The sequence below is a fragment of the Poecilia reticulata genome, chromosome 13, assembly GCF_904066995.2.
Source record: "Poecilia reticulata chromosome 13, P_reticulata-male-v2, whole genome shotgun sequence".
Taxonomy (NCBI): domain Eukaryota; kingdom Metazoa; phylum Chordata; class Actinopteri; order Cyprinodontiformes; family Poeciliidae; genus Poecilia; species Poecilia reticulata.
Window position 1 is genome coordinate 24711036 of NC_088842.1, and position 141631 is coordinate 24852666.

The following is a 141631-nucleotide window of genomic DNA, read 5'->3' on the forward strand; positions in this document are numbered from 1 at the left end:
AAAGCCCTTTACTAAAAACCGTTGCTCTGTGACACTCTCAAAATGCAAACAACTCCATATCCAGAAAGCAGACACAATATTTAACATGTCCTGGTCACAACATTTCGGCAAGCATGGCTAATCCACCTCATTTGTTTTTTCTTCTCGTCTTTAAATCTTACTGGTCTCGTGGGTCAAGAGATGTTTAAGTTGTGCATATGATTCTGGACGATTATGATTGATGGAAGAAATGGTTTGAAAAAAGCTTACATAAACTACAAATTCACACAATCACCACATTTCCATTGAGCTGATTTTATTGATGATTTAACCTTTACAGCACTGTAACAAAAGAAAAAAAAAACAAACAAAAAGGAAAACAAAAGTGATGGAGAATACATAACTTTAAATGCTCTAGTTACAAATGGTGGCCAAGGATGTCTGCTAATGAAAATACCTGATGTTCAATCAGGATCGGGTTATTCATGACTGAAAACTTTACAGGAGAGTGACAAACAGGTTCCATCGCAATAAACTGCTCCCAGGTCAGTCAAAGAACTGGGTCAGCATGTGAGGAGAAGGTGGATCAAAATTAGAGCAATGTGAAAACCAATTAGGTTGTAAAGGATGAGGTTCTAATTTATCCTCCCTTTTATAGCGCTCCAACCAAACACACCCCATCCATCCATGTTAAAGCGTGCTGGGGCTGGGCCACAGACAACAAATGATGATAGGCTTGTTTTGAGTCCTTTCAGCAATGCAATCAACAACCAAACAACAACTGCCAAGAGCCTCGAAGGACAACCCTCAGAGACAAGGAAAGGCCAGAGAAAACGGGTGCAGTCTAGGTCTCATAGTTGGGGTTCTTGCGGAGGATAACAAATCCCTCCAGGATTGGCGTGACGGGGAGGTATTCCTCCGTGGCCAGCTCCGCCCGCTCTCCGTGAGCCAGCAGCACCGGTGTGGTGTGAGTCTGGAAACCTGTGATGGCCTTGGGTTTGCCTGCCTGGCCTACAACATCTACAGCCTGTGGGGAAAAAATGACAAATGCAATTAATTTTCAATTTCTTCCATGCTCACTGTCCAAAGGTTAGAGTATATATAGTTTAGAAGCTGGTAAAGGCTTTTGAATGTGAAGTCAGACATTTTGGTGCCAAAAAAAAATTAATAAATGGTTTTATTTAAATCACCAGGAGAACAAATCTGTCCATACGAGGAGTTTGTTTACACTTCCAGATTAAAATAGAAAGTGCTATGAAATAGAAAGTGATATCTAGAAGCTCATTGAAAAAAAAAGTACAACAGTCAGAGATTTACTCTTTTTTTCCCCCACTCCCAAACAGCACACATTATTCCCAAGCACCAACAACAGCACTCTTTAGTTGGATGCCATAACTGATTTAAGAAGTTAGTTACTGTTGAAATCTGAAACAATACAGCTAGAAGAAAAACGAAACAAAACAAACAGCTATATAAAAAAAATGTTTTTTTTCTTTGAAATGCTGTTCAGGAAAGATCAATATTCTTCAACAGATAACAGCAAAGCTGAAAACTCTGGAGCTTTCGACTTGTGTTGTGAAACGCTATTCTCTAAGTCTTTTGGAAATAAGGATTCTCCTGCTGTATAATACATAACCACACCAACAGCTAATGTAAAAGGCCAAAGACATTTTAAATTGCCAACTCAAAAATCCTTTAGCCTGTTAATAAAAAAACATGTTTTATATCAACCGTTTTCTAACACATCCAGTATGATCTAAATTATGTTTCTAATACAAATAATTAATGATTATTTAATGAATTATCATTCATTATTCAAAATAATGAATAAGAAAAAGGTCCATGGGAATTTTAATGGGAAATTGGAAATGGCTAAACGTGGTTGTAAGAATGTCAGAAGAGAGGTTCATTCTAATTGGTTCATCATTTTACAAATTCAAATTAGCAATTAAATCATATTCCCACACTGATTAAATCTTAACAGTTTACATCATTATCATAGTCTCAACTAAACATCAATTTAAGTAAATTTATATTACTACTTATGATTCACAGAAAAAAGACAAGATAAATATCTAAGGAATTTATGCATGGAAAAACTAGTTCAGGATATTATAGAGGAGGAAACCTGCAGCTACATATTTCATAATGTACTGTGCCTGGCTTGTTTTCCTAATTTAGTGAAAACAAAATTAGGAAAACAGCTGCAAACATTACAAGTCCGTTGGATTTTATTTAACTGGAAAAACAAAGTTGTGCATAAATTTCTAGTGGAGAGAAAGCAATACTTTGCTTTAAAGGGTAACAAACTGCCTTCAGAATTAACTACACAGCTTTGCAAGATTAAATGTCAGTGAAACTGATTTATGCTGCCTGAAATTAATGAGCAGGTCAATAAGAAATTGTTTGATTTCCTCTGAACTTGAACTAGCACCCTCCCTAAAATCAATTGCCTCACTTTCAAAAACATACAATTTGAAAACATTTTATTAGTTGTTTAATGGGAGGCTAATTATTCTCATCTTTACCTGTCCAACTCTAACAGACACAGGCAGCGGTCGCAGCTCCTCATCGAATGTAACCAGCATACGGGGCTGCATGGCAGCAACCAGGCCATACAGGATGTAGTGAGACTTGCCCAGGATTACTGAAATGCACACAATGAACAACATGGGTTCATTAACACAGACGACTGACAAAAATATTGAATTTTCCACTGCCAACACAATAACAAATGTGTGTAGAGAACCAAGAGGGAAAAAAAACAAAAAAACTTACTGTTCTTGACGTCAAGGAAGGAAACGAGCACGGTGAGTAGTCCGGCCACGGCAACCTGACTCATCAACTGCCTGTCACTATGGTAGGGACAGAGTGTGAGTGTGCCTTTGCCCAGGTGAGTCAGACCCTGTGGACGCATCAACAACAAAGGCTCAATAGATATTCACACATACAGTTTCCTTGAAGTCCACTAATGTCTGATGAAGGCTTCACGTTGTTGTGCCACACACCTGTGCCAGTCGGACCATGAAGAGATTGTTGGGATCTTTAGCATGATACTGGGCCAGCTGTCGCAACATGGCTGCCAAGCGGGCATTGTTTGTGCCTAAAGACAAGGAATTAAATTCAGACTACGCTACATTTTGAAGGGACTATATGTAAGAAAATGAAAGAAGCAACTTGTAGCTGCATTAAGAGGTATTTTCTGTAAGAAACATCAAGGATTTAAAGAAAGTCTAAGAAATGAATTCACAGATAATATTCCATGCTAAAAGCAGATTCTAATATTTTTTAAACATTAAATCATGCTGATGCGTACCACTGCCCACCATGCCCATGGCAAAGATGGAGTTGTGGGAAACCTCTGGGTCGGCGTCGTGAGAGAACTTGCTGAGGGTGTCCAGGATGTTCAGACGAGGATTGGATACGGAGATGAGAGCGAGGGCCAGGGGTACCGCTCGCCTCAGGGTGGGCTCTCCATAGCGCAGCTGCAGCAGTGAAACATGAAAATATAAGCATCAACGAGAACAAAAAGTCACAACATTATTTGTCTGGTTTAAACTGATAAAAACAGCTACCCTTAGATTTATCCCAAAATAAAAATATGGTAAAGATTAACAGGCGATAATAGAAATGAGAGCGACATAATAGAACAGACAATAACGTAAAATGAAGAAGTTATGAAAAAAATAAAGAAAACTGACCAAGTGTCCAAATGTTCGCAGAGCCATTTCAGAACCAATTTCCTCTCCCATGGCAATCAGGGCGATGCCGAGAACAGCAACCCCCTGAAAGGAGAGAAACACGTCAACATAAACTTTCTTATTGAAACTCCCGACTTACAGTTCCAACGACCAAAGACGATGTCAAAAAAATATGAAGCAGTGTTGATATTTTTCATTTGATTGCTTGTGTGACTAAAGTGTGACTCGTTCACGCAGCCACGAGCACTTCTGCAGCTGTTTCTCCTTTTTTTCCCCCCCTTTTTCCCATCCAACCCCAGTAATAATCACATTATTATCCACCATTTGCGGTGAATTAATACATTTCAGTTGGATCTTTCTAATGCGAATGTGATGCAGTAACCAGTCATGTGAATTTTTTAAATCTTAATGTGTGCCACATAACTCCTCTATGTATAGAATAAGTAAATCTAAACGCAAATTTTAGACTTACAAGAGGTGGTATAATACTTGTATCTGGGTGTAAGTACTTTTTAGAGGCCAAAGCAGCAGCCAGAGGCTTTATGTGAGACAGTACTTTGAAGCAGACTGATAGGCGAAGGCGCTCGCTTCAACAGTCCCCCTCAAGGCCGCTGCAGGCTGTGAGAAGCACCAACAATCGGTCTGGTAACACACATACACACACGCGCGCACACACACACACACAAAGGGGAACCTTGTTCTAGGCTTTGAATCATACTGTAAATAGGGATGATTCAAAAACTCAAGCATGTAACCGTCTTATTTTGTCGCTCAAGTGTGAAAATGTCTGATAAAGAGCTGCTTAGATTTGTTGCCTGAAGTCAAACATTCCTTCTGAGATAAGAAATATAGTCAGTTTCTTGTCTATCACTTCTTATCATGGAGCCTTTGTGTACCTATAAAGTGAGAAGTAACTTTTGCATTTGTTAATATTTTATTCTATCAGCAGGAAATAACACAATTTGGAAGATAAAAATGTTGTATGAGTTCCTAAAGAGAAAATCTTGACATACTCTTTGATGCTTCTTTATCAATGGAAGAATGGAGCAATCATACACAAATGGGAGGGAAATATGAATGGAACATTAGACACAACATACAAGAAATTTTTAGAGATGTGTGGAAGTAACTACTAACATTTTGAAATCAAGCAACAGTGATCCCTACCATCTACTGAGATCTTCTGCGATGACTGGAATCATCAGATCATTGATAGATCAACAAGTTAGACTCTGCTGTCATCAGAAAATCTTCATATTTGTAGGATACAATGCCATATTACAGAGAACATATTAAGAAAAAAAAACCTTTTGGCAAGTTTCTGTACTTCTATTTATGCCTATACTGTCCTAACACTACGTCAAGAAACACTCACCTGTTTTCTGCTCATAAGTTAATGTTTCTTGGTGCAGGGAAAATGAGCCATTTCAGCACTTCCCCGTTACCTAGTAACCATGCAAAAAAAAAGATGCCTTTCCTGCAGTCATCCAATAAGTGGAGACAAAAAATCCTGACTTAGTTAAACACATGCAGACAGCAGTAAGGGAGCACAGAGCGTACAAACTTTGGAAGAAAATTGTCAGAACTTTCGTTAAAAAAAAAATAACTGAATCGTAAAACGATATTGCTTGAAAACACAGAAGCTGTCAGATTTGGTGTTCAACATCACAGATGACGCTGACAAATCCTCACCTGGTGAGAGCCCATATCAGCAGCTGTCTCCTTCTTGTCTTTGTCTTTTTTATCTTTCTTGTCTTTGTCCTCATCCTTGTCTTTGTCCTTGGCTTCATAGTGCTCACTGCAGATATGGAGAAGCTGCTGCACTTTCAGCACATTCCCAGACCCTAGGGGGACAGAATCAGAGTATTTTAGGGTTAATCAGTTGCTATACCGTATATGTATCCACATATTAACACACAATAAAGAAAAAAAAGAAAATTTAAAAAAGAAAGCTTACCTGCATACGCACAGATGTCCACTAATGTGTTAGCAAAGCTACGGAACGGTTCGGGAACAACCTGCAGAGCTGCCAGGGTCGTCTCAATTGCTTCCCCTTTACCTGAGGACAATAAAAAAGACCCCCTTTAATCAGAAACATACTTTAAAAAAGTGATTCAGTCAGCATGTCTTACACAGTTTGCACTGAATCATTTTATTCTCCTCACACTGTGAGCATACCCAGGTGGTTGAGTCCCAAACCCAGAGGCAGCCAACGAGCGTAAGTGTCCTTCAGCTCCTGTTCGTTCTTCTCCATGATGGTCTGGACGATGGTGGAGGTCACGTCACCATTACACGACCCCACCGCTATCATGCCGCACGCCAGCGCCGTCACACCAACCACCTTCACATTTTACACAAGCACTTCAACGGTACTAAACTGATATCCAGTAAAATAAAAGGCAGTCTTAATTGACGTTTAGTTGTACCTCCATGCTTGATTTGGAGTCTCCCATGACAGGAAGAAGCAGGGAGAGGACGTCTTCTCTGTTGGAGCCTGCATAAGCAAGACCCAGTCTGCAAGCAGAGAGTAAAAAAAGAAAAAAATGACGTTAATCTGTACATCTACTTTATGCTAGCGCTGGGCGATAAACCGATATTATCGATTAATTTTTTTTTAAAGATCTTGTTTTTGGAAAATCTGGATTCTTTTTCACCAATGCATTCCTGGAGTTTCCATACTTTAGAGTGATGTCAGCACACCAAAGGCCTACCATCTTGTTAGCTTTGCAGCTTTTATTTATTTGAGTTCAGTTGAATTCACTCTGTGACGAAAGATTGGGGCAGGCTAAGATTTTTATGTTTTAATTATGAGAGGAAAGTAATAATATTACCAGAATAAAGTTGTAATATTAGGAGAATAAAGTAGCAATTTTGTGAGAATTCATTACACAAAAAAATTAAAATGAGGAATGTTGAGCATCATGTCAAGTTAGACTTAGGTATAAGTTTTACAGCCAATACTTAATCTTTTAACAAATCAGCACCAAATTATTATCAGTAGTACAGCTTTGAAACGATCATGCTAGATCTTTCTGCTAGTATTATGACTTTATTCTTCATTTAAATAAAAATTCCCATAGCCTGCCCCTAATAAGGAATGATTGAAATAATAGCCACTTTAAAAAAAATATTTTCTGTCATCTGTAAATTATTTTTCAAAAAAGAAAGCAAGCAACAACAAAAAAAATTAGACCTGGAATGAATAAAAAAATTATTTTAAAAATTGGAAATGTTATTTTCACGCCATATCGCCCACCCCTGTGTTGTGTTATGGAACTTAGTTGGAGCATAACAACATTTCTCTACAGACAGAAAGCCTTACCCAAAGATGGCACCTATCCTCATGATGTTGCTGTTGTGGAGAACGTAGTCTGAAAGCAGGGCCAGGGCTGGGTCACACTCGTTCCTCACGCCAGAGTTCACAATGCCACAGGCCAGGAGCGCACCAGACTGCAGAGCACAGGCACAGAGATGACAGTTTATCCATGACTCAGTTTCACTGCTGGTGCCAACATGAAGCCCGGCTGAGCAGGCAGTGCCAAGACCAGATGTGAGGATAATCTGATTGTTTAAGCCACATTCAGACACGCTACTGGAACTTGGTTCTGATGCCACTTGTAGGTTAAAAAGTTATAATTTTATAGACTACATTTTTCAAAATCCTCAATCCCTTTTCAAGTCAATTTTCAAATATATAAATTCAAAACCAAGCCTGCCGCAATACGCAATTGCATGCACCTCATCATACCTTAATGTAGTCCTCAGAGGAGTAGAGGTATTTGTCAATCTGAGTCAGACCACCGTCCACGTCCCAAAGCAGGATCATACCCAGAGAAGCAGCAGCACTCAGCATGCCTGAGGACATTCAGTTTTAAAAAATTAACAAGCAGCGGCTCAACGGATTTACTAAAGACAATCAGGATTACAACAACACATGTCAAAAATGTTGTATGTATGCTTGGTGGGTGTTCCTCTACCATGATCTTTGTTCTTGTACAGCCACTTGTTGCCATCATCTGTGAGCAGCTTGTCCTGTCCGAAAGCTGCGTTGACGAAGCCGTTCACAAAGGAGGAGGCCAGGTTCATACGAGCCGAGTCCACCTGGGAGCCGCTGCCGCCAAACCCTGTCACATGTCGCACAGAGGTGAGCAAACACACAGCGGGTTCAACTGAAAAATTATTCTGTTCACATGATAGAAATGCAGCTTGTTAAACCACGGCTCCAATTGTTTTCCTGCTCAAATTTCTAGAGTTCTCGGGGCTTTTCAAGCAAAGGTTTCAGAGTAGTGTTGGATGGGGAAAAATTTCTATTTTGTGCAGATTTTCAAATTGGAAAAATAAGGAAGTAAGAGCAGAAAATGGAGGGAGTAATGAGTGGATTATTTTACACACTTATCTAAACTGCATAGGAGCCCTGCCAATTTCTTTTTTTGAATGTCAAACAAGCTTCAGGTCCATTTATAATCAATTTCTCTCGTGAAATTTACACACAGCCTAAACCAAAAGGCAAACATGAAAAAAATATTAGCTCTTGTGATTGTTTTATGTAACATTTTGATGGAATGCCCATAAGAAGATGATAATAATGGTACTAGACATTTTTCAGATTTTCTCATTATTTTGTCACAAACATTTCCTTTCTTGTCTTCATTTTCCAGGAATGTGGACTTTTGGAACATGCATTTTCAAAATGCATGTTCTCTGCATAGAGAAGACTAGAGAAGTCTTCTCTATGCAGTCTTTGTGTTTCTTTAATTTTTCTACAAAAGAAACACATTTTGTAGCGCTAGCTGACGAGTCAGTTTTCAGAACTGTTTTCAGAAATGTTTGCAGCTCTTAGCAAATTTTAAGCTGGACAAGCAGTAAACATGGCTCTCTGTTATAGCTGATCAAACACTGGGAGTTGAACTCACTGTTGTTTTCCAGGTGGGTTTTGTAGATGTCATCTGGGACTTTGGGTTCCATGATATCCAGCTGGAATAAACAAAACACTTTGTAGTAAATAAAAGTCAAACGTAATCAGATAAGGTGATTAGCACAGAATCTTATCTCCAACCCTGGTCTTCAAATTCTTAGTATCAAGCTGCATGTGATTTAAAATCCACAGATTTAGGGAGTAATATATCTCTTGGACGTAATGATAAACCTCTTCCCAATAAAGTACAAAGAAAAATGTCAGTAACTTTTTATAAAGCATGCTGCAGCCACCATCTCCTACCTCTCTGGCCAAGGCCAAGAAGTTGCTGTTGAGCTGAACGTTGGACATGATCTCTGTCAAGTCTTCGTAGTCTTCTACGTCTTCATTGAGTTCCAAAAAGACGCCGTGACGGCCCAACATGAAAGCCATCTGCTTCTGGATGACGCTGCATGAAAAGGACACAAACTACGCATTTAGTACAAATCCACAAAGACAGGGAGGTTTCACAACAACAAGCTAATATAACAACTGCTCATGTGATTATTAGTTTTTCGTAGTATAGTTATATTTCAGTTGGTCAACAACAAAAAGTCCAGTCTCCTTACATGTCTTTGCAGGATGTGAAGATGTTTTCAACCAGCTCCATGTCGTTGAGCATCAGGGCCAGCCGCAGGGCCTCTGGGTAACGGTTAAACTTTCTGAAAATGTTCAAAGCGCACCTCAGCAGGGCGGAGTTTTCTGGCTCAGGAACATAACTCACACAGCTAAAAAGAAGAAAAACAAAAAAGACATTAAGCCAAAAGTGAAGATGCATATTTCTAAACATCTACTCTGCGTTTTCTGAGCAATGGGTGCTAACCTGGTGAGGTACAGGCAGACTTTTCCGTAGGCGTTTTCATCGATGTAGTCCCCCAGCATGTCCAGCCTCTCGATCTCCATCAGTAGGTCGCACGCCTCATGCTCTGCGTTGTGAGCCATATTGTAGGGCACAATCTCCTTCACCAGTTTGAGCAGAGTGTCCTGCTGGGCTTTGTCATTCTCCTCCACTTCCTGCCATTCTTTTGCCACCTCACCAGCAAGGTGCCTAACAGAAATGGGAGAGAATTTGAGAATAAGCACTAATCTCAGATAAAGCTAAATAACATTTTAATGACAAGTCATAACACCATTTTACGTAACTTTTAAAAAGCTCCTTGTCTTGTACTCAATACTGCATAGAGAAGACTAGAGAAGTGCAAATAATCCAAGTTTTAAATTCTTGTTTCTCAGTGTTTAACTGAAGGCTTTCTTGCCATATATACAATGTCAAATATCTGATTAAAAATACATAAATATGTTGACATTAATATATGCAAGTAGAAACAACATAAAATTTACTAAAGAACCACTGCATATAGAAAAAAAATTAAACAGATGTGTTCTAACTCTTATTTTCTTCTTCAAAACAAAAAAAACACAGCTTTACTATTGACCCAAACAAATGCAATTGTGATTTCCAACATAATGAAGCCGTTCTAATGACTACCTGGTCATCCACAGATGGATAGAAAAAAGGAAAAGCAAAACAAACATGTCAAAATCTCTACATTTCGTTTATCTGAAGGTTTTTACATATGGAGTAACTCATATCCGAGGGAACATTATTTATTTATTTACCTGACATATTCATGACCCCAGGAGGCCAGCTCCTCCTGAGAGCCCACCAGACGGTACTTCAGACATTCCCGCTCCCCGCTCATGGTCATGGCCAATACAGACACCACATCTGCACAGAAACGCTACAACAAAAACAGAAATAAATCATTTAGTCAAGTATGAAGATATCAATATCTGCAAAGCATCACGATGAAGAGCTAATATCATTGCCCTGTTTTTTTTGTTTGTTTGGTTTTACCCACAACAATACTACTATTTAACTATACGCATAAGAGTTTAAATTAACTATATACTAGAATTGCTGTCACGGGTTCTCTCCATCTCCTTTCACTGTTGTCAGTTTATTAGATGTTGAGCTTTACATGCAAAGTTTAATAGCAATAACAACCCCATTAAACAATCAGCTTCTATAATGCACACATGATCTGTCGGAAATAAGATCAGATTCCTATGAAGATGCAAAGGAAGAAATAAGACTCATGTTTTACATGCAGCTCTTATCTCAAACCAACACTGAACACAACTGTGCTCAACATCCCTTGTTGGTGGTGAAAAAACAATTTTAATCACAAAAAGACAATGATTGGCATCATTTTGATGTTAGAATAAACTATAACCTTACAGAAAGTAAAAACGAGGCTCACCTTGTTCTCTCCGGTGGTCATGCCCTCGTAGATTTCCTTTAGTTTGCCATAGTGTGGGCGCAGAAATTTCAGGGGCTTTGGCACGGAGGTCATGGAGGTGGTTGAGGAGCGGATTTGTCGCCTTAGCTCTTCTAGCGCTTGATGATGCAATGATGCGTTCTTCTCCTGTTGAAAAAAACAAGGAAAAAAATATTCTCAGCTGAAGATCGGACATCCTAACACACACACACGCAGAAGAAAGGAAGTTTGCAACACTCACACTCAGCCTCTCCACCATCATCTCCAGGTCCTCTTGTAATTGCTTGTCTTCTTCTGACTGAGAAATTGTGACAAAATGAAAATTATTATTATCAAACATTAAAGATCATTTTACAAAAGAAAAGAGGCAATGATAGAAAAAAGCGTCAATGGTGTATTCGTGGTGCTTAATGCAGGAGAGTGACAATGGTCAGAAAAAAGAAAATGGATCCAGTCAGTTATAGTTGTACTTAATGATAAGATAAAGTAATTGAGTCTTCATCATTTTCTTAAGTTATCAGTCTAAAAGCACAAATAGACATAACAAATTCCATCAATAACCAAAGCTGTGTTTTTAATCTTTATAGTTTTGAGAAGAAGCTAGTACTACTTTTTAATTTTTTACTTTTCTTTAAAATAAAAAGTACTCCTGAATCAATGTTTCTGTTTCTTTTTTTGTGTGCATGGTTTGTATCTCAAAATGACATTTTCCTGTGGAAGAGTTTTCCTCTGTATTGTTGCTACATGCATGCATGATACTACATAAATAAACTGAATTTGGTTGAATTAAATTCACTCAAATAATTGCTCATCAGCAGCTGTAAACCACTTCTACAAAAACACGTTTTTGCAGTGTGCCATCCGTACCATACAGGTGTGTGTCAATAACATGCCTAGAAGGTTGAGCGCTGCGATGCATGTTAATATTGCATCGCAGTGCAATGTTAACATGCGCTGCGACAAAAATCACAGAATTTGTGATTTTGTCCACAAAATCACAAATTCTGTGGACCAAAGCCACAGAATTTGTGGCAAAGTCTTGTTTTTGTAGAAGTGGTTTACAGCTGCTGTTGAGCAATTATTTGAGTGAATTTAATTCAATCAGAATAAAGTCAGTAGAATATAAAAGTTTAAGAAAGTGAACTAACAACAAAGTCTCTTCTCTATACAACACAAAAAAGCAGGATAACTCAGGTTTGCAAAGCTGCTTTTGAATCTACAACAATAATTTCAGAAAAATGCTATTTGAACAAGTGAGATAAAATCAGAGATGTTTGATAATCATGCACTGAAATATTAATGAAAAAGTCTTAGAGGGCGCCTCTACGCCTGCTGGATTATTCTAGTTAATAAAATAGTTATGTGACATTTCTGATGAACATATCCGAGTTGACAGTAAGTGTACGTGGTCTATAAAACAGTAACCACCCAATGGACTGAATATTTGTGGGTGACTTATCGGCGACTTTCATACGCCGTGGAGTTACAAGTCACACGTATGGAAACATATAAACAAAGCAGACTAAGGTCAATGTGCTCAATAAATTTAAAATCATTTGACACACAGTTCATTTAATTTAACTCATGACAAGCTTAATCACAGATGCAGTTCTGTCAATACGAAGCACATTTTGCTGTGGGGTTATTGTTTAGACCCAAGCTGCTGTGTCATACAGTAAAGTTTAGCTAGTAGCACAGCTAACACAGTAGGACGGATAATGCTAGGCTAACAGTAGCTAAAGGGCTTGAACTTCAGTCATTTGTCCTGTTACGTCTGTAAGTACATACCAGTGTTAACATTTTAAGGGGTATGTTTACAATTCGGAAAACCAAGGGGTTTTAGATGGTATAATTAAATACCAGAGACTATGGCCCGCTATGTCGGTGTTGTCAAAGTGACGGTGACTAAGGCAAATATCTGCTCCAGACCCTGCGCTTATAGTTAGCACATTTTCAATGAATCACCACGCTCCCCAAACTTACCAGTTCTTGTTCCTCCTTCTTTTCTTTTTCTTTCCCAGAGGACTGCTGTCCCTTTTCCTTATCCTTGTCCTTCTCTCCCCCCTTTTCTGTAGGCTTATTATCTTTCTTTTTTGCTTCTTCCATGGTGGTAGCTATCGGTTAGCTAGGGAACTGTGCCGACTGGTAATTGACTTCTTCTGATAAGACAGTACAGCGTGTTTACCCTTGAGCGCCCCTGGTGTGCAGTGGAGAGCTGTCTTTGCTGCTTGTGCTACTTCACGTACCATAAAAATAGGAATTCACAGTGAATGTAATGTTTACATTCTTGTTATTGAGTCTTCAATTTCATGAATAATTATTGCATCGATAGTGAAATATTTGCTCAACATTTGACTCAAAGACTGAAACTGAAAACCACTCATCACCTTTAAACGTTCAATACACAACACACGTTTATAAGATAAAACAAGTACTTTTGACAAGTACACGCAACTTGTTATTAGCTCAGGTGCCAGGTGTGTTCGAAAGTTGTGTGTTACTGACGTGATTTGTATGTAAAGTAAGAAACTGAAAATTCCTACGTCTTTTGTCAGTACATAAAGCAGCTGTAGTGTTTGTCATATGACTTCATTTTTATGGGTCACATGTTTCAGTCTGTTTCCTTTATTGTGTTTGTGCCGTCATGGCTTTTGAAACGCACTGCTTTTCTCTTTGTAAAGTATTAGCACTCAGTTTTGCACTGTTCGGCCTTGTTTCTGTGGGAGAAGGTCGGTTCAAGGGCTTCAGGAAGTTTGATGTGGTGCAGGATTCCAGCCATGGAGCTGTGTCTGAGGAGCTGTGGTTCACCCAGAAACTGGATCACTTCAATGGTGGAGACAGCAGAGCTTGGAAGCAAGTAAGCCACCTGCTGTCTATTCAAAAATATTTCGCATATTTTATTTATAAAATGAGCTCATGTCTTGTTTTGAGTGCAAGAGCTAACAAATGTTTTGTTCCAAATAGGTTTACATCTTGAGCTTTTACCCTTAGCACAAATTAGTACGTAAACCATCAATGGAAGGAAAATGATCTTTACAAGGCGAGGGTTCAACTTCCAGTGGGACAACAACACTGTACTGTCAGAGCTGCAGCAGACTAATTTAGGGGTGCACCGATTGCAGGTTTTTGGTCTATCACTGGTCTTTAAAAAGCCTGACGATTTCCGATTTTGACTGATATGTGTATCATATTTTCAAAAAAATCACAAGATTTGAGGTCAGTTGAGGACAATCAAACAAAACCTAAGCTGCCAACAAATACCCCTAGTTTAAATGTTCCTTATAGTTTAAAAAAATGTATGCCCAAATGATATTTGCAAGATTCATGCATAAGATTGGCTTCACATGCAAGTGAAGCCGATCTTCACTTACGTGTGAAAAAAATAAAGCACCTCACGCTTTTTGTTCTCTTTTTGGTCTTTGTAACTATGACATGACAAAGTGAGAAAATGTCCTACTTTTGCAAGGCAATGGATTGCAAAAGTATGCCCATATGTCGAGGTTCTCACTCTCCACCTTTCCCCTTGCAGAGATACTTTGTAAATGAGGCCTTCTACAAGCCTGGAGGTCCAGTGTTTCTGATGATTGGTGGAGAGGGCCCTGCAAACCCAGCGTGGATGAAGGAAGGCACCTGGCTCACCTACGCTCAGAAACTCGGAGCCATCTGCTTCATGCTGGAACACCGATTCTATGGGAAAAGTCACCCAACAACGTATGTTTGCTACTGATTTATTTGCATGATGTTGAGTTGGCGCGAGGTCCCCAGCTACAACATGAATCAGTTTAGGCTTCAATAAGACAAACACAGAAGTGAAATACAATTCACTTTGCTGAATGTAGCCATACCAAAGAGAGCAAGCAAAATATGAGGAAGGAGGCTGATTATATTGAGATTATACAGTTTCCTGTTCAGTCATATGTTCATAACATCTGTTTATTGACCTCACAATTATTACCACCCCTGTAAAAGAATTGTAAAGAGAAACATATTTGCCAATATGACATAGCTTTTTCTACTCCACATTTAACCTAAATTAAAGGTAGGATTTTTAATACATTTTCAGTGTTAGATTATGTTATTGCAGTTAATGTTGGTGAATTTTAAGAGATTTTAAACAGCTATACCAAACGCTGCCAACAGATTTCTCCTTGTCTGTTTTGGGAGTGTTGACAAAACTTTCCACGTAAAGGTGAACCTGCACAATCTACTTGATCATGAATAAAGTTCATGCAAAATCTGCTCCAGTCTTTTGTTTAACCGAGTGGTTCAGGATCTGTACAGTGCTTAATGCCAATTAATACGAGGTATTATTTTGCAGAAAAAATGTTAATTTTGACAACATTGTAACTATTTTCCCAATGTTAAAAAGAATTATAGATTAGGTAATTATTACAAAAATCTAAAAATAAGTCATAAATATAACTTTCTGTTATATTTTAACAGAAATATAACTTTCTGTTATATTTTAAGTGTATATACAGCATTTGTTCTGATTTAGCAGGTTGTACAGTTATAGAGACTAGCTTGATCAGATTCATTTTCTTACAAAATTAAACAACCAAACTGGAGAAAAGATGGCTGTAGAAACCAATATTTTATCAACAACACCACTAGGTGGTAGTCCTGCATTTAGATGTCCATGATGCATGCTTGTAGACTGAAGTTCAGGAAACTATAATGTAAATGCACACACTGATGACTTTAAGATAATTTAGTGTTTAACTTCAAAATAAATTTTAGCAGAAATAATCAAGGCTATTGGGAGCACATGCTGTTCCAAATTCTAATATTTGTCCCCTAATAAAATTTAGAAAACCACTTGTTATTTTAACTCATGCTATTATTTTTCTGATATTGAAATTTGTTTGCTTTTCTAAAACGGTAAGTGTAGCAAAAACAGTATATACATTTTCATTGCAGATATCTGTTTTGAGTGTGCCATGATATGTAAAGTTGTGTCAAACAGAATTTCTGATTTCCCCATTTGTCACAATAAAGGCAATGAAGTCTCTGTCTTGTTTGTGCATCTTTTTTTTTTAATTTATTTGTATTGAGTTAGTTGAAGCAGCTGCGAGTGTCTGACAGATCTCCCATGGAGAATTGTCTGTTTTTCAGTGCAGCAGCAGCTCTCCTGAAAAGGGCTTGAAGATCACAGGCATCCGTGCTGCCTTTTACATCTACTGCCTGCATCTAGAGATATTGTTGGGTTCATTTAGTTCTCTGATAATCATACATTATTTAAAAAATAAAAATAAAAAATGCTTTTGTTGCTCTTTCAAAGTGAGTCTGAATTCTTATGAGAAATTTTCAACTCGTATACTTTCACTTCATGCTTGTGATTTTGTTCTTTAATTTTTACACTTTTTCTTCATTTAGGGACCTCAGCGCAGACAACTTGCGTTTCCTCAGCAGTCGCCAGGCTCTGGCTGACCTTGCACACTTCCGCACTGTGATGGGGGAAAACCGAGGGCTGACCAACAGAAAGTGGGTGGTTTTCGGCGGGTCGTATCCAGGTTCTCTCGCTGCGTGGTTCAGGCTCAAGTACCCTCACCTGGTGCATGCCTCTGTGGCCACGAGTGCGCCCGTGTTCGCCACTGTCAATTTTCCAGGTAAGAGGAGACGCCACATGGTAAGGAAACTTGTAAATACAGGTGCTAAATGCCAGCCTTATTGCAGAGGTTGACAAATCTATTGGCACCTCTGTGCCTCACTGAAATGATTCTTCGTTTCTCCTGGAATGTGGTTCAGATTAATTAATCTATGGGAGGTAGTGAAGTAAAATTATGAGAAATTAGGATTTAGAGTTTATTTTAAAAATAAATATGCACTTAAACACTACAGTATGTTTTAAAAACCTATTTGCCCCCCTTACAGAATTGATCTGTTTTTTTCCATTTTTCCCCACTTTAAATAAGTTTACCAAACAAAGTTCAGTGTTGGATAAAGAGAACTCGAGTAAAAGGAAGAAGAGTTTACAGATGATGACTGAAGCCAAGTGTATTGCTCTGTGTAAGCCTCAGTTGCAGTCATGGGTACTCCAAGAGGAAAAAAATACCAAAACATCATAATGTCTTAAATACCCCTTCATCAATACAGATAATAACCTTATCAATTAAAATACTTATTCTATTCTATTTTATTCTGTATTTTATTCTGTATTTTATTGTGATGCAGAGAGATCACTTGCCATAAAATCCCAAATATTGCTATGACAACAAACTTGTGATATACTGTGCTTCTCTAAAAAAAAAAAGAAGCTTTTTCTGCTCAACTCAACATCAGTGCAGTGTAGGGTTGATCTGTTGATAATTTTGTTATCTGCTTATTAATCAGTTAATCCAAGAAAAGTGCTTAATTGGAGATATCTTTTTGTACTACAGAATTTTATCCAATTGAAGCTAGAACAATGCCACTTGAAGAGTTTTGGGTACAACATATTAAAGTTTTTTTTCTAATCTTAAATGTAAAATCTCTATTTTTTTTACATATTTTTGTACAGTTTGGGGTTTATTACTGCCCTGATTGTGTTCTTCTTTTAGCAAATTGCCTTTTTTGAGTCTGTATACTTCAGTTAACAATTGATCAATTTCTAAATTAGTTGACAAATATTTCACTATTTTCAGTAATCAGTTCATGATTAATCCAATGCATTGTTTCAACACTAATCTTTATTATCTGTTAGAAATTAAGACACAGTGACGCAAATAACTATCCAACTAAATTAATAATTAAAAGCAAAGTCTGATTTGTGTTAGTGAATACAACTCCAGTTTGGAGTTGTATTCTTATTTATTTGTAAGTGTCTCTATTTGTAAAATTTGTGTTTTTATTCAGGCATCAAGCAGGCCAGTTTGTTTTTGACTTCTGTGCAAGTTTCAGCTGGAGGTGCACAACAACCAAGCCTTCTAGACAAACCATGCACCTCTCTTTATCTGTGTGCGCCTTGTGTTTGGCTAAGCTTGTTGTTTTTCCTTTGAGACTGCAGATCAGAACGGCCCCACTTCCAGGCACTTCCACCTACACACTCTTGCTATCTTTAAGACACTATTGCACACATTTGACTCAGTCCCTATGACCTGAAGGAAACGCTGAGATGAAACGCACCAAGAGCAGTGAACATCATGTTCTGAGGTTTAATTTTAGTCCCAAAAACGGCACCAACAGAGGTGCTCAGCAACCCAGCAAGAATAACTTGTAGGGAATTTATTCATAAATCTGGAGTTCCACCTCTGAGCTCTTTGACTTTCATAAATTGTAGAATTCACCCATCATTTCACTTTTGACCTCACTGAAACCTGATACACTCTAATGCTTAAAAAAGGGGTTTGGCTCACACACTGGTTTCAGAATGACTTGAGGCTTTTGCTTTGCCTCAGAAATAGCTCTCTGTTTTTAACTACAGCAGGCGCTCCGTATTATTGTGGTCATGCTGGTTTAAAGTGCTCTGCCTTCTCTCTGCCTTTACGCTTTTCCAGAGTACTTGGAGGTTGTGTGGCGTTCGCTGGCCTCAGAAAATGCAGATTGCCCTGTGCTTGTGAGAAAGGCTTCAGATACCCTCGAAGAACGCCTGAAAGACCCGAAAACCTTTGAAAACATCACCAAAGATTTCAAGTACAGTGCATTTGTCATCTTAAACTCTATGCTCATCTGTCTGTAGTTCATGAAAAATAAACGGAAATATTTCTAGTTCAACTTCATCTACTTTCAAGGCCTTGTGCCAAAACAGATTTGTCTTTTAATCAAGTTTGTTTTCAATATGTGAACTGTTGCTGATGTCATCACCTACTGAATTGAAAACTGAACAATAAAGTAAGTAGAGATTCTGTAATATTCTATATAAAAGTAAAAAAAACTCATAAAAAGAAAATATCAGACATGTTCTTTTGCTCGTGATCGCGGCACTTAGCAAATAGAAACGATTTCGCAAATTTTAACTGACCTGAAACAAAAAAAGTTTGTTCTGATTTTTAACATTAGGCATTGAGAAAAGAAGGTAATGTTTTTTTATTTCATGTATACAAACCTCTGATTTCAAATGTGACTGTTTAATTCAAATTTAAACTGCATCTTACATTGTATCTCTTCAGGGTAACCTAAAATAAAAATATGTACAGTTAAGCCCAAATTATTCATGACCTGACATATGTAGGCTAAAAATATAAATTGTATACCAATAAAATACACTAATTATGAACAAATTTTATAAAACAAATTTCTTCTGACTCCTACTTCTATGTTTTTTTTATTTTAACTCAAAGACTCACAATGTATTGAAAAGACTTTTTAATTTACATGTCAGAATATTTTCTGTTAGCTTGAGAGGTTAGCATACTTAGCAAAAAGTCCGTTCACGAAGAGTTTAATCAATTTTTCTCTAGGATTAATGTAGAGTTAGGGTGATTTTAGTGGCATATTAGCCAATCGATTCTTCACAGACTACAAATTATTCTAGCATCTATTGTCTCTTTCCTGTTTTAATTACAGTGTCCTGTGCTATTTTAAAACCATTTTAGTTTGTGTTAGTGACTGTGAGGTCAGACCAAACAAGCAGAGCTCAATGTCTTCTGTAATGGTGCGGTGTGCCGTCCTAAACTGATATGGTCATGGAAACGGAAGAAAACCGGTCAGACCACACGAAAAATCTATTCTTTAAGCTTCTTGCAGACATGCTCTCATGCCGACAGTAACACACAAAGGTCACAGCAGTGGTCAGGAAGCCTGTCCAGCTCCCAGTCCGCAGTTACTTGCAGAACACAGCACTTGCGTCAAGACATAATTTTGCACCCATAAACACTCAAAAAATTGTTAGGATAAAGGATTTTGGGTTTTTTTGTCATACCACTTAGCTAGCTTGTGGTATGAAATTTAGATTCAGGTCCCAGATCAGGACAAATAAAAAGATTGATCTTAAATGTAACAGCATAAAGTTGTAATTTTGCCACCTACAGCTGTCTTCACAGACGCCTTTGGCAGATAACCCTATGCAGTAAACGATAACAAAACGTTAATATCCAGACCTTAGTTTTGTTCTCATTGGGAAAGTTGGACAGAGGTTCCCAAAGTGTGGTTCAGGGGCCATTTGAACCCATCACTTTGTCTTAGAGTGGACTGTAATTCAAGAATGCTGAATGTCTTGACCGCAACCACAGGGTGTTAATAAGAAGAGCACTTTTCCAGGGTGAGATATTTAAAATGGAAAATGTTAGTTATAACAACAAGCATTTGCTTTTATTAGTCATATTTATTTTTCCTTGCATTTTCATTTCTTAGTAATTAGGGACACAATTGCTAATAAGACTAATAAAGCAGACTGGCCGGCACCCATTCATTAAACTTCCCTAACTGCAGACTTTTACAGAAAAAGAAATCTGTGTGCCTTTATTTGTCATAGTTGGACACTTTTGCAGACCAACAAAATGGAAAACTAACTTTTGATTAAAAATAATTGGAAACTATATGCTTCTCTTCTAAGGGTCAACATGCGAAACCCTTTTTATAATTTAGGTCTCCAATTTTCACAGACCAATTTTCGACACAAATCAGACTACTCTGCTTTATTCAAATATTGTAGGTTTTGTTTATTGCTGAGGTGATTTTTAAAACAAATCTATTTTTACATTTTTAATTAGGAATGACTGTGGTACTTCAAACTTTGTGACTTTGGCCAATTGGCCACACTGCAGTAGGATATGTATCCAAACGTGTCTGTGGCTAAACTCAGAATAGATTTTAGCAGTAAAACTAGAAAAATGAGGAGTCCTTCAAGATGCTTATTGTCATTTTTTGTTCTTCTTTCTGATTTCACCCACATTTTCTTCACTCTTTAATTTCCATTTTTCTCTGATTAACTTCTATTGTTTTTGTCTTCTTCTTTTTCCCTCTGCTCCTTCTCTCTCCTTTTCCCACTCCAGTTTATGTTCCACACTGCAGATCCAGTCAGAGATGGACTCTGCTTACTTCCTGGAATCGGTGGCTGGCAACTTCATGGATGTGGTCCAGTACAACGAAGACAACAGAGGATTTGAGGTGAGGGGGCGTCAGTACAGGTGTAGTTTAGGTGTCTTTGCTTCTATTCCAGCTTCCTCTTTCACCACATATTCATTCACACTTAACCCTAAGCTCTCTGTCAGTCATTATGAATGTGTGCCAAAATGCTCCAAGTGCTCGATATGACCAGAAAAATGAGTTTGGTCCAGTTATTTAAATGACCTGGCTGCTAAGTTTACTTGGAGTATTTTGAAAGAGCTTTTTTGCCAAAAGCAGTCAGTCACCACTGTGGAAATTAAAAAAGATCCAGCTTGCTTCATAGTTGCAATCTGTCTGCAATCTGTGCTCCTACCCTTACTTTCTCACTGGACAAATCCCCACATAAAACCTCGCTTTGTGAACTGACTTTCAACCTGGAGACTTTGCTTTAACTGCTTTTTTTGGGGTTGGAACTTGGGTGGCATCGATACCAGAGTTTGGCGCTCCAAATGAAACATCTTCTCACTTTGATACACGGCTGGAAGGAGTCAGTCTATATTTTGTTTCGGTCTCTTGTACATATTGAGCTCAGGCAGAAATGAATATCATCATTGTGAGCTTCATGCCTGAATAAACTGAAAAGGAAACATTGTGCAGAGCTTTGCACAGTTTTAAGGCATTAATTTAATGAATCATTTTTTAAATTTAGAATATCTTAATATAAATCTCCATTGTATTCATTTGTTGAATTGCAGCTCTTTCGCCCTCAGTAACTTAAACAGCTGATTGTTGTGGAAAAGTTGAAAAGGTTAAGACTGTTTGTGAGGGTGTGACATTGGAAGGAGGGTGACTTGTCTACAGAGAAGACTTAGCCATAACAAAGTAACCTTGGTAAAATGTGAAATAGTCAGCTCACTATGTTTCTTTTCACTATTCACACGATGTGCTCAAACCTATCCAACATTTTCATGTCATGTAAAAATGAACATTCAGGATGAGTTTTCTTCTCTTGGTGTCTTTTTGTCCTCCTGGTTACTTCTTTCGTCCCTTCCCCCCCATTTTCTCCCCATTCCATCGCCTCTCTGTCCCCCTGCTGCTTTGACGGGACGTGAGTCCGGTTACCAATAAGCCGATGTGAAAAAGTAACAAAAGCCTCTTTGGTCTCTCTGGTTTCCTGTCGCCCCAAGCCAAAGAGACGCTTGTAAAAGAACTGAGAGGAGCAGTGGGCCGCAGAGTGCACATCGCTAGCTAACAAGCACAGCCCAGCGTCAACTCTCCACCACAAAGGGCCGGGTGCAGAGCGAGCTACCGGGTTTTAGGTACCGCTGAGGAATGTGTGGAAGAGAGAGGCGTAACTTAATCATCAGAATCGGCCTGCCGGCTCCCAAACCGCGGGGTTATCAATGGTGTGCTTTATGAACTGTAGCTTTGAGAATAACCTCCCAACACTTCCTGTTTTTCCTCAGATAATGATGATGACGGGTGAATCACTGGTCATTTTTAGTTTGCAGTGTTTTCAGTTTTGCACACATGCATTACTGTAATCACTGCCAACTGTTTACTTTCCCAGGTGCCTTGGAGTAAATGACACTCATTGCTTCAGGCCAGTGTATACCTGGCTGGCCCCTGCCACAGTACTGGACGGAGAGCCTCTCTGAGGAGCATTACGGCCACTGTGACAGCTGATCGCCATAGTTACCCAGAATCTGCCAACAGCTGACTTTTCCCATTGTTTACTTTGTTTTAGTTTTTTCTTGCCAATATGAGTTTTTCAACACTCTTAACACAGTAGCTGGCTTGTAAATGTTTTGCAACAGAACTCTGACGCAGAAAATATGTCGTAATCAACAGGAAGTGCTTTTCTGTGTAACTTTTAACCTGCAGTTTCAGGAAGATAGTAAATTTCTATTTCCTTATTAAAATATCAATGAATCTGTATGTTATATCTGTCTTTCCACAGGGCCCAACCTTTAAATACATTTCCTAAGTTTTGCAATAGCCATAGTTGTGTGAAGTATTTTGGTTCAGACTGACAAATCCAACAACTTTTGGATTTTTTTTTTCATCTAACAGGCATAATAAACATTTATCAGTTTTTAGTTGTCTTTGCTTCTCCTCAAGAATCACAATAAGATTAGTATTTGGCCAGAACCTGAATGTAAACCATCTCTATTGACCAGGTTTGTGTGCACATGCAGGACATTTTACTCTGGTTCCACTTTGCTTTCGTCACAGAGGTGTTTAAATACTAATGTGTATTCATGTTACAAAAAGAACTTGTGAAGTGCTCTGCTGACCATCTGCGGTTCCTCCTCGAGTCTCATTTCACCGATTAACGGCATTAATACTCTTATTACTACCATTAGTAAAGACATTACAAAAGGCTTAAAAGAAAGTAATCCTATAGCATGTTCTCCCTGATTGATTATTGTGTATATATATATATATATATATATATATATATATTTTTTGTTGATCTTTATTGTGAGGTTTTTTTTTGTCATTTAAAAAAAAAATTCAACCAACTCCATGTTAGGAAATAATATTTTTAACAAATATCAACACTACCAAAATTGCTTGCACTTTAGTATAAATGCAACAATTTTATTTATTTATTTATTTGCTCATTTATTCACTTATTTCTTTATTTTTTTCGACACTGCCACACTTGGATTTAACGTTTTCACAATTTGACAAGTGTCGAAGAACTTTTATCGAATAAAATATGGCTTTGGAAAGTAACCTGTTGCCCTTAGCCGCTGCTCAAAATGGGAAAAGCAAGAGAACATACCAGTCATGTCAGGCAGATGATCATCATAAATTATAGAACTGCAGCGACGATCGTAATGATCCCATCTACATGTCATCCAGTTGGTTACAGCTCAGCCAGGCAGGAAAAAAACCTGTTAAGTCCACCTTCCTGTAGCTGTGGCTCATCAGCTACAATCATTACAGATCACTGCGTATTCAGACACAAGATTATTTTTGCCTCACCATGTCCTTTTATAACATGTACAGCCTCTGCTCCAAATAAATAATGTACTTTTTCTGTCTGCAGGGGGTTTTGGGCACCAACATAACCATCAAGGTGCTGTGTGACGTGATGGGTGACGCCTCACTGGGAGATCCATACACCCGCTACGTTGCTGTGGCCCGCCTCATGATGGACACGTTCTCTGTGAAATGCCTGGATGTCAGCTTCAGTAACTACGTCAGAGACATGACGAATACGTCCTGGGATGGGCCGGCCGCAGGAGGAGGTGGGTGCATCCACTCTGCGTCATGTAGATTTGTTGCCTTTCACAAGTGTTCATACTTATTAAACTTGTCTACATTGTTTCACATTAAAACAACCGACTTTGATGTGTTTTATTTGAATTTTATGCTAAACACAAAATAGGACATTATGACGTGGAAAGGGAATTCACGTTTTTTTCTTTCTGTATTAATCTGTATTTTATTTTTCATTATTGTCCATCTTCCTTGTAGTATAGCTTCCCCACAGCATGATGCTACCACCGCCATGTGCTACGGTATAGATGGCGTTAGTTTTCCTTCACACATCATATGAAGGCAAAAAAACTCAGCTTTGCTCTCAATATGTGTGCTGTGGGTGTCAAAATGTAAACAGAGGGGTACGAACACTTGTAAAAAAAAATTTTTATATAACAAATGCTCAGAATAAACACTATTTTATACAGGATGTGTGTGTTTTGTACACAACTGCAATATCATGGTAAAACTTTCCATAAACAGCCAAAAGGACTTGTAAGAGCCTTTCTGGAGACATGACTGTTAGGATGTGGTTTAAGTCATTTAGTGAACCAAGATTTGGGTGTAGCTGAAAGTCTTTTTTTAGGAAATGTCTAAATAAGACAACAAGGTCTTATTTAGCAGGAAACCTAAAATGGGATTTCTTTACCATGGAAAAACCTCTAAATAAATCCATGGACAACATTTAGGTCAGCATCTTTGTCTTAAAACATGAATCTGTCTAGAAAAGGAAATTTTAGAAATGTGGAATGCTATACGTCCATGTTTGTGGACAGCCTTAATCTGGAATATTTTTCAGCATTTCACTGGATGTTATTGGCCTCCACTCTGCTTTGTAACTTGGACGGATTGTTAGAAAAATAAACCGTCCTCACAGAAGGCCATTGTGATCCAGCCGCATAAACTTCCTCAGCCACCCTTTCAACTTCATCTGAGCTCCTTCCTCTCTTCATTAAGGCTGGATGACTAAAAGGACATAGTTGTTTTTTTTTTGTTTGTTTTCTAATAGCCATTAAAGCTAAGCTTCAGTCCGCCCGCTCTCTGTTGTTTCTGCCTCTGTTTTGCAGAACTAAGTTAATATGCAGCAGTGATTAAATTTTTTATGCATATGTGTTGTCAGGGAGACAGTGGGTCTATCAGACCTGCAGTGAATTTGGATTCTACCAGAGCACAGATTCACCGAACCAGCCATTCACCGGCTTCCCTCTGGAGTGAGTGCAGCACACATTGTCTCTGTGCCTAATAGGTTCATAATTATGATTCAGTACAGTGCACCTGCTCACCCAATCACCTTTTATTAGTTATACATCATGCACTGTTTAATGTATTCCTTTCTGGTTTTGAAAAGACGCTGCATTGTTTACAGTGCTTGGCAAAAGCATTCATGTCACTTGCGCACATTGGATCTGCACATGTTGAAGCACAATAATAATATTTTATATGACAGAGGGAAAAAAACACAAAGTGGAGCATCTGTGTGAAATAGAAGGGAAATGATGCACAGTTTTCTTAATGTTTTTCACAAGACTAAATATGCAGAATGCAGCCACCTTTAATGGAGACAGAAATATTAAATAATTTTTTGAGCTCAAGCTCAGAAAGATTGAATGAAGAGTGTATGACGTGGTTTTATATTCTCTAATATACTTTTACACTTTTATTGTGGATTGCATGTAGTGTTGTTTTTAGTTTTTGTAGGTACGGACTTGGACTGTGTTAAAGAGTTAATGTGTGAACTTGAATTTTCAAGTTGCCTGGACTTTAACTAAGGCATTCTAATACATAAGATTTTGTTTTAAATCATTAGATTGTTGTCTTTCTAAATGGAGAACCTTTGTCTGAGTCTCAAGTCTTTTGCTTAAATAATTGAAATCTGAAAACTCCAACCTTTCAACTGTGGCTTTTTTTTTGGCTTACTGATTGAGGTCCGATTTATGTAGTGTGCAACTAATAGTTGTTGCATCTACAGGTTCTTTGGATCTCTGCAGCTCCTCCAGAGTTTCCATAGATTTATTGGCTTCTTCACTGTTTAATTGAAAGAAGTGCCACCCTGTCATTTTTATGTAGAAGTTTATTTCTTGGTAGCTTTTAAGTTGTGCCATGCTTTTTTTTTCTTAGAATAAGAATAAGAGTCTGTAGTCGTGTTTTTCTTCTTAGAAAAAAAAAGCGCATCCTTTTCCTTCCACCTCACAATTATGAACTACGGAACTATGGTTTCCCAGATGCAGAATCTGTTTCTCTCATTTGAATCCAGTTATCAGGTGAAACAGTGTGCAAGCTTCTACAACATCGGTGCTGAGGAGGTGGCAGAGGCCGTCGCCCAGACCAACGAGTATTACGGCGGCTACGACATCCAGTCCAGCAGAATCGTTTTCCCCAACGGGTCCATCGACCCGTGGCATGCTTTGGGAATCACTGCAGACATCACAGCTGAGCTCCCTGCTGTCTTCATTAAAGGTGAAGAAATGCACCTGAATCTGCTACCATGTTGGTATAATGACTGATCAATCTGATTTATTAAGTTAAAATTTAATGAGCTTAAGGAAAAAATAAGCGTTTGAGGTCTGTAGTCATGTTAGTCTGTGGGTCTATTTAGTATTTTCTGTTTAAGAAGAAGCGTCAGTGATTCCGTTAATATCCAATGTAGAATAAAAGTATGAAACTCTCCCTAACTAAGGTCTGAGACATGGTTTAAGTCCCTGTGTGCTTTGCATTTTTTATGTGTGTGTAAAGCAACACTTGTACAGTTCATGTGTGATTCGTGTTCCACAATATAAAGAGGAAGGAATCTGGAATATGAGCTATAATTTTCTCTGTGAAAATATACCCTTAAGATGATATAAAACTTGGATTTCATTTTTTTTCTTCAGCTCTTTGCTGCTTTTTAAAATTATACTCTCACTTTAGAATTACTGCATTGTGTTAGTCTGTCTCGCCAACTCTAAAAGAAAAACGTATGCAAAATGTGAAATAGTCCTAGGGGATTAACACTTTTCCAAGCAAAAGTACATACTTTGCTTTAAAGAAGACAAACGCTGCTTTTTTTCTTTTCTTATTTTAAGTCTTTTGTTCAGTAGCCTCCCCAAGCTCTTTGAAAGTCCCTTAAAGTTACGGCGCTTTCTGCTTCCCCATTTATTTTCGGTTTCAGCTCCTTCTTAATGTTTAAAGAAATGTTCTGTGTTTACCCGTCCCAGAACTGATCTGTGAATCATTAAAGTCGGCAAAAGCCAATAACTCAGCAGACGAATAAATATTGTCTACTTGTTTTTGGCAACTGTCTTTTAATTTTACAGCTGACGTTTTCCTCTGCACTGCCATTAATGGTCATGTTTTTTTCCCCTCATGCAGGAACTGCTCACTGTGCTAACATGTACCCAGCAAGGAGCCAAGATCTTCCCCAGCTATCTGAGGCTCGGGATCACGTCTTTCTGCTCCTCCAGCAGTGGTTGAAGTAGTGATTGAAGGCTCCTTCGGCTTTACAAAGCAAACGCATCACTTCTGATTTCTGAAATTCAAACTTGATTTCTTACTGTACTGCCAAATTTTCAGCTCCTTGAAGTCTTGTAATGCACCTTTGCACAAGTTTGATTTGGGAAAGTTTTTGTTTTTAATGTGTTAAAATTTTAAATCATTTTTAAAAATTATTATTGACATTAAATTTGAATTATTTTTACCTCTTAGTCCAGTGTATTGTGTGACACTGTAGAAGAAATACATGCTGTTTAGCAGTCTGATAAACCCCTGGAAAGGGACAAAAAAAACTAAAAAGGTTTGGTAAATTGATTTTACCACTAAGACATATATGAAAAGATGTTTACGAGTACAAAAAACATATTTTTTTATGATATAGTTTGCTTTTTAAATAAAATATGTGGTATCTCACTTTGTATCGGTCATACCAGTATAACTGATCACGCTGTTCCATCTCAATATAATTCAAACTACTGAACATCATTTTGAAGTAGGAAATTTCAGTAGATTTCAAAATGTGGGTTATCACAAAGTTGATCAACAATAACCAGTGCACACTCATCCTTTGTTTTCTCATGTTGCAACAAGAAGAATGAAGACAGGCAGCATTTTAGAGCTGGGACCTGACTCAGTTTTTGTGTTTGACGGGGAAACGTGCCCAACCACCATGCACCAGTACATGTCAAAAAATTTGAATATTGTGTAAAAGTGCAATATTTCTTGCTAGTCATCTCAGAAAGTGAAACAGTAACTTTATAGATTCATTCAAATAACACTAAATAAAATATGTCAAGCCTTTACTTTTTGCAATTTTAATGATTGTAGCTTACAGGTAAAGAAATCCCCAGAATTAGCGTCCAAGTACAAAATATCGCATTAGACCAACAAATGTCTAACTTATTGGCTCTTCTGGAGTGGATTTCACTTGACAGTTATTTCAAGGCTGTGCTTCTGCCCTTTACTGGTGCATCTTTTCTTACCACTCTTTTTTTTTTCTTCCACTCAATTTTCTGTTAATATTTTTGTTTGCAGAACTCTGTGAACAACCAGCTTCTTCAGCAATGACCTTGTGTGGTTTACTGTCCCTGTGAAGGGTGCCCTATCAGCAGTCTTCACCCATGAATGTCTAACCGATTGACCCAGAGTCAGAGACTGTTTAAAGGGTCATGAAATCTTTGCAGGTGTTTTGAGTTAATTTGCTGATTAGGGTGAGACGTAATGAGTTTCCATTGGTGACGTTTGTCACAGTATGCAAATTTTCAGATATGCTGAATTTTGGGTTTTCATTTTCTGTAAGCCATAACCATCAAAACAAGAAAAAGATGGTCTTTTCTGATTATTAAGAGTGTTCCTTTTCTTTTCTGCTTATTGGAAGTGTTCTATCGCCAGCAGGACCATGAACTGTTGCAAAGACCGGATCGGTATGCACTGTTCCCTACTTTTGCCTTTGCCTCATTGTTTCAAATAGGATATTGCGAAAGCTTAGCAAGACATGATTATCATACAGGGCATGTTTATTGTTTGTTCTGGCCATCTCCTGAGATTTATCCAAAACACAGACATGTTGACCCAACTCTGCTCTGCATTGTTTGTTTTTAATTCATCCCAGCCAGACACAACGTTTAGTCCAACATTTCTGGCTCGGACTAAGCCCCTGTATTGGTGCCTCATGCTGTAAAACTGGATTCTTAGGTTTTTTTTACATACAGTTGCTGCAAAAGTGATGTTTTGAAGCACATTCCTTCTCGACCAAGAAAAGTTACTTTGTCTTCTTAAAATGTTTTATGCTCACTGACAGAAAAAGTTTAAAAGTGAATACAAGATAACACAAATGCTGGAACTGAATCACTATTCCAATCAGGTGAATAACAGAGTTGGCAGATACTTATGGTTTGGGTGTGGAATTTACTCAGGCTTGCTTGCAAATAGATTGTCGGATGATCAAGGTATTCATGAAATTGAAAGATGGAATAAAGTACCTTCTGGATTTTTTGAGGTTCACCTTTAGCTATATTAAAGAATGGATCAGCTGGAGTAAGGAAGTCTCTGTCAGATGTTCAGCTTTATGTATTGTTTTGTAATCTGTTAATTCTCCACAAATGTATACAGCCCTGAATTGACTGGTTTAATTCGTAGTCTTCATCATACTGTTTATTCTTCTTACACGATTATGGGAGTAACTTTTCCTACTTGGAACCTGAACATTTAACTTCCATGAAACGCAGTATGAACGTGCTTTTATTTTGGAGGTCTAGAGGAAGTAGTTGTAATATAACTCAGCATTTGATGCAATCAGAGCGAGCGCCGCTCCCACTCCGAGCTCGGTTGTTTGACCAGAAGGCGGAGCTCAGTCCAATAAATTCCTCTTACAAAGCAACCGTGAGCTCAGTTGTAGTGCTCCGGTTAGCGGGAATAAACACACGTTGTTTCTTACGTTATATTACGGTCGAACCGTCGTTTCTCGATTGGACTTGAGTTAGTAACGGACCGATATAAGGTTGCAGTATCACCTGGGGGGATAAGTCGAAGAAGGAAAACGTCACACGAAAGGTAAGGAGAACCGTTTAACTTTGTCCTCTTGAAATTGTAAAGGATATAGAATATATCATATGTGCTGCGTAAAGGGACGGAGTGTTGCTTTAAGCTTAAGTGGGCGTACAAAGTTAACTTCTCACTTTTTTTTCTTGACTTTTGATATGCTAATTTTCTATGATTTCAGTCTGCATTTTGCATCGATCAGCTATTTGTTTTAACACCAACCCACAAAGGTCTTTTTTTATTTTTTTGTTAAAGCAAACAGTTGCCTATAGACGTGACTTGAATTGTTATTGTTCAAAGAGAAAGTGTGCTCCCTCTTGAGTAGCTTCTTCGACCCCCCCCCCCTGCTGTTCTCACGCATTGTTTTAATTAATGCCTTGCAGGATGGTCAGGGTAAGCCGTTAGCCATTGTAATAAAATAGGTGATTTTTACTGGAGCAAACCCAATTTTTCTGAGAAATTAGCAGGGTCGGTCCCAGCTTTTATAGGGCCCTAAGCAGGAATTCATTTGGGTTCCCACTTCTTCCAGATAACTTCCCTGCCAGAGCAAATTCTCTGTGATTGATCATATACATGTTTAGTATTTTCTAAATTAGCGCTGATCTGGTGTTTTTTCCCCAATCTATAAAGATCTGACATGTTGATATAAAGTTTAACTAAATGTCATTTCTCTTTAAGAACTTTGACGTTCCTAATTGTCTAATGATTATGAAATATGAATGTCTTAAAAATAAAAGGGTTCTTGTAAATATTTTTTTTCAAAAAATTTACAATCTCTTGAATAAGAACAATCAGTACATGTCAAGAAATGCGCTTACATTAAAGTTCACCATCTTACAAAGTTAACTTTTCTACATGATTAATTAAATAACTGTAGTCTGAGATAATATTTGAGTGGGAAATGATCTGTTATGTGCGACTTAGATTAATGCTTTCAATAATGTACTGTAGCTGTGTATGAGTCTTATAAAAAGTCTTTCTGCAGTTGATCATTATTTATATTGGGAGCCGACGTCACACTGTGAGAGTAGGTGTTAAATGACTGGATGGAAACAGAATTTCCTTATTCTGAAATGAGAAAATGACAGATGGTGTTTTTAAAGCGCCTTTAGCCTTTTATATTGATTATTGCGTTCAGCATTGTTGGCAAATCTGATTGTAAACATCAGTCCTGTGTGGTTTCCCCTTAGAGCCGGGGTGGGCAATCCTGGTCCTCGAGGGCCGGTGTCCTGCAACTCTTAGATGTCTTCCTGGTTCAACACACTTGAATCCAATAGCTGAATCACCTCCTAAGTGCAGTCAAGTTCTCCAGAGTCCTGCTAACGACCTCATTATTTGACTCAGGTGTGCTGAAGTTGAGATGCATCTAAAAGTTGCAGGAGACCGGCGAGGCCTAGAGTTGCCCACCCCTGCTTTAGAGTAAGTAGACTCTTGCGTGATTCTGATATTTCTAGAAGATTGATATCAATTCTAAATCCTGCATATTTCATGAGACACAATTGGACTCTTCAAAAGGGTTGAATAAAACAACTTTAGGTGTAAATCCGTCCGCTTTATTGTTTTAATTTCATGTGTTGTAACAGCCTAATTAGCAAGCTGGCATATCTTAATTTGCTTCACTTTCCCATTCAGATTCACTAAATGGGAAATGATCAGATTTTTAGTGTCCAACAGGTTGGAGAGAGTGTGAAAATGACATGGGACGTCATAGTACTAAGTAGACTACACTGGCTACCTCAAACTGACTGACGCAATAGGTTTTTCATGACGAAGCGGTGTAGTCACCATATTTCCTGGTAAATATCACTTGAAAACGTCATGTCTGAGTCTCTTAGAGGAACTATTGGAAAACAAACTGCTTCATTTGGGAGGTCTTGGCATGTTTTACACACAGCCATGACGTGATTACAGATCAGACACAACCAGCAGACATTATGAGATTATTTTAAGTTGTCCTTTTGCAGCGTTTCCATCGAACCAATAGATTTTCTTTTTTTTTTTTTTTTTTATCTCAATCAATATTATGCTCTAAAATATGCATTTGTCAATCTGTTTTGAGTGAAACTTCAAGCACTCTTGGAAACACTGAACTGGTTTAGGGGCTCAAAGCAGCAGCAGCAGCAGTTTATTTTTATTACTTTTGGGGCTGACCCTGATCTTGAGTTTCCCATTAAAGGTGTCCACTTAAGGGGGCATCGTTTTGTTTTTTCCTAGAGGAAAGATAAATTGTCATCTAAAAGGCAAACAAGCCAATCATGTTGTTACATGTGGGTGTTACACAAGACGAGCAGCAATATTTGCAGTAAAGCTGAGCGTCCTTTCATTGCTCATCACCGGCAGGCATTAAGTCTGGCTCTTGTGACCATATTTACTTTACTTTGCTTTGATCAGTGGAGCAGGCTGAAACAGATTTCCTAAGATGGCCCTAAAGATTTGGTGTAGCCTAGTAAAATGGAAAACCTTTTAATGTGGGTCTGTTCTCATCACTCTGATTCAGCTGTGCTAAATAAAAGGTTTTGCTCCTCAAAGGATGACGAGGAGCGTGTGTGATAATTAACTATTACCAAGAAAACCGGAGTGAGTTGTGTGAAAGGAATGAGTGGCCATGGAGACTTTGAGGAATGCAAGTTGTGGTACATTCATGTTTGATAACAGGTTTGTTCTATGAGGAGCAGCACAATCAAATAACTTCATTCATTGCTTTTCTTTCTCTCTTTCAAGGTGCTTCTGAGATCAAAATGAAGCACGTCTCCTTCCTCTGCCTGTATGCGCTGGTAACCCTTTGCGCCCATAAGGGTGTGCTGTCCGCGGCCCCCTCGTATGGCGAACGCGGCTCCGATCTGGGCATACAGGTGTTCCAGCAAGTAGTCCGCTCAAAGCCTCTAGAGAACGTGGTGCTTTCACCCCATGGAGTGGCTTCAATCCTCGGCATGCTGCTGCCCGGAGCCCATGGGGAAACGAGGAAGCAAATCATCAGTGCACTGCGTTACAAGAAAAACGGTATGGAGGGTTTTAGACAGAGGAATTTGGTATTGAGTCCTTTATGATTTGAAATCACTATTTAACATCAATCCAAAGGTTAAATACACTTGTTGTGCACAGGTCCTTATAAGATGTTGAAGAAGCTGCACAAAAACCTGACTTCGAAGTCAAACCAGGACCTTGTGCAGATTACCAACGCCATGTTCAGCCAGAACGGTTTCCCAATGGAGGAGACCTTTATGGCCACCAATAAAGCAAACTTCCAGTGTGAGAGCCGGAGCCTGGACTTCAGCAACCCCACTGCAGCAGCTGATTATATCAATCAATGGGTCAGGAATAAGACCAAAGGTAGGGGTCATGCTTGGTTGGTACAGTTCTCTATACACATTTTTTTGAAGACTCAGTTGTGTATGTTAAAAAGATTTGTTGCTTTTTGTTGCAGATCTAATTTGAATTTGCAGTTTCAATGCATTACAATATTTCCTATTAGAATAAAGTTTGTCTTTAGGGCAGCAACTAATTGTTTTAGTAATCTATGGATTATTCCGAGGATTAATTGACAAATCTTATAAAAATGATTGCCGTTCTAATAATTTTTTTTTTGTAAACCCTTAACGTTTTTTTATAATATTAGAAATGCATTAAGAGATGCAAATAAACAAAATGGGTGAAGCTAAAGCTATGCTACTTGAGTAGTTCTGGGTAGAACATTATTGCACAGATATTTTTTTTTAATTTCTGAAATGCAAAATTTTTATATAGATTTTTACAGTTTGGGCTTATTTACTGCTGTGAATGTGTTCTTTTTTTAGTTTTTAATTATTAAATTACTGAATGAGTTGCAGATTATTCCAGTAATCGATTCATCACGATTAATAATCATCATTTCAGCCTTGGTTTCCTGTAGGCGTGGCACCCTTTTCTGTTTAAGACTCTTATTTTGAAATGAGAAAGGAAGTAGTTCACTAGTTGCTCTGTTGTGTTGACATGGTCCACTAATATTACCAAGCGGTCTACTAATATTGGATTATAAAATAATCCAAGAAGCCACCACTGATGTAAAATCATACTGGCAACATGTTGTATGTGGTTTAAAGAATGTCCAATAACAGATCAGATTTAATTGATGTTTCAACACTTTGATAAGCGTTACCATTTCCTTCATAGCTTTTTCTTCTGCTAATGTTAAATGATATCCAACAGCTGTTTAAAAAGATAACTCTAAAACTGAAGTAGATGATTTCCGTTTCTAGATCTAAAATCTTTAGACCAATCACACCTGAACTGGATGAGTCCATGTTAATTGGAGACCTGGGCTGCAGTTTAGTTGCAGTTTACTTTTTCTGTCTCAAACAGAAAATGCACCATCAAGTCCATCATATTCACAAAAACAGAGATTCTCAAACACAATTTGGGATTTGCATTCTTTAAAACACAGAGTGCGATTTAGGAAACCTTTATTTGTGAAAAGAAAAAAAACGAGACAAAACAGAATGTTTAGCAAAAATATTGCTGAAGTTTAATTCCTTTGAATCCAATAAGTTTTTTTTCCTGCCTAGAAAGGCTGGTAGTTACAACACTAGTTTTTAACAGTACTGATCTAACATTTCAGCAATGAGAGTCTTTCAAGTATAACTCATGCTTCTTATTGTTCTGCCTTAATTTATCATCCCTGGACTATAATTCACAAACCACTCTGCAAACCTTTTGTCCTATGAGTCTGCAGTATCACTTCTTCTTCCAACATGATTTGAATATAAAACAGTGGGGGTTTTTTTCTTCTTTTTTTTTAATCAAACTTTGTTCTTTTACCATTGTGTATTTGGGCAGGCCACATCACCAACCTGATCAAAGCGGACATGCTGGATTCGACTCTGACCCGTCTGGTCGCTCTCAACTCCATCTACTTCAAAGGCTCATGGAAGTCGGGTTTCCAGCCCATCGACACGAAGATGAGGGAGTTCACTGGCGGTGATGGAAATGCATACAAAGTGTCAATGATGTCCCAGCTGTCCATCTTTAACTTAGGTGAGTGAGCATGCTCAGAAGCAGCTGGAGTTCATTATGAAAGGATGACATGCAAACACACTGCAAATGTGCCTAATAGTTTTTTTTTTTTTTTTTTTTTAAATGATGTGAACCAGACATAAATGTCCATTTTAGGAGTTCTGGGGAGACTGAATTTCAAGGCAAAGAAGGTTTTTGTTTTAAAAAATATCTTTAATGCAAAATTCGTACAATTTTGGCGTAATTAAGCTAAACAAGTAGTTTTTTTAGAAATTTTTTTTTTTTTATTCTCTATATCCCTGTTAACAATTAATCAGTTCCTAGATTAGTTGATGATTGATGATTGATTGATGAAATGTATTAATCATGATTCATCCGATTATTTGTATCAGCCCTAGTCCTGAAACGGTAAATTATTTTCATGTCGACTTGGAGTGGGGAAAAAGTGGCCATTTATTTTTGAAGCCCGATCAGATACCTTGCAAGTACGACTGTACACTTCAGATTTGTTAATTTAATTATTTTCTACTATATTAATTTTATTCTTCTGGTGGAATAACGGTCAGGATGTGATTCATGGTCCAGATTGTGGCAAGTTGTAAAGAATTACAGGCTAAGACGTGTCACATCCACATGATGTTTTTAGTTATGTGTGAAATGCAATAATGCACGAGTCAGTCAACTAAATTTAGACATGTCAGAGCTGTGGTGGTGCAGTGAGTGCGGGGGATAGATTCTCATCCAGCGACTGTAATAAACTGAGGCCATGTTCAGCTGTAAAGCATAAGATTCCCTCATTTCTACTGTAGATGCAACATTCAGCACCTTTACAGAGGTTTTCAGGGGCTCTGAAAACCTCTGTAAGCCTTTACAACACCAAACTTCAATGTTTTATCAGCGTTTGTTTTGATGGCTCGTCAATGGTGAATAACTGAAGTAGAAGGAGAGTGTAATTTATACAATTAAAAGGAGAGGGCACAAAAGAAGATGCATGTCTGTGACAGTTTGTCACTTCCTAGCTGTTTATTTGTTTTTATAATTTTAGAACCTCATTCAAAGAGTTTGCAGTTTTGAGTTCGCTTTGAGCTTGTGACATTAACAAGCTTTTAATTCCCTTTTGAGCCCAAATTAATATATTTTAATTTTTGTTGCTTGAGAAGCTGACATTTATAAAAAAAAGACAAACTAAAAATCTCTCAACATTGTCACATGTTGGATGCATTTCCCAGCCCTTGATGGTTTTCTAAGTCAAGAAGATTAAACATTTAAAATGTAAATTGTTGTTCTCATCATAAATCATTGGAAGCTCTTATTAGCTCAGTTTACAGTAGAAATATACTTCCTTTTCTATAATCGTGAGTGTGTGTATATAAAAAGGGAAAAGGACAAGAGTTTAACAGAAATCAGAAAATCGGTCTGAGCAAAACTGGAAGTTTAACTTCAATGGCTTTAACACCTGGGTTAATGTGTTGACCCGCTATAGTTTGTCAAATGAACACAATAAGTCAGATGCTGATTTATTTTCAATTTCTGAACTTTTAAGCTGAACCTGGAAGTGAAAAAACTCCCTACTTGCATATTTTAGGTGACCTGGTGGTGTTTGTTGAAGCGAAGGTTTTAAAGTTATAAAAGTCAATTTTTATAAGAACCCTGCAAGATGGATGTAATTCTCTGCTGGACAGTCAGAGCTCCCATTTTTATAGCAGCTAGGATGATGATATATCTAGGATGTGTTATCGTGTCATAGGAGTCAGCTGGCCGGAACAGGAGTCGGAACCAAAATTAATTGAAACGGATGAAGCTTCCTGACATTGGGAAATTTTGCGAGTTCAGTATATTAAATTAATTCACACTTTTTCCTCACTTGTTTTGGTTCCCTTTATATTTTTTATGACGACTTTATCTCTAACAATAAACATCTTTGATGCTTCTTAGATTTCTGCCTTTTTATGACCATTTGTCCTCCACAAGTAAAACTATAACACCTTTCAAGATAAAAATTACAAGTGCTTCAACAAACGGAAGAGAAAATACACAAGACAAAATTAGACGGCAGATTTGAAGAGAAAACCCAAAAACTGAGCAATGTTTTGGGACACGAGGATCAATTTATGAAATATAAGAGGAATTACATGAAAAACTTGATTTAGAAATAAGTTAAGGCGTGTTTTTTTTTTTTGTTTTGTTTTTTAAGTGATTCTATGCTAGGACTCTCTAAATAGTTTAAAGACCAATCAATCTGTACTGTGGTAAAAGCCAGACAGTCTTCGGTCTTCTACTGGCCACCAGTGAGTTATTTTTCATTGACAAATGAATGCCCGTTTGAGCATTAAAAATATGCAAAAATGAGGCTAAAGGTTCAAAATTTCCCTCAATGTCTTGGTGACGTCCTTGCTGATTCACACCCTGATTACTTCTTAGAGGTATTTTAAAGTTGGCCTCTTGTGAAAAGAGTCTCTGTTCTTCCACGTTGTTCCCTCTCTTTAGTCCCCCAGTGTGACTTTGCTGGGTCTGTGCCGCCAAGTTAATTTTGGATCTTTTTCCAGGTTCCTACATCTCATTTACAGTCTTTCTTATCTCTGGATTCCACAGATTTTTTCCCTCAACCCCATCTAATCGTACTTGCGAGAATTTTTCCAGGGCTTTAAATAAATGTAGACGTAAAGAGGGAGATGATTGCTATTGACAATTTAATTCCCTTCCTTTTAATCGATAGTATTCGATTGGAGAAAGCTTTATATGAAGCATGATAAACCAGTATTCTGTGTTTGTTTTTTTTGTAATCTCTTTTCAAGCTAACTTCTAAAGCTTCTTATGTTCTTAGGCATGGCCACCACTCCCCAGGGGGTCAAATACCGGGTGATTGAACTGCCTTACCATGGCAACACCATCAGCATGCTGATCGCTGTCCCCGCTGAGGACACGCCTCTGTCCAGTGTCATTCCACACATCAGCACAGCCACTGTGCAGAGCTGGGCCAACCTCATGCGCAAGAGCAAAGTCCGCCTGCTCATTCCAAAGTAAGTCCTAAACACACACACGTAACTGTGGCTTTTGGTGAAATGAACAACAACCGCACGGTTCTGTTTGTTTGTAGGTTTTCTGCAGATGCAGAAGTAGACTTGAAAGCTCCTCTCTCTGCGTTGGGAATAGCAGACATGTTCAGTCAGGATGCGGCCGACTTCACACACCTCAGTGAGTGAAAGCCCTGTTAGTGTGACGCATACACACTAGTAGGATGAATGTGTTTGAAGCAGGTTGATTTTAGGTTTGAGTAAGTGTGAAAACCTGAGGAGAAATGTTGCCTAATCACTGCTGAGAGCCAGTAAGAAGTTGAAATAGTCTCACTCCTCAGTGTGAAAACTGAATCAGGGTGGGCCTTGGGAAATGCAGCTTTGAATAAAAGGTTGTAGTGCCACCATGTGGTGCTATAGTCAGATCTGTTTTTTAAGATTTTTTTTTTTTTTTTTCAAAAAGAATTGGATTTAAACTTTTGCGTTACTGCCATCTTGTGGCTTGAAGTAAAAACTAATGTACAGGAAGTCATTATTTTGAGGTAAGATGAACTGCTGCCGTTCTCCCAGGTACCGAGCCGGTGTACGTCTCCAAGGCTCTGCAGAAATCCAAAATCATTGTAAATGAAGAAGGGACGAAGGCAGTAGCTACCACCAGTAAGTATACCCGATTGTTTTTTTTTTTTTGTTTTTGATCAGACATAAATCTGCATGCTTTACCCCCAGTATTTGTTTATACGCCCCACTAATCTGAGTTGTTGTGGTGTGTGTTTAGCTGCCATCTTGATGGCTCGCTCCTCTCCCCTTTGGGTGACTGTGGACAGACCTTTTCTGTTCCTCATCAGACATAACCCAACAGGTCTGCAGTTTTATTCGCAAAACATAGATGAGTGTATTTTAGATTTGCATTAGCAGTATCTGATATTTGTGAACTGTCTTTATTTCTGTTTGCAGGGACCATCCTGTTTATGGGTCAGATCAACCAACCATGAAGCCCACCTTCAGTTCCTGTTGGCTCATCTAGCAGCACCTGATATGCTTACACACTGTCATGCATGAACACACAAGCACACAGATGTGCTGTGGTTGTTGACTTATGAACAATGTGGACATATATTTGTCTTAAATATTGCTTTTTATGTTGATTTTTCTGCAACGCATAACATGTCTTCCAACATGTTTTTGCAGACTAAGTTTTCCTGCTGTTTTAATTTTTTGGTGTACTTTTTTGGCTTTATCACTTTTTAAAAAGACTTTAAATGTCACATGTGTAATTTCTTAACTCTGGAGTATGATGATCTTTTTATTTATGGTGTCTCTGTTTCAGTTTAAACTTTTCTATCTTGAGTCATGTAACTCCGGTTTGCCTGTTTCCCTCTTTCGTTATGGTGATGCCATCAAGACTTGAAGTGCATTATTGCCTACATTAAAAGTTGTTTTCTCCTTACTGAGAAGATCTGTTCCTTCACATGTGGAAACAAAAATTAAACTACAGAAATTTATAACGTCAGTAATTTGTGCCTTGCTGTTATTGTGGTAAAACATTTTTGTTGGAAAAGAGCATCATGATTATTTCTCTTGACTGTTTCTTGAGCAATCGTGTTAATTTATGCAAAAATGGTTGGAGGATCAAATTGGGAATCGATCACATCTGTACCGAACCAAAAGCACATTGACCAAGAGAAACTTTTGTTAAAGAAGCATAAAAGAAAACTGCTTTTCAAACGGAGAAGCATAGCATCTCTGATTCACTGAGAAAGTATTCACACTGTAAACTCTTACTGACTCTCAGTATGATACTTCACTTGTTGAAGTAGTACAATCTGATGTAAAAGGTTGTAAAATTGATGGTTTCAAGCAATTTTTACAAGTAAAAATCTGAAGTTTACCATTTGTATTCGGTCCCCTTTAACACCTGGAAATTAAGTGCAGTCAACTTTCTTCAGATGTCTCAGAATTAGTAAAGAAAATTTGGTGTTGATCTCAATATAAATGTGTGCAAAACGTATGAAGTGGAAAACTAGAAAATTATCCTGAATTAACTGTTTTGAGGATGAAACTTGGAGGCAGCAGCAGAGGAGCTGATGGGAAGAAGGATAGAGCTAAATACACATCAGTCCTGGTGGGAGGAACCTTCTCCAGGTTTCAAAAGATTGCTGACCTATAGGTAAGACGACCTGAAACGTATAGCCTGAATACCAACAAATTGGTGTGAACATACAAATGCACCACACTTTTGAGATTATTGGCTAAACAAAAAGTTTAAAAACCTGCTAACATTGATTCTTTCCATTATGCATTTATGTTCTGCTTTGTGTTTCTCACAAAAAACTTAAACATTGAAGGTTGAGCTTGTAATATATGAGAATAGATTAAAGGAATGAGTTTTTCTGCAAAACACTGAACATTGAAATTATTCTAGTAAAGTCTGACAACAACCAAAGTGGTAGTTCTAGCAAGAACTACCACTCACCAGTGGTCAAATGTACCATATTTTGTTGCACATGCTCAGTTTCTGGTGAAGAGTGTGCTCAAATATAGATCCATTTAGCATTAATCTACTGACACAGACGTTTGATCATAAGTTTTCTTTTTTTTTTTTTGTATTTGCAATAATGTAATCAGAGAAAAAGTATAGTCTGCAAATTCTGGTATTTTCAAAGGATACATTAATAACATTAACTGACTTCATTATATTATCTCACAAAATTAACAATGAGTATGTGAACATACATAGACAACAAATGAAACCTGCCCTAAAAAGGAGGTTAGAAAGGGGAAGTCTGTGCAATACCCTTGTCAGGGTAATACTTCAGTATGTGACAATTTACAACAAAATAGCAAATAAAACAACTGACCACAACATATTATGTTGGTAAGTAAGACAGTGAGTCAGAGTGCTTTTACTGGAAAGTCTGGCAACTATGGTTAAAAACTATCTGATTTAATCTACTCTCTATATATCTTTTTTGGCTACAATTTGTCTGAATTTGTAATTTCTCGGGATAATTACGGTAATCCCTATTGCGCCCTCTAGCAGTCTTTACGGTAATCCTGACAGGGGCTCTGGGTGTCAGCTGATCCTCCTGCTGGCGAGCGAGGAGGAAAAATCCTCTGAAGGAAAATAGTGCTTGCTAGGTAGGTGAAACCATGGCTGCAGAAATTCATTCGAGGCCCCAGACCGCTAGACCAGTCCTCCTGAACAAGATAGAGGGACACTCGGACACGGTTAATGCGGCCGTTTTAATCCCGAAGGAGGATGGAGTGATCACGGTCAGCGAGGACAGGTGAGTCCGAGGAGTCGAGCTAACAAGAGCTAGCGGGCTAGGTCTATTTACTGGTTATTAAATTGATATGTTGGTGAAAGGAGGGGTCTGAAACAGAGAAGGCAGCATTATTGACCCTCACTGAAACGGCTTTTGTTTGGGAATTCGATAAAGAGCTAACGCTTATCCTCAGTTTAGCTTTAGCGCTAAATAGCAACCTGTTTGTGTTCGTCGCTTTTAAAACAGTTTGGACAAAGATAGTGACATTTGGGAAGCTGGGTGTAAAAATAAACCCTCCAAACTATCTTCTGGATCTAGTTTTTGTGATTTAAAGAGCTTTGGGGACCAACTGTTTTGCATAAAAATGTGCAGTAAAATTGTGTTGTGGTAAACAAACTGATAGACACCACATTGCATATTCGCAATGCCAGTCGATAGTCACAACATTATTGAGAGTGGACTCTGCCTCCTGAACGTCACACTCTCCTGATCAGCACCTGAATGCATCACGGTACCAAAACGCACCCCTTGGTCTCAGTTTGACCCGACCTAAATAATCTTTGCAGGGTAGGTCCGTCATTTTTCAGTGGATTATTCTGAGAAGCTGTCACACTTTATTACAAACAGTAAAGGAAGCAAATACCCCCTCCTTTCAGGGTCGGTGGAACAAAACTGAAACCATTTCCGTCACACATGAAACCCACTTGATGTAAGAAAAAAAAAAAAAAAGGAGAAGTCGTGGCTCGGCCGTGTGACAGGTTACTTGATGAAATTGGTTTTGACTGCTGCTGCTTTAGATAAGACAACAACTTTACTGACTTTAGTTGTTTATGTTCTCTTGGAGGAAGCTTGACGTTTTCAAAGAAAATGCATATGGATTCTGATTTTAATTGGCTCACCAGTCTATAATTGCAGTGGCACATATTTTTTTAAATCGGAACAAAACTGGCTTTAAGTCTCCATGGTTTAATTTTTAAGAAAAAATTTCATAGCAAACTTCACTATATGGCTGTCCCTTTATTTGGAGAATTAATCAGAGGAGCAGTAGTAGGTAACTCTGGAGGAGCTGCAGAGATCTACAGCTCACGTGGGAGATTCTGTTGACAAGACGGCACTATGACAGAGTAGTGGCATCATCATGCTGTGGGAATACTTCAGCAGTGGCAGAGAAACTTGTGAGGATGGACCTAACTACAGTATAATCCTAAAAAAAAAAAAAAAAAATCCAGTTGCAGGAGACTTGAAACTGGGGTAGAAATTCACTGACCTAAAAATGCAACCAGAAGTCCAATTGAACGGTTCAGATCAATGTGCACTCATCTGTTAGAATGGCCCAGCCAAAGTCCAGACATGACGCCAACAGCAAATCTGTGAGAAGAATGCCTCAGCAAACTGATGTACCCAGATATCCTTCAGATAAAGGATCAACTATTTTTAGCTGTAGATTAACAAAGCTAAGCATTCTCAGAAAGACTCATTGCTGTAATTGCAGTAAAACGTATTGACTCTGGGGGTTTCAGTCTTAAGTTTTTCTACTCTTGCTGTTGATGTTTGTCTTAGGTGTCTGCAGATTGGTTTAGACTGATCTCTTTCTGCACATTTTACCTTCAGGACCATCCGAGTGTGGCTGAAAAGGGACAGTGGTCAGTACTGGCCAAGCATCTACCACACTGTCTCCTGTAAGTACGGCCTTCATTTTATTGAGAGAAACAACGTATTAGGCTTACGAATGCATGTGGAAGCAAAACACCGCTGCAGCTACTTCCCTCCTTGATGCTCTTGTCTGCTTCTTTATCCCTGCAGCTCCTTGCTCTTGCATGTCATACCACCATGACAGCAGACGCATCTTCATTGGTCAGGACAATGGAGCAGTTGTGGTGAGTGAGCTCAAACTCTACTTGGGACATTGGAGGTCAATGCTCTTTAAATTTAAATCTGTGTTTCGGTGTTTATTTGATGTGATAGTTTTTATTCCTTTGTGCTTGTTCTTGTAGGAATTTCTCATCTCTGAAGATTTCAACAAAATGAACCACGTTAAAACATACCCAGGTGAGGACAGAAAAAGGAAAGTTAGGCTCATTGTTATTGAAGAAAAAAAAAAGATGTCAATGAACCTAATTGAGAAGTTAAACAAAATGAAGCCAGGGTATTTAAATTGGTGGTTGTGTGATTATTCTACATATCAGATTAATTTCACCACTTATGGTGGCAGCATGTTGGAGTTTCAGTACCGTAAAATATCAGAAATTCCTCCTTTAATTTGAAAACATTTATCCAGTAAATCTAAGAGTTTTAAGTTGCGTAAGTTTTAAGACTCTCACTGACACAAGAGTGGTGGACAATTCTCATTTAGTTTCCACATAATTACTGTTTTTTTTTTTTTTTTAAGATTGGAAATAGATAAAACTAATTAAATTAGTTTTTCTCAGAGGTCTGGAAAACGCGTAGAAGGGATATTCAGGGATGGCTTTGTTGTGTGAAGCGGTTTAATCTTCTGCCCCAAAATGTGTCATTTGAAGTCGTTTTAAAGTTCTCCAGATTAAACATATTTTCTCTGCCTGACAGAAGTGGCTCTTTCCACGCTGAAGGGTAAATGGGTTAACGTTACTGACATGTTTTTACTTATTGAAATCTCCAAGTAAAATTCCAATAATACAACATAATTTAATGTAAAGTGCTGCTTTCTGTTGACATTTGGGGAATAACCATTACCCTAATTTGTGAAGAAATTATAAACCAAACACTTTTTCACCGTTAATTCCAGTTTCTTTTCAAGATCATTGCTCCTGTGAGCTGATTTATTTAGAAATCCCAGTTTGAAGGTCAGACTGTTCTTTGGAGAGTAAATGTCTCTCCACTTGTCACTACTACCGACAAGTGCAAGCAGCAAAATCCGCATGAGTCACAGTGAGATTAGATAAAATGCGGGATGTGACTGTGCCTACTGATATTTCAACACATATCTGGTGGCTTTGTATTGACAAGCTGTCATTTTAATTCAGTGGAGAAAAAAAAGAGGCTCTTTTAGATCCACCAACAGATTTTAGACTAGAATCAGACAAGTTTGGAGATTAAATCTCCTGTCTGAGTGTCTTTGCTGAATATCTGGACAACCACTTTGAAAAAATAACTCATGTAGGTAATAGAAGCAACTCACAGCCTCTAGATGTAGGAGCTAATTATTAATCTAGGACACTTTGAGGAAGTAGAGACAACTCCCTTCTTTGCTTTGCTGATGAAGTGTAATTGTGTGTTTAAAAGATCAACAGCATGTTACACTTTATGTTCCTTGTGGTAATTACAGTTTAAAAATTTGACATTAGCTCCCACTTGCTCACAAAAAGTGCACATTTGCAGAGTTTGGGCTTGAAAACAAGGCTTTCAATATTTAACTGAAAACTGTTCTGAAGTTTTCACCACTGGATAAATCCAATTTCCAAGCACTGGGCAACGACTGATGGTTTCATGAAACCTCAACTTAAGTTGGCACATCTGGTTTTAATTTTCTTGATTATAGTGCTGAATCATAATTTCTAAGATGATACATTTAGACTCTACTGGGTTCACTTGCTTGTTTATTAGAATTTACGTATATAGGTCTTAATTTTAAATATCCATTTTCTTGAACATTAATTTTATTCCTATAAAACATTGAAAAGCTCCTCGTATAATAGAAATAATATGAAATGGTTGAAATGAGGGTTATTTAATCGGTTTGTAAAATTTTACTTTTTCTACAATAAACTAAGCGTGCAGTTTATAATGAAAATAAACTTTTGCAGTAACAGCATCTGTAAATCTCTTGGTTTTAAAAAGGTGTAAGGCAAAAATGTTGTTGTTTCCTTTCCATTCTCTTGGATTAGAAAACAAACAATATAGCCTACTATCAGCAACGAGAACAGAATATGGGCCACTCCTTCTTAACCGTTTTTGAAGAATTGGCACAGCAAAGTTTCCTGTATAGCAAAAACATCCGTTTTATTTGGTGAATGTAAGTCCTGTCCAATTAATCTTTATCTTTTTGCAAAGGCCAGAGCTAATGTTGGCGTCGTAGTAGAGAGCCATCTTAGTTAAATTTAGATGGAAGAGTCTGTTTGCACAATATACAGCTTGGTGTGTTCTAACAAATGTTCTACATTACTACCTGACTTTGGCAAGAATATAGCAATGACTCCCCTGGCTAGTCCAGGGAAGTGAAGAAAAGATGAAGGTACATCGCTTTTATTATCCACCAGCCCTCTTAGAGAGATGGGAGAAAAAGGGAGGATCCCACCAGTTTCAGTTTACTTCACAACTCTGGTATTTGCACTTGGTTCAAACCCTGGTTCAGAAATACCTTTTATTATGCCTTTCAAGTGAGCTACCTCCATCATGAAGGGAGCTTTAAAACTAAAATTGATTGATTGAAATCAAATAAAGTTTTGACATAACACTGCTACAGGAGATTTTTCTGCACATAACCGTTAGCATCTACAACAACTCTTTGAAGAAAATCATTTAATACCAGTTACAACATTTATTTTCCTTCTGGGATTTAAAAAGTATTTTTTAGAATTGAATTGAACTCTAATGCCATTTGCCTGTTTAGTACTTATGTGTTGGTGTTTGTTCTTATCCTGTAGCCCACCAGAACCGTGTGTCGAGTATGGTCTTCTCTCTGGAGAGCGAGTGGGTGGTGAGCACAGGCCATGACAAAAGCGTCAGCTGGATGTGCACCCAGAGCGGCAGCATGCTGGGGAGACACTACTTCACCTCCTGGGCCTCCTGCCTACAGTATCCTTCCGTCGCACGCTCTCTGTGCGATGCGTAAGCCGTAATAAAACGTGGAGCTCGTTCAGACCCTGACTCCCTCGCTCAGATACGATCACGAGACGCAGCACGCCTTCATCGGTGATTACTCTGGACAGATCACTTTGCTGAAATTGGAGAAGCAGACGTACTCCACCATCACGACTCTGAAGGGCCACGAAGGTAGATTGAAAGACATGTTCATAGCCTAGATGTTATAGCTCTGATGAGAAAATGTTTATTTCAATGTTTAAAAACTTCAGTTAACTTAGATTTGGAAAAAATGACTTGTGAACATCTCTCGGTACTGCTACCTTGCACAGAGGTATGCAGGGAGTGGGAGGACTAATAAAAAGCAAAAAAAAAAAAAAAAAATTAACTGCTTCAACTTTGTAGTTTGAAGGTCAAAAACTGGAAAACCTGTCTGAGTTTCACAGTGGACAGAGCAGACAAAGCAGCGAAATGGTCTGACCTCAGCTCCATTTCAAAGCTTTGTAGCTGGTAATGGTCCAGTTCAATTGAACTCTTCTGACTGGGCGAATATCCAGCCACTGTTTTCTCAGAACCTTTGTTGAAACTGAAAAAAATCAGTGATTTAAAACTGCAGAACATGTGAAATCATTCCAGAGTTCAAAAAAATTACTTATCATCTGAAATTATTTACATGTAGACATCATATTGTTATTTACAACTTTATAATACTCTATTATTTTTTGTGTTTGTAATGCATCACAGTAAAGGTGCAGTTTATTCTAATCTTAAATCCTTTTTTAATATTTAAAAAAAACATGTTTCACAAGCTTTGTCCCAGTATTATTTTAATGCATAAAAAAATGTGTTTCTAAAAAAACAAAAGGGGCTGAAATACTGTTATAGTCAGTAGTTTTTGAAACCTCAAGGGCAACTTTGGAAAACTCGCATCAGCTCATAAAGTTTGGCTTCTGTAGAAACATTGAATTGTAATTAAATGCTTGTATTTAAAAATTACAAGAATTTTTCAAAAAGTGGAAGCTAGAAAGTCTCGTATTTAGAAATTAACTGTGTAGCAAACCCTGAATTATTTATTGTAAGTTACTCATGACTTGTGGTCCAGAGCATAGAGCTTTTGTTGTTTTTTTGCCTCTCGTTGTGACTTGAATCACGGAAAATGCTGAACAATGGGCCGTTCCTAATGAGGTTATTTAAAGACTAAACTGAGCTGTTTGGAAAGATTAAGGAAGTGAGACACAGATTCAGTAATCCAACTAATGCAGTTGGATTTATGAATTTAGTTGATTTATTAAATATAAAAAAGGAAAATGTAATAATCCAGCTGTAGTGTGTATCCATGATCAGGAACAAAAAGCAACAAGCCGGTGGGGATGGCGTGTAAAAGCTGGAAAAGCCGCAGCAAGAGGAAAGAAAGACAAATCTATTCCACTCACTCAACTTTGGCAAAACTTTTGCAGTCTTCCATTAGGAAAGGGGTCTGCATATATTATGTCGGACATTAAACCGAGCTGCCAAATCTTAATGGAGAACAAGAAGCACCACCACCCACTCAAGTACAGATTCCTTTTTGGACGAGAATGATGGAAAATACCATCAGCCGTGCTGCTCGGCAAACTCCCACAGCAGCTTGTTTTCAGTTCCGATCTGGCAACCGTGCAGTTCTCATGCTCATCAAGGCGCTCAGTGACCATTCCAGCTCTTCAGATGGGGACTGTTGTCACTGTGGAAAATTGTCCCTCATCCAGATAAACGGGCATAATAAAGAACAAATGCATGACTCAGATGCGATTTTGTTCTGGGTTCTAGTGACAAATGGGGGGAAAAAAACAAAAATGGCGACCAGGATGCTTCGCTGTGTGAAACCGACACTTCCAAGGGTTCTGCGCCAGGCTTGGACCGAACATGAGCTTGTTAAAAAGCAAGCGGAGGCCTGACTCATGTGACCAGATGAAAGTCTAATATTGTCAGATTCTTACCACAGCCATATTGCCCACTCTTCAGTCAGATGGACTCTCGTGTTGCCATGTGCTTCGATGACACAGAACTATCCCAGCGTTAAACCTCCGTCCCTCCTTCTGATCCAGACATGTGCTTTGATGTCTCTGATAATTTGGAGAGCTGCTGATTTATTTTAATGGGCCGAGATCAGAGCTCAAACTATACAGACACTCTGCAACAAATATTTTGTAGGAATTATGAGGCTGGCAAAAATATATGGAACGGTTAAACCTGATGTCTGTTGTCTCACTGAAACTTTTTAAATTCTTATTTTTTTTGTTTTTACGGTGGTCCATTTCTGTAGAAGTTAAAATTAGTCATGTTGACCCATTAAATGTTAAATGACGATTATGCAGTCCCTCCAGGAAGTTGTGATCACAGCTATTAATGCAAATTCAGTCATCATTTGCTAACTTTGCGAAGACTTGCAATCCTCAGAAGTCATCACAACTTTACATCAAATCTGGCCAACCACCTTAATGTTTTCTATATTTTCTGCTTTTCTGGCCAATCAAAATGCTTTTGTTTTGTAAGGACTTGCTTATACTGTGTACACAATCATGGGCGTAGCTGACACAGTTTCTGTATCTGTGGCCTCTTTCAGCCGGATAATGTTACCCAAATAATGATTAGTTAATCTATGTCAGCGTATCATATTAAACTTGTTGACAAGAATATTATTGTTGTTACCTACTTTACATTCCTTGCTATTCAGCTAACGCCAGGGTTAAACCCAATCCTCTTTCATTTCTGTAGAGAAGTTGTACCCACTGCTGCGTTCCTCATATTTAAAATAAATCTTTATTGTCACAATAGAAAGAGCAGAGAGTCGGGGAGGAGACATTAGACTAGAGGCCAGCAGCAGGATGATGATGCAGGGTCTTCTCAGGTAAGGAGGGATTAGAACTTGATGAGAAAAAGAGAAGGAAAAGTGCAGCAATTTCAACTGTTATGCAAGACCAGGTTTTGGCAAAATAAAGCTTAAAAAGTTTGCAACTTTGACCGCAACTTTTTTAAAAAAAAAAAAGAAAGGTTCTGCAAAATGCATAATTTTAGGTTGCAGCAATCACAATAAAAACATCGCAACATCCTGGAGGGACTGATTATGGACTAAAAATATGAAACAACCGGTAAGACTGTCAAAAAAACTCCACCTCGAAGACATTTGTACTGCTTTCTTGTTTAATTGTGTACAGCTGACAATTTACTTCAACTCCCCTCATATTAAGCAATTCCCCCAGCTTCCTCTAACACCGAAACATTACCCAAGGCACTATGCAGTGATGCTTTGAAAAGGAGCTGGATCACAGGATCCTTCCTGCCATGCAAATCAGACAACCAGCCACAGCCACAGGCTGCTTCTCATCATATGACTGCTGCAAGAGTTCAAGAGTCTTGATCATCTCTGATGAACTATTTATGAATGGCCAGATTTTGGCTTGCAGCAGTGATCATTTTCTGCAATTATTAATTTCCAACATGTAGCTCCAGAACCACAAAGTGGTTCTTTGGACCTTCCACAATTGCTTTGACTAAAAATAATTAAGAACCAACTGATGTTGTTAATTATAGGGGCAAAAGCAAATTAATATTTTAACAGTTTTTCCATCTTTTTTTACAAAATAATTGCAAAGTGCCAGTAATATATAGTTAGATCAGTTTTTAAATCTTGTCATAATGTTGGGATCTATTGTGCTTTTATCACATTATTTCCCACAAATACCAACAAATGTTTCTATTCCCTGGTTTGAAAAGTTTTATGCTTTTTTTCATTTTTAAACCTGATAATATAAATGAAATAATGGTTCTTTAAAAATAACAAATATGCTACAGTAGATCCATCCATTCATTGTCTGCTGGCAATGAATATAATAAAAATTAATCTGAAATGATAAGCTTCCTGTTTTCATGTAATATTTGTGGTGCTAAACTTTAATTTAATTTTATTATTTCTTGACTGGACTGCCAGCAAAAATGCTCCGACTTGTAAAGTTTGCGGTCCTTTGCTTTGATAGGAGCTGCTTGCAGTTCTCCCAGTGGGCACTGGGTGGTGCCAGCGGGGTCACGTCATATAAGTCTTTTCCTGAATAAGCTTCTGGAAATCAATTGAAACCATCTAACATGAGATGTTAACGTTTTGCAGGTAGTATAGGAACCTTGTGGTGGGACCCTGTCCAGCGGCTGCTTTTTTCAGGGGCCTCAGACCACAGCATCATCATGTGGGACATCGGGGGCCGCAAGGGGCGGACACTTCTCCTGCAGGGACATCAGTAAGTTCCTCTGAGGTTGGCACAAGTTCATTAGGACTTAATTTTCTTTGGATCTGCAAGCAGTGGCCATAGAAATGCTGGTCTGTGATCAAGACTGTAACAAAAAAAAAATCACCTTCTCTGATTTCATCATTTCTTTGATCAGGTTTTATGATTACAGAGTCTGTAACACTAATATCCGTATCGTCTTCTTCAAAGGCAAATCCCCTTGGAGTCGGTAACTGTTGTCTCCAGGCACTGACTTATTTTTGTTTTTACATCTCAGTCCTCATAAATATTTCATCACCTCCCTGCCTGCCTGTCTGTTACAGACATTATCAAACAAAGCCTGTCAGCACTGATGAACACCGAGGAAAAGGCCATGCTGAATCCTGACATTCTGTGGCAGGATTTGCAGATAGTTTGGTCAAAGATAAAAGTTAGATGAGTAATTTCTGCAGAAATACGTTTTTATCAGCAAATGAATTTAATTGGTTTGATGTTTGTCCTTTTTCTGTCGTTTCGTTCGTGACCTTGCATTCTGAAATGTTGCCACTAGATGTCAGTAAATTCTTCACATGATAAACAAGGCTATTTTTAACCGTTGAGTTGATTTGCATAATGTGTCATTTTAAGGTTTCAAATAGCATGTGTGTTTCAGGTTTTTGTGTGAAACGAGCAGTTATCCATTAATCACACTGATTGCCAACAATCAAATAGTAGGGATATTGGATGTGTCTATGCTTTTACAAGCGCATAATTTAAGATGACTCATCCATCAAGGTGGGGGATATGAAAATGTTTGTTTCTTTGGAAACCCACAAACAACAATTTTCTTGGGATTTTATGAAATTGACTAACACAAAGTAGTTGAATACAGAAATAGAAGCAGAATGACATTGCTTTCCGTGATTTTCAGTCCTTGAAAGTGAGTAAATACTTTATAAAGCCACCTTTTTATCATTGAAGAGCAATTATGTGTAAATCTCTGATTTATTTTTATTTTTTTATTTTGTAGCTACATATGCTTTACCTTCCACTACTTTGTTTAGGCCTCTCACATAACATCCCATCAAAACACATATGAAGTTTGTGTTTGTATTAAGACAAAATCTGACTCTATATTTTTGCGAGCCGCTGTACGTCCTACTTTAAAACCTTGAAATGATGTGAATTAGCAGTAGAAAATAATCCAAGCCTCCGTCTCCCTCAGTGAGCGTGTGCAGGCGCTGCGTTATCTCCAGTTCACAAGGCAGCTGCTGTCGTGCTCAGCCGATGGAGGCATTGCAGTGTGGAACATGGACACACAGAGAGAGGAGGTTTGCATCACCATTGCAGCACTGACAATGATCTTTTTCATGGTTTGAGGAAATGTTTTTTTTTTCTTTCCTTTTATGTTCTTATGGTTAGTTTTTTGTGTTTAATGCTTAGACTTATTGTGCACGTGTCTGCGCAGGCGCCTCAGTGGTTAGACAGTGACTCCTGTCAGAAGTGTGAGCAGCCTTTCTTCTGGAACATCAAGCAGATGTGGGACACAAAGACCTTGGGACTCAGACAGGTACCAACCACAGTGTCTCACAGGGGACTGGAAGCTCCAGTCACAGTCGTAAATCCTGCTGATGCCTGTGTTTGTTGTGTGTGTGTCTGTGTGTGTGTGTTTGTTGTGTGCAGCACCACTGCAGGAAGTGTGGAAAGGCTGTGTGTGGGAAATGCAGCTCTAAACGCTCCACCTTCCCGATCATGGGCTTTGAGTTCCCGGTGCGAGTGTGCGACGCCTGCTTCGACACCATCAAAGAAGAAGAGTAAGCGTAGGCCTTCTCTAAATGTGTTTGTGTTTTCATTCTGTGCGGCTGCAATTAAAAACGCTGTCATCGTGTGTGTGTGCGCGTGTGTGTGTGTGTGTGTGCGTGCAGCCGAACACCGTTGGCCACGTTCCACGAGGGGAAACACAACATCGCCCACATGGACATGGACCCATCCAGAGGCCTGATGGTCACTTGTGGAAGCGACCGCATTGTTAAGGTCAACAACAGAGCTTTGATACCAGATGATTCATGCGTGTGCTGGTTCTGTTTGGAACAGAGGGCCTTTGAGCTGAAACTAAAACTAAAACTCATCCCAAGCTTTAGAAAGTTAGATTTAGAAATGAGAATTCAAGAATTTACACAGGTTAGAATTAAGTAATCTCTGGACCAAGATGGAAATTATACTAAATTATGAACTCGCCTTCTTAAAGGTGCAGTACGTAACGTTTTATAAAGAAATATTTTTTTTAATATATTTGTTAAAATGGTCACTATGTCGTCACAGTTTAATAACAGACAGATCATCTGTGAAAAGACTGAGCTCCTCCATCTCCTCCCAGAGCTACTTGCACAGCTTCAGCTTAAAAACAACCAATCAGAGCCAGGCGGGGTATCTTAGCGCTGTCAATCATCCTCATATATGCGCTGCTCAATGTGCTAATGGAGGAGAAATAACTTACCTTTAAAATGTATCAAAAAAGTTCTATTTGGATCACTTTTACATCTTAAATTTTATTACTGCAGAAAATTGTCCTTCTATATCTAAGTCTGTGCATTTAGGCACCCATTATTAAACTTGTAATGAAAATATTTAGGTTAACTGAGCTTCAGTTTACCTACAAACACTCCCAAGAAATAAAACTAGACTCAATAATTACTCTTCCACTTCCAGACGAATGTGGACTGGATCTATAAAATGATAATAAATCTGCACATCTTGATACAAGTTGAGGCCACACCCTCCCTCATTGCGCAGAAACACATCACCTGCTGCACTTAAATCCATCAACTATTCAAGTTTATATGCATATGAAAAATATGCCAAACAATGATAATCAGGCCAAAATGCTCAGCTGCTGAATAGTTTTGTTATCTCTCATAGTTTTTCTGTTTAATTGGGATTATTACCCAAGTAATGAATTTAATCAATGATCATGTCTCGCTTTATGCTTTCCTGACGCTAATGATGTCCATCTCCACAGATCTGGGACATGACACAGGTGGTTGGCAGTAGCTTAGCAACAGGTTTTTCCCCTCGCTGATTGGCCCAGCCCTCTACATGGTACCCTCGCCTGGCTCCAGCCCTCCCCCACTCTCTCAGTGTCATGGAAACCCTTCTGTACAGCCCACCTCGCCTTCGCGCCTGGGGTCCGCCGCTCCAGCCAGGCCTGCTCTGGGTGAACGCGTGTGAGCCCCTCCACATCTCTTCGTCTTCTTGTAACATATTTTGCTACCTGTCAGTCTGACTAATTTAGACTGTTGCTCTGATCTCAAACTGAACCCTAAGCACAATGAAAGATGTGTGTGTGTTTGTGTGTGTGCATGTGTGTTCTGTTTTCTTCTGGGGGAGGAATGGTATTGCTATTAGTGTTTACACTGAATATGTCCGATGCTTTTTTTTTTTTTTTTGATAAAAGTCCTTTTTTTTATATTATTCTTATGATTGCACCGTAACGCTAGTGTTCACCATTGCCGACCTGCCATAGCTGTAAATATGAGCTCCCGTTACCTGCTCAATCCCAGGCTACTTTAAAGAAATATTCACCTGTAAATTCTTCTCCTTTCTGCGTGTAGTGGATGCTTAAAACGTTTTCTGATTTCTTTTTCACTAGCTGGCCTTAAGTCACTATCTCAGGAGCTTTTCCCATCAGTAAGTCGTCACCGGTTGGGCTTGGATGATGTCAGTCGTAACGGTTCCTACACTTTAATCTGAAGAAAGTTACTAAAATGGCCTCCTGATGGGGTAAGGATAGTCTGTGATGTAGTTGTCGGCAGCAGCTAACCCACAATCTACCTTTTGGGAAGTTGATGATTGGTTTCTGTAGTAACCAGCAAAGTCAGCAGCAGCATCGGGTTGCAGGTCTGCGCTCAAGCTTGTGGGATTACCTTCAGAGATCATGATTTTTCAGTTTAGGATGTAAATTTTTCTCACAGGCGGAGGTGAATTAGACAAACGGCACACTGAGGTTCTGGATGAGTAGTCCAGACTAAATGTAGCCCCAGCTGCTGAGATGTTGACTTGTTCCTGGTCACATCTGGATTCCTGCAAAGGCCTTAAAAATAAAGAAGACCCACTAAAAGCCTTCTGAGCAGTTCTTGAGCTCGTACGACTGTTCATTTTCACCATCCCTCCTCAGTTGTTCCCTCCTCACACACATTTGTGCATCAGAGATGTCTCTTTGCACTGAATTGCACAAGTCAATCTTAGTTTTTTGTTTTTTTTTGTTTTTCCCCCATTTGTACATTTGGATGCAGGAGTGCAGCTTTCCTGTGAATAGCAGCTGGAGTCATCTAATCTTAGACTAAAGCTTGCCTTATTTGTAAGTGGAAGACGATGAGAAACATTCTGCTGGAGTTGATTCGTATTCCAGTTTTTGGGATCATTAGTGTATATTTACATTTGCAGTAAAATAGAATATGTGTAACCTCTATAGGTTCTGTTTTCTGTGCCCATATGACATCTTGATTCCCGTGTTAAAACCGGTTCCTCCTTCACTTCCGAAGCGCATCATGCAGACTCGGTGTAAAGATGAGCCACGTTATCAAATCCTGTCAGCTGTTTCATGTGAACATGGATGGGATGGTTTTGTTAATAAAGTGACAGCAGAAACTTGATCAGTGAATGCTTAGGTGTTTCGTGTTATTATGATTTGGTTATCCTGACACTCCAGTGTTTTTTTGTTTTGTTTGTTTGATTTGTTCTTTTACTTTTATTTTTAAAATGTTAAACTAGCAGATCATATGTATGCTTTTCATCCCATTGGTGGATATTGGGAGTTCAAGGTTGAGATCTTAAAACTAATTTGCATGATGTATTTATTATTGTATCCACTATTTGTAGTAAGGTGGCAGGTACCAATTTTAATACGGTCTAAAATTGAGAATTCTTTTCTTCTTCTTCTTTAAGTATGCTAATGGACAAGTTTTTCCTCAAAGCTACAGTAGGTAGTATCTTATCTCCTGGTTTCTTCGTTTAACATAAATCCAAATCAGATCGTCCCAGTTAAAGCTAATAGTTTGTTTAAGAGTTCATGACATGAAACATCTTGAAATACTCAGATCTGAAAAACACCAGTTTTGTTTTTGCAAAGGCTGCAAGCCAAACCTTTTTAAACGTTCATAATGTTTGCTTTGGGAGTTATTCATACAGAAACCGATGATCGGATCATCATTAAAAGGTTCATGGAGGTAGAAACCTCAATGATGTTCCTGTTTGAAACGTATTCAGACAAGTAGTTGCAGTGCATCTGACCAGAGTCCGTGACAGATTAAATAAAATTCTGTAGCTATACGTTATATATTCTTATACAGAAGTGAATTTTTGTAAACCTAACATTCAGGAAATTGGAGATATTTAGAGATGGTAGAAGTCTGGTCTTTGTTCCTCTCTGACTAGCCTTTAGCTTCAGCCTCTGAGAGCAACTCATCTGGATTAAGATTAAATGAGTGTGGCAAGAGAGTTGCACACTGCAGGTAAGATATTATTTATTAATAACCTCTCAACAAGATCTCACTTCAAAGTCCTTCAGCTCCCCTTTAAAGGAAACTGAAGACTTTCACCTGTTGAACCCTTTTATCCGTCTGTCACATGCTGAAGGGGAATTGCATTAGGTTCATCAGAGCTTTTCATAAAGACATCATTGTGCTACTCAAAAAAAAAAAAAAAAATATATATATATATATATATAAAGACACAGACATCCACAGAACAGTCAGTGGAGTTTATAAATGGTGAACCTGTGGCTGTGAAGTTAAAAGAAAGAACTCTTAAGTGATCCATCTTCAAGAAGAAACCAAGATCTACAGTTTAATCTCTGCCTCATATTAGTCATTTCATCCATTATTAATCATTGCATCGACTGAGGTAGATTTAAAATGCTCCTCCACAACTTAAAACTCTTGGTGTGTCTAAGCTCTTTTCACGCACGCAGAGAATCTGTATTCAGAACTCGTGAAAGGATCTTTTAGCTCATTTCACGAAGCATCAGAAGAGGCTCCTCATAGAGCACAATGGAGGATCATTAGCAAAGCTACGGTACAATCTGGAGCCTGAAAAGCCTCTTTCAGTCATTACTTATCGGGTCCTTGGCAGATGTGTGGAATGCTGAAGGAATGATCGATGCCGAGATTTGCTGTTTGCGGAAATGGCTCAAGGAATAGATCTCGAGATTGCTCGTGCGTCTCAGGAAGGAAGCAGTGGATTTAGTCTCGTTATCAGTTTATGTCCTCTGTCACGTAACGGAACAGTCACCTCTCTTATCATCTTTAGTTTGGCGCAAGAATCGTGTTATCCTTTCTCTTTTTTTCCCCTCCACAATTCATAAAATGTTACATAATTCTCTCCTGAAGCTACTTGTAAGTAATACTTGCCATTCCAACAAAGTTGTTGTTGTACATCTGCAAATAACTGTATTTTTAAATGCTTTTGTTGATATTTCAGAACTGACTTGGGTCTCCATGTGCCCTCAAAGCAGAGCACTGAAGAGTATAAACCACACTTAATAAAGATATTTGATATGTTTGACTGCTGTTTTGTTTTGGGGTTTTTTATTAGGAAAAATACAAACAGCAACACACAAAACGTTTTGTAAGTTTGTTTTATTGACTCATGAGTTAAAAGGAAAGTTACAGGAAGGGCAAAAAGGTTTTTCAAAGGTGCCGACATCAAGTCACAGATGTGTAAATATGCTGCACATGTCGAGCGATGCTGCTGCGCTGTTCTAGAGAACGCTTCGCCTCCAGCCTGGGTTCACCGTGCACTGTACAGTAGCTCCACAACACAACACGGCACACACACGGGTTACTTACAGGGGTGTTAAGATGCACATCACTGGACACGTGCGTGAGTCAGAAACACCAGCGTGACGCTGAACCCATGGCTGGTGAGCGAACACATAAACGTGACCTTGGCCACATCAGATTCCCATCTGGTTGACGTTAATAAAGTCACAGTTAGAGTCGTGCGTTTGGGCTTTAATCAATGCTCTCAGCTGCAGATGTGAAAGCAGCATCACCGTCAAACATTCCTGCACTATAAAATATAAAGTCCTGGGGAAAAAAAAGCTAAGCTTACAAATAGTTATAAAGCGTTACCAATCTGCAATCCCTCGGTTATTTCTAAATTCAGTCTGCTACTGTTAGGCTGGGTTTCCAAAACGCTCCTTAGCACTTTAAGCATCTCTTATTTTCATATCCCACATCAAATGATGCCAACAGAGGTGTTTTGGATAAAGTAGATGTACTTCCTGTCCAGCCTCGACCAATAGGAGCTGATGGTGTTAGTGCTGCTGTTTCTCTCTGGGCTGGTTCTGGCTCAGTGGGGCTGAAATGTCTTGGCCAGATCCTCCAGGAGCGCCACGAGCTTCTGCTCCTCCAGGGGGGAGCTGTGGGTCCAGGCCAGGGGCAAGTGGGTGGGCACCACCTTTCGGTCTGGGCACACACACAAACAGCATTGACTCTGGGCGATCCAGGTGTTTGTTTTGCTTGTTTTTTTAGGCTTTTACAGGCCTTTGTATATATTTATGTATATATAATCACATTTAATTTAGTGTTTTTTTTTTTTCAAATACCACGATGTTTATTCAGATACCTGAAACAGACGCAGGCAGAAAAAAAACATATTTTATCCTACCCCCTTTTTTTATGTCTTACTTTGCACATTATTCTTTTATTTAAAGAAAATAAATATATTGGCTACAATAAATTACAATATGTTTTCTTATGTTTGATTAAAAGTACATTTTGAAAATATCCATCCATTTTCTGACACCCTTGCCCCTCAGTGGGGTCGGGAGGGGTGCTGGTGCCTATCTCCAGCTAACGTTCCGGGCGAGAGGCGGGGTCACCCTGGACAGGTCGCCAGTCTGTCGCACATTTTGAAAATAACTTTCTTTATAATGTTTTATTAATATTAAATGCCATATTTTTGATTAGACGTAAGTGGAAAGACATCATAATACGAATGAAGGCTTAGACCAATCTGTGTAGAATTGGTCTAACTTTCCCAGTAACTTGGGAAAGTTACTGAAACAAACGTTTCAATAATATTCTAATTTATTGAATTAAGACTATGTCAATTATGACCACATTCTTCTACTGAGTAATTTTAACGTTTCTGAATATAGAAGGAAAAAAGCTCTGGTGTTCTTGATAATGTTGAACTTTTGAAGCGTACAGAACAAACATCATGACAAAAAACAGTCTGGATCTGTCTGACCCTTACTGATGTGGTTCTGACTGATTTCTCTTGATCCGATCATCACTGTGTCCAGTTGTAAAACTGTCGTAATTGCTACGACTAACTAAACCGGACAAGGAAAAATGAGAAGAAGCTGAATTAATGATAACATCTCTACCTTTCCACTCAGGTTTTTACACAAGTGCCTTAAAACCACAGGGTTAGCAAAGCAACCTAGCTGTTCTCAGACTGAGACCATGAAACAAAATCTAGAAATATTATCTTAAGAAGCACTGCCTACATAAAGAGTTTCTTAAAAAATGAGAGCATAGAAAACTTTTTTTTCAGCAGGGAGGTTTGATCATTTTAATGGTGTCGGCTCATCTAAACTGCTGCTGCCAGCATCTTGGAAAATGGATCCAAATACACCAATCCTCAAATCACTGCATTGGCACCTTGTTTGTCAAAAGATGGAGTGTAAAATCTTGTTGGATGGTCTATAAGAAGCTAAATGGCTTCTTATAAAGACCTTGATACATTCAGGTCTTCATAGACCATCCACCAAGGTTGTACCTGGTGCCATGATGAGACCAAAAAAGCAGGTAATTGGTTGGAAAAACAGTACTTGGAGCCAGTGGAAAAAGGTTATTTGTATCACTTTGTGCCATACAACTAAATCCAAATAGTCCTGTCCCCTTCAGTTAAGTGTTGCTGTTATTTGGTATGATAATGAAAATCTTTCAACTCAAACTCAACTACCACTAGAAATAATGACCTCATTATAGATCTTATAGAAACACGAGTGCGACATGTTTTTGTCAGAGCTGAAGTGTGTTTCCTGTTAGGCCAGAAGCTCTCAGAGAACCATTGTGAAGGTGCGTTTGTTCACGATCATAGAGGCACTGTACTCTCTGGCAGTATCTGGCACCAAAACCAGCCCACTCCAGCTGCAGTGGACTCATGCCAAACCTGCACACAACTACACACATTATACACACCATCGCACCCACAAGCGACAAACACTTTTCCCAGACTGATCTACTCTTTTCATCCTTTCAAACAGCTTTTTGTTTGTCCTCGGAAATTAATTTAGTGCTTCTGAAGGCTTTTGTAAAGACCTTTAAAAAAAAAAGAAGGCCTGCATACATGTAACTATGGCAACATACCCTGATAGAAGCGTCCGCTCGGGTTTGTGGTGGCAGCCTCGGAGATGGCGAGCCACACTACTGTGTCGGCCCCCTGATCCGGGGTCCGGAGGCTATCCTTCATGGAGCGATGGAAGTCCGGCATAGCATTGGCCACCGCTGCAACAGACGGATACAAATACAGAACACACACAGATAGCAATGGTGATTGGTTGTCAATGCACACGTGGAACATGGATGATCAAGGTTCTCAGTGGGCGAGTTAACCTGGAGTGTTCACCCAGCCAGGATGCATGACGGAGAAGTGGATGTTAGCGTGAGTCTTTGCCAGCTGCTCTGTCATCACCACCTGCTGCCTCTGGAAGACAATCACATTTGCATGTTTGTTAAAGTAACGAACAATGCTGGTTACCACAACCCAGATCAATTTACTGCGCTGATCACAGACTTGTCAGGAGTTTCCAAAGCTCAAGAATGACAGAGAATGAAAGGCTAGCTCTACATCAGAGGAAGCATTTAGAGAAGCTAATCAGGAAGGTGCAGGTGGTTGGAGACAGAAGGACTCTGGCTGAAGTAACATCACTGAAGGAGGGTGCCTCCCAGTCTGCATGAAGCTGCTGCTGAAACGGAGAGCTCCTACAGTGACAGACTGCTGCATCCTGGGTGAACAAAGGAGCTTTATCGTAGATCCTTCCTTCCAGTTGCTGTTAGGCTTTATAACCAACAAACTCCCAACTAACTCAATAACTATTCTATTCCATAAACTTCAGATCCTTCTTTACTGAAGGCCAAGCAGTGAAATTAGTTACTTCATCTTTTTATTATACTGATTTGATACGTTTTGAAGCAGTTTAAATCCGTTTTTTTATTCTTGTCAAAATAGTATACTCAGTACATACCCAGTTACAGTATGTATACAGTATACAGTGGATGACAAGAGTAGAAACCCCTGTTAAAGTGCCAGCTTTTTTATTAATAATAATAATAATAATAATACATTTTATTTCAAAGGCGCCTTTCTGGCACTCAAGGACACCGTACAATAGTAAAAACTGTGACAGAAACAAATAAAATGTAACAATTAAAAATAGATAAAAATAAATAAAACAAAACAATGTATCTATATAAAAACTATGTAAAATCATGGTCTCATTACAAAAGAATGAGACCATGATAAATCAATAACATGTTTTCATCTCAACTGAAATGACAATTTGCTACAGGAAAAATACACCACCTTTTTAAAATAACACATTCAAATTCATTATTAGCTGCAAGAGTTCAATGCAGAATCAGATCTGAATCTGGTTCTACGACTTACAAAGACATTTAGTTTCCCTCTGGGATTACTGAAGTAATTTTAATTGAATTTGAACAGAGTCTGGATTCTGGAGAAGGGTTGTAGGAAAGTAGCACTGTGCATCGCCAACAGTGAAACATGGTGGTGGTAGCATCATGCTTTGGCCTGCTTTTATTTAGACTTTAGATTTTATTGTCCCAAAGGGGAAATTATTCTCCACAAACCAGTCCCGGCACTCCCACTTTTATTTTTCTTTAAAAAAAAGTTCAGTAGCATTCTGAACTGTTAGAATGCTAAAGTGAATGCATTTCCTTTTATGTTTAGCATCAGAGCTAGCCTAGCTGCTTATCTAAATAAACACAAAGTGTGTGAGGTCCCCTGAAGGACAAGAATCACTCTTCCAATCTGACAGATTTGCAGAAAATTTGCAAAAAAAAAAAAAAAATTAAACACAAAGTTAGAGATCAACAAGGCAATTAGTATATATTTTGGCAATTAACATCTCTTACTAGAAAACTGAAAAAAACCTCCCATGTATGAATTATCAATGCTGCAATCATTTTCTTTAGCTTGATAAATGATAATGATAGTGAACAGCTGCGATATCATCAGTGGCTGTGGCTTAAGGTTCGAAAAGAATAAATGAATATTCGTGCTGGGTGTTACAGTGGTTGTGTTGAGAACACCTACAGAACCTCAAACCTGTCAGATGACGCTGATCTGCAGGTTTTAGCGCTGAGCTCTTACTTTGTGCTGGGCGTAGACCATGGTTCCGTCAAAGCGGCCTCTCTCAGACTGCAGGTTTCCTATCCTGAGCTTCTGCACCAGCATCCCACCCGACGACACTGTGATCTGCACACACAGGATCAGAGAGAAAGGCTAAAAGCTCATGTTCAAGTGAGCTGAGCCGCAATCTTTAATATTCGGATTTTTGATTAGTCACTTTGTGGTGTGTCAAGTATTGAACATTTTTTTCTAGCAAAAAAATAAATAAATAAACAGATGTGGCTGCATTCTTTTATTTATTTTTTTATTTATTTATTTTTTTTACAAATAATATCTGCATCATTCAAATTCTGGTCAAACTCACCACTCTGGGATCTGTGCTCTTCTCCAGGAGGGGAATCAGACTCTTGGTCAAAATGTACACCGCTGGAAGTTAACAGAATGCTCCATAACTATCCCCAACTCAACATTTTCCCCGCGCCTCATACTCGGCCCTTGACTTACCGAGGACGTTGACAGCGAAGCTCTTCTCCAGTCCTTCGGCGTTCACATCCCGCTGACTCATGATGGAACCTGCGTTATTGATCTGAGTAGATTAAAATGAATAAGGTCGTCATTTGCTGGGGATAAAAGGAGAGATCTGACATTGTGAAGTTGTATTACCAGCACATTGAGAGCCTTGAACTTCCTCTTGAAGCCCTCGGCAAACTCCCACACCTTCTTAGTCTCAGACAAGTCCAGAATGTGGACATAGATCTCCTGCAACAGAGTCAGCCGTTTGGGAAAATATCATTCTAGCCATTGATCTGTGGCATTGTTTTGATGGATAGAGAGGCGAGTAACACTTTACTTTGTTTCCCGTCTCCTTGACGATGTCCGCCCTGGCCTCCTCAGCCTTATCCTTGTTCCTGCACACCATGTGGATCGTCCCTCCTGTGACAAAGATCACATTCCTGAGTCTATATGCATCCAAAATTAACAATGAAAGGAAAGAAATGCTAACAAGCTAACAGTACAAATGCCACAAGAACAACGAAATAGCGATACCTAATATTGTATACCCATGAAAATAAACTAAGCACATAAAAATTTACACAAAAGTGAAAAAATGTGGTATTAAGTAAGCTACTGACACTAAAAAGACAGTAGCAAACAAGCAAACCAAGTCCGTCTTCGAGTCAGCCTGACCACAAATCATTTGAGTATTTTGATCTTCGAGTTGGAGCGTATTTCCCTTTCTGCTTTATGATTTCACATGGAGCGAAAAAGAAGAAGAAATTGAACAGAACTTTGGCTGACTCAGCAATTTCTTGTAAACACGCTACATAAATAAACTTGAACCTGAACTGACTCAACAGAAATCAATTTCTGGACCAGCTGAGACAGCGCACACAATAAAATCTCAGAACTTATGGGTAACGCACAAGAACACGTTCTTACTTGATGCCTTCCTGCAGATGTTAATTTTACTGAAGCCCAACAGTCTCGAGATTTAAACATTCGAAGCTTCCAGCATGAGTGTCTCTTTGACTATTTTGTCAGGTTTTCATGAATGCAACGCCTTCATTCGACGTCACACCGATTATCAAAGTTGTTCAAAAACAAAAAGTAATGAGAACTTGCTGTATTATTTGGTTGACGATACAGAGACTCACCTGCAACACGTAATTGGTCCCAACAAGAGTTTCAGCAACACAACCTGATGTTTTTTTAAAAATAAATATCTAACTCAACACACTTCAGTAAACTCATGTTTTACTCCTACTGGCGATGTTTTCATGTGGAGTAGTTTGCTGAAGTGTTAAGCTAACGTACGTAGCATGTTTCCAGGCTCATTGAGAATGTGGCTCGTAATATATTTCAGTGAACTTTAACTTAATTTATGTGTGACGTTTAGAGAAAAACAAATTTGTCCTCCTTCATAAATGTAGCGCTTTGTTTGGAACGTTGTATGTTGCTTATTTTACTACCTGGTGTTTCAGCTATGGAGAGCCATCTGGGCAAAATCCACAGAGCAGACCTTTACACTGGCATACAAACAGGAACCCACAGGAGTCAACAGTCTTTCTTTAATTGATAACAGCATCAATGTAAATGCTAAAAAGACGTGTTTTGATCAGTCCGATCGAAAAAAATAACATATTATGCGAAACACATGCATATTAGTATAGGTATTTAAAAAACATCAAATTCCAGCGCAAGAGCTAGTATCGCTGGTTTGAAGAGTTTTACTAAAGCACTTTTATGCTGATGTGTTGGGTTACACTTTCTTTAATGCTAGTTTTTAAGAAGGTTTACTGAGCTGCAATTACACTGAAATTAAATATTATTTATACTCGAGATAGAATTGTATCTGTTGACTCCTGAATGGTGGTTTATCACATCTACATGATAAGCCTTTTATTAAAGAAACCCCACCATAACACACAATTTAGTATATTTAAGCTAATATCGCATCAATAGGTGTACATTCATTTTATTTTTCGTCTTCTGTTTTTCCCTCTGTGGGTTCTTTTTTTTTATTTAGCTCATAAAATATATTGTTCAGACTGGTGAAAGTAAGACAAATACATGACTCAAACTACCCAGGAGAACAACTGATACTTGCTCACCATCCACTGTGATCTAGAGTATCGCTCCTCTTAAAACCAGATCAGCATTTTCTGTGTCGCTGTGCTCGTCGTGTCTAAGTTGATTTGCTGCGACGCCGGGGAGCAACAAGTACAATACCTCTTTTGGCAATAGCCATGGCAGTAGCTTTTCCGACGCCACTGTTGGCTCCTGTTATCATGAAGGAGCGTCCAGCCACGGACACCTCCAGGTCCTTCTCCACAAATCGCTTGGAAGCTGACAGGTGGCCATTCCTGCAATAGATCACAAATCACTGTGTGGAATTTCTGTAAGACAGAATTGCCTTAAGGATCTATATTATATCTCTGACTAACGCCCCAGTAGACATGTATGTGTCTGTGCTTTCAGGTCAGTGTAGGCCAGGCCGCTTACTGTAGGCCCTTCATAGTGTTACTGTACAGACACAATGAAGGAGAGTGTGCCTGGGGCTTTGGGGTGAGACTCCCCTGTGGTGACAACAGCACTGGTTCAAGAGCGTGTTCAAAAGCATGTGTGGCACCAAGAACCTCAATTAGCCCCATTGTCCCTGAAGCCATTGTTAATGGCGCCTGAAGGGGGACACGCGGGGGCCGAGGGCGCTAAGGTTAAATGCCCCCTCTGTTCGATGGTGTCATGCAGAGAGCTATTAGCGCAGGGTCAGAGCGGGTTGCCGGGCAGGAAAGATAACACAGAACAAAGGGAAGTAGGGAAACAATCACAAAAGAATCACTTCAGACAACTTGGCATGCTTTATACCGACGTGGAAAGACGCCCCGGGGCTGGGATAGATCAAATAGCACTAATAAAGCTCCCAGAGGACCTGTTAGTGGTTGAATAGATGATTCCTGCAGCTCCATAGCTCCTGCTAAGTCACCGTTATTTTTGGTTTGATTCAAGCAAGCATGACATTTAAACATCTGCTTCTGTTGTCGCAGTTCAGTGATGCTGTGGCATTCAAAGGCTGAAAACTGAATCAAAAAACAAGCAAAGGTCGAGTTCTCACGTGAGTTTGAATAAAAGCAACCCTCACCCGTTTCAATGTTACCAGAACAGTTTGGTGATGATAGCATGAGTGGCTACATAGCAGGAAGCAAAAGTTTTTCCCAGTTTATTTTAAAACAAATTAGGTATCATTCACAAATGAATGTCTTAACTAAGCATTCCAACATTCCAGATATCAGAATAAAGAACAAATAGAAACATTGAATTCATAAATCTGAATTAGTGTTTGACAGTTCTATTTTAAAAATATCTATGTATGTATTTTTCAAACCAACTCTGGATCTTCAGCTCTGACCTCTCATTATTTTATAAAATAAAAGTCAAATAAATGAATAAACAGAAGAAAAGTAATAGTAAACACAGCAAGTACATACATCAATAATAATAATACCATTATAATAATAACTTACTGACAGTCAAAGAGAAATCTCTGTAAATCACATATCTTCGATCGATTATATACAATATGATTCTTAGTACAATATATAGACGTAAAAATAGACTATTTGAAATCTTAAATGGCAAAAGTTATACATTTTTGGACCTCAAGGGGACCCTTTCTTTTTGTTAAAGCCAACATCTGAATGCTTCATCATATAATTTGCAGCTAAAAGTCCAGCATGATCAGCAGCCTAAATGGACTTCCACCTGTCGAGATGCACAGCTGACCACCAGCAGCAGCAGCAGCAGCAGCAGCAGCAGCTCACACTTCCAACACCTAAAACGCAGATAGACTTGGTATTGATGAACAAAGCTGAGTCAGTAACTTACTTAGTGAACTCGGTCAGTCCTTTGAGGAACCAGGCGGAGTTGCGGTACAGAGACATGCTGCTGCTCTGGAAGCTTCTCAGTCTGACGGCTTCTCTCCTCTTCTTTTACTCTGGACCAGACCCACGTGTAGCTCCGCTGAATAAACATCTCTAAAGCACAACTCCAGCGGCCCCCCAGCGGCAGCACGAAGACATGCATTCATTCAGCTGGAAGAAGAGCGTCACAAAGTCTAACACCTTCAGTAATATTTTTCTTTCGTTTTTTAAATTGCAATATGCTTACAGTGTCTCTCAATATGGGGGATGGGGTAAATAAAATTCAAATAATTAGTTTGTATTTATTTTAGATAGATAGATAGACAGGCAGACAGACGGATATATATAGAGATAAACTCCTTCCACTCCACTCCTGGTTGCCGTCGTCGACAAAGTTGGTAAAATTACACTTTAAAACAGTTGCAACATGAACGAAATGTGTGGAGATTTTAATTACATTCAGAAAATTAACATAGTTTATCCGTTAGATTTAATCTCCTGCACTGTGATTTGCACACTCCGTCCACTCGGTGTGCCGGTGTGTAAATGGTGCGGACCCTCTGAGGCTCCACGGCAGCCAATCAGCCGCTGGGGCGCAGCTGGGTGCGGCTGTGACTGGACAAGGTGTGCACGCTTTGATTTATGAAAAGACAAACAGTTCCTCAACGCACTGTGTGCGCATGTTCAGAAGCGCTAACACATCCCGACAAGGTGCATCGTCAGTCTGGCCGGTTCGTAGCTTTATAGCTATTTTATCAAATGGTGAGTATCAGGAAACTTTGTTTCTATTTCTACGTTTGTATAAGTATGTAATATAGCTTGAATTCGTGTTGATTGCTGTTTGAGAAGTAAAAACTATACGTCGGGTGGAGGTTACTTTACTTTGTGATTTAGGAATTGAAGTGATGTCATAGGAAAACCTTACTAAATGTGACTTTAAACAAACTAACAAACGCACAAACAAAAAAAACAACAACATTTATTTCCTTCGAAGTGCGATATTTCCTCCTGGCAAATAAATATTAAATGGTTGTCAGTCCTGAGATATTTGCGTAACCAGTAGCTTACAAACGTCAGCGTCATTTTAAAATCAAGAGTTTGCTGTAAAGATATTGCTACTGTCCACATGTTGAGGTTTATTGTGTTGCACTGAGCCTGCAGCTGCACCCTGGGGCAAAGCTCTCATTAATTACCCTTGCACAACCCAAGCCTTGTATTTACTGTGCCATAGCACTCAGAGGTGATTTATACGCGCTGTTTCCCAGGTGATCCTCCCTTTATCTACCTGGTTGTGCAAACGCTGTCTGATGGTGGTTTCCGTGTCTAGAGAGAGTATTGCTGAATGAAGCATGTTGATGGCAGCTGAACAGCCATCAACATGCTCAACACCAACCAGCCCTGATATATATATATATATATATATATATATATATATATATATATATATATATATATATATGTGCGATTTAACAGGTTGCATTGAAACTTTACACAGCAGTGCACTCTAAGCACTGCTGTGTAAAAACAACCCTCTTTGAATTATTGTGTTATTGGGTCAAATATGAAGTACAGGGTCAGGTTATGGATTTGACCCAGCATTCTGGGTCATGTTCTTCAACATGAAAAATGGGTTCAAGTACTTATCTCTATATTTAGAGATAAAAAAAAAAGAATAACTCATAACTGGAATAACTAAGTAACACAAATAACAGCCATAAATCTATCCATTTTCCCGTAACTTATCAATTGTGGTATTAAAACTGCGTCATCCTTTTAACGCTCCAGTTTAAAAGCCAGGATGTTCCATGGTAACCTTATTGTGTTTGTTGTAAACAGGCCAAAAGCCTGCAATCTTGTTTTTTCAATCAAGTAATTGACAGAGTGCAGCAACAGGTGGAGGAAAGTCAGTTCTATTTTACTCTGGCACCCAGAGAAAACTCTGGTAAGTCTTTCACTGTCTCTAGCATCTCATTAGTGAGACTTTAAATGACATAAAATAATAGTAAAATAGACTTTGGCACTTTTACACAATGCTACAAATCACAGTTTGGTACATACTTTGGTTTTATTACATACTGCACATGCTAAAATGTTTTTTTTTTTTTTTTTTGGTGGAACCAAACAAACTGGGTCACAAACTCTAACCTGGCGTTTGATCAAACTTATGTCCCAATAACAAATGTCCTGCCGTTGAGTTAAAGAAGTAAGCCAACAGTTTTTTATGTGTACTTGCATTAGTTTACACCATTCAATAAACCAAACTCCTCCTCTGCTCCTTGCACCTTTTTCCAGTTGCGTTTCCTGTTGCTGTTCAGTCGCCAGGGAAAACTCCGACTGCAGAAATGGTTCGTGCCGACATCAGACCGGGAGAGGAAGAAGGTGATCCGTGACATGATAATGTTGGTGCTGCCCCGTCAGCCTCGGACCTGCAACTTCCTCCGATGGAAGGACCTAAAGATTGTTTACAAAAGGTGGCAGCACAAGACACGACATGACATACATCTACCGACTTTATATTCAACAGACAAAACACTCCTACAAAACCCTGATACTTTATGTTCTCTCATTATTGATATATTTGTTTTGATTTATCTTTTCAGCACCAACTATCGATGCACCATTTGTAATTTTGGTAATTTCTTGTTTCTGATTATAGATATGCCAGCCTGTATTTCTGTGCTGGTCTGGAGGAGCAGGATAATGAACTTCTTGCTTTGGAGGTGCTGCACCGATATGTTGAGCTGCTGGATAAATACTTTGGTAATGTAAGTTGTCGCTTCACACAGGGGGTTGTGAGTTACTCTGCTGGGATGGCTTAAGTTGCAGCTCTGCTTCGAGTCACGTGAAACTCACAATTCTTCCAATAGGATTTTTGTTCATACACAGAAGGGAAAACTGCACATTTTAATCCACAGCAAAACACAAAGAGAAATGGATTAAATTGTCTAAATTACTTGAGTTCAAGTAAAGAAATTACAAACTGGTGGGGAAAAGAAAACTCCTTTTACGTGAACTCTGAGAAGACCAAGAGTTTGATGAGGCAACAGCCCATAAAAACGCTGCCATCAAGCCAAACGTAAGGAATTTAGGTATTGTGTTTCTTGAATGTGTGTTCCCTTTGACATTAAATAAGATTTTGTCAAAAAAAGACATATCGTGTAGATAATGACTTATTTGTAAAAGCAATGAAAACATCCGAGGGGCAAATCACTTTTTAAACGCACTGTATATTTTCTGTTTCGTTTTGAGACGCCGACTTTATCTTTCATGCTCCTGCTTGCGTTACCGGATTGTTAAAGTCGCAAACTCCCACTAGAGGATAATCAAACCAAAATATTTGTCACCTTAGGTGTGTGAGTTGGACATCATCTTCAACTTTGAGAAGGCCTACTTCATCCTGGATGAATTCCTGATGGGAGGAGAGGTTTTAGAAACCTCCAAATTTGCAGTGAATGTGTCTATGGAGCAGGCTGACACGCTACAAGAGGTATTATAACCTTTGCCACAACATCATATCATGTTGCTTTCATTGTTGCATCTCAAAAGCATTTGTTCTGCATCCACAGACAATGGAGGAATATATGAGCAAACCTGCCTACTGAGTCATGAGAGGATGAGGACGTTGGTGAAAATGTGTTAGTAGTGTGACCCTGAAGGCTCCTTTTTATTCATCTCAGGGTTCTTAGAAGGATTTACTGTTCAGGTGTGTGTGCTGTGTGTTGGTGAGTAAATGGAGAAACACAACACAGTAAGGAAAAAATAAAGTCAATGCTTTATTAACCTCAGGAATGTCACATATGACCACAATTAAGAAAGAATTACAAAAAACACACAGGAATCTAAGGAACTGAACACTGGCTGTGACTGTCTCTGTATGTGTGTGTGTGTGTGTGGAACACTTAAGGCTGGTGAAACATTTACTGTATGCATCGCCGAGCAACAAATTTGTATTCAGCAAAACGTCAAATGAAAATCTGAACACTGATTTTTACCAATAAATAAGAACTTTTTTAAAACCCACAGAGCAGTGTAAGTTGTGTGTGTTTTATTCTTCAAAATACTTTATTTTCGTCTCTCCCACCATCACCTAAACAATATATATTTAAATATGAATCTGTATCAACCCCCTATGATTATATTCCTTTTGCAGTTTTGTCTTCACTTTCTTCTGTCTCTGGGTTCAGGTAACTCAGCACTTTCATCACAGCTTCGTTCTCCGCGCTCTGACTTTGTGTCTCTCCGTCCCTCTCTGCATCTTCTGACTGTCTCTTTTCTTTTGGGCTTTTTTCCGTGTCGAGCAGGTCAAAGTATTCCTCGATGGCCTTTTCTAAGGAGCCCGTCGTCCTCTGTCCGACTTCATCTCTTTTTTGGGTGGCCTTGCTGTTGCTAAAAGCAGGTTTGGGATAGCGCGCCAGCATCTGAGCTGCTAAATAAGCTGCCAGCTCATCCTCGTCCACCGTGTCGTCGTAGTCATCTCTGAACGTGTTGGGAAGGCGCCGTTGCGTGGGAGCGGATTCCCTCAGACGCCCAGCAGGCTGAGTGTGAAGTTGTGACAGGGAGCTCTTGTGCTGCCTCTGCTTCCTGGCAGGAGCTGGCTCCTCCTCGCCGCCCATGCCCAGTATTTTGAGGATCTCCTCTGTTCTCAACTCCTCTGGGGTCTTTCTCACATAAGATGATGGGCGTATGTTGTAGAATTTAGCTGCAGGAGTTGCTTTCTTGAAAGAAAACCTGCTCTCTGCTTGCGGTAGTTGATTACTTTTTCTCAGTTTGCCTTGGTCCATTCGGTTTCCGGGTCTGAGCAAGTCCATCAGGTCTTCGGGTGGGATCTGGTATTTTTGGGAGATGGTGAGGAGCTGATAGATGACTCGTGGGTCAATATTGTCTTGGTACTGATTCTGAGGCAGCCTCCTCTCTGTCCTCCCGCCCTCTTCCTCGGCTAGTTCTCGTTTTTGCTCCTCTTCCTCTGTTTTTTCAAGCACCTTCAGGAGGTAATAGTCCACCAAGTTGGCCACATCGTCCGCATCACTCGATCTTTTCACTGGAAAGCTGTCTTCGCCTTCATCTTCATCATCCTCTTCAGCTTCTTCTTCATTGTCATCAGTGTAATCAAGCCCTCGGTCAACCTCATGGTTACCGTCCATCTCCTCTTCTTCCTCCTCTTCATCCTGTCCATCCAATGGACCCCAGTCTGTGAGATCTCTGTCTCCGTCATCGTATGCTGCATGCCTCACGCTGAACACATCATCTTCTTCTGCTTCGTCTTCTCCCATGCCATCGCCTTCGTCTTGTCGCTTCTGCAGGATCTTTGCACCTGTCAGCTTGTCCAGCTCGTCAAACACGGACTGCAGCGTGGCCAAATTCTGAGGCGTGTACTTCTCTTCCACGTTCTCTTTGGTGCGTTTGAAGGGACTCTCACGTCTGGGACCTTCTCCGTCCTCTTCCTCGCCACCCTCACCTTCTTCCTCATCCTCAAACAACAAAGGCAGCTTCTTGTGAGGTGTGACGCCTTTTTGTTTCTGTGGCATTCTGGGATAACTCGCGCCCATTCCCTCTGGACCTGGGCGGAGCAGAGCTGGCCTGGCAGCTTTCTCCGTCTGCTGGAGAGTGCTTAGCACAGCCTGGAGCAACTCTTCGCTCTTATCCTTCCTTCTCTCATCCTCCTGCTCTTCCTGCTCGTCTTGGGTCTGTGTGGGGTTGGAAGCCAGTCTCAAGATGGCACGCAGCTTCTCAGCGTCATCCATATGGCTGATATCACGCTCTGCAGCGTGGGGAGCTCTTTTGTGGAGACTTTCAATGTACTCCAATGCTTTCAGCATATCTGTGTCAGGTGCCTGGAGCACATCTCCTTCCTGTGAGTCAGGTTCGCTTCCCCGTAGCCTGTGGTCACGGATCGAGGCCCCGGTGACACCAGTGAAAGTGAGGAAAAGGGAGATCAAGAGCGGGCTGGCTAAATAGATGAGGAACGGCCTGTGCGGTGAGGTCTGAAGGAGTGACGGCATGGTGACGTCTGCAGGAGGAAGATAAACAAGCGCATGTCAGCACTGACCTTTATCCATTACAGCTAGCGCCAGGTTCACATGGTGCACTGCTCTGGCAGGGGTCTGTTGTTTTTTTTTTTATTATTGCTGATTAAAAATGTTTATCCCACTGACTGCATAAGAAAAAACTGAAAAAACGGTTCTCCCTACAACAAAATATCATTAGAATTAAATTAATATATACTTCGAAGCTATTTCTCTTTTTATATATTTTATTTTGATTTTTAAGTGGGAACCTTTTTAGTCAAACTACTTTGTTTTGCCATTTAATAAATCTAGAAAATTATACTGAAAACAATATTTTTATGAATAATATATTTCTGTATCACTGTATTTACATAAGAACCCGCCTGTTGGTGTCATTTGAGCCTCATACTAGGACGCAGTCGCCTCGTTTCCAGTAGCAGCAGCAGCGGCGGTATTCAGCTCCCGTAAAAATCCTATTAGCCGTCAACTTGCTGCTCTCCGGGAGTCACGTCGCCGTTGTCAAGGGAACCCGGTAAAGACTGATGTTCCCATGAAACCTCTCCTTCACCCTGGATCAACCTCCCAACATCCAGTTGTAGTTGTTTTCATTCCACCTATGAAGCTTCTTAACCAAGATGAAGTGTCCTGAACTTCACGCACATTATTATTATTATTATTATTATTATTATTATTATTATTATTATTATTATTATTATTATTATTAATTTAATTATTTATTTATTTTAAACTATCTTTAGAAGTTTTATTTTATATTTGTTTCCCAATTTTATTCTTTGAATTTTTACACTGCTGCTCTAAACTTACCGGAAAGCTCTTTTATTTTTTCATTTTTAATTAAACATATTTTTTGTTTGATAGTCAGCTTTCAGTCGACAGAGCGCAAACGTTGCATATAAAATGATCTAAATGGGCCGCGAGAAGAACAGCTTCCTGCGTGCGACAACAACATAACCTCCTCGCCCGAGCATGTGTGGCGGAGCCTCAGGTTGGAAAACAGCTCTCGCAATGTAATATTTTATTTATTTGTTAATTTTTCTTATCATGAAACAGAATAAATGAGCACTTATTTAACTTATGAATGACATTAACATTTAGAGTATTTAGCGCAGACCAGAGTTGGCAATGCCGTTATTAAATGACAACAGGACCTACCTTGTGTTCTTAGTTTGTGTCGAGGCTCGTGAGTGAGTTGAGCATCTCTCTGCCTCGCGCTTGGAGTCTGGTTTCAGCACCGCGGACAGCTCCTCGTGCTATTAGAGGTGTCACCTGACTCGTGCGTCACGAGATACGCAACTCTCTCTCTCTCTTTTATTTGTGTTTTTTTTATGTGTGCGCGCCCGCGAGTGCGTTTACACAAAAGGCACCCCCCCGACGCACGCGCGCTGTTCGCTTGAGTCAGCCAAACAAAGCCTCGCTCTCTCTGGTGTGAGAAGAGTTTCGTTCATACAGCCGCCACCTCTCCTGTCTCAACTCATAATGAAATGAATAATAACAGGACTATATTTAGAACTAAATGTCTCTTTGAAGGTGAGAGTTACAACGCAGTTTTTTTTTAGAAGCGCTAAAGTTAAAAGAGAATTGAACTCCTGTTGCTGTATTTGATGCAGAGGTGAGAATATTAAAGAGTTAGTGAAAGCTTACAAGGAACTGTTCCGGTGTTTTTATTTTTAAATCTGAACAGACTGATTGTAGTTATGGCATCTCAGTGTGTGTAGCACAGGCCTTGACGTTATGCTGTCATTGACTGATGTTGTGTCTCTGCTGCAGCGCAGAGGGACATACACAGTTAAAGTCCGCCGATGACTCACATATGGACTCCGCCAAAGCCCGAGACGGGCGGGGTGACAGAAGGACTGCAGAGATGTGTGTGCGTGCGTGCGTGTGCGTAAGAGAGGATTTTGTGTGTAAGTCATACTTTTGCCTACAGCCACTGAGCTCTACTCTCTATTTTTGGCTGCTTGTCAAATCTTGTCAACTAAGGAGATGTGTGTGTGTGTGTGTGTGTGTGTGTGTGTGTGTGTGTGTGTGTGTGTGTGTGTGTGTGTGTGTGTGTGTGTGTGTAAATTTGCAGTTTCATTCATAAATCTGGTTGCTGCAGCTCCAGCTATCCTCCACTGACCTCATCTGATAGTCTGATGCTTGCGACTTAGTCCTGTTCGCAGCATAAGTAGAGCCTTGCAAAAGTACGAAATTCAAAAAAACGTAAAAATTTTGTCACATTACAATAAACCTTAATGAACTTTACTGGAGTGGTGCATAATTCTGAACTGAAATAGTTATACTAATTCTAAGTTCTTTATGTAAAAGTGCCAGGGAAATAGCTTTCATTGAAAGAAACTCTTAAGAATTTGCATTTCTAAATTATCATAAGTCATGTAAGGGATATAATATCAGGATGTATTTCAGAGTGGCGGAGGACCAGAGGTTAGGAAGAGCTACTTGCCGCCCCCTGATGAAATGGTACCCTGGGTGGTTGCCCACATCACCCACATCAGAAACCACCTGCGGTGGTGGCAGCATGCTGTGGGAATCATTTTCTTCAGCAGAGACACTGAAACTGCTCAGAGCTGATGGACAAGTGGAGAGAATGAGTGGAAGAAAAAGAGTTATAGAAAAAAAAAGCCTTGAGACTGTAGTGAGTTTCACCTTCCAGCAGAATATTGACGTCGCACATAAATTCAGAGCCAAGGTGCAGTAGTTAAGATACAAAAGATATTTATGTTCACAGCAACTTTAAAATGTTTGAGCTATTCTGAAAGGAAAAATGGGCAAAAATGGCAGTCAGCAGACTTAAAATCAAAACTTTTCAGAGTTCTAAATTCTCCTTCCAGTGATTCACAGATTATCTGTCCATTAAGAAACAGATTGAGCAGGAAAACAGTTTTAAAAGGTCAGCCACGATTTCTAGTTTTAGCTGGAAAAACAACATGAGGAAAAAAAGCTTTTACTTTAAGAGAGGAGGGGAAATGACTGCTGAGTCATAGAAGAAAATCCTTTCAGATTCAATACGGGACTTTGAAGGTTCAGTCCTTTTACATTCAAACATTTATCTGGATTTTTAGAAACACAGCACAGAAACAGCAAAGCTTACTTTTCCGCCATGGTTACTCATGGAGTAAAATAAACCAGAACAAAAGACTTCCTCTTAGCCTGAGTACAGTTCTCTGCTTAGTTTTCCCCTCTTACATTTACACATTCTGCAAACACATGTACTGCACCATTTTTGTACTGATAAAGCCTGCGTCTTCTGGCTAATTGCCTTAGGATGTGTTCCTGGCAGCAGTACTGGTAAACAGAAACCAATTACAGCTGCCTCCCACCCACATGTCCACTAAAAAAAGACAGAAGAGTTTCAGGTTAAATTATCTTCCTAACAATTACCAACATAATTTCCCCCCCATTTTGTGGTGTAAATGTTTTGGTGTCAGTCCTTCCTCAGAGGGTGAATTTGAAACTGTTCCCGGAATGGCAAAACCAAAGAAAGATGCAGGTTTGAACACATTTATGCCATTTGTGTGTTATTCTAGCAAGTTTAATTAATCTAACTGGGATTTTCTTTATATAAAAATCAATGCAGAAGGACAGCATCTGAAAAGTGTGGTGAGTATTTATGTTAAGCCTCATTTACTCTGAGAATAAACATCACCATAAGACCAAGAAACACAGTAGGGGCTATGTTGCTGGGAAATTTGAAGCGCAACAACATCTCACAGATCTCTGTTAAATCGTTTATCAGAAATCAAAACACTATGGCACAACTGCAAACCTACAGATAAATGTCCAGGTAAACTGAAAGGTTGGGCGAGTGCACTATTAATTAATCTCCAGTGGAATGGTTCAGATCAAAAGCATAGTTGTGAGTTCGAATGGCACAATGAATGTGTGACAAAAGTCATATTTAACCCATCCAAACTGACTGAGGTTAAGGTATTTTTGCAAAAAAAAAAAAAAACAATAAAAAAAAATGTCTCTCATGTAAAATCTCAACAAAATGCAGGTTGTGAGAACAAAACAGGAAACCTTCAAAATATGTGGAACCTTTTGCATGACGGTGTGTGATATGTTGACGTGTGTCATTCCGTTTTTATTAAAACAGATGAAAATTTCTCTGTGGAAGTGTTTTTTTCCAAACATGAGCTGATCACTCCCACTGAACTGGCGTCTCCTCTTCCTACCTCCCGTCTCCGTGTGTTTGTCCCCCCGACGTCAAACCTGCGGCTCTTCATCCATTTTAACTCGGCCTGCCGGCCAATGATCCTGCGTCGTAGCTCAGGCTGTCAGGCTCTTGGCAGGCACCTTGTAGAGACAGAGTGATGCAGGGCGGTAGAGGGAGTGGTTGTGAATGGAGGTTTGACGTCAGCCTCTTCCCTCCACTCCACATTAGTATGGGTTTGTGTGTCTGGGAGTGATCGATGCTTGGTCGTCGCTTTGCTCTTTTAGGTTTTTGTAAAAACATATGATCTACCACCTGTCTCAGAGTCCCTTCGAAATGATATATAACACCTGGTCAGATATGAAAAATGTTGTTTTTTTTTTCTCATGTTTTTACCTTTCTCTGAAAAGATGAAAATAATCAAGTCGTTAGATTCTGAAAATAGCTTGTTTACCTCGTGACATCTGTCTGCTGAATAGAGAAAAGGACAAACACAAAGCGTCCCATTCATATCTAACATTGTTCCCATTCCAAAAAAAAAGATTTAGATGGCTAGTTTCAATTTATTTCCACCGGACATTGTTGTACATGAGTTTAAATCCGTAATTGTGCTGGCTTTTTGTCTATTTTCTCCCTGTTCAGGTGAAAATAGGGAGCCCACTGTAGGCCAAAAATAATTTGCATATCCACAGGAGCATGAGTCACTCCGACTTTCTGAACAGAATGCAGCAGAACCAATTAAGGCACTTTAGCTTCTTATGGAAATCTAAATGAAATGGACCAGATTTGTGTCACGCATAAGGAATCACAAGATGACCTAAGGCTTAAATTCATCCTTTACAGACAGGATGTGAAAGTTTGACCAGGTTCTGCTCCTCTCCCCACTTATTTTTATTTCACTATTTGTAGCTGCAGCAATATAACATAACACCAGGTTAAAATATATATTTTGATTCGGTGGGCAAGACAAAAAAGTATTTAATCGCTTTTAAATTTTCATTGCTAAGGTAATTATTTGTTAACTGTAACACTGTATATTTTTAGACTTAAATGTCAATTTCACACACATACGCAATCTTCATCTGACAGTTTGTTTTATGTCAATATCTTTTTATGTTACCTTTCATGGTGCTTTATTACATAATGCATCTTTTTTTTTTTTGGCACTAGAGTGACATTGTCACTTTCACTTCTCCTCACTTGTCAACTATCCACATGCGCCCATCAGCAGCTACTTCCTGTTAGCCAGAGAGTTGTGTTAACTCAACTGTGAGCTTGCAAACTTGTAAGTAGAGCCCACAGTGCAAGAGAACAAAGCCGCTTCTTAGGGCTCCCAAGGCACTAGAGGCCTCTCATTAATATTTGAATTTTAAGAACATTAAATTTGTTTATTGAGAATGTGGATACGAATAGATTTGATTTGAAGGATATTACCAAGCAGCTGAAGTGAACAATTAATAATCTTGATGTTTACATATAGTATCGTGATCAAGCGACTTACAGCTATAGGTCCTTTGCAGTGGAAAAGAACTATGAAGTGTGTTGAAGCACATACCACTCTGGATTACGCATAGATCAGTTGAGAGACTGAAAAGTTGTGAATTTTGAAGCTGTAGCTCAAATGAAAAAAAAAAAGTGTTTTCCACACTGTTAACCTTAAGTCTTGTTGCATTTACCAGGACAGGAAGAGGAAGAAGAACATATGAGCAGCAGCTCATAGCAACCAAAAAAAACTTTCTTATCTAAAAGTAAATATGCAAGTTTGTGAGAAAGTCACAGGATGGACTGGAAAGGTCATATTTTATCACTGAGGATTTGGAGCCACCCTCTGAAGAAAAGTTAGTTTATCCACAGAGCCTGAAACAGAAAGATGAATTTCACGGTTTGTCCTGCTAGAACCTGCAGAACTGCTGCACACTCACTACTGGACCCGACGTATCTCCACTCACCTTACAGCCGATATGACGGCCTGTGAGAGACTTCGGTCACCATCAGAGGAAGTAATTAAAAAAATACCTTGGTGTGCTGTTACAAAGAGGGCTGCTCACTGGGTAAAGCTCAGCTGGAGTTCATTGTACTTAACTCACAAAGTGATTTTGTCTGCTCTGTGTACTGCATTGGGTGTGTAAACAGTCCCAAGCTGCACACAAAGCACACAGAATAAGGAAATGAGGCCAAGAGGAAGACCAAAAATTAGATTTCTAGATGTGGATAAAGAGGGCGTGGAGTTAGTTGGTGAGAGGATTCAGAGGACAGGAATAAATGGAGACAGTTGGTTCATTGTGGCAGGGAGAGAAAAGGCCAAAAGAGAAGAAGGAATACAATACTATGTTAGAAAACGTAGCATAAAAAAATTCAACTCTTGACTGTAGGATGAGGGACGTAACTCTGAGCAGTTGAAGAATGCAAACTATCCACCTCAAACTTTGTTGTTTTTGCATTGATTTTTGCCGCCACCTCCCTTAACGTCATGAACCTGAATACAAACAACATCAAATTAGCAAGTTTTTTTTTGTGCAAGTTAAAAGCAGAATTTTTTGTTTCTGAAATCCTGCAGTGGATATCCATATTTAATCAGTCAGTATTGTTGAAAAGTTGTTTGTGAAAAGGAATACACCTCCGGTCATGAATTTTAACTGCTACAGAACAGACAGAACACAGATTTAATGGATCTCAGATCAATATTTACTAAGTTAGAGCAAAAACTACGTAAAAAAGTTACTTTGCTATTTGGTTTTTTTAAAAATGTTTCTTTGTCAAAAGTGATTCATCCTAGAAAAACTGAGCTATTTAAACACCTGAATTGGGGGCTGATTTTTTTTAGGTCTCCCAATTTACCTCTGATTTCTTCCATAAACAGATAAATTAACATATAACCCACATATATGGACTCAAATTCAAGCTTCTGACTTTGCTAACACTACTTGTGTGATGGTTCATCATTGCCATCTGCACAGAAACATTTTCAAAGTATCCCCTGCTGCACACTTAGTTGCTTTGTGCCTCTCGTCCCCTTTTTTAAAAATGTCTTTTACACATTTTTTGACGGAAATTAAATTAACGATCTTGAGCTGCAAGTGTAAAGACAACAGAAAATTAAAAGTTGTAAAAATGATTAAACGCCTTTTTAATTACACCTTTGAACCAATGTTCCACTCACATCACGAAGCAGGACGGCTTTACCACAGTAATAGCACAGTGGTGCATGATCTTTGCTCCTTAATGTGTTCTACATCTTTTCCTCTCTCTGCTTTTCCAGCCTAAGGCAGCTAATACGACTCATAAAAAAGAGGGAAGCTGGGAAAATGTGATGAAAGGAAGTTGTCTGAAGGGATTATAAAAGGGAGGACGGTTTCTTCTTAGCTCTGCTTAACACTCTGTTAAACTTAAAGCATAAGCATCTTCCTAAATATAACAGTGCGGAGCTGCTGGATTCATTTATTTTGTTTCATAAGCAAATTGTTGCTTATGAAAGCAGCCCAGTTCTTTTGCATCCAATTTTCTTATGTCACTGCTTTAAAAAAAATGTAAGTCAGAAATCAGGTTTCCTTTTGACACGTAAGGAAGTATTTTTATTTAACTCTCTCTGATGTGCAAAAATAAACTTGACCTCGTTTCCTCTTCTCAGGCAGATGTGTTGCTACACATCTGGGAATGCTCTGGATGATGGTAAAACTAACCAGCAGTGAAGTTTCACTTTGTAACATTTACAACAACGAAATGCAGATGGAATAGAGTAGTTTTTCTCCAGCGAGGTCCATTTCTTTTAAAGCTGGATTCCACCTTTTGCTCCAAGAGCAGCAACAGGATTTCATAACAGACTGTATAATAATTAAGTTGGTTCAAAGCTCCTAATGATGAGGAAATCACTCAGTCATGTTATTTTGTGCTGTAAAGCTTCATGTTTGGTTTTGCATCCTGAGCTGTGCAGCTAAATTTCTTATTCCATGTATGCACTGCAGTCTCACAATTTCTAACCAGGGACTGAAACCTCGCCTTCACAAAACAGAATGAATGCCAGAGCAACACATAATAACAAGAGCCTTGTAAATTTGTGGGGAAAAAAACAGAAGAAGCTTCAAATAAGTTTGCATAATCTTATTTTGAAATATATATTTTTTAAATTCATCCTCTAATTGGAGTACATTTATAAAAATATCCCATGTTTTTGATAGAATCACTGAAAGCATATGGCCCCATTTTGTGAAGACGACAGTAGTTATTGTTGTTTTATAACGTTTCACATGGGGTTGAATCTTCACAAACTCACTTATATTTTTCAGTCACAGGTGATTTATAATATTTACTCCTCAAGAGCTGACAGACATAGATAATGGCTGACTTTGTGTCTCAGCTTTCTCTATTACTATATTTCAATATGATTTTGATCATTGTTGTGATAAAAGATCAAATACAAGCCCCCTTTCAGGTTATTATCAGGGCCCACCTCATTATTATTTTTATTTAAATTCTGCCCTCTGATATTTTAAAGAGTTGGTTGCTCTGCTCTTGCTTACATTGCTCCCAGTTTCTCTTTGGGAAGAGAAACATGAAGTCATGCATTACTAAATAGAAACCTCCAGAAACTCTGATCTGTTTAAGTAATGTATATAATGCAAAATGCTACTGTTACATTTATTTTGAAGGTATGTTTTTTAACATGAATATGCTCAATTTAATGACTGGATTTTTCAAGTAAGTCCAATGCAACGCTCTTGATTTATTTTAAGGATTTTTTTACTTAATTTCCAGGGATACTAATCATTTTGGCTGACGCCGAGATGTGTGTGCTCCTTATCCAATGTAAAGGTTTTACTTGAACTTATAAATGTAAATGTAGATCACATGCCTTGTTGAATTGTCCTTGAACCACAGGAAGGGCTATACTGATTGAAAAACTTACAATTTCAACTTTCTGGTGAAACTATCAGTGAAACAGTGGATGCTGCAATACGGCTTGACCAGGCCTGAGGGGTTGCTAGGCTATGATCGACTCCATAATTAGTGAGCTTTGATTGTGTGACTGTTTGCTGGAAGTAATCCCTCAGCAACCTGCTGTTTTCCAGTAAAATCTAAGCCCTGCCCTCCCTCACTTTCCCATTCTAGTAAAAAAAAAAAAAAATCAAATTTAATAAGGTCAAACGTCATATCCAGTTAGCATATCTGCTGCGGTTTGTCCTTCCATCTGACAGGTGTGTTATATCAAATACAGGACTCTGCTACCTTCATCTAATATTTACATCTTGTCTCTACATAGCCCTCAATTAACACGGAGAAGATCAGTTTCCTCACAGATACCATGCGTGAGTTGCAGGTCTTTGCTTCTCTTGATCTCCAGTAAATTGTTAACAAAAAGCACAAAAGAATCATTTCCAGCCCAAAAGAATCCTCCCAGGGCTTATCTGTGTGGAGTTTCCTTATTCTTCGTGTGGATACATGGATTTTACCCTGGCTTTTCCCCCACAGTCCAGAAAGATGTGTTTTAGTTTAGCTGGTTATTCTAAATTATAGGTGTGATTGTGAGCATACATGGCTTTTTGGCTTTATGATAGACTGTTTGTGTGTGCAAAACAATAATAATAATAATACAATTTATTTGCATAGCACTTATCTATCAACTTAAAGAGACTTTAGAGGAGTATAAAAATATCAAATCAAGCAATGCAACAAAACAGAAAAACACACAAATGGGCAGAGTATGCATTAAAGGTAATTTACCAGGTATACCCAGCTCCTGCTTAGATTCGTTGAAAAATATAAAGCCTTCCAAAAATTTTCTTTTCCCTTTGGCTTTTTCAAATTTTTACAAATGTCAACACAACTTATTGTGATGCGTAGAGAAAACCTAACCCTCTGTATCACCTGAACACACCACCCACTCTGAGAAATATGGTAGTGGCAGCAAGATGCTGTGGGAATGCTTTTCTTTAACAGCAAAGAGAAGCTGGTTGGAGTTGATGGGATGATAGATGGAGTTAAATATAGAACAAGCCATGGATAGAAACTTGTTCGAAGCTCCAATAGACTCGAGAATTGATCACAGCTTCACCTTCCAGAGAGAAAACAGCCCTGAACGTACAACCAGAGCTACAATGAAATGGCTGCCCAGCCAAAGTTCTGACTTCAAACCATTTCTGATTTAGCAGCAAAAAAATTGATGTTCTTAAATGCTCTCCACCCACTTGATAAAAAAACACAAAAAACTGCAGCACTGATGTGTCAAAATGTGAAAGTCTGAGGGGAATAAATACTTTTTCGAGGCTCAGTTCACAGTACAGTTAACAATAATAGCTTCTTTTCAAGGGAGTCTGTAACTTGCACCAAAGAGCAGTTTTCACTCTAAGCAAGCACTTTTACACCTTATTTCACACCCTTTCTCTCCAGACCTGAGATATTATTGACAGACGACCACTTTGTTTTGGTTTCTCTGCTCCTGCTCCTCGTCCATGATGACGAATTGGTCCTTTAATTGCTGGATGAGCTCCCCCTCAACCCCCCGTTAGCCGAGCGGTTGCTAAGTGCCCAGCGAGAGACAGGAAGGAGCATTAGGACTGCGGCTGTCTGCTGCATCCATCTGTGACATCCAGTGGGTTAGAAACACAGAGAGAGACAAAGAGGGGCGTCTGGAAGCAGAGTCAGGATGACTCATAGGTCAGATTTGTGTGAGCGAATGTGAAAAGCGCGTTCCTGTGAGCGGATGTGAAATTACATTTATGCCTGTGCACATTATGCAAAGCTTCATTGTGAGTGAGTTTGTTTATGAGGGGAAAATAGAGAGCATTAAGGCTTTTTCCTCCAGCTGTGGGTTGAAAACCCTGATTAAAAAATACATTAGAGACGTTTCTCTTTGATGCAACATTAGCTTTTTAAACTTGTGTCTCTAATCTGAGTCTCTTATCGCCACCCATTGCCACTTAGAGTGACTTAGCAGACTTGAATGTCATGCTAATGTAGCTGTGTGAATTAGACCACAGGAAAATTTACAACAGGGCCATTGCAGGACCAGTTGAGTAAACAGTGCCTGCTGCTTCCTCTCCAGTTTCTCAACACTTCCTGCGGAGGTCACACACTGGATATGTGATCGTTTTGTGCCTGTTCCTCAAGCTTTCGTTTGTTTACTGTGTGCTTTTAGCATCACAGAAACATGGGCCCATATTGTCTCAGCTGAATAATGCTCCTGCATCATCTTTCTTTCAACAACAATGTGTCAGACAGATTGATCCAAAATGGCCGATTTCCTGTTGGGTTTGGACCATGGCTCCAAGAGACATTTTTGTACATCTTGGGAAGTTACACCTTCACCAAATTTCATAATCCTCGACCAAAGCTGGGCTTGAGCTGATTATTTTATGGCGCAGTAAGTAACCTCTACAAAAATATGTCTTATGCTTGTTTCTTAAAACTGTCACCATGTCCTGCGGTACAACACGAGACAGTCAGACATCTGCAGAAACTCAGCGCTCCTGGTCAGATTTGTGGAGTTCCCAAGTTACAGTTCTCCTGTCAGATTCTCCCAACTCACCTCTTGAGCCCTGCTGCTTCTTTTGTGTGGTTTTTTTTAATGAATTCTCTTCATAAGTTTCCATTTGAGCAATGCTTTGGACATTTTCAGATAACTCACTGAACAGAACTTAGTGCAATATTCAAAGCTTGTGACATTGCTTTATAACATGAAACTGCTTTAAAATTCAAATCTGTCTACTGCTCTCTCTGGTCTTTATTCAATGATAATCGCTAACAAGTCTTTGAAGCCTATTATTCACTTCCTACCACTTCGTAACAACGCACTTCTTTGTGCTGGTCAGTCACATAAGATCCCAATACAATAGATCATTATTTGCGACCGAGCAGTGGAAGGATGTAGGTGATATCTTTAATCATTGGCTCCTTAATCATTTCATTCCTTGTTGCCTTCACTCATGCTGCACAGCTTCTATTGAGCTTAATCACTTGCATTAAAAGTGTCTGAAACTGCACAGGAGAAGCTAAGCTGATTAAAGCAGTGACCAGAACTGAACATTACGATTCCCCTTTACTTCAACCGAACCACAAACTTTATTTTGCCCACCGAAGAAGAAGCTTATTATGATGAATAGCCTTTTCGGGAAACACTGGAACCTTTACAAAAACTATTACAGCTCATCTGGCAGAAGGACAGCAGCTCCTCTCTGCAGAAGGAAAATGGTAATCAGAGCGGTGGCCCTAACCCCCATTAAATGGATCAGCCTTCAATACCAAAACAAGGAAATGAAAGATGAAACACTGCGTAGATCTGAGACCCTGAGTGAAAGATATCGGCGGCTTGTGTTTGTGGCTTGATCAGAGAGACGAGACCTGGCACTGAACACAAGCTTTCCCCTGGAATAATGCTAATTATCATCAAATTATTATTATTTTGATAATAATTGCTCATTATTATCAAAAAATAATCATTAACAATTAAAATAAACACAAAGTGTAGGAAGCTGTTTAGAGACAAATACGTTCTGAATGGAACAAGGCGGAGACGTTACAAACTTGGTTGTTTTCCCACACAGAAGCTGACAGGTGTGGAAAAAGTACCACAACTCACAGTGTGACTGTCAAACACAAGAATGTCTTTATTGCTTTTATGCTTTATCCCACTGTCGCCCCTTCGTGTGAAGTGTTATATAAAAGCTGTCAAGCACTTGCCTTGTCTTTCATATTAGTCAAAATAAGCTTTTTTTCTGTAAATACCAGTCAGAATTCGACACGGCCATGCAAGCATGACAAAGAGGCTGAGAGGCCCCTAGAGTTGTGTGACATTAGTGTCCATAATAGATAGATACCAAAACGGAGACATAAGGAAACAATACACCAAGGCACACGCTTAATCTAAGGAAATTACTTTAAATTCATTCTGTCAGTTTGAACCCCTGATGCTGTTTGTTCACTGACATTCTCTAAAAAAAATATCACACAACAGTTGAACTCATCCTAAGATTAAAAATTTACTAATTAGGAGACTTCTGAAGGCGATCGGTGGCACGGGATTTTGTTTGTGGGTGTCACAGTAAAAGAGGTCGAAAACTAATGTATATGCCACAGATTTTTATTTGTAGAAACAATTAAATGCCTCAAGTCCCCCCCCCCCTTGTCAATCTTGCATTGATTTGTGCACGTCTGAAAATGACAAGCACTGAATTCAGTAAAGATTAAAACACACAAAATGGACACTAACCTGCGTTGACAACACAACTCAAGAAGATATCTCCTGGTCCCACCAGGAGCTGGAGGCTAAAATAAATCTGTCCTCAGCTGTCTCCTGCTGAACAGAGGAGGAAGTTTGAGGATCTCTGTCCACTTGCTCATTACGTTTAAATTAAGACGTTTGTTCGCAATAAAGAGAGAGTACGATCTCTTAATGTGCTTTAGAGGCACAGCATATTATGTTTGCAAGCTGTACTACTTCTGTTTCTCATATCAAAGCGCACCATTTTGGAAGAGGTGTCAAACTCAATGAAATAATCAAATAATTTGAAAAATAAATCTGACCAATAGCATTTCTTTAGTGCCATGTTGTAAGAAAGCCTGGTGTGACTCTGCCCCCCTGTTGCGTTGATGCTCATCTCAGCGATTAAGTAGGTTAGCAGATGGCTGATAGAAACTTCAGCTGAGGTCCTCTGGACAACTAAGATGAGACTGAGGTGTGAAGTAGGAGGGCCACAGGATGACACAACAGTGTCTTCTTTAGAGGAGTTGAAAGAACAGGCTTCAAAGACTCAATGGTTCAAAGAACATGTGAAGGAAAAGAGACTGGGGAGGAGTAATAATTAATAACTAATAAAATGCAGAATTACAACATGAATTTTGTACAATGAGCTCTCACTTAATATTCAACAGAAGCAATGTCACAACAGCTATGAATAAATAATCACTAAAGATAAGAATTTGAGCAAATGTGATGGTAAAGCTCGAGGATCCATAATGCAGGCAATTAATTAATTTTTTATAACAATCCTGGCAGCTTATGTTCTGGTTGACATGTAAATGTCTAATTCTTAGGCATTTATTTTAACAAGTTAAACAACAACAACACAAATCAAAACAAAAACAGTGTAATTCTTTCCAAAGTAATGTCACTGAATGCTTGTATTGTTTACTGATGTGAACTTTTTCCTGAGGGATGAGTCAGAAATGTGAAGATGGACGATTTTGCTGCGTCTCTGATTCTGATTCTCTGACTCATCCTGTGTCTGTCTTTAAGTTTAAAAAGAAGCATTTTCATTTCTTCACTTCCTCAACTTGTTCTCTGAACCTCGGATAGGGAGAAACTGCGGTTGGCCAGAAAATTACCAAGATGTTACATACAACAACTAGCAATGTATTTCTTTTGAGCAATCAGCAAGCTCAAGATTGTACTAGCAATCTTAACAAGGGAAGGCTGTTAGCAGTGCATACATGATGAGCATGATTGACCAAGCTAAGACCCTCCCCCTGTCTCTGATTGGTTGTTTCTAACAGGGAGCGGTGTATTTCTGCAGATGCGAGTAAGGTCACAGGGATTAGCCCGAGTAGCTTGACTTTTTATTTTCTCTCTTATTATCTGTCTCATTTTCTACTGTCATGTCACGGAGACATTTTCAACAAATATCCAACAAACTATGCATATTTATAAAAGTTACCAAATGCAGCTTCATGTATGTTAAACCAAAAACAGTTCACGTGGCGGTTCAACAATGGAGTGTCATGTCCTCTGATTACCAATAAAATGGCCGCATGTTTCTAAAGCGAAGACTAACTCTTTCAGCTTTGACTTTAAAAGTTTCTTTAAAAAATTACTATATGGACGAGTCAACCCTTCATGGGATTCAAATGATATTTTGCTGCCTTTTGCGGAATATTTGGTTTCCAATTACTCATGCAGCTTTCACCTGCACTTCTAAATCTTGGAATACAGAAATACAGGCAGTCAAAGACTTCCTCTCTCAATTCTCCTGGGTCTCATATTGGCACACATCGTACTACTGGTGTGCTCAAATTGTGACTCAGACTCTTGACACATAACCCCAGACAGCCACAGGATCAGGCTGAAGCTGCAGCACGAGAACCGCTTTCTTGTTTACAGCAGTTGTGTTTGCCAGCAGCATCGACCGTGTCCGGCTATCACAAATGTAATAATGGGATTTGGTGTGTGGTTGCCATGGAGACACATCTATAGGGACAAGCTATTTGAGAGCAATTAGCCTGCAGAGCTCCATTCACAGAAAACAGGTGTGTTTAAGCAGTCCTGTTTTTCCTCCCGCCCGCTTTGTGTGTCTCGCCGCGGTGTGTGACGCCCGTCTTGTTCCAGCGAGACAAATAAAGAGACATTTTACAACTTTGCAGTCGCTCACGATGATGTTGACAGGTGGAGATCTGGGCACAACCTGGCAGGAGTTCGCAACACCTCCCACAAACCAAATGAAGAGTCACTCACGGTGTGAAGCGGCGAGCTTTTTCAGACCTGAGCTCCCCACGCCTGGTCCGGCGTCTCATGTGTCACCATGTCCACACACTGGTAATATCTCCTGTTAGTCACAGTCCTCTGACAGGACCAGCTCGTTTAGTGGGTGAGATGATATTATTCCAGAAAGGTTCTCATTATTTGAAAAGGGTGTGTGGAAAAAAAAAAAGTTAGATATGTGTTTCTTACTCACTTTAGAGAAAAGTGTGAAAGTAGGCTTTATTTTACATGTGGGGAAGCTGCAGTCCCAGCAGCTCCGGCACATGAATATTTTAAGTTCTGCCTAATTAAAAGACTTTGCTGTCCTCCACATCTATGCTGGGAGGTTGTTTCACTTTCTGTTTCATTCTTTATGATGATGGGCGGAAATCACAAATCTATAAGATACACTACTCAGAAAGATTTAGGGATATTTGGTTTTTTGGTGAAATTTTAGGGTGAACCTAAAATGCACTTCAAACTTTACAGGTGAACTTAATGATATTTTTTTCTAAAGTTTTAAATTCACTTGTCCAACTGTTTCATGTTTCAATACTTTTCTCTAACGAGTTTTGACAGAGTTTGATCCACGGTTAATGTGCCAATAAATCAATAATATTTATTCATTTTTTTCAGAAAGTAGTTTTTTATTTTATTTTTATAATGCATAATTTCTACACTCTAAATGTACTACATGTACTCAAATAAAAGTATGCCACCTCAATAAAAGAGTAATTTGTTTCAGGGTTTTTGAAACATGCTTATTAAGATTGCCAATAAACATGAAGCACTGCTTTTGTTTTTCTTACAAAACAAGTAAAAAAGTAAGCACAAATGAAAATAAAGTTAATAACAGGAAGAAACACATCATTACATCACTACTTCATAACTGACCTGGTTGCTGAAATGTGCTTCTCTGAAATTAAAAGGCGTAACTTTGTATGGAAATCAGCGTTAAAAAAAAAATTGATTGGACTGTTTTTGAACCTGTGTTGTGAGTTTTGTGCTGTGTAGCTGTGATTCTAATGCTACCAGGTTAGGTTTATATATATGTGACAAGATGCCATTTATTTACCCAGAGATCTCATCAGAAAAATAGTTGAGGTGCATTCCTCAAGTCATGCTGGTAATGATGCAGCTTTATCTGAACCTCTCTAAAGAAAAGCCTTTGGGAGACTGGACGACGTGCATTTTTTATATTTCCTGTGGACTTCAGTGAAATTAATTAACTTAATGGCTTGAATTTTCAAGCCGGAAAACGGCCGCAGTTCTTCGCAGTTCTTCGCCGCAGTCACGGTGAATTCGTCTTCGTTTCTGTCTTTTCCAACTTGTTGTTGAAATGCTGAGGTTCATCTCTTTCTCTACTTTTAGCAGTGATTCTTCCAGACAAGCTGTACAGATGCAAATTAGCTTTTGGCTTACGTTTCCATAGTAACACTCATTAGGTAAAGGCTTGACTCCAGAGTGTTTGAGCAGAAGAGAAAAAAAAAAAACTTTCCACACTGAAAGAAACACGTTAGTTAGCCAACAATCGCGCCAATTTTCTGCTTCTATTGTTGGTGCTGACAGATTGTGTGAGTGTGTTTGATTGTGTGACCGTTGACAAGACGTGTCCGACACCCAACTGGTAATAACCGTGGAATAACACGGAAATGCTGGAAGAAAGCCTCGTGATAACAGCGCAGGGTTTGCAACAGAAATAATTATTGGAATCTGGCGCTTTATACAAGCAGCACGTAATGAGAAGCTGCTGGAGATCAAATGCTAATGGTCTCAGAGATGACGCCGAAAAAGGTCAGAGTCAATATCATAACACAGAGGGAAAGTTGTGGTTTTTGTATTAAGCTTCAGCAGAGTTTGATAGTATCTCTAGCTCATTTTCTGCTTGTTTGATTCTTGAGCCTGGATTATTATAGGATAGAATATTAGATGTGCAGTTGCAAAACATCCCTCTTCTGCTGTTAATGCTTTACTTTTCATCACCTTACAAAGTACTTAAACATCAGTTCTTCTGTTTCTTTTCTGTTTACGCTCTCCTCAAATCCCCAGTTGGTCGTTGTTTATGGACACTTGTACTGAGCCAGGTTCTGCTGGAGGAGTTTTCCTCTCCACTGTCGCCACATACACGCACAGTAAGACAGATTGCTGTAAAGTCAATGCAAACGATTACATGCTCGTCCAGGAAAAGTGATTGAACATTTTTCTTACTCGGACTTTCAGACATGAAAATGCTTTAAACTAAACCAGTTCACTGAAGCTCTATGCTTGGAGCCATCAAGAGCGATGGATGACGTTTCTCTGAACCAGCTTGGAGTTAAATTTCGCAAGTTTTGCAAAGACCATTGATCTGCAAAGACCATTGTAGGAGTTGACCTTCTAAAATACTACCTCCTTCCACATGTTTAAGCAAACTATTTGACATAGTTTTGTTTTTTTGTTTGTTTTAGCAAGGACTTTCTTTCTAGATTTGCCCAGAGCAAAACTATTTATCTTGCAGACAAGTCAAGGATTCTCCGTCCTGAGCTGTGGATCTCTGCAGCTCCTCCAGAGTTAACATGGGCTTCATGGTTGCCTGTCTGATTGCTCTCCTTAAAAGACCTGCCATTTTGGGTGGATGGCCATGTGTAGGTAAGTTTGCACATGGAACTTGACGTGTCTGCTGTGTTCTTTATTTCTCATGGCGCCGTTTGTTCTCTAATGTCCTCTGAGAACAACTGGATTAATAAAGAATGCTGTTGACTGCACCTGGATTACATTAATGGGTATCAGAGTAAAGAGAGAAAAATCCAGATGCTTGCCACACTTTTAAGATTTTTATTTACCAACATTTTTGAAATCCTTTTCCTTTTTCTCCCGATCAGACTCTGCTTTGTGTTGATCTGTCACACAAAACACACAAAATCCTAACAATAAAACTCATTAAAAATCTGTGCTTGTAAAGTGACAAATGTGAAAAAGTTCAAGGAGCACAAACACCTTTTGTGCGGCTCAGTAGCTGCTTACATAGCTATTGGGTCATCAATATTACAGAGACAGATTACTGGAACTCCTCTCATATTAAAACCCCATGTGACATAAAGACATTAAATGAAACATAGGAGAGGGGAAGGCAGGAAGGAGGGTGTGAGGATGAATACAGGCAGATAGATGATGGTTTTTGACGTGACTCATTTCCGCATTCATTTGTGTGCGTGTTTGCGTGTGTTTGTGTGTGTGTGTTTGTGTGTGTGTGAGCCCTGGGGCTGCACACAGAGCCCACCACTGACTCCCACAGGGGGACATTAATGACAAACATCCTGCTCCACGGTGGAAGAGATGCTCCATGCACCGCATTTACTCCTCACTCCGCTCCCCGCTCCAGCACATCTGCACTCACCCTGCTCCCGTTTCGCAGCAAAACAGAACAAGGCGACGCGAAAGCCTTTTTCACGCTCTTCGCAAACAGCGCAGTGGCGCGTCCTCTTCAGCTTCCTCGTTGATAACAAACGAATGGTTCTCAGTGTGATTTGCTGTGCTTCTTGCTTGTAAATTATTCAGGGTTGGGTGTTTATCTTGTGTAGGAAATTAGATTTAGAGTGCGTCAACAAGCCTGTATCTGTGTCAATTTGTCTGGGAGATTGGAAGAAAAAGTCTTCCTCTGATGCTTGTCTTGTTAGAGTCATTCCCATTTATTTAATACCTGCGGGTAGCAAAGCAACAGATGACCTATATAAGCCTTCATGTTGAAAAGAGGAGGTTTTCCTTAAGGAAATAAACATGTAATTAACAAGTCAGATAGATAGATAGATAGATAGATAGATAGATAGATAGATAGATAGATAGATAGATAGATAGATAGATAGATAGATAGATAGATAGATAGATAGATAGATAGATAGATAGATAGATAGATAGAAAGAAAGAAAGAAAGAAAGAAAGAAAGAAAGAAAGAAAGAAAGAAAGAAAGAAAGAAAGAAAGAAAGAAAGAAAGAAAGAAAGAAAGAAAGGAAAAAATTATAATCCATTTCCACAAAGAATAGGATTTATTTTCTTTACCAGGGTTTCTTCCAGTGTATTATAAGCCTGACGGGCCACCAGGCTTTACTTGTGTCCCCTCCAGGCTAAGCAGGCTAAGTCTTTTTAAAATGTTTGCATTATTGAAGACTTTATAGTTGGTGTCCTTCCAACCTTTTAATAACACATAATTATCAAGTGATATTTTCAAATTTTCTGTCAACTTTAAACATTTTGTAACTCAAAAAGAAGATGAGCTGTTGGATGAATGACTGCCCTAACGCCCCAACCAGCAGAGTTTTCTGAGGGAAATCTTGTTTACCATTCTTGTACAGGTACATTTGTGAGGTCATACACTGATGTCGGATAAAAGGTCTGGTTCACACCCTCTACTCTGACTAATCCCACAAGGTTTATTATTTATTAAAGGATCCCCCCCATTAGTCTCTACTGCAGTACAGACTTCTCTTCCGGGGGTCCACATCAACATTATTATAAAAAATAATTTACAAACATTCTTAAAAAGACATAAAGGCATCTTTTAAGGCACAAAGTTAAATTTAAATCAACTGCTTCAATAACTTACAAACATGGGTCGGTATGGGTTGCGTTCAGGACTCTGTGCTGTACATTCAGGTTCCTCCACATCAAGCCAACTTAGGCTTGTTTTTATCTTGTTTTGTGCACGTTGTTGTGTTGGAACAGAAAGAGACAATCCCTAAACGCTTCCCACATAGTCTGGACCAAAACGTGTCCAGCATTAGGACAAAACGTGTCCTAATGCATCAAAGCATTAGGATTTGTTTTCATTTGAACTACAGCAGCTAATAACACACAGGCCCACAATGCAATTCCCTCACAACCAAGCTTTAAACTTGACACAGTGCAGTCAAGCAAGTGTCATTCTCTTGGTAACTGCAAAACCCCAGGCTCATCCATGATTGGTCAAACCAAAGAATATTTCTCAGTTGCTCTACGGTCCTGTAGCAGGACGCTTTCACTACATCCCGTGCATTCAGCAGCTTGGCCATCATACTAAGCTCTTTAAACACAGTTGTTCAAAACTAATCTGAAGCTGGCAACTTGGCAGAAACTACACGCCTCAGCATCCACTGACATCCCTCTGTGATTGGCCTAATACTTTGTGGATGAGTTGTTCTCCTTTCCAAACCTCTGACAGCTGACTATGGAATATTTAGTTGAGAGGATATTTCACCACAGGAATTATTCTTTTTTATAGAAGCAGTCTGCATGCCTAGCTCTTGGTTGGAAGTCATTTGAACACCAGAACTGAATTCCAGGGGTGTGCGAGTGAAAACTCTAGGTATCAGGTACTGGTGCTCAATATCTACGTTATCATTTAACGTTTAAAGGCAGGACATGAAGAGGATAAGATTGTGTCATCCTGGGTTCACTCAGGGCAACAGTTTTTCATTCCTTACTGGTTTTCTTCTTGTAGTCAGAACACAGTAGTTCTTGTAGTCAGAACACAGTATAAAATATTATAGTGCATTCTGGAAATCTCTACCTCAAAAGTCAGAGTTTAGAGCTGAGAATGGCAGAAAGTCTGGTGGATTCACTTCTTGTTCTTAGTAATCATTCTTGTCTAATTCCGCATACAAAGGCTTGCTAACTATTTAATGTTCTCAGCATTTTATGTATTCAAACACAAGAGCTGTTTCTTCATAAATAAATGTCTTTCTCTACGGTGTTAAAGGTATAATTAATATTGCTTTATCAATATACAAAATGACAGAAGTGCAAAGAAAACAACCTACTGTATATCTGCAACCTTGGCAACAGTTTAAGTGCTGCAAAATCAAGCATCACGGATGGATCTACACATCGGCTCCAGGAAGTGATCCTGCTGAATTTTATGACTTGGAACTGAGAGATTCAGATTTCTAAGGTAACAACGGACCTCACTTCCCAAATCCAAGTTGGATCTTCAGAGGCAGACTGTTCAGAAAGTAAATGAGTTTTCCATACTGAGAGACAAGGTGACGAAATGGGACGTTTTCACATTTTGTCACATTACATCCACTAACTTCAGTATAATTTTTCAGCATTTTCAATCATTTTTACAAATGCAAATCTGCAAGGTGTGACATGCTTTTGCATTCAGCTCCCTGACTCAATGTGTTGTAGAATCACATTTCACTGTGATTACAGCTGCATGTCCCTAAGGTCTGTACCAGCCTGGAGCATCTAACAGAGAACAACATTTTGCAAATTAAATTCAGTCAGATTATGTGCCTGAAGGTCAGTTTTTAATTCTTTGCACATATTTAATTGGATTAAGGCCTAGACTTTGACTAGACCTTTGTAACACATGAGTATGCCAGGATTGAAACCATTCCATTGTTGGTCTGGTTGCGAGGACTGAAGGTCAAGCCGTTTTAGCCATTCTTAACTCTGATTGGAAAAGTGCGTATCGAGTTCAATGAATTACTTCAAACAGCAAATAAACACCAGCTGGGAGTGTCCTCTTCTTCAGGAACATCAGCAACTTCAACGCCAAATCTCCTCCTTTTTTCAGACCCTTCTGTTGCATTTCCTGTTTAGTCCAGCTCTCTCGTGTCTCAAAGAAACCAAGCTCTATCAAAGTTGGACAGGCGAGGAGTGCTGAAGTAAAGCCCATAGACACTGTTCACATCAAAGCCCTTGAAACTCGTTAACTAAATTCACACTTTTATGGTGTAAAGCGAACGAAACGAATGAAGACACGAGTCGTACACTCTCGTGAATTCCCAGACAGGCTTGTTGCAGACACCGCTGGGATTGTGGGGGTTACTACGCTGTCAATACACGTACGTCACGAAGTCTGTGGATGTGTTCCCAGAAGCCATTAATGTCATTGATGATGGTGTGTCGAGCTGTCGTTTCAGTGGTTTGTGGGATTGAGAGCCTGCAGCACTGCTGATAGACTATGTTTTTGTATACGTGTGTGTGAATGACAGAGAGGGAGAGAAAGAGAAAAGAGTGTGAGGCAGGGCTGAGTCTTGCAGATGGGAGAAAATGTAAAAGATTGAACATCAATAAAAAGAATCCCAAAGCTGCCTGTTGGCAACCTGTCTCTTTTCAGACAAGATGGAAGCTGATTAAAATTGAAAAGGAAAAAGTGTTGGTGAATCACGGCTGTGGTCTGCTGGGTTTGCATCAAATCAACATGTTCTAATAGAGACTGATGGGTTTCTAAATGCTGTTCACGATCCCCTAAGGTTCGCTTATTTTTATAAACTAAAAGGCATTGGCAAGTACATGATGAGGTACTTGAGACAATCTGGTTTGTGAATAGATTCCACTAAGAAACAGAACATTCCTGAGTTATTTTAATGATTAAGTATCCATTCTAAAAATAATAAAAGCAGATTTCCAATTTTGTCTCCCATTCATTTGCCTATTTCTAAGCAGCTTCAAAAATGCCCATCAACACTGCCCTCTACTGGTGAAGCAACAAAGTTAAATTCAAATAAAGGAACAAAGAGAAACTGCTTCCATTTCAAACACATTTATTGTTTCCATGAACACTCCAAAAGTCTCGATTTTAAATTAAAACCGTAGAAGTGACAAAATACAAACATTTATATATCCTACAGTGCGTTGCGTTCATCAAGTAAACCTAATCTAGTGCTTGTTTGTGAACAGATATTTGTCCACCATGAAGCTATAACAGACTCATTTCATTTCGGACAGAACTTTCAAGTGGGTTCCAGGTATGTTTCAGTACTTGAGACCTGTGTCGGCTGGAACAGGTCAAGTTCTGCTCAAGAACAAAGCACAAAACCAGTCTTCCATCCAAGCCTCCTGCAGGATGAGTCATCAGCCCAAACCAGTGAGGTGGCAGCAGCAGGGAGGGGTGAGGGGGCTTAACAGCAAGGAGGGAGGGAGGCACAGCAAAAAGAGCCCGTCGTTCACACACTAAAATATTAACTAGTCAAATAGAATTGCATTTAAAAGCTGACAAAAAACCCCCCAAAAAACTGGTACATTGTCCATTGCATGTTATTCTGTTTTTTGACTGAGTTGAAAATTTGCAGCTGATATGACCTGTGTGTGTTTAGGTGTGGCGCTGTGCTGAACTTGTCATAAGGCTGAAAGCAGCAATTGACGTGCAAAAAACAAAAAACAAAATAAAAAATGTGGATCTGTGATGTAGACCCTCGTCGTTTCTCTCCCATACATATGGCACGGATGATGATTTGAGTTTCACTAACAAACTTAGGGCCTCACAGCTGCCCACTGTCCCCTTTAGGGCCCCAATAATAACGCATTTGAGGCCATTTTGATTTTCCCTCAAGTTGTCTTTTCTCCATCTTTAATCCTGCAGTTGAATGTGAGTTTTCGCATCTAAAGCTCAGCCTGAATCGTCTCCGCTGCTCTCCGCTTGTGCCGCCTTCAGGTTCGCCTCCGGCTCCTCCGCCGCGCCGCTGTCGGCCTCCTCCTCCTCTATGGTCAGGCGCGTATCTGCGGAGGAGCACAGGGAGCTGACGCTGCTCTGCTCCGCGCATAGCGCGCACGCCAGCGGAGACGGCAGAAAACCCTCGTGGCGGAGGGCTCCGGAGTGGTTGCCGTGGTTACCGCAGAACGGCAGGGAAACCTGCATGGCCCGCAGCCCCGAGACGGTGGCCGGGAAGGGGGCGCAATGCTTCTTGGGCAGAGCCCCCCACTCCCTCTGCTCTTCCTCGTGCACCAGGCGCGTGAAAATGTTGATCCTCCTCTTCTCCTTCCTCTTGGAGCGAAAGTAGCCCAGCATGATACCGCAGAGGAACACTCCATAGAAAGACATGACTATCAGTATGTAGAGGTATGCGCTCCCGTTGCCTTCGGTGGCGGCCTGGGACTCCACCGCCGCACTCTCTGCATCCGAGAAGAGACTCTCTGATGCTGCTGTGGAGTTTTCCAGGCGATCCATTTCTTTGAGTAGTTTGCGGTGAGAGTCTATAAACGGCAGAAGAAGATGCACCGAATGCACAAAAGTAAATAAATAGTGTTTATTAATCTATAAACATACTTTTTTTGACACCTTTACCATCGTTTACGCGCGTTTTACGCACGGACACTGACCGTGCGTAAAACGCAGCTAATTAGCTGTTTTGTATGCATTATATGCAAATATACACACGTAGTCTATAGTCATGGTAACTTTATATAATTGTTTTTGCTTTAATTGATTGTGTAACTCAAATTTAAATGCATGTTTGATCAAAGCCAAATAAACCAAAAAAAAAACAACAAAAAAAAAAAACTAAAACGGTCGTTGAACATTTTTATATGTAAATTCAGTTAATTAATTAACTTGTAGCCTGATTAAATATGGATGTTTATCCAATTTAATTTAACTTAAAGTCTTTCCACTTTTTATTTTCTACAGATTGATTTTCAGCTACTTCTGAAAGTTTTAAAAAGTTTATCCAAACTGTAGGGAAAAAACTCAAAAAAGTTATAAAAAAAACCCTACAACAAATGAACTCACCGAACTGCGGATCCGTGTTTGCTGTGAGACTCTGCTGTCCCCTCTGAGGTTTGGGCAGAACTCTGACACAGATGAAGTTATTTATGCAAAGTCCTTTTAGCGTCATCAGGAATCACATGGCCTGGTCCGATTGTAAGATGAACCCCGAAAAGACCCACTAAGGAATCATAGGGGTTTAAAAAAATAAATCAAAGCACAACTCTAAGAGGATCCACACCACTTGGGGATTCTTATAAAACTGTGAGCTCATACATGCATCAGATTCTTACTGAAGAAATCTCCAGAGTCCAGAAGAAAGTAGTCCAGAGGGGATGTAATGGAAAAATATTTTTACAGAGTAATGGAAGTGCTTTGAAGCCGTAGCTAAAAAGTGTTCACACCCCCTGAAGTTTGTCACATTATGTTACAAGGAAAAAGTTCAACATAATTTATTTTTTGATAGACCAGCGCACAGTAATGCATAATTTTAAGCCAGAAAAATGTGTAAAAAATATTTTTGAAACTAAAAACGTGAAAAGTGATCTCCTAATCATTACTTTCTGGGAACTCATTTTGCTGTGATTACAGCTGAAGTCTTTTAGTTTGTCTCCAACTTGACTCGTCTGGAGACTGAACCTCCCAGTTTCCAAAGAAGTAATCATGCGACTCAGTGACACCTAAACAATCAGGAGCTTTGACATCTTACTTCAGCAAAAGTAAATCACTGATAAAAGTAAAATTTCCATTGAAATGTAACTCCGCAGCAACCTATGCTCTTTAACATGTTTGATAACCAGTTGGGTCTAATTTTACGAACAGTTTTATCAGATGAACTGTTTCTAATGTAAAAGTTTAGTAAGAAAATAATGTCCAGTGGTGCAGTTGGTAGCACTGTTGCCTTGCAGCAAGAAGGTCCTGGGTTCGATTCCTGGCCCAGGGTCAGCTGTATTTCGACAATGATTATATCTGCTTATTTTTGAAGATTTCTTATATTTTTTTTCCATGGTTACTGAACAAAAACATGATTTACAAATATCTGACAATCATTAGATTAACTCAGGTATATATAATTTGCAGTTTGTGAATGACTAACTTGTGATTAATTAACTTGTAAACCAGTTCTTAGTAAAAAAATTCTGTATTGTCAGATCCCTTATTTATATTTCTGTCAAAGAATTGTTTATCAAGCTTTTTTTGTAAAAATATATTTCAGCTCAATGTGTTTGACAATTAGAATGACGTACTTGTGTTTTCTCCAAATGTGATGAGGTGCAGTAGTCCAGAAATCTTGTATTAGTTACGCTTTCACATGTGTTGAGCTCCATAGAAAACATTTTTTTTATTGATTTAATACAACCATTCACAGAAATGAGATTCAATCATATCTAGATTCAACACAAACTTTATTTAATTCATTTGATTTCATTTTTCCAAAAGCAAAGTGGCAAATAAATAATTGGATGTGCTCATGAGGCAGGCCTCATATAAAGAGGGAGTGGAGGTGCTATAGCAGCCATTTGCTTTCTCTACCTATATATCCACAAATCTGTATGTGTGATCAAGTATGATTCAAGAATCAGTTCAAAACAACAAAGGCATGTTTTAGAATCACCAAAAGGTAACATGTGACAATCTGTGAGGAACACTGAAGTTGGGTCTGTGCGATCCTCTCTATGCTGACGGATTTGGAAAACAGCTTCAGTCTGAAGGCCAGCATGACACACTGTGTGTGCTCTTCCTACTCAGGGTTTACACTGCTGCCTTCTTGACTCCTCTACCACAGTACTGTTGACATGGACATCACATCTCCAGTTGCAGAATTGCCTGGTTTCCTGTACACATATCTCATGATCACAGCAAGGCTATGAATGTTGAAGCAGTTTTTATGAGTAACAAAGTGACTATTTTAAACCTGTATTATGGACCCTGTTATCTGCTGCTCACAGTCTGCATTTTCCATTTGTGCTACAGGTTGAAAAACTCACAACTTCTCTTAGCCCCTTACAGCAGCTACCCTTTTGGTTTGGTTCTCCATAGCTGGGAACTTTACTCCAAAAACACTAAATTTAACCAAATATTTTTGGTCTAGTTTCTAGTGCAAATACTTTAGTACACTTGAAATTAAAAATCAATATTGACGACCGTATCTATTAAAAACTATTTGAAAATGCACTTGTTATCTAGTTTTGTCTTAATTCAAGTGTACTCAGATGTTTGCACTACAAACCAGACTAAACATACTCGGTAAGATTTTGTATTTTTGCAGTGTTTAATGTAGGAGGAGTCGTTAAAAATGCTTGTTGAAATGCTTTTCGTTCCGGTCAGAGCAACAGTGGGACGCTAAACAGCGTTATGATAACCTAGTTGGAGCGCTGCCAGTCTGATGGAGATATGATGATATTAGTGTAGCCATTGAAGCTCTAATTGTCAGTTGACTGTCATGGATGAGCTACCGCTGCTGCTACCAGACTCCTTCACACTGGACCCTGATATGTTGCCATGGCAGCATAGAAACAACACAGTCGCATCACAGAATCCTTGTGCTATTTCAAAACAGTTTCTTGCTCCATACAATGAGGAGCACATTGCTCCTGCTCTCTTCAAGTCCAGAAAAACAGTCTGCCTCCTGGTTTATTATATTTATAATAAATCACTTTTGTCTCAGTCTCGTAAGGAGTGACCTAAGGTGACACTGAATCCAAATTTCTCTGACCCACACAGGACAAAATTCTGTTGCATTGCTTGAAATAGAATAAACCATGGAAGGCAAAAGCTCTACTTTTACTAGTGTGTTTACACTCCAACCACTTCTCCACGCATACTGGGGAAGCTTGATTCATTTATAGTCCTGTTTGAAATCAGCTGCCTTACTTGGGCAGAAATAATACATTTTCCTGTTGCGATCAATTTTTCAAATACAACGACAACTAAACATTAACTTAAGTCTGTTACGTAAGCATTTTCCTTACTCTCCCGAAAGTTGTTTTCTATCACTGTAAGAAAACCCAGGAGATTAAACAAATGTGTATCGTGTTTCTTTAAATTATGTAAGTTTTCTAATAAAGGCTCAGGTCAGATACAACCGTTATACAAGAAGAACGTTTCTGATTTTTTACCAACCTACTCACATTTGCCCTAAAAAGACCTTGTGCTTTCTGTGTCAGAACGTTCTGTTGTCCCACTATCAGGCGGAGCCACAGTCGGACTGTGGGTGGGAGACAAAATAAACCAAGACAAGAAACCCAAACAACGTGGAGACAAAAGGAAAATGAACAGAAACGTTAACTGCCTCCTGACCTGCAGGATAAACAAAGTCAACACTGGAGGAAGCTTAATTATTAAGTTAAAACAAAGAATATAATTAAAATAAACTGATTTTATGAAGCAGCAGACATGAATATATTTCGATCAGAGTTCAACACCTGCTCTGTTTCATACCTCTCATATGTAAGAAGAAAAATTTCACTGGAAAACTTTTTTTTTTTTTTTTGAAATTAAAAAAAAAATCAGTTGCCAAGATCAGAATCTGTAGGTTTCCTCATCAGCACTTGTCCCGTGATTCATGACACAATCATAAAGCTACTTCTATGGTTCAATTAGGTCATTGAGAGCTCAGAAACATTATGATTCTGTGGCTGCAGGTGAAGGAGTGAGAAGTAGCGGCGAGAGCTGCTGAGTCAACCGGTGATCTGCTGCTCCCGGTCGTTATTTTCCACCGTACATTCTCTCAATATCGTCTTTGTAATGTGTCTTCAGCTCCTTGCGTTTGAGCTTGAAAGCATCGGTCACCAGTCCCGTCTCAGGCGTCCAGGGGTCTGGGCTCAGACGGATCTTGCGAGGAATCTCAAAGCGCTCCAGTTGGGCTGCGTTGAAAGGAAGATCATGTTAGCTAGCAACCTGGTTAGATCCAGCCCTTATTGGAGGTAGTCTTCAGGTTGCTCTCACCTGTCAGTGCAGCCTCAGTGATGACCTTAAGAACCAGCTCCTCCATGGCCTCACTGTTGCACAGTTCCTCCCATGACCCCCGGATACCGTACTGGCCAGCCAGAGCCAGCAGCTGCTTCTGATTGGGCACCACAAAGCCAATCACGTATGTTTCATCACTGCAAAGCAGAAGGGTCACATGTTGAAGAGAGATGGAAAAAAAAAAAAAAAACACAACAAAGGAAAAAGGCCCTCGGCAACAGTATAATGGGCCGAATAAGGTGATGGAGCCACAAAGATATGCATGCATGTGCATTATTCCAGTGGAATATGTGTCCTTATAAGGAGCTGGGAGCCACACATGCCTGAAGTGAGTGTGAACAGATTGTTGAAACTTCAAAATATGAAGGAAACACTGTGAGCTGAATAAACACTGAAGCAGCAGAAATATGCTCAAAATAAGAGAAGTTAATCATCACGTTCCTGTCGTGCTTTGCAAAACTATTCAGACCCTCTAACTTTTTAACATATTTTGTCAACCCAAAACTACAAACTTCAACGCATTTCATGGTTACTCTGATGCTCCAGGGTAAAATCCTAAGTCCATCAGTGTTTGATTTTATTTTAGTATAAATTCAGCTGTTCACTGAAGGCCTCGTCACTGTTAGACAACAGACAGCATTATGAAGGCGAAGAATCACAACATTTAACGGCCTAGTTAAAGTTCAATCCTAACTCAAAACTTCAAAAGTTGCTCACAGATGCTCCTCACCCAATCTGACTGACTCTAAACTGCCTGCAATGACCATCACCAAAAAATGCAGCTGTACTTTCAATATATATTACCTAAAATATCAAAACTGGCATGTGACCTGTAATATTTTGATCATTTTATTATTTTATTATTACAATAATGTTTTAATTAACACTGTAATGTTTCATCAACACAAACCTGTTGGCATAAACACAGATGTTGTCAACCAGAGGGCAGTTCTTCAGCGCGGCCTCCACCTTTCCCAGGGAGACGTACTCTCCCGCCTGCAGCTTCACCAGGTCCTTCTTACGATCTGGAACGCAGCACAGGGAGCTGCTTGTAACACGTGCACAAAGAAACTGATGAAAGGTGTGGGTCAAATTAACAAATAAGTCGATCATTCTTGGCAGAATAATAAAATTTGATTCGTTAAAAGCTTTACCACCACTCCTCCATCTAAGAGTGATGAAGTATGTGTTCATTTCTTTTATAAGGAGTGTCTAATCAATTCCTCGAATTTGCTGCACTCCCCGGCTGTCAGGCATGACTTCTCACCGATAATCTTGAGACATCCGTCTTCGTGAATCTCTCCAATGTCCCCAGTGTAGAACCACCGCTGGCCGTTTTCATCGACAAAAAAGTCCTCTTGTTTTTTTGCCTCGCAGTTGTAATATCCCATGGTGATATTAGGTCCACCAACAAGAATCTCTCCCCTGGGATGAGGCCTGTCAGTACTTCGGTAACCGCCTGAGGACAAGGTGAAATGTCAGCAGATTTGACATCGGGACTGTTTGCTGCAGAACATTTCCTATGACAATGATGAAGATCATGTTAGCTTTAAATTTTCATTTTGTTTGCCATGTGAAGAGAGCAGTAAACTCCAGCTGATGCACATTGAGATTTAGCAGAGCACCATAAAAATAAGTTATGAACCCCGATGTGAAATGATGAAAGTGGGAAGAGAAATGTGGCGTGGCTTCCTTACAAGGTTATGGAGAGACTGCAGGGAGCTTTCGTACAAGACTAACAGCCAAACTAGCCTTGTAAATTTGGAAGGGAGTGCTGGAGAGACTGGTAGTATATATTACAATCTGCGTAAAAGACAGGATGCACGATAAAGAATCATAAGGACAGGCTGTCAGTCCCACTTACCTTCCACCCAGTCTTTGAGCTTGATCTCACAGCAAACCAGCGGCCCTCCCACTCTACCAGTGCTGTAATCCCAGTCTGGGATAGACAACAGGCAAACAAACATAATCAGAAAGCCCACAAGCATCAAGGTCCTGCATTTATTACCATGGCAACACGACCTCACTTGCCATGGAAACCTCCTCCCAAAGGAGCTGTTACAGCGTAGTGCTTTCCTGACTCAGATGACCACAGTGAATGTGAGTGTCAGTGGGCTGCTGTGTTGGTTTAGTCTTCCTGGGAAAGCCTGATGAAATTTCTGTGCTGAAAACCAAAACACTGCTGCAACTCTGAGAACAGATCTGATGGATAACTGGTTATGGAAATTAAAGAGAGGTTGTTTTGTGTTTATAAGAACCTATGAGATATGTCTGGATTTTTGAGGGGAGTGTACATCTTCACTTTTACAAAACAGGATGAACATTTTTTAGCAGAAAAAACTAAGAGAGAAAACATCAACACCTTTCACTGAAGCTCCAGCACATACTAGGCCCAGCTTTTCGTTTTCTCTTGTCAGTTTAGAGAATCTGTTGAAAAAAATCTGGCTTTTATGAAATAGTGACAGGGGAAAAAATACAGCTGCAAAATGTTGCATCTGATGTTCACCACTAAATGGAATATGCAGCAATAAAATGCTTTAAATCAGAACATTTTCTTCTGCTAGAATCATCCAGTTAAAGTCCAATGGAGAATATGTTGCAGCACTGTTGATCATTCAGTGCAACTATGTGAGTAAATGGTTGCAAGTCCTTATGTTGGACTTATTCCACCTGTTCAAGATCCCCTCACTGGCCTCTGGTTATAGACATCTCCCCATCACTGACCCTGAGTGATCAGTCGTAGTTGGTCTAAAGTAATAAGAAGCCATGTTCCAAAAGTCAATATAAAAAAAATGTATGCAATATGAGAACATAATCTTTGTCAGTCATCTACTAGAATAAACCATGAACTCACTGACACTAAGATGAGAACTGATGAATTACAATTACTTTAAATAATTACAAGGCACCGTGTGGAAATGCAAGCAGTCAGAGCAGAAATTTGTAATGTTTAAATACATTTGTGCTTTTGTTACATAACTCCAAGAGAATAATTTAGCTTGAGGGTGGAGGTTACCTTCTGAGGGCAGGGAAGAACAAACCCTCATCTCCTCTCTCTATTGTTCCATTTCATAACAAATGCTTAACAAATCTAAAGTAATATGAGGTAAATGTGTCAATAAACAGTCTGAACACCGAAAGTCATTTCCGCTTACGTTCGCATATCGTCCCGGCACCACAGGTCTCTGTCAGGCCATATCCCTGACCCACTGGGCAACATAAACATACATTCATGAAACGTTGTGTGGCGGCAGAAAGTGGAGCTCCGCCTGACAACAAGACTCGTGTTCGACCCCCGAGCAGAGAACGAACTTTCCTGAACACAAACCTGTTGGAAACAAAGTAAAGAGCTCTGCTAGTGTTAAGCTTACATTTCCAAACAACCCGTTCAGCAGGACTACAAATCAACAGCTCTGCTACTCACCTGTCACACAGTGGTGTGCTGTATCCTTTCGAAAGCTGTTCCAGTTTGTAGTTATATGCTAAAATGAAGAGAGTTCGCTGGAAACTGTTCATCTCCTCCACCTTAGTCATCACATTCTTGTAGATGCGATCCATAATCTCCTGTAGTTACGAGACAGCAAAGAGGGGAAAGAAATAAAAGAGACAATATAGAGAAGGAGAAATTGCAACAAGACCCAAAAGTCCAGTTTTATATTGAGTTTAGGTTTTCATCCTAGCAGCCAACAGAAGATTTTGTTCCCTCCTTATCTTGATTATGCAGGAGAAACTTTGTAGGCTAGTTAGTGTAAGGCTTCAAATATGGTCATGATATATATTACACTGCTACAAGTTAAAATGAAGAAAATTAAGGTGTAGACAGTTTGTGTCATCACAGCAGCTTCTGTTTAACAGGAAAGCCAAGGAGTGTTTGCTTTTTATTTCCTCCATATGCAATGCTTTAAGATACTTATTCTGTTTCTGGGCTTTTTTGCAAAAATAACTGGGTCCCTCAGTGGATTAGAAATAGTACATGACCACAAGAAACAGAGAAAAAAAACTAAGTTTCAAGAGAGAATTGTTAAATTAAAATCATGAGAACTCAAGTGTTTTTGTAACATCGACTAACCTCAACCTAAATCTTAAACTTTTACAACCTGATCAAATTGCTGAACTAAGTGATATTTAAGAAATGATGAAAGGATAAATTGCACTCTTTAGGAAAAGAGTTAAGGTCCATAGGCATACAGACGAGTGAAGAGGAATTAAATGTTAAATATGTGTGTAGCTGCCATGTCTGGAGCAGAAACCACAAGGGAAAACCGGTGGCATCATAGATGGATGAATGTATGTGTCAGGCAGCTGCCACAGATTAATGAGATGTCATCATTAGGACTTGATAGATCTTTATGTGTGTCTCAGAGTGGGATGCATGTGGCCAGGTTGTCGCAATGTGCAAATGCTTGGCTTGCTGTTCATATGGAAATCACACATGCCTGATGGTGAAAACCATCTTGATTCACAAGTCGACCAGAAGGGAAGACATGGAGCGACAACTGTTGTGCTGTTCGTCAAGCGTTACAGAAGCCCATGACATCTGTACTTTTCATCTAAACACGTGTTGGACTCTTTACAGCATTTACATCTAAAAGGACGAAACATAATGTGATTTAAATTTTAATGCTGTTCTTTGGATAAAATAGATATTGAAACAAGATTCTAATTGTTTCATCTAGTTGTATAATTTATAGCTTTGCTTTAAAATCACTGAGCCTAGTAAACCTTTAATGGTTGACATGGAAATGGAGCAACAAGTGGACTAACAAATATAACAAATATAAGATGCAATTATGTAAATATAACTCGATGTTGTTTAAAAGGGTATTGCTTTCATTCAAAAATACTACATTATTTTGCAGCAATGGTTGAGACTGATTTATTTGAATGTTTTTTTGACCAGTCCAAAGGTCAGTGACTTACAAAATGTGCCAAAAACACCAATAATGACTTCAAGAGAGTAAAAACACAAACAAAGCAGTTTATTTAAACAATTACTACTTGTTTTTTAGCCAAGGGGATAGCTTAGGGAGCTGAAGGCAGCTTGAGAAGTCCAAAAAAGTGCTCTTTTACTGAAATGGTAAAGGAACAGTAGAGTGTCCCTAAAAGCAGTTCACAGAGTAATTGGGGGAAAGGATACCAATAAAAAGCAATAAAAAGCAGCTGGTCCTGGTGGCTGTTTACATGCGTATGTACAGCTGTGGAGTTGAGAGAGGAAGTAGATGCAGGATCCATGCAGCGGCTAGTTGTTGTATCACAGCAAACAGTTGGATGTGTGTGCGTGCCGTGGGGAAAACCACATGGGGCTTTCTCACGTTCTGTTTACAGATGTGAACGCTTCCATAGACTGGGACCCTGTGGCCTTTACACCACCACCGCTGGGATATGCGGGCTGGTGGGATGCGTCCTCGTGACATGAGAGAGAGGGTGGTGCAGTACAACAGCAAAATGGATTCAGCATTAAGACCTGATATGGTCAGCTTTAAGATAAGATGAGATATTCAAGCAAACAACACGAGGGTCATTTTTGATCCAGTCCTCATGCAGTTTGGTATTTCATCCATATGAGTAAAAATTTTATTTTACAGCAGCTCCACTCATTTATTCTTTTATATATAAAACATGGGAAGACCCTTAATGCAAGGTTTTGCTTTTGCCACATAGTGTTCCAAATAGATCTTTATCATAACATAAACTTTCTATCTAAAGAACAAAAGGACTAACTTAACTGGCATATAAGACTTAACAAAACTAGGCATGCTCATTGAGAGGCATAGGAAGCGTAAACAAGCATCCACAGCCTAACAAATACGAAGTAAAAATGTTAAAGTGAAAAGTGCAGCTGCAGTTCAAATCTATAATCTACAAAAATGCAAGGGTATTATGTATTTCATAGGCACATAGTGCCATTTTATAGCACATCAGATAACTATGTTACCTTCAGTGACATTTCAAACAATTTGGAGAGGCCAATTAACCTGACAGTCATGTTTTTGGACTGTGGGAGGAAGCTGGAGTACCTGAAGAAAACCCACGCATGCACAGGGAGAACATGCAAACTCCATGCAGAAAGACCGGGGCCGGGAATCGAACCCAGAACCTTCTTGCTGCAAGGCAACAGCTCTACCAACTACTCCACTGTGCAGCCCCATCTTGGCATCCAATTTGATTAATTGAATAATAAAATGTACCAAAGCAGAGCATCACTGACTATAGTAGGATTCAGAGTATTTACGTCATAGTATGTTTAGATAGACCCAGCAGATTCAGGCCTGCAGGGCTGTGGACACTAATATGTGAGTTAATGAACAAAGTCTGAGAGAAATCGGATCTTTTTGTCCATGAAGCCAAACTTAATCAATAACTTCAGGAGGAGTAAATGAAGGGCGGCTCCAGCAAAACGTAAGGCTTCCCATGTATGGAGCCAAACTCATGACATACCGGAACAGCTGCCATCAGACTGGGCTTCAGGACACTGGTGTCTCCCCTGCTTCCTTTCTTGATCTTGGATGACTGTGAGAAAAAAGCAAATCCAGAAATGTTACAATATGAACTGATAAGAGTAAATTTACTGCGTCTCAGCTAAAACACGATGAGCATTTAGCTCCATGGATACTTTTTTTTGATTTGAGATGTTTCTTATTATATATTCTTATTTTCAAGATGCATTGATTTACATGAATAAATATGTATATCGCTATACAGTAGATTTTATCAGAGGTGCACCGATTGCAGTTTTCTGGCCGATTGCTGATCTTTAAAAAGCCAGACCTGCCAATAACAATTTTGTGTGTTTCCAATTGTTTTTGTCTAAAATGTTGCTCAATAAAACAACATTATATTCCTCCATTTAAAAAAATCAACATCTATGTCTCTGAAATCAAGTTTTCTTAAAATTGGACTGTTTCTTAAAGGCAAAACATTCAACTCTCAAGAGGAATAAAAACAAATATTTATTGTGAATATTTAGGTGAGACTGTCAGCTTTTTATTAAAGCAAAGGTTGAGTGCTGTCATGGAAACAAACAGCAAGCCACTGCAGTGCTTGAAAGTAACACATCTCCTACAGGCTCACTAATTAAAGCCTATTAATAATAAAGAAAATGATTTGCATGCGGTTTATCCACATGTCTAAGCTGTGACGCACAAGCCATTTATGCAGCACATCACGGGAGCAACTCTAATGAGGGCCCTTTTGATGAGCTAGAATGTTGATTTTCATAGCTTTAATTATAATTAGACGGTTGCTATAATCTGTTACATCTAGCTTTGCACAGAAGGTTGTCTTAAAAGTTCAGACTACATCTAGTTTTATGACAGTAGTATCAAACAAAGCAAATAAATAACTAGTGTAATATCAACCCCAATTACCCAAATTTGCATTTTGTTGACTGATGCAGGTTACTTCATCATTAGTGCTAGTTGGTGTTACCTGGTCAGCAAGTGTTTGAGGTGAGGAATAGCCAATCCGGCAGCCATAAGAAATGCAGACAAGCTCTGCACACAGCTCAAGCACATGAGCGAGAGGGAGGTAGCCGATGTAGGTATCCTCTTCACTGTAAACACAGAGACAGTGTTCTCCTTTAGAAAGTTATGTTATTTAAATAAACGGACTTCACAAACCTTTTATGTCTTGCATACTGGTGTACCTTACTAATGAAATGGCAAATCTAGTAGAGTGAATCTGTTCAAATCTTTTTTTCTCTATGAACTAGGGCTGACCGATATGACTGAAAAACCTATCACGATATAATACGTTTCAATATGTTATTGATACTGTCGATATGGATAATTATTTATTAGTTTTTATGTTTTAAATATTTGAAATAGTCCCAAAACTGTAACATGACCTTACCTGTTTTATCCACAGTTGTTTCTTGTTTTTTTAATTATTATTATTTTTAAACAGTAATGTGGCATGGCAATGAAACATGAAACTGCTGCTGCGCAGGTTACTCAGCAGGTTGTTTCTATGTTAAAGGTGAGGTGCAGTGTTATTTTATTACCATAAAATCAGTGTTTCGCATGCACAGCAAAAAAAGTTATTTTTCACTTCTTGCAAACTTTAAGCAAGACTTTCTAATAACGTTTTTCATCACCATCTTTCTTCCTGCTGTCCTTTCTTTAAGGCGTGACAACTAATTGTTGTCCTGTTGGCTGTTTATTTGGTGAATTAACTTTTTTACTATGTGCCCTCTCATATTTTTATTTGGCGAAAATGTTGAACCAGTGTATTTTCCTTCTTCTTCTTCACAGCTATGCAGTACTTTCTGTTTGTTCTTCACATTAAATCTTAATAAAATACATTGATGTTTGCGGTTGTGATGTGACAAAGTGAGGTAAAGTTCACGGGGTATGTTCACCTTTGCAAAGTGCTGCACATGGTTTGAATCAGGAGGACATTATCACTGTAAATTTATTTTATTGTCAAATGAAACTGTCTATGATGTTGAGAATGTAAACTCTCTAATCTTCATCCACTTCAGTCTGACTCCCTTTCACCCAGATTGTTCCTCCATTCATGCTAGACTTCCTCCTGAGCACATTTCCTCTGGACTCCTATCACTCCCAGGAGAAAAGTCTTGGTTTATCTTTTATTGTAAACAATAGAGCTGCAACATAGTTCTGGTTGCTGAACAGTTTTTTTTCTCTCCAGCATATCTCTTTGAAATAAGCAACTGCAATATGTCAACGGTGGAGTTTGCCACGTGGTTAGCAGATCGCAGGTTCGACTCCCGATCTTGGTGTTTTGAAAAAGTACTTGTTTTGTTATTGAAAATATTACTTCCAATAGTTACCAATAATTTATATCGCAGCAACTCAACAGAATTATTTAAATATATTGCAAAACTGATAATCAGTAAATCGGCATTCCTGATTCCTGATCTGACAGATGATGTATGATAACAGATCATGTTAGTATTAGTACCTCAGGTTGGGTATCCTTTCCGCCATCCCTGTGATGCTGGCGATGATGTTGCTATGGGAGATCATGACGCCCTTTGGAATGCCTGTTGAACCACTGGTGTACATGATGACTGCGATGTCTGAAGACAGAGGCTGCTTACGCTCAAATGTCGCTGCAGTGACAGTAAAGACACAAGAACATGACAGATTTGTGTTATGAAACAGTGATTATGTGTGAAATATTATTTACATCATTATTCTTAATTCAAACCAGCAACTAAAACCCAGAAGATAGCCACATTTAGCAGGAAAAACAGCCATCTTTCTCCACACAAATCAGTGGAACAAACTGTATTTGTACTCTCTTCTTGCTCATTTGAGATAAAATCAAGTCCAGAGAACTTGCCAGTGATTCTGAGTAGAGCTGATTAATGGCTTCCTCCTTGTGAGCAGCAGCCTCCTGTTCCATTTAAGGATGCAAGAGATTGTCTTCAAAGACTTTACTGATCATCCTGCTGTCTGACTGAGCAGATTTGGTGCCATCTCACTTATCCCTTTTTTCCTTTTTTTTTACTCTGTGATGATTTTCTTTGTCACATCTCTGCCTTCTTAACCATCTTCAGTCTTCTATTAGTTTCACTCAACAGTCTGTCCACTTAATCCTAAGTATTTCTCTTTTCTGATCTAATCATTTGGCGTTAAATTGTGTATTATTATCACCATACTCATTCATTAAATTGTGAGTAAAACCCAGTTGTTTCTGTTTTGTTTTGTTGTGTTGAGACCTTATTACAAAAAGTGCATACAGAAATATACAGATCTTAAAAGAACAAAAAAAAACTTGATCTATTCCATGCTGCAGTTTTAGCGCAGTAAAATATTACATAAATGGAAACTTTCTAGGTTAAAAAAAATGTATGTATGCAATTCAAAAACATCAAAAAACATTTAGGAGATAACATATTACAATTGTAATTGTAAATATATATATAGATCTTGAATTTTTTTCATGTTATTAAAGTAATATCACAAAACGATATTCCATATCTCCCTATCTGCAAAGTTTAATGTAGTTAAAAATAAGAAGCTAAGTTGTCAAAAAATCAAACCGAGGATAAACATAAAAGAAGTATCAAACAGCAGCAACCATCTTTCTTCTCACTCCCATCATCAACATCTCATGTCATGTGAAGTTAACAGCGCTGTGTGTAAACATGACTCTCCCCCACATCCCAGTGTTCCCAACTCCCTTCCTAGTCCTACCTCTTTCTCCCTTTATCTGTCCATGACAGTAGCAGCTGGTCATGTTGTGGGTCAGCTGGCTCAAAGGGCTTCAATAAAAGCCGAGCAGGGTGAGGGAAAGGGTGGGGAGGCAATGAGTCTCACATCCGTCCGCTAGCACAGGACGTATGGTATCAAACTTAATCTGACACAGATGTCAGGACTTCCTCATTCACATGACCTTACATGACTCCTACCAATTCACCCGCACCCCAATGCCCATTAGAAACCCCATGATGTTTCGTTTGTTACATGAGCAACCGAGTCTGTAAATTGTCAAGATATTTTTTTGAAAATGTTACCCAAGCGAAGCAGATTAGAGGGATTAAGAAGGATATGCAGAGGTTTTTAGATGGGTAACAGTAGAGAAAACAAAAACTTTTTCAGACTGTTTAACACGCACTGGAACTTGTTAAAACAAATTTTTTGTAACAGAATCTTCATAAGACAAATAGCCGTCGTTTTACTAGTTTGGTTAATGAAGTTTAACAGTTTGAAGCAGCTTCATGTTGTTCCTTGGAATGAGTCTTGTTTACACATCTGTATGAGGAATAGAATAGAATAGAAATGCAGATTCACAGAAAAGTGTGCAGAAATCCATTTTTTGCTTTGACATTAAAGTCTTTTTTGTCAAAAATGACCAATTTTGTTGATTGTGACTGATTTGTTGAAACAATAGAAAAGGAAAAACATCCATAAGGTTGAGTACTTTTTATAAACACTGTACACAATCACACAATGTACCTTTATCTGGTCTGGCTCCCAGCTTCTGAACAGTGGCCATGTTGTAGATGCTGATGCCCCGGGGAAAGCCGGGCCATGTGGTTGGTGTGTTGTCCACTACGATGATGTGTTGCAGCCTTGGAACTTCAGCTAAGATTGCCTGACACACACATACAAAGCAACAACAAAGAAATGCAACAACATACCTCTAAAGGCACAGAGACCCGCTCCATTTCACCACCAACATTACTTCAATGTAGCAATTTCTGCACAAAGCAGTGCAGCAAATATTTAGACAGAGATAAAAGGATCTGTGATTAGAAACATATCCAGATATGGAATAATTGCCACTATTTATAATTTTTGAAAATATCAAACCCGCATTGCAGAGTTACACAGCGAAACCGGAATAGCAGTACATATAGCATGCTGTAGTTCTGCTCAGTCACAAGGTGTCACTGCAGCTGAAGCCCTACATCAGTCATCATCACCGTCATGGAGGCTTTATTCCTCTGTCTTATGAGATCTAATAAAAATGTTCTCATCTCTTGAAGAGCTAACCTTCAGTCTGGTCTCCAGGAGCTCTCTGCTGGTGATAATGTGGGTGACTTGAGCCTCATTCAGACCATGAGCGATGGCTGGACCTCCCAGGGTGGAGTACAGTGTGACCACTGAAAGATAGATGATCACCTAAAAGGTTAAACTGACCACAAAAACAGTAAGCACACTTAAATCAGCTAAACATCTGAAGAAGGTTTGTGTATCTTCATCACTTTCAGAAAGTGCATGTGGACCAATACGGAAATAAAACCCTTGACAGGAATGTGTGACGATGCACAATGTACGTGCCCTGAGTCAACACAGCTCAGAGGATTGGATTTGACCTCTTGCCATCCACAAGCAACTGAGCTCAAGGACCACAAGCTCCCACTGTCTGATAAGCAATCTGTCGAGGATATAAACAGTGTTAGTATGTGTGTGTGGGGGGTGGATGTCTTAACTAAGAGCACACATAAGACAGATTAATGGAATCTGTGCCTGCATGACTGCAGTCGCCTAAAAGTGGAACTCAAAAATCTACATACCCCTATTTTTGTAAAGTAAATAAAGAGAAGTTGAAAAACAATACTTACTAATAATATTTTTTACCCATATTATCTGACATTTATGCTGTACAAATGAGATGAAAAACCAATCAATCTGTAAGAGGGAAGGAATAGAAAAACTTATTTGTGTAAGTATGCTCAGTTTTTTACGAAGACTTTATCAAATCATCGTTTGAGTCGGATTTAGTTCTAAACTTCTTTGATTGGAGCGCGTCAACTTGGCTTTGAAATATCTGCCTCCTCTGCCTTACAAAACATCTCTTTTCATTACTGGAGTCTTGTTAGAATGCACCAAGACATTTTTTTTTCTTTCATGAAGTAATTTTTTCTGATTTGGAAGGATAGTTTAACCATCTGAGATGAGCTCATAAAACCCTCTTATGGTTTTTAACTGAAAACTGGTTTTACTACATAAACCAATACAAAACATCATTCAAAAGTCATTTATAGAGAACTTGCAAACGATGACAGTGATGGTGAGAGGAGCCCAGGCTCTGTGTGAGAGAGGAGAGAGCAGCAGCTTGTCAAGTCTGTCAGTAACATCAGAACAAGACAGAAATATAAAGAATAGAATAGAAAAAAGAACAAAATTGAAAGCAAAAGGGTGAAAGTGATTGGAGGAATCAACAGAAGACAGAGGAAGTAAGCCTGACACTGTAACACTCTCTAACCCCGTGTTCCTCCTCTGACACACAGCACTTGGGGAGGCAGAACTTTCTGACTTCACATTTTTGCGTCATGGAGTCTTCTGCTTCCTGCGCTGTTACTACGCCTGTGCCTGTGTGTATGTTTGCATTTGTGTCTGAACGAAGGCCATGACACCTCCAGCCGTGAGATCCAAACACTCAAATGGACCCCAGATTAACACGGTTGCTCACAACCACACACCACTTAGTAATGCAGGAAGCAAACAGCAAGAAACAGAGAAGCACACACTGCAAATCGTAGCTCAATAAGATCTGAAGTATTTAAAACTGATTTTCTTTTGTTTTTTAAAAGCTGTGCATGTGTTGCAGGCTGTATGCCGGCCATTTGACACATGTGTGGAATGCACACACACATATCCAGTGTTTGAGTTCACTGGGGGCCTTGGCTGACTCTGTGGTGCCTCTGTCAACATCAGATGCTCACGTAGCCCCTCTCACTCCTCTTCTGACGCCATCACCCCTCACTTGCCTTGTCCTGTTTTCTCCCCACTGTTGCTCTTTCCGACCCTTGACTCCTCTCTGTTCCCCTCACCGTGTATTATAGACTGCCTCTGGCTTTTTCCACTGTCCCTATGTTTGTTTGCAAAGAGAGCAGGGCCCTTTACAAAGATGCCTTCTCTGCTCATACGCACACCATATTTTAAAGGAAGCATGACAGTTTAATGGAGCCTAAACCACAGCGCATGGACAAAATGAAAGTCACTTTGTGGACAATCAAAACAATTTAATGAAGTGCCGCTCACACTTAAACTGAACACATAAACTAAAAGGCACATTACTTTTTAATACAGAACATATTAAAGAATAAATCAGCCTATCATCCCCAAGGGGGGAAATTCACTGAGTGAAAAAGTTTCTTATTTCGAAAAAGAAATGTAACCTAATGTTAAATGATTACTTAACCTGACAAAACAAACCATTTCCAGTTACTAAAGAAATGATTGTGTTTGGACATTTATAGGATCTTGCATACAGTGTAGCCACAGCTGCTCCGGGCCAGGCTGCTATACATTCGGCACCATTGGGCCAACTTACCACCACCAGCTGGTGAGGAAATACCTATTCATCTATTTTTATGGGAAAGGTTAGTTTACAAAGGATGCAAGTCTTTGAGAACCATGTATTAATTTTTTCTGCTGCCCAATTATACACTACTTTGTCCTGCTTTATTACAAAAAAATCCACAAAATTACAATGAGGTTTTTGGTTGCAGGGTGAACAGATAAGTTCAAGGAATATGAATGTTTTTGTGAGGCACTGTACACTTAGAGACTCTGTGTTACTTAGAGGAAGAAATATATGAGAGAGAGAGAGCGCGCACAAAGGAGGAAAAGTAGGATATTTATGTAACAGTGAAGCAGAACGGACAGACTGACCTCCTGCTGTTTCAGCTGGGCCTCTGATGTTATATTCTTTGCAGTGGAAACAATAACATGTGAGGATGTACAACCACACAAACGCAACAGAGTTCAGACGCTGTACTCTAGAAAGCTGCTTAGTGAAAAAATGTCCAACAGAGCAGCACAAGAGAAACACAGATACTCTGAAGAAGTAGCTGTAATGGTTTTAGTTAAAAGGATTCGCAGTGTGAGTAAAAATGAAACTCTACTGGCAGGTGCTCATTGTTTTGTTTGGATTCATTTTAATTCATTAAAGCCAAAACCAATTCAAGAGCAAACAAGAGCCACATTAAATGGATGAGAATAGAGGGAGTGTGGGAGGGGGAACTCGTACAAAGAAAACAGAAACTGGAGATTCACTTTTTTACTCTTTTAGACATAGTTTGTCTAGTTGTCTTTACATTTTTAAATGCACAAAAAGGAGTTTTCTTTTTGTTTAACATGTAAAACTAAAACCAAACAAGAATAAATTAATGTGACTACACATTATGGGGGGCAAAAGAAGAACAAGTCACACTGTGATCATTAGAGAATAAACTAATGAACATAAAAAAATTAATGATCTAACACAATTTCATCATTGTGTTAGAAAAACATTGTAGTAGAAACAAGAGCAATTCAATAAAGTAGGATATTATTGAAAAGCTATTTCAGGAACTTTATCACTAAGTAAAACATATTATATAGACTAATTACAGATAGATGGAAGTTTTTAAGCCCAATAAATGTTTATTTTTAAAAACAGAACTGAGGGCTTAATGAAAAGCATGTTTGATACTTGTTTAAAGTTGTTGTTTTCAAAAGGTATCTTGAATATGACTGTAGAATAAACCTTTACATTTCTCCATTTTAACCTTCAGTGAGTAGATTTTTCATTCTTGAAGCCTGGAGTCACATACACGACATCTTTCAGGTAAGTTTTCTTTATTCTTTTTAATTCTTAAATATGAGGCTAATTTACAATAAAGGTAAACAGTTATCTCTAACAAATCTGATAGCATTGCTAATTTTTGTTTTAGAAATAAAGACCTTATGGCTTACTGAAATCTCAGCACTCAGAGTGAACTTACATGGGAAGTTGTACGCAAAGCAGGCCTGGGCAGCTATCAGCCACTCCGCTCGGGTCTCACAAAAGATGGCGATGTTGGTTTTCGGCCGCTGACCCAAAGATGCCAAACCGCTGCCCAGTTGAGTCGCTGCTGTCAGAGCCTCTTTATAGGAGAGCCAGCGGTATTCTCCAAGGACTACCTGCAGGTACCATACATGGTAGCAACAATGGACAGTTACTCCCTACACAGAATAGGCAAATAAAATGTAACATGTTGCATAAGACATAAAATATTCCTTACAGGTTACATGAAATTGACAGCAAATTCTCCCCCAGATGCCAGTAATGTCAAGTGGCTAATGGCTAATGGTGACCTTGTACACATGCTTTAGAGTCGCCCAAATGTAGATGAATGTTGGAAGCATAACATTTAAATTTGTAGGAAAAGTTGTTGGAGGTGGAGATGGGCACCAGCACCCCTTCCGACCCCACTAAGGGATAAGGGTGTAAGAAAATGGATGGATGGATGGATGGATGGATGGATGGATGGATGGAAAAGTTGTTGGAACTCAAATTGAACATTACCCAAAAATATACATTTTGGGGGTGCCAATATGCCCTAATGTGACCTACAATGAAAAAAACCCCCCAAAAAACAAAACAACATCTCCTACTTAGAAGTACAGCAATAAAAAAATGTGTCCTACTGAAAGCCTGAAAATATATTCAATTATGTGAGAGGGAGAAAGGCAGCATTTGGAAAAAATATGGGGCCCTTTCACAGATATTCTACCTTCTCTAGATTCAGCTGACCACACCGGTGATATGAGCCTTTTTGGACCAGCTTCAAAGAACTGCAGCTTTGTCCTGTGCAACTTCTTCATTGAAAATATAAATATATTGACTGATGCACATATACATATGTGCATCAGTCACATATGCATCAGAGTGTTGCAAATGGTATGACTGTGTATGTGTATAAATGCATGTAAAGTGAGAACTAAGGCAGGATAAATTGGGGTGGGATGGGAAATGAGCTTGTTTGTTTTTGCTTGTTTCCTTTCCCATTTCTTCCTTTTGTTTTCTCTGATGTTCAAATTATCCTTTCATGGTGATTAAAAGGTTATACGTTTGTCTGTGTTCCAACTGGAAATATGTCCTAATGCTTACCGTGAACCAAGAATATTAATACATATAAATCTTAAAAATGAATACTCCTAATAGTCCATCCTGCAGAGCAGAGATTTAAACAGGGTAAAAAAAGCTAAGCAGTTTGCAGCTGTGCAGCCAAATCCCTAACCTTGACAGAATAAAAACTGGGTTAGATAGTCACCTTTCAGCATGACACTGGCCTCAAGGTTGCAGCTGAAACAACAATGCATGTAAGAGGTTTTGTTTAAAATGCTTTATTTTTTTAGAGTAAATATATTTTTTCTTAAATAATATGCAGGTCTAAAGTATATCTTTGAGTAATGGGATTAGCAGGGTTTTCAGAAAACTGCAGAATGCAATTAATTTACTGACAAAGATCAATGATAAAGATCAATAGTGTATTTTTAATAAAGCTTTTAGATTCTACAGAGTTCTATAAATTGAAATTTCATAAGATTGAGTTTTATTTAATTTGATCTTTAAGAAAGCTTCAGCAATTAAGCTTGGAAAAAGCCATTCACTTAATAGGTACTGTTAACACAAACATTTAAGTCAATACAGTTTCACTCTTTTTACCACAACAACACAATGTGCACTGAGTTATGTTCTTCCTCCAAAACCCACATTATAGAAGCAAGCTATTTTGCATAACTACTCTTCTGTCATCCCCATGCCCCTCCTCTGGATATTACCTTTAAACACCCACACTAAATCCTCACAGCAAACCCCAGAGATTCCTGCACGTTTAGTGAGGTTATACTGACTCCTATTGGTTCATAAATGCTAGTACAGACAGACAGAATGTTTACTCATTAGAAAGGATTTGCACTTGCTGGATGGATTCAATGCCTGAGAAATAAATAGCTAAGGCATTTAGACTTGCAAAACCAAGTGAGCATTAGATGGATTAAAAGGATCAGGCTGGTGGGATTAGTGTTGGAATTCAGGGGTAAATCCCCGAACGTCAAAGTTGGGAAACCTCTGATTTGTGCTCACTCCACTGCACGCTAAAACAATGTAAGTTTGCTTCCTCTCTAATTTCTTTTAATATTTTAAATTTCAGTATGAGCGACATTAACAACAACATGTTAATGTCACAGCAAATCTGTGATTATTTCACTAGATTAAACAAAAACAAACATTGCACGAGAGATACTGTCTGTTTAGTGAGTCTGTGCCTCTCAACTCACAATGTAAACAGTTCTCCAGTTTACTTATCACATAACTCGACTAAAATCCATAAGAGAAGACTTCACCTACGTACTTTTAACAATTTAAACTCTGTTTCTCCATGACACCTTTCCTTGTGATCAACAACTCTGTTCACTTTTACATTTTCTTTGCTGTTTTCAGCCATCCTTCTCAATACTAAATATATGTACTACTTTATGTATAACACACACTGGAATAATCTGAGAGTTTTCCATCCTAATCTACAGCTGGGACTCATTCAATACAAAATTTAATTTAAAGTTAATTACACCTCTATTAATTATTAGCTGACACCCTACACGAAGTCAGGTGATAGCTGTGATATTGATTCTAATGAAACCTGAAGGACAGTCTGTGGAGGATGGATGCTCAGCTGTCAAACACTTCCTGAGTTTGTGTGAAGTTTGCCGCATCTCTGCTTGTTTTTTCCTGACACTCTGATTTCCTCTCCCCGTCTAAAGTCGTTCATGTCTTCTTAAGTGCTGGCTCTAACCTGATCTGAAATGTCTGTCGGAGCTGAGCTAGTCTGCCTCTGGTTTCTCATAGTGATGGGCCACTGCCTGTGTATCAGTGTCTTGCTGGGACATAATCTAAATCAGGGAACTTCAACTCCAGTCTTCAAAGGCCAGTGTTCCGCAGTTTTAGACGTGTCCCTAGTCCATCCATTATATGGATGAATTACATCCTCAACATACATTAAAGTTCTCCAGTGTCAATCTAATAACCTGATTATCTGACTCAGGTGTGTTGAAGCAGAGACACAGCTAAAAGTTGCAGATATGTTGCTCAAGTTTCTGAAGATAAAAACGAGCAATAAACCTTCAAAGTAATTGGAGAAAACCTATGAGACATTTGAATGTTTAAAAATCCAAAACGTTACCAGGTTATTGCATTTTACAGAGAAAAATAGTTCAATGTTTAATTCAGATTTAAAAACACAACTCAAATATGTTTTGATTAATGTAATTATGAAGGAAAAAGATTGAGCATTGTAACCTTAAATTAAGATGTTACTAAGATAATTAAGAGAACAGTGCAGATTACTGAGTTTTTCTCAGCAATCTGCACTGATTGCAGTCTACAATCAGTGTTTTTTTATTTTATTTTATTTTTCCGTTTTTGTCTTCTGATATATGTACTGTTGAGTTGTTGTTTTTATTATTATTGTTGTTTCTTTATATTTGTTTACTTTGGGGACTAAGTTGTTTAATGTGAATCTTATGTCAAATGTATGTATCATTGTCACTTGTTTTTTTGTTATAAAATTCAATAAATATGTTTAAAAGATGTTACTAAGATTATCAGACAGATATGTGGTTAATGAAAACTCAGCTTGTAACTATCTTTACATTTAATTTATTAAAATGGTTGTTATTTTTCCATATACCTCCACCTACTTCCATTAAGCTGCAATTTTAAGAAGTTTCTGCTGCAACCACCTTCAGATTACCTTCTTGAACACTTTCCCGTTGCTCTGTCGCTCGTCTTCCTCTGTAACCACTTCCCTCGTCCCAAGACAGTCTCTTTGCGGGAACCTCATGGCTGCGTACTCAAACATCTTATCCAGCGTATCTGCTCCAGGGTGTAGCGATGAAAGGAGCCTTTTGGTGGCGCTGACTGCTCTGTAGGGTCCCTCTGAGCGTCCTAGAACTGAACAAGCCTTAGGTTTCTTGGCCCGATCCTCCTCTGACCCGTAAAAATTCTCATGGGATCTGGAGACCCAGCTGAGGAGGTAGGAAGGCAGGAAGGTGATTGCGGTGTAGATCCACACCATGAGGTGGAAGAGGAGCAGCAGCATGGGATTCAGGTCCTCTTTGAGCCTCATTTTGGTGGAGATGAGGGATGACGAGGTGAGGAGGAAGGCACTATTCCTGCTGTTGAAGTTCTCTGGCTTTATGCTGTTAACTTTGATTTTTCTTCTAGAGTTTCAGATTCCTTTACTGGAAGATAATGTCCACTCACCCTGGTGGAAAAGAAAAACATCAAAGAGGATATTGACGCACAACTCAAGTTGTAAAAGGTTATCTGGTTTCATTATTAAGTAGGTTTTAAAAAATCTTGACGTAGACAAGATCCTAAGACAAAGACAATCACTTATACCGTGTGCACACAATTATTAGGAAAATTGTGATTTTTACAATCAATTTAATCACTGAAGAACTACAGGGCAGTCGGTTAACCCAAAATAATAATAAGCCACAGACCAGAATATTTAAGAAAGTAAAAGGGAGATTTTTTGGTTTGGAGTCCTAGTGATTGACCGTGGGAAATGAATTTCGATGGTACTTCTTTTTTAGTTGTTTACCATAATATCAGTAACTAAAGCTATCTCACCCAAACCCTGCTAGCATTTGAGTGGTCACTCTCATCTCAGTCCATAAAAGCCATGAAAAGGCCTGTCTCCAAATATCTCTTGGTCTTCAGCCTATGTCTCGTTCTGTGGTCATGTTTCACCCTGCAATTCATGGTCTTGATTCAAATACAGATTATTTTTGAAAAATATGCATAATCTGATACTTGCCATACAAATATGCAGACAGTGATTGTAGAGCACAGATATATTAATTTTCACAAAGTTTGAAAAGTCTCCTTTTGTTGTCAGGAGAAAAAAGCCACCGTTACAGCTACAGTATGTTGAGATGACCATTTGCACACTTCCATCCCGGCCTTGGTAAGTGCTCTATCAGAGGCTGTGGCACCAGCCAATCTGTTCTAATGTATGCACTGTCTGCAACCAAGGTTACTGAGCAGAGATTATGGCGTTTTTATCGTTTCTTCAGCTTTAATCCTCACTGGGGACAAAAAAACACAATCTTTGGTTTCCAGTCTTGCTTTATTTGATTTTATCTGTGGGTACCATTTAAGTAATTAGCACGAAAACATACTCTGCAATATTTACAGGAAGTAATCCTTCACTGATGGACATCGATTGCTTATCCATGTCACTCACCACCTATCAAACACAAAATGGATGAGTAAGGAAGTCATAAAGGTTGAGAAGAGTAAGGAAATGTATTTAGATTGTAAAATGTACCAGATTTATAAATGCGTAGAAGATGCAGCGCCTTCCCATACATGGCCATTTTTTCACCGTTTAACACTTCTAAAAGCAAATTTTTGCTCTATATTTGTTTAATTAAAGAGGGCTAAATACAAAGGCATGCAACATGATTCTTTGACAATATATACACACATTTATTTTTACTATGACCCATAAACACCCGTCTCCCTGGAGGACCTTGGGAGCTGTCCATAGTCCTGAACAGAGACAATGGTTAACTTTACATCTTAAGGCTTCTGACCTACATTCCTGACAGAATCATTAATGCGCCTTGAACAGTTTGTACATTTTGTCATACTACGATCCTAAAATGTAAGGAATTTTAAGTGACAGACCAACACAAAGTAGTGAACTATTTCATCACATTAAATCACAATAGAATACACTGATGTTTGTTGGATGTAATGCACCAAAATTCAGTAAAAAAAAACAAAAAAACAATGAATTCCAAAAAATGACAGAGTATTACCACTTTAAAGTCCCCAAGCAGTCCATTTTAAGAACAGGGATTCATTATTCATGAGGGAGCGGCTCATCTAGCTTCTCTGAAGCATCACATTGTTTTCCATAAAAAACTGCTCACTGACACATCTCCTCTGCATACAGTCATCCTTCAAGTGTCTCTAAGATTGATACACAAATATTTTATCTTCATTGCTTTCCCAGATTTCGAGTTCAGGTTCTTGAAGCAACCATGTGCCTACTGAATCTCAGAAGCACATAATTTAGAACGTTACCTCCTCAGTTCTCAGTTTCTTTTTGTTCAGGAAGCATTTGTTAACCCAGAAAGGACGTCAATCTGAGACAATACAGGAAAGCTAAGCAGAGTTGACAGACAAACTTTTTTCACTTCCTTGAAAACCACAAACAGAACTGCTGAAGGCCTGCTGTAAAAACGAACCTCTTGAAACTGAAGGATAGCTTAATGTGCAACCAGCATTTAATTTCTACCATAAAAACACACCTGACTAAATCGAAGTAAAACAGAATAAATACGTCTTCTACAAACTGGCTCCTTTTTTAATACCTTGTCTCGTAAGAGTTAAAAACTTTGAATAAACAAATGATAAAGTATTTGCAATAATTATTATTTTAGAATGTTTAAATATCATACATTTGTTTCAATAAGACTAGTGTTAAACCACCTGCAATAACTGTGACATGCCTTTGTGAATTAACTGCTATTATTATTAATTATTTGTTGATTATTTTTAATTAGGCATGTAGATTTGACAGCGGTCCTTGTCAAATTTCTGTTTATCTCAGCAAACCAAGGTAAAATCGCATAATGAATGTGACATCCAGGGTGTAAAGCTGCCCTGCAGAGCAAACCTGATGTTTAGGCTTTATATTGAGAACACATTTTATTAAGCTTTGTGTTTTATTGTATGTTATGCAGTTTCCTTATTATCATTTCAAAATGCTTTTGAAGTTACCTTTTAATTTTATTTTAACAGGTTACAGGAACTCACTCAAAGCAGTTCTGCAGCTTTTGTGACTACTTTAAAAAAAAATTACTCTTATATCCAACACCTAACACAACCCTGATCACAAAAAGGACTTCCTCTTGGCGCAGCAGAGGAGATGTACGTTATTTCTAGATTATCTCTGAAATGACCAAGTTCAGAAACATCTTATGCTACACACGTTTTAGCAGTATGTTATGAAAAGGAAAGTAAATGTTGAACAGCATTTTATTGTTATATTTTACTATGTTTATCTTCAACTTTAAGGGAAAAACTGAGGTTTTAGAGTGGCCTAATCAAAGTCTAAACTGAGTTTAGAGTGTGATAGTCAAACTCTGAACTACAGTACATTTATGCTGAAAAATCCGCCTGTGTAACGTAAATGACAATTCTATAAGGAGGAGTGGGTCAAAATTCCTCCACAGAGATGTAACAGACTTGCTTGATGAAAGATATTGCTGCTTAAGCAGTTACTATTTTTTGGTAGCAATTACTTTTTAAGTTATGTAACTTTTCCCACTTAAACGATCATTTAAACGAGTAGTTTAATGTTGACTCTGGTTGTCTTTAATTTTAACATTTATTTAACAATCTGAAATATTGACAGAATAAAACTGTAAAGAGGAAATTTCATTTTGTACTACAGACCCTATAGATTATAATACATGAGTACAGCCCTATTTAGTAAAAAACCCACATAAACATGGTTGAAAATTTCCACCATTCATTTATGCCTTGTAGTGGCTCAATGGCTGGTTTTATGTAACTAACAGAAGCTTTGCAGTGAGCCTCCTTTCTCTGGATTAACTGAATAATATCGTGTTATGTTCTACGTAGTGGTGGGGTGAGCAGACAGGCGTGTGTGTGTCTGTGTGTGAGTGTGTGTGTGTGAGAGAGGGAATCATTGCTTCCTTGAGAGATCGACTGAATGAGATCTTTTGTGCGCAGATGTCATGGTGCTGACACCCTCTCAGCTGAGCTGGGCAGGCGGATGTCTCGCAGAAACTTTGACATAGCCCTTGGAGAGAGGACGACGCAGCGACACAGTCTGCATTTGCGCTTCTATGTAGGTGTGTGAAGAGAAAGAGGACTTTGTGTGTGGTTAGTTTGTATGTGAGCATTGGTGTTGCAAGTCGGATTTATGCTTTTGAAATAATGACATAACCAAAAGCTTGCAAAACAACTTAACTGAGTTGGTTGGGATTTAATTTTAATTGTTTAGATTGTGTGGATTAGACCGCAGCTTTACTCTACTTTTGTAAGCACATGTTTTGTTGACACAAACTGTTGGCAGACATGCAGGTCACAAACTTTCCTTTGCTGCAAGCTTTCCTAAAGTTTCAGAACCTGATCGGGACATGTTATAAAACCATGTTAGATGGGTATTCATATTTAAAAGACGTAGGCGAATAAATAAAAAATGATTCCACTTTTAAAATATTAACGTCATATGTGTTTTATAATGTTACATCAGAACAGGCATGCCTTTTTTCAGAGGCACTTCAGAGAAATCTACCTTGTAAGGAGAAAGAGTTTGCCTGTGTGATTTATATTCACATCAAACCATCCTAGAACAAACAAACTCCAAGCACTTCTAGCCCAGGCCAGTGCACAAATTGTGAAGCAGCTAGTGGTTTGAACTCACAGTCAGTGCTTTTAGGGACATTTTGGATTTGTTAAAGCAGATGTGGTTATAAAAATTAGAAATATTCCAAAAAGATGCAGGTATTGGCTCAAAGTTCCAATTTGGAGTTGTTTAAAAGACAACTCCAGAACTAAACTCTCAAATCAGCTGTTTGTGATTTTTTTTAAATCTCACTTCTAACTCACATTTTGTGCAACCAAGTTTTTTGAGGTTCTTTTAAAATTAACCTATTTTAGCTATAAAACTGCTGTTTATGTTCAGGACTGCAAAAAGAGCAGCCAAAACAACAGCTTAAAATGTGTATATTCAAAGCGAAGAGATACGTTTATGTAGCAGAGGAACAACATTTTTTTTCTATCTGAAGCACACATGATCAACTGGAACCACATTAAAATATGTTACAAGACAAGCTATCAATAAGTTATATCAAAACATAGTATATATGTTTTTTTTCAAGAAAAATAGATCACTTGATGTCTGAAACATGACAAGAGAGTAGGATGCAAACCTAATAAGACATAGGTCAGTTAATGGCGTTTTTTTTTTTTAAGTTACCCAGCAAAAAAATTAACAGCAGTAATCTGAGTTATTTACACTCTCATAAGAGAAAAATTGGGGGGTCATTTTTCATAGTTATTCATTCATTTATAAATGTCCCAATTTCAACCTAAATATTTAGTTAACATTTTAAATATTTAGTTTGTAAATTAAATATTTGTGTCTTGTATTGTTGAATTTTTATGAGTGTAAACTGTGATCCTGTGGTTTATTTTTTTTACTTAAAAGTTATGACATCATGTGAATCTCATTCCTGCTCAGGTCTAATCACAACTCTAACACAGACCATGCCACACTGATGAAATGTGCTATTCTTTTGCACTTTATAGCTCTTGATTTGGCAGTGATTTTAAACCAGCATCAAACCTGTTCACGGTCATGCAAAAAGGTGCAGATATGTAAGGGGCAAGAAAAAAATTATCTCCAATATAAATTATTCCTATTTTATCAAAATCACAAACTCTGCAAATGCTCACACCTGAAGAAATATGAACTTGTGCGTTAAAGTTTTCTAAAAGTTGTGGTTTAACACTTCAGAGAGGCCAACAACGCATGCAGTGTAATTCAGATCTAAATACCACAGTGGTCTCAGCAGAGGGCCTGTTCCAGCTGGAACAACATCCAAATGCACCGAGAAGCGTCATGCACATACTTTTACTCACAACTTCCGGTTTTATGAATATGAAAATAAACAGCGAGTTGGGAGTTGAAAAACAAAACCGCACAAATAATGCTGACGGTATCTATCCTGTTTCGTACACCGACATATTTGGAAAAGAGAGAAATTCTCATTTGACACGTAACGACGTAAGTTGAAGGACTTTATCTGTGTTTTGCTGTGATCAGTTGTTAATAAGGCTGCCTAACCCGTTTTGCAGTGTTTCGCTCCCTCTGATATTCAATTAACATTCTCAGTTCGTCACATTAAATGCGATTGAAGCACATGAGCTCAAACAAAGCCATTTGTATTTATGTTTTTAAAAAGTATAACATGCGTTACTTTAATAGGTTTCTGTCATTTATTAGTAACTTGACGTTGCATCCCACTAGTGGACGAAATGAGGAGGAAACTCACCAGTGCAGGCTTCCAACCAGCGGTCAGTTTCTCCGACTGTGCCCAGGCTTTCTTCGCAGCCTGAAACCGTTAACCCACCGGATCTTTGCGCCGGTCTGTGGATGCTGCGCGCCCAGTGAGCTCCGAGAGTGCCCACGCGCGTTCGCGTTGTTGTATATGAAACGCGCGTGTGGATGGCAAGTCGCGTGGGGAGGAAGAAGAAAGGAAGGGGGGGGTTTCTCTGCGTTGTGATTGGACTCGTGAAGGTGGCGCGTGCTAGAGACCGACCAGCGATAGATAGAAGGAGGTCTCGAGGTGACTACACGGGTTACTGGCGGTCACAAGAAAGACAAGGCCATGTGCAACGACAGTCACGCGCACGCATAACTTGCGGCTTTTTAAAATAATCATCCACAAATGTGGTTCTGACAAGGTTCCTTTGCTCCGCTTGCTTATATGAGAGAGGCTACAGCAGCACACTGACCGCTCGTTTAGCCTGTTTTAGGGTTATTTAAGATAAACAAGTAGATAAATAAATGTTATTTTATCTTTTCGTGCGTTTTGTCTTTGACGGAGCCTGCCCGAGGAATTTATTCCTGCTTGCCTGAAAACTTCAGAATCTGAATCAACACCAGTTATGTTGACCAACGTATCAGTTCAGGCTTCTTATACAGCCTGGAAAACCATTTGATTGAAATATTTTCTACTCGGAAACAATCTGAATGAAAAAATATTTTTTTTATTTCCAGAAGTAATTGCTTCTTGTTTTACAATGGTATCCATCCATCCATCCATCCATCCATCCATCCATCCATCCATCCATCCATCCATCCATCCAATTGAACCAGTTTTCCATTATTGTGACAAAGTACAAAATACTATTTATTGTTGTCGTTTTTCCTTCTTCTCCTTTCAGGATTTTTCATTCAATTTCTTTTGGGAAAGGAAAGTGTGAATCAAAAGTCCTATATATTGTTGACCTGCTAAATATACACCTGAAAGAGTCTAGAATAAATATTGAGAACTGAAGGAAATAAAGACAACAATTATATTTTTATGAACGCATTACGTGTTTATTTTCATGACAAAAAACAAAAAAACTGAATTGAGTGGGTGGAAGATAAGGAGGTATTACACATTCACATTCATGTACAGTAGATGGCGGTATGGACTCAAATAGCTTACGATCTGATTTTGAATCAGGCACTGCAGCAGAGAGCTATATTCGACTAGTAGGGTCCTTTCACCTCTGAGCTGGCTAGGATTAGCTGCTAAACATGCCGACTGTCGGAGTTAAAAGAGACTTTCTCTTTAAGGCTCTGGGCCGAACATACAGTAAGTTTTGTCGTTTTCTTTCACAATTAACTGATAAATTGTCCGTCTTTGATTCTATGGGCGTTTTAGACTTTGAAAGAAATAAGAAAGCATAATAGCAATGGTTGAACTTGCTGCCTGTCAGCTCATTGATTGAATGCTAACAGCTAAATTCAGCTAACCATCAATTTTTGTTCCATAACTTTTTTAGCTTCTGAAAAACATGCTACTACTTGAGGGCAGATTTATGCTTATTTAAACATGAGTTAATTTTCGCTATTGTTTGTGTTTGTTTAATAAAGTAAAACGCCTCACATCTCTTCAGCTTATGTCTGTGTGGTTGCATCATTTCCTTTTTTCCAGCTGTAGATACATCGTCAGATGGCTGATGAACTGAATATACATTATTGCTGACGGTTTTTCTCTTGTTGTAGCTGATGAAGAGTTTGACGAGTTGTGCTTTGAGTTTGGACTGGAGCTGGATGAAATTGTAAGTGATTTATTTTGGTTACATAAACCCAAAATGCTTGTTTAGAATTGATAAAAAACACGGTAGCTTTACTGGCATGAATTGTTCAACTGCCTACAGGCACCTACAAGGAATCTGGAATTTTCTTTCAAAAAATATAGTAAAATATAAAGTTACAGATGATTTGTAGACATGAGTAAATACAACAAAAAAAAGAAAATTATAAACCATCATTGCTCTGGTTCTGTTCCAGACCACAGAAAGAGAGATAATCAGCAAGGAGCAGGGCGACTCTAAAGCTTCAGATGCATCCGATGTTATTCTGTATAAGATCGACGTGCCAGCTAACCGCTACGACCTGCTGTGTCTGGAGGGGCTTGTCCGTGGTCTACAGGTCTTCAAGAATAAGTGAGTCACACCCTGCTTCATTGAATAGGAATGTTATCCAGTATGATCAAATGGTTTGTTGGGGGAAAGAAATGAAAAATTTCTGATTTAAATACAAACAATTATTGTTAAAAGCGTCTTTTTTTCTTGAATTGTTTTACTTTTGATACAAATAAAACATTGTTTCAGGCTCGAGGCGCCTCGATACAGACGCTTGAGCCCAGACAGTGGGGAGCCTCAGAGGTTGATCATCACTAAAGAGGTGTGTGAGAAGAGATTTGTTGTGTTGCCTGAAGTTCCCTTTGAAAAACAGAACATTAATTTTTGAAGAGAATAAAATGTTTTTGATGTGTTTTTCTCCAGACAGCAGCAGTGCGACCCCATGCCGTGGCAGCAGTGTTGAAGAACATCACTTTCACTCAGGAGCGCTATAACAGTTTCATTGAACTGCAGGAGAAGCTACATCAGAACATCTGCAGGTCAGTGCAGAAGAATAATGACGTCTGAGCACCAGGTGGAGGTTTCTATCACTGCTGTAGTGTTTTTTTGAGCTGATCTACTCACAACGTAGGCTGCCGGCCAGCGCTGAGCTTAGGCGGGAACACCTGGAATAGACAATAACCAATAAAACTGAATGACAGAGACAGAAAAAACATTTGTCTTTTTCATTTATTCTAACTGAGTCAAGTATTAACTGTGTTTATCCAGGAAGAGGAGCCTGGTTGCCATTGGCACCCATGACCTGGACACCATCTCGGGCCCGTTCACCTACACAGCCAAAGCTCCAGGAGACATCTGCTTCAGACCGCTAAACCAGACCAAAGAGTACACTGCTGCCCAGCTCATGAGCCTCTACAAGGTAAACAGCGGATTTAGATACCTGGGTTTTAGTCTTCAGAGTATCTCATTATGCTAAAAGCTGACCTAATCGTAATCATGTTGTTCACACAGACAGACAGTCACTTGAGGCATTATCTCCCTATTATTGAAGACAAGCCTGTGTATCCAGTCATCTATGACAGCAACGGCGTTGTACTGTCAATGCCTCCTATAATCAATGGTGAGATTTTTTCTTTTTTTTTTGTTTTGTGGTAAATTTGAAAATGAACATTACTACTGTACAGTTTAGACAATACTGAGTTAGAAAGTTTGCTCTGGTTCCAGGGGACCATTCAAAAATCAGTTTAAAGACAAAGAACGTTTTCATCGAGTGCACGGCAACCGATCTTACTAAGGTAATACCGAGACAAGACAAATACAAACTCATCACCTCTTACTGTTGCCATTAGAAACTGACTCGACCCTCGCCATGTTCTTCCCTGCAGGCAAAGATCGTGTTGGACATGATCGTGACCATGTTCAGCGAGTATTGTGCTCAGCCTTTCACGTAAGTCTCCGTTCCTTCAGCCACCTCTGTTTGCTGAAATAGGTTTTCACTTCTAGTTCAAACCTTCGGACGTATTGTTGCATAAAAACCACAAACATGTTACTAGGATTTGCTGTGATAGATCAGGACAAAGTAGAAGATAACGAGGAAGTGAAATGAAAAAAAAGTTGACTATTAAATTTTCTTTGAATATTTAAAAATCTAAAAAGTGTGTATTTGTATTTAGGTTGATACTTAAACCATCCGTAGAATTTCTGTCCATTTTACTGTTACAAATAGTTTGAGCTCAGTAACACTGGATGAAGAGCATCTTTGAACAGCAGCTTTTAAGACTTGCCACAGATTCAGTTGTAGTTGAATGACAATTTTTTTTCATTGATACTTCTGCAAGACTGTACATTTTATAAAGTTGTTGCAAAATCTGTTGTTTAGAGAGGGCTGAAAAGTAGTGCTGCAACTAACAATTATTTTGGTAATTGATTGTTCTATCAATTTTTCTGATGATTGATCAGATTAAAAAGTTAGTAATTATATATTTTTTCATTTTAACAATATGAGAACTACATTAAAAGATTCAAATAAAAATAATTTAATGATATGATACATGTATCTCGGCAAATGGCCCTTTTCATCATGATTACTCCGATTAATTGGTTCAGCCCTACTGAAAAGTAACAGAATTCATATGCCAGAAAGTTATTAAGGGTTACGTTGATCATTTAATGATCTCTTGGTGTAACCTCCAGATTTAAACAGTTGGACGCCTTACTTTATGCTTTGTGCTTGCTAAGCTCACACTCACTGGCTTCACAACAAAGGCTCATTAAGTCATTGAAAAATATTACATTTCTCATAAATTTCTTTCTCCTCTGCAGGGTGGAGCAGGCTGAAGTGGTGTACCCAGATGGGAAGACCTGCATATACCCCGTACTGTTTCTACTTCTATTTTCTTCTTTTGAACAGTAATCACTTTACTGACATGGTTTCTAAATCTTTGCTGTTTCCTGGTTTGTGTTGCAGGAACTGGCTTACAGGAAGGAGAAGCTGTCTGGCGAGTTCATCAATAAAAAAGTTGGCATTAGGTAACTCATTTGGATTACTCATTGTGTTAAAATATGCATGTCACATGCATGCAAACCAGCATTTATACAGTTTCAAAGTTTTCAAGTAAATTATCAAATCTTCTCAGATGTTGTAGGAACTCCTTCAATGCTCCAGCAATAATTGCACTGCATCCAATTGTTTTCAACAAAGACAAATAAGTTTTGTTTTGTTGTTGTTGTTTTTTAAACAAATGCTGATATTTTCCCTTCATTCCTGCTCCCATCAGGGAATCAACGGAGAGAATTGCTCAGCTCCTGACCCGGATGTGCCTCCTCTCCCAACCCACTGGCGTTGGCGACGAGATCGAGGTGGAGATCCCGCCCACCCGTCCTGACGTCATCCACGCCTGTGACATCATGGAGGACGCCGCCATCGCCTACGGGTTTAACAACATCACCCGCACGACGCCACGCACCTACACCGTAGCCAACCAGGTGCCACGCCTTGGTTTCTATAAACAACTCGTCTTTAGAAGCAACAGACAATGTTGCATCTTGTGAAACTCGTTTTTGTTTGTTTGCAGTTTCCTCTCAATAAACTGACAGAGCTGCTGAGACAAGACCTGGCAGCCGCTGGGTTCACAGAGGCTCTCAACTTTGCTCTGGTGAGAAAAGATTAAATTACATTAATATAAACCTTAGCTTGCTTTTTTTTGTTTCTGTAAACCTAAAAATTGTCATTTTTTCACTTTTTGTAGTGTTCTCAAGAAGATATAGCAGACAAGCTTGGAAAAAAGATCTCTGAGAGCCAAGCTATTCACATTTCCAACCCCAAGACTGCAGAGTTCCAGGTGAGATGCAGTTTGACAGAAACACAGAATAATTACATACACTGACTTTCCCACTGAGCACAGACTCACTCTGGGATAAAGAATGAGGCAGATTACTTGTCAAATAAAATCCTTCTATGAGAATTATCTTGCTTTCTACCATCTATCCTCTACTGTAATGTCAATTCTCTCAAAACTGTTTTCTATGTAACTTTAACATGAGTGCTGTACAGATTTTACCATTTGACTGGAGATGCGGCACTATTTGTTTATTTTATTTATTTATTTTTTTTCATTTCTACTGTACCTCACCGGAAACATCAAATATATTTCTGACTAATGTTCGCACATTAAAATGAATTCTGAAAATGCTTTTATGTGGGCATGCTGTAACGGTGTCCAAAGCAATGTAAGAGGATTTAAAGCTATTTAAAAATGTGAAAACTATTTATAAAATTAATCGCTGGTTGGAGATGCTACAGAAAGTTTAAAACGTCAATTCTGAAATCATTTTTCCTTGGCTTAAAATGATATTAAAACTTTTTATTTTTCTTCTTTTTTTTGAGAATTTGATACATCTGTCATCACCATGGTGACACTTCCTGCTCATTCTGGGTCATCCCTTGGCGTTCTCAAGTTCATCCAGTGTAGTTCGGGTCAGCCCAGGGATCTCTTCATATAATGGGTCACCTATCTATACAGTAACAGTTGACTACATGAGCCAAATATAAAGAGTAAAAACTTTTTTTGCAGAGAATCTCTTCCCTTCATCTGATCCTATAACGGAAAATTATCCATCCATTCATTTTCTTGACACCCTTGTCCCTTGGTGGGGTCGGGAGGGTTGCTGGCGCCCATCTCCAGCTCACATTCCAGGCAAGAGGCGGGGTTCACCCTGGACAGGTCGCCAGTCTGTCGCAGGGCAACACAGAGACACACAGGACAAACAACCATGCACACACACACTCACACCTAGGGGCAATTTAGACAGACCAATTAACCTAATAGTCATGTTTTGGACTGTGGGAGGAAACCGGAGTACCCGGAGAAAACCCCACACATGCACAGGGAGAACATGCAAACTCCATGCAGAAAGACCATGGCTGGAAATCGAACCCAGAACCTTCTTACTGCAAGGCAACAGCTCTACCAACCACTGTGCGCCACTGTGCAGCCCCGGAAAATGATAATTTCAAGTCAAACTTTTCAAACCATGTGGATTTGACTTGTACTGTTATTCTTCCACTAGGTGGTGCCCTTTCCCTCTTGAATAATCTGCCCATGCTTTGACTTTCGCAATGTTTGTTTTTTTCTCTTCCTCCACCAGGTGGCGCGCACCACTTTACTTCCTGGTCTGCTGAAAACCATAGCTGCCAACAGGAAGATGCCCCTTCCTCTCAAACTGTTTGAGATATCTGACGTGGTGCTGAAGGACGAGAGCAAAGGTGTGAATATGCTTGAGCGTGAGACGATGTATGACACGTTGCCCATTTGGAGGTTGCTGTTGCCTGAGTAAAAAAAAAAAAGATATATTTTTTAGAGGACATTTTATTTTGCTTGAATGCTTTTTAGGTGCACAAATACACACAGTCAACGAATTTGAGCATCGTTACATTAAATTCTTTCCTCCACCCAGATGTTGGGGCAAGGAACAGTCGGCGTTTCTGTGCCATTTATTACAACAAGACTCCGGGCTTCGAGGTGATTCACGGCCTGCTGGACCGAACCATGCAGCTGCTGGAGGTGAAAGCAGCTCGTGGAGAGGGATACCACATCCAGGCTGCAGACGGTAGGCAATCTGGACTCAAACTAGGGCTGGACATCCGATAAGGAGTGTGCTCTGTTGGCTCAGAGTCCATTAAAGCAGAAAAACACAGTTTTCTGGGGGTTTTTTTCTTTTTTTTTTAGATTTTTAATTTAATGATCAGAAACATGGTATAAGGCAGGTTTTGTTTGGATTATGTAAATCCCTAACCAGCATTGGCTGTTAGGAGAGGATTGTTAATTTTGCTGTTTCCATGGTAATTTGTGGAGCTTAGTGTAGATGAAATCTGATGGGGTTTGAGGTGCAAGAGGAAGCGGTTTAGTGAGCATGTCTGCTTTGTAAATTTAGCCTAAGATCTGGATGGTTACATAAATTACAAACACAAGTCCTAATGACTCATTCAGTTTGATTTTAAGATGTGTCTTATGTCTTTTCAGTTACATTTTTAAAAAAGTAGCAACACTGGGGCAGTAATATTTTGACCAAGAGATCTCATGAGCGGATATAGTCATTTAGATACAGGAAAAGCTCTGTGTTTAAGGAGCAAAGATGGGCAGAGGATCTACAAGTTGGCATCCAGTCATTTAAAATCGATCGCAGCACAAAGGGGGAAGCACTTGATTCACTTCCTCCTAGTTCCAACCCCATGTGGTCACAAGATATGGCTCAGGATTGAAGAACTAAGATCCTGGATAAATGTGAGTTCTCTGTATACACTCTCTGGAAGACTGTTTCTCCAGAGGGGGATCCCTGAGTTTCCCTACTGGACCTGTTGCTTTCAGGACTCCAGCTCAGAAGAGTGGAGAATAATGGTGAATGGTCAGATGGAAGCTCCGCTCGTTCAGGAAGGAACCTCCACAGCTCTTTACACACCGTCACTTTCTGGCCTCAGCTTACTCTAAGTGATTATACTTCAAGACTGTTTGAGATTGTTCTGACTACATATTAACTTAACTGAACAGATATCTGAAATTATTAATACTGTTGAGTTGAATTGATGATTGGACTAATCGTCAACTAATTGAGTAATCGATTCATTAACTGGAGTATTCTGACTCAAAAAAAGACCTGTGGATGTTTGTTGCAATAAAATGTAGGAATCCTGTGAATAAATCAGTACTGTGTAAGTGCTATGATTAGAACAAAACAAAGCAAAAGAAAAATAATTATGATATTTTAAGAATATTAGCAAATTTTCAGTATCAAGGAACTCGAGTTAGGATAAAATATGCTGCTTCTGGCTGCGTTGTGTGTTTTCACATCATTTTACAAAAGCGGGTCTCATTTTGTCCACCATCCAACACTGCAATTGGATCACAGTTTGTCAAATAAACTGGAACAACACTGGACTTTGTTTGTGCTATCATTTACTCAAACTTGTCACATCAGCTTCAGTGTTTATGAGGTTGTGGGCCAAAATGCAACCTTGTCTTTTTGTGATGAAATGTGTCAGAATGACCTTCAAAGGGCTGTCTGTCACGATGAGAGATGGAGTAAGAAACTCAGAACCACAAGCTTTTTCAAACCCCTGGCCGCAGTTCTGCACTGCAGAGGATGAATGTTATCAATGTGGAAGTGGAACAATAATATCTGAGGAAGAATGTTAACTTGAAAAGCAGAAGGATGAGTCGGGCTGATTTCGTCTTCCATCCCTGTGAAATTGGCAATCAGAAAGGTTTGTGTTTGTCTTGGCTTCTGTTTGCACTGCGATGGAGAAATCCATCGCGGTGTTGGATTTCTCACTCATCTCCTTTTCTCCATCTCCACCCACCTTTTACTGCCTTCATCCCTTGGCCTGCCTGCCTCCAAGGTCGCCCTGTCGGAGATTCTTCCGGTCTCCGACGGTCCATTCAGACTGCAAATCAATGCGCTTGAGTATCACTGGATGAGAGATGAGAGCAGAGAGGATCGAGGGAAGGCAGACAGGGAGGTGGAGGAGAAAATGAGAGGAGACCAAAGAGTGTGACAGTGCGACGTAAGCCTGGAGGAGTGTGCACCGCCTGCGGTGTGCAGATCGGGCATGGGAGTCACGTCAGCCACTGCAGTGCTCAGCGGTGGGACAGAAACGCAGCATACAATTTTCTTTCTCACTTTTCCACACTGCACCTTTAGCGCCTCCCCACATATGCCAGCGTGTCCTTAGCCCCATTACAAGGTCATGACCCCAGCTAACCTTTCAGGCATCCTCACGATATGTCCATCCAAAGGGCGAGGCAGGACCCCTCCAGGGGAGTCCGTGTCAGGTTAGCTTCCGTTTCCAAACCTGGAGAAAGGGGATGACGGGACGAGCCGAGGGATCCACAGTCAGATAGAGTCACTTAGGAGACAGATGCCCATGTTTCACCTAACAACTGTGTCCAATGCAAAGCCCCGGTCCATTTGTCAAGGCAGGGACTTCGACCTGGAACAAGTCTTTCATTTGTTCAGATATCGATTTGCTGTTGTCACAGTTTGTGTGATTAAAATGTGGCTCACTGAATACTCTTGATTAAAAAAAAATGGATGAGTACCATTATTTGAAATATATTCAGAACATAGAACGTTTATATTCAAACTCAAATAGAATTTGAGAATCAAAGCCTAAGATATGTTATTCTTCATATTGGTGTTTCTCAAGTTGTGGTACAAGTAGGACTGTTTGTACTTATTTCTGTTCAGCTGGAGAAAGTCATGCTAAGCATCTGTTCAATTCTTGGACTGGTTCAGTCGCCTGGTGATATTGTAATGTAGAGCTGTGTATCATCTGCATAAACATGGTAATTTATCTTATTTGTTAAATAGCAGGGGCCCCAAGCTGGAACCTTGGGGTATGCCACATGGGATTTTTGTCAACTTTGATGAAAACTTGCACACTGACTCAGTTTCTTTCTTAAATAAGATTTGAACCAGAAAGTCTGAACAAGCATAGAAACATCCAGAGGCAAATTACATCATATATTGTGTCCATTTCTCTATTTTTTATTTTTAAACTTATTTTTTAAGTAAATGCAAATTATGGCGGCTAGACTTTCAAGGTCCCTTAGTTTTTCTAACAAGGAACAAGGACCGACTATTTACTTCTGCATTAAGTGCTACTAAAAAACTGTTTTAGGTCTTTCTATAAAATATTCCTCCTAGTCAAGGCAAATACCTGAGTTAATTGTCTTTTATTTCTAGCCTGAAGTTGCCTGTTTGCAGGAATGAAGCGAGAGTTGTTCTAAAGTGAAAATAGGATTTTTGATAGTCTCAAATCCAACATCATCATCAGCTGGGAAATGATCGATCCGCCTGCCGTTTCTGCTCCTGAAAGATGGAGAAGTGTGTGGAATGTTGCCAGGCTCCAGCGGAGGATTTTCATTGACGGCTCAGTTATTTAGGATATACCCCGGTGCTATTTATATAGTTGCCATGGCTTCCCATTTATATTGCAAGCTAATGACGTGCTTGCCAACGCAAGCAACTCCACTGATATAGTCCTGCTAATGGACACGGGGCTAAAGTGAGGGGTAGAATTACCCCGCCGCGATGTCATCCCCTCTCGCTCCGGTCCTCTTATTATTCCCCCACGGTGATGAGAGAACGTCCAGGCTGTGGGCTCTGGAACCCATTAGCAAGACAGCGTGGGAAGAAGCAAGGCATTATGGGAGCATGCCACGTTTGTGTATGTGTGTGGGGAAGGGGGGGTGGTTACTGTAGTAACCACCGCTTCCTGTCATCACTTGACAAGTCTGTTTGCCAGTCTGTTTGTGAAAAAAATTGAGCATTCAGTTTTGAATATGACTGGAGTCTATGAGGACTTATGGAGTACACCGATTTTTATCTGGGAGTTTTGTTGCGCAGAGGAAGTTGTGCCTCGTTTTGGGGTGCGGAAGAGCTGAGAGTTGATGACGAACGTGGGTGAACAAATGATGATCATTAAGCCTGAACCGAACAGTTTCACCCACACTCTGTGATTTACTCACACATCTGTGATGTGGAAGAAATCCTTGTTTTTCAAAGGGAAAAATCATCCACGAGACAAATGGCAGCAGTAAAAACTGGCAGACAATGGAGACCACAGATGGTGGATTAGATAAATATACATAATAACCATGCTTTTGGTTCTTGTTTTCCCATTCTTTTTAGGAGCTGAACTTCAGTCATTCTTAGAAACACGGATGATTAAAATGTAAAATTTATTTTGGATTTTCTCTCATTCAAAAAGGGTCAAAATCACACATGCATGCATCCAGTCAAGCTAATATTTAGTGAAGTATCCCATAGCGAATTAAATTATCGACGTTGAAGCCATGACAGAAGCTGAATGTTGAAACTCTAAATTGTATATTGTTCTGAATATTCAACCTTTATAGAAAGAGGTTTTATGATAAAAACAGTTGTTTGGCCACAGTGTCAAGAACAATCTCTTAGTGACTGAAAGTGATGCTTTTGGTGGCCGAAACCTATATTTCTAAAATTTACCTAATATCTAAACCTTATCATTGAAACTTGGAAACATTTTTCTACTTCCACCAGGACAATAATCCCAAGCACACCTCAAGGCTATTCTTGGACAAGATAAAGCCATCAGACAATGAGCTACTGGAACACTGCCTTCCTTCACGATTCTCATCTCCCTTCAGTGCTCCTTCTGAAATTTCTCGCATCGAGCTGGATTTCTTTGAGTTGCTTTTATACAAACAAAAAAAAAAAAAGAGTTGTTAAAATACACCTATTAAAGTTTTGGTCTTTTTCTGATATTTTTTTTTCCAAGTTTAAATTTTTAAAAAACGTTTCTTTCAGATTCCACCTTCTTCCCGGGTCGCTGTGCTGAGATCTTTGTCCGCGGGATGAGTGTTGGGCGTCTCGGAGTCCTTCACCCCGATGTCATCGGCCGCTTTGAGCTGACCATGCCCTGCTCTGCTTTGGAGATGGACCTCGAACCTTTCCTGTGATTTCACCTTCCTAAACGTCTACCAAACATTTATGAGTTGCTAAATCAACCAGATGTATAGTTTGGTTTTGTGTATATGGGATGTGATTTTGGTCGTCTGTGTAATTGGTGCACGAACCAACCAGTGTGTACAGCTTTGTAGTGTTGATCCAGTGGTTTTTAAATAACACGGCTGTTTTCACTAAATTAAAAATTAACGAGACTTCTTTGTGTTTGTGAGTCTGTGTGTGGGTTTTGCATGCATGCATGCCCTTAATTTTGGCTTTTCATGCATTCATTGGTGCATGGTGAATAAACTCAGTGACTTATGTGTTGCTTTGATTTTTTCAGTGGCCACACTGCTGAAATCCTCCTCACACATGACGTTCCCATGCAGGAAACCTTCAAGCACCCGTTTTCAGCTCTCAGCCAATCCCAGCCAGCTCTGCCATCTCGCCTGCCTTCAACTAAAACGGTGTTTGGCGATTTGAGCTCACACGCAGGCCTCAAGGCTCTTAATGATTTCCTGGCAGACAGAAGCTACATAGAGGGTTTCACGGTGTCCCAAGCTGACGCCGCAGTGTTCGATGCCATCCCCTCTCCGCCCTCGCAGGCCTTCTGCCACCTCCGACGCTGGTACAGCCACATCAAGTCCTTCCAGATGGAGAGAGCGCGTCTCCCATCGGCCAGGAGTCGGTTTGTTCGCTCACCAACTCCGCCCGCCTCCCCAAACAACAACAGCGAAGATGACATCGACCTTTTCGGTTCCGACGACGACGAAGAGAGCGCAGAGGCGGCTCGGATCCGAGAGCAGCGCCTGTCCGAGTACGCTGCCAAGAAGTCTAAGAAGCCGGCGCTCGTCGCCAAGTCCTCCATCCTCCTCGATGTCAAGCCGTGGGACGACGAGACGGACATGGCCAAGATGGAGGAGTGCGTCCGTAGCATCGCTATGGAGGGCCTGCTGTGGGGGCAGTCCAAGCTGGTGCCAGTGGGCTACGGGATCAAGAAGCTACAGATAGGGTGCGTAGTGGAGGACGATAAAGTGGGCACAGATCTCCTGGAAGAAGCCATCACTGCGTTCGAGGAATACGTTCAATCTGTGGACGTGGCTGCCTTCAATAAGATCTGAATTGGACAGAATTAACCGACTGAATGACATTGGCTAATGTCACCTGGACCTGGCTGTAGTCGGTGTGGTAGCTTTCCATAGAAACTCAGGTGCGTCACAGACTCAATATTCTTTGATCTGTTGCTTTTAAACATCAAATAAAAGCATTCTGATGTTTGGCTGAGCTCTTCTGAGTGCATCTTTTCATACGGCCTTATTCAGCATTTTTTCACTGAATCTGTTGATGTCTTATTGGCTTCTCAAAGGGAAACCGTTGCAGTCAGTGAAGCGTTAAAGTAACCTGCGCAGAAGGCAGTCCATCTTGAAAATGAAGTCTGACAGGTGTGCCGGCATTCCTTCTAACTCGACTGCAGCAAAGCTTAACACCGACCATGCGATGAAGCAACAGATGGTCTGAACCAACCAGCAGATGGAGAGTCTTTGAGTGTTGGAGAAAAGCAGACTACAGTATTCATACCCATTGAACTTTTTCACATTTCAAACACAAACTTTAGTGTTTTGGGGGGGCTTTTGTGTGATAGCCCAACACAAAGTGCATACAGTTAACCCTGAATGATTCATATCGCTTAGTCTTAAGTTTTTCCGATAAGTTTCTTTTTATTGGAAGTGTTGATGTGATGGTGGCCAAGCTTGAGTCCCCATTTCAATCTGATAGAGAATCTATAAAAAGGAGGCCTCCCAACAAGGATACAAATGATTTAATCTAACTTTTTCTTTAAATTGATATCCTTAAAAACATAACTGTTTGGTTAGTTGGTCCTTATAAATTGTTCTTAGGTGTTGGTATGTATACACACGTTTTTTCTGTTCCCCTGTGATGGACTGGCAACGTCCTGTCAACAGGTTTTACCTGCATAGTTCTTGTTTAATTTCAACATACCTGTTCTTCACCTAATTAAACACATTGAAGTTTGTGGTTGTCTGGCAAAATGTGCGAAAGTTCAAGGCTATAAAGTAAAGTGAAGTTGCTACAGTTCAGTTTGAAACAAATAACTGCATTCTCTAACCTTTGATTCAAACAATCAAATTGAGAACCATGAAAGCTTTATTCCTGTGTGAACAAACTTTTTTTTTTATTTACAGCTAAGCTCTGGATCAGTCACAAGTCTTATATACAGTCTTGTATGAATCATTTCCACTTAGGAGTCACACATTCACTACTTTTTCAGTTTATAAAAGCTCAATAACGTACGGTGAGATAAATATGAAGTTCATTGTTGAGATAATTACAGATCAGTCTTACTGGATGCCAGATGGTCATAGCAGCCCAATCAGAGCAAAGACTCTGTTGACCAGTATGGAGTTAACCAGTCCCACAGCTGTGTATGTGACAAACTTGGATGGTACTTCTATCTCCTTCCTCCTCCTGGCATTTTTGTCCGTTTTCGGAACATTGTACCAAGAATACAACGCGTCCAAACTCAGCTTCCTCACTATCTGCCGAGTTCCCACCAGGGCAACGACTCCCACCAGGCTGCGTCCAGCCCCTCTCGCCACAGACAGCGCTGTTACTGTGGGTAGAGGTACAGGTAACGGCCCCCGGTGCTCAAAAGTGTCGCCCAGCTGCACATTGGCCCAGTATCCCACTGAGCAGCCAGCGCACACGCCGAGAATTGTGGTGGTGTCTCCTCGTGTGGTGGTGTAATGGTCCAGCTCTGGGTATGTGTAGCTTAGGAAGAGCAGCAGTGACAGAGCAATGATGGGGGACAGAGGGCTGGTCAGCTGGAAGCTGTCGAAGGATTCCCAGAAAGGGTAGGTGAGCAGAATCAGGACGGCAGTGATCAAAATGCCACAAACCACATCCTGAAAGC

General features: G+C 39.2%; 11 protein-coding genes, 1 long non-coding RNA gene and 1 pseudogene across 13 annotated transcripts in view; 7 read left to right on the forward strand and 6 right to left on the reverse strand.

The window, feature by feature from the left end:
• Positions 1–278: 278 nt before the first annotated feature.
• On the reverse strand, positions 279–13099 carry psmd2 (proteasome 26S subunit ubiquitin receptor, non-ATPase 2). The gene is made up of 21 exons (XM_008426196.3): positions 12900–13099; positions 11158–11214; positions 10899–11063; positions 10255–10376; positions 9458–9682; positions 9204–9362; positions 8899–9043; positions 8594–8654; positions 7658–7804; positions 7429–7535; positions 7003–7130; positions 6107–6194; positions 5859–6021; positions 5638–5739; positions 5373–5524; positions 3681–3764; positions 3296–3464; positions 2988–3082; positions 2758–2884; positions 2508–2626; positions 279–1006 (listed from the first exon to the last, which is right to left on the reverse strand). Exons 1-21 carry the CDS (start codon positions 13020–13022, stop codon positions 824–826), a joined length of 2721 nt encoding a protein of 906 aa, XP_008424418.1. The 5' UTR covers positions 13023–13099; the 3' UTR covers positions 279–823.
• A 394-nt stretch (positions 13100–13493) lies between these two features.
• prss59 (serine protease 59, putative) lies at positions 13494–27828 on the forward strand. The gene is made up of 9 exons (XM_008426197.3): positions 13494–13773; positions 14446–14627; positions 16293–16525; positions 18392–18527; positions 20828–20942; positions 23941–24142; positions 25276–25366; positions 26410–26612; positions 27504–27828. The coding sequence occupies exons 1-9, from the start codon at positions 13561–13563 to the stop codon at positions 27608–27610; spliced, it is 1482 nt and encodes a 493-aa protein (XP_008424419.2). The 5' UTR covers positions 13494–13560; the 3' UTR covers positions 27611–27828.
• A 1087-nt stretch (positions 27829–28915) lies between these two features.
• serpine2 (serpin peptidase inhibitor, clade E (nexin, plasminogen activator inhibitor type 1), member 2) lies at positions 28916–39677 on the forward strand. 2 transcript variants are annotated; one of them, XM_008426198.3, is made up of 9 exons: positions 28916–29047; positions 32886–33164; positions 33267–33494; positions 34977–35174; positions 37978–38173; positions 38251–38348; positions 38738–38824; positions 38943–39026; positions 39122–39677. In XM_008426198.3, the coding sequence occupies exons 1-9, from the start codon at positions 29023–29025 to the stop codon at positions 39157–39159; spliced, it is 1233 nt and encodes a 410-aa protein (XP_008424420.1). In that variant the 5' UTR covers positions 28916–29022; the 3' UTR covers positions 39160–39677. The 2 variants fall into 2 exon arrangements, with proteins under 2 accessions (XP_008424420.1, XP_008424421.1); XM_008426199.3 differs by lacking the exon at positions 28916–29047 and adding an exon at positions 29896–30176.
• Positions 39678–41213: 1536 nt separating this feature from the next.
• Positions 41214–57008, forward strand: wdfy1 (WD repeat and FYVE domain containing 1). The gene is made up of 12 exons (XM_008426200.3): positions 41214–41454; positions 43045–43112; positions 43237–43310; positions 43428–43482; positions 46056–46206; positions 46292–46404; positions 50354–50480; positions 51673–51778; positions 51916–52017; positions 52131–52261; positions 52373–52481; positions 53467–57008. Exons 1-12 carry the CDS (start codon positions 41318–41320, stop codon positions 53524–53526), a joined length of 1233 nt encoding a protein of 410 aa, XP_008424422.1. The 5' UTR covers positions 41214–41317; the 3' UTR covers positions 53527–57008.
• A 59-nt stretch (positions 57009–57067) lies between these two features.
• Positions 57068–66368, reverse strand: dhrs12la (dehydrogenase/reductase 12-like a). The gene is made up of 10 exons (XM_008426201.3): positions 66216–66368; positions 64563–64696; positions 62683–62765; positions 62496–62591; positions 62337–62418; positions 62197–62258; positions 61854–61958; positions 60074–60164; positions 59828–59965; positions 57068–57913 (listed from the first exon to the last, which is right to left on the reverse strand). The coding sequence occupies exons 1-10, from the start codon at positions 66269–66271 to the stop codon at positions 57798–57800; spliced, it is 963 nt and encodes a 320-aa protein (XP_008424423.1). The 5' UTR covers positions 66272–66368; the 3' UTR covers positions 57068–57797.
• A 306-nt stretch (positions 66369–66674) lies between these two features.
• On the forward strand, positions 66675–70588 carry ap1s3a (adaptor related protein complex 1 subunit sigma 3a). Its single transcript, XM_008426204.3, has 5 exons — positions 66675–67012; positions 68543–68721; positions 68907–69015; positions 69600–69737; positions 69817–70588. The coding sequence occupies exons 1-5, from the start codon at positions 67010–67012 to the stop codon at positions 69850–69852; spliced, it is 465 nt and encodes a 154-aa protein (XP_008424426.1). The 5' UTR covers positions 66675–67009; the 3' UTR covers positions 69853–70588.
• scg2a (secretogranin II a) lies at positions 70000–73561 on the reverse strand. Its single transcript, XM_008426203.2, has 2 exons — positions 73429–73561; positions 70000–72257 (listed from the first exon to the last, which is right to left on the reverse strand). Exon 2 carries the CDS (start codon positions 72247–72249, stop codon positions 70384–70386), a length of 1866 nt encoding a protein of 621 aa, XP_008424425.2. The 5' UTR covers positions 72250–72257; positions 73429–73561; the 3' UTR covers positions 70000–70383.
• Positions 73562–89212: 15651 nt separating this feature from the next.
• LOC103474926 (uncharacterized) lies at positions 89213–90213 on the forward strand. Its single transcript, XR_535259.2, has 3 exons — positions 89213–89669; positions 89925–90007; positions 90096–90213. It is a non-coding gene; the product is annotated as an uncharacterized LOC103474926 (long non-coding RNA).
• A 5150-nt stretch (positions 90214–95363) lies between these two features.
• Positions 95364–97479, reverse strand: kcne4 (potassium voltage-gated channel, Isk-related family, member 4). Its single transcript, XM_008426206.3, has 2 exons — positions 97345–97479; positions 95364–96809 (listed from the first exon to the last, which is right to left on the reverse strand). The coding sequence occupies exons 1-2, from the start codon at positions 97448–97450 to the stop codon at positions 96226–96228; spliced, it is 690 nt and encodes a 229-aa protein (XP_008424428.1). The 5' UTR covers positions 97451–97479; the 3' UTR covers positions 95364–96225.
• A 1230-nt stretch (positions 97480–98709) lies between these two features.
• acsl3a (acyl-CoA synthetase long chain family member 3a) lies at positions 98710–126934 on the reverse strand. The gene is made up of 15 exons (XM_008426207.3): positions 126627–126934; positions 120272–120784; positions 116480–116657; positions 112758–112867; positions 112218–112356; positions 110215–110365; positions 108718–108841; positions 107728–107799; positions 104714–104853; positions 104445–104617; positions 103154–103228; positions 102557–102748; positions 102200–102314; positions 101269–101426; positions 98710–101186 (listed from the first exon to the last, which is right to left on the reverse strand). The coding sequence occupies exons 2-15, from the start codon at positions 120644–120646 to the stop codon at positions 101029–101031; spliced, it is 2160 nt and encodes a 719-aa protein (XP_008424429.2). The 5' UTR covers positions 120647–120784; positions 126627–126934; the 3' UTR covers positions 98710–101028.
• An 870-nt stretch (positions 126935–127804) lies between these two features.
• farsb (phenylalanyl-tRNA synthetase subunit beta) lies at positions 127805–138914 on the forward strand. Its single transcript, XM_008426208.3, has 17 exons — positions 127805–127940; positions 128354–128409; positions 128642–128796; positions 128965–129037; positions 129139–129254; positions 129484–129634; positions 129727–129835; positions 129940–130010; positions 130101–130162; positions 131038–131089; positions 131183–131244; positions 131493–131700; positions 131790–131870; positions 131964–132056; positions 133363–133480; positions 133672–133824; positions 138562–138914. The coding sequence occupies exons 1-17, from the start codon at positions 127883–127885 to the stop codon at positions 138711–138713; spliced, it is 1770 nt and encodes a 589-aa protein (XP_008424430.2). The 5' UTR covers positions 127805–127882; the 3' UTR covers positions 138714–138914.
• A 128-nt stretch (positions 138915–139042) lies between these two features.
• LOC145554473 (elongation factor 1-beta pseudogene) lies at positions 139043–139983 on the forward strand (annotated as a pseudogene).
• Positions 139984–140847: 864 nt separating this feature from the next.
• The window catches only part of sgpp2 (sphingosine-1-phosphate phosphatase 2), a 13171-nt gene continuing 12387 nt past the window's right edge, over positions 140848–141631 (reverse strand). Inside the window, exon 5 of the mRNA XM_008426209.3 lies at positions 140848–141623. Within this exon, the coding sequence (XP_008424431.2) occupies positions 141078–141623 (546 nt within the window). The 3' untranslated portion in view covers positions 140848–141077. The remainder of the gene's footprint in view (positions 141624–141631) is intronic.

Bases quoted from the DNA above. Each gene is read 5' to 3' on its own strand.
- prss59 (XM_008426197.3), top strand. From the start codon at position 13,561: ATGGCTTTTGAAACGCACTGCTTTTCTCTTTGTAAAGTATTAGCACTC. The intron at 13,774-14,445 runs GTAAGCCACCTG...TTCCCCTTGCAG, and splicing joins ACAGCAGAGCTTGGAAGCAA to AGATACTTTGTAAATGAGGC. The intron at 24,143-25,275 runs GTGGGTGCATCC...ATGTGTTGTCAG, and splicing joins TGGGCCGGCCGCAGGAGGAG to GGAGACAGTGGGTCTATCAG.
- wdfy1 (XM_008426200.3), top strand. From the start codon at position 41,318: ATGGCTGCAGAAATTCATTCGAGGCCCCAGACCGCTAGACCAGTCCTC. The intron at 41,455-43,044 runs GTGAGTCCGAGG...TTTTACCTTCAG, and splicing joins ATCACGGTCAGCGAGGACAG to GACCATCCGAGTGTGGCTGA. The intron at 43,483-46,055 runs GTGAGGACAGAA...CTTATCCTGTAG, and splicing joins CCACGTTAAAACATACCCAG to CCCACCAGAACCGTGTGTCG.
- serpine2 (XM_008426198.3), top strand. From the start codon at position 29,023: ATGAACTGTTGCAAAGACCGGATCG. The intron at 29,048-32,885 runs GTATGCACTGTT...CTCTCTTTCAAG, and splicing joins CTGTTGCAAAGACCGGATCG to GTGCTTCTGAGATCAAAATG. The intron at 38,825-38,942 runs GTAAGTATACCC...GTGTGTGTTTAG, and splicing joins GAAGGCAGTAGCTACCACCA to CTGCCATCTTGATGGCTCGC.
- psmd2 (XM_008426196.3), bottom strand. From the start codon at position 13,022: ATGGAAGAAGCAAAAAAGAAAGATAATAAGCCTACAGAAAAGGGGGGA. The intron at 9,363-9,457 runs GTTAGCACCCAT...TCTTCTTTTTAG, and splicing joins GTCTGCCTGTACCTCACCAG to CTGTGTGAGTTATGTTCCTG. The intron at 6,195-7,002 runs GTAAGGCTTTCT...CTCTGCTTGCAG, and splicing joins AGGATAGGTGCCATCTTTGG to ACTGGGTCTTGCTTATGCAG.
- scg2a (XM_008426203.2), bottom strand. From the start codon at position 72,249: ATGCCGTCACTCCTTCAGACCTCACCGCACAGGCCGTTCCTCATCTAT.
- kcne4 (XM_008426206.3), bottom strand. From the start codon at position 97,450: ATGACGCTAAAAGGACTTTGCATAAATAACTTCATCTGTGTCAGAGTT. The intron at 96,810-97,344 runs GTGAGTTCATTT...TGCCGTTTATAG, and splicing joins AAACACGGATCCGCAGTTCG to ACTCTCACCGCAAACTACTC.
- ap1s3a (XM_008426204.3), top strand. The intron at 68,722-68,906 runs GTGGCAGCACAA...TTCTGATTATAG, and splicing joins CTAAAGATTGTTTACAAAAG to ATATGCCAGCCTGTATTTCT. The intron at 69,016-69,599 runs GTAAGTTGTCGC...TTGTCACCTTAG, and splicing joins TGGATAAATACTTTGGTAAT to GTGTGTGAGTTGGACATCAT.
- dhrs12la (XM_008426201.3), bottom strand. From the start codon at position 66,271: ATGTCTCTGTACCGCAACTCCGCCTGGTTCCTCAAAGGACTGACCGAG. The intron at 62,419-62,495 runs GTAATACAACTT...TAATCTACTCAG, and splicing joins TCAAGGCTCTCAATGTGCTG to ATCAATAACGCAGGTTCCAT. The intron at 57,914-59,827 runs GTATGTTGCCAT...GTGTGTGCCCAG, and splicing joins GAGCGGACGCTTCTATCAGG to ACCGAAAGGTGGTGCCCACC.
- acsl3a (XM_008426207.3), bottom strand. From the start codon at position 120,646: ATGAGGCTCAAAGAGGACCTGAATCCCATGCTGCTGCTCCTCTTCCAC. The intron at 116,658-120,271 runs GTAATCTGAAGG...TGGTACCTGCAG, and splicing joins ACGGGAAAGTGTTCAAGAAG to GTAGTCCTTGGAGAATACCG. The intron at 107,800-108,717 runs GTAACACCAACT...TTTTTCTCACAG, and splicing joins CTCAAACACTTGCTGACCAG to TCATCCAAGATCAAGAAAGG.
- farsb (XM_008426208.3), top strand. From the start codon at position 127,883: ATGCCGACTGTCGGAGTTAAAAGAGACTTTCTCTTTAAGGCTCTGGGC. The intron at 131,090-131,182 runs GTACTGTTTCTA...TTTGTGTTGCAG, and splicing joins GGAAGACCTGCATATACCCC to GAACTGGCTTACAGGAAGGA. The intron at 131,245-131,492 runs GTAACTCATTTG...TGCTCCCATCAG, and splicing joins AATAAAAAAGTTGGCATTAG to GGAATCAACGGAGAGAATTG.